Source organism: Copadichromis virginalis, linkage group LG15, assembly GCF_057382275.1.
Source record: "Copadichromis virginalis isolate Kocher_CV1m ecotype Utaka linkage group LG15, C_Virginalis_male_GT1.1, whole genome shotgun sequence".
Taxonomy (NCBI): domain Eukaryota; kingdom Metazoa; phylum Chordata; class Actinopteri; order Cichliformes; family Cichlidae; genus Copadichromis; species Copadichromis virginalis.
Window position 1 is genome coordinate 23,735,245 of NC_140632.1, and position 112,079 is coordinate 23,847,323.

General features: G+C 41.1%; 9 protein-coding genes and 8 long non-coding RNA genes across 29 annotated transcripts; 9 read left to right on the plus strand and 8 right to left on the minus strand.

Annotated features, from left to right (window-relative positions):
* Positions 1-2,060: 2,060 nt before the first annotated feature.
* Positions 2,061-5,286, minus strand: LOC146692489 (uncharacterized). 2 transcript variants are annotated; one of them, XR_014915210.1, is made up of 4 exons: positions 5,148-5,286; positions 4,329-4,428; positions 3,189-3,233; positions 2,061-2,630 (listed from the first exon to the last, which is right to left on the minus strand). It is a non-coding gene; the product is annotated as an uncharacterized LOC146692489 (long non-coding RNA). The 2 variants fall into 2 exon arrangements; XR_014915209.1 differs by having other exon boundaries at positions 2,061-3,233; positions 5,148-5,284.
* Positions 5,287-9,436: 4,150 nt separating this feature from the next.
* Positions 9,437-10,732, minus strand: LOC146692490 (uncharacterized). The gene is made up of 3 exons (XR_014915213.1): positions 10,654-10,732; positions 10,365-10,452; positions 9,437-9,653 (listed from the first exon to the last, which is right to left on the minus strand). It is a non-coding gene; the product is annotated as an uncharacterized LOC146692490 (long non-coding RNA).
* A 2,655-nt stretch (positions 10,733-13,387) lies between these two features.
* On the plus strand, positions 13,388-21,109 carry LOC146692491 (inositol polyphosphate-4-phosphatase type I A-like). Of its 2 annotated transcripts, XM_085432597.1 has the most exons (5): positions 13,388-13,571; positions 13,944-14,029; positions 16,284-16,467; positions 16,533-16,743; positions 17,791-21,109. In XM_085432597.1, the coding sequence occupies exons 1-4, from the start codon at positions 13,449-13,451 to the stop codon at positions 16,584-16,586; spliced, it is 447 nt and encodes a 148-aa protein (XP_085288723.1). In that variant the 5' UTR covers positions 13,388-13,448; the 3' UTR covers positions 16,587-16,743; positions 17,791-21,109. The 2 variants fall into 2 exon arrangements, with proteins under 2 accessions (XP_085288723.1, XP_085288722.1); XM_085432596.1 differs by lacking the exon at positions 17,791-21,109 and having other exon boundaries at positions 16,284-16,599.
* A 1,507-nt stretch (positions 21,110-22,616) lies between these two features.
* On the plus strand, positions 22,617-25,503 carry LOC146692492 (uncharacterized). Of its 2 annotated transcripts, XR_014915212.1 has the most exons (4): positions 22,617-22,788; positions 23,508-23,607; positions 24,705-24,749; positions 25,308-25,503. It is a non-coding gene; the product is annotated as an uncharacterized LOC146692492 (long non-coding RNA). The 2 variants fall into 2 exon arrangements; XR_014915211.1 differs by having other exon boundaries at positions 24,705-25,503.
* A 3,438-nt stretch (positions 25,504-28,941) lies between these two features.
* On the minus strand, positions 28,942-34,800 carry LOC146692493 (protein NLRC3-like). The gene is made up of 2 exons (XM_085432598.1): positions 32,418-34,800; positions 28,942-32,228 (listed from the first exon to the last, which is right to left on the minus strand). Exon 1 carries the CDS (start codon positions 34,388-34,390, stop codon positions 33,902-33,904), a length of 489 nt encoding a protein of 162 aa, XP_085288724.1. The 5' UTR covers positions 34,391-34,800; the 3' UTR covers positions 28,942-32,228; positions 32,418-33,901.
* On the plus strand, positions 30,518-33,388 carry LOC146692494 (uncharacterized). Its single transcript, XM_085432595.1, has one exon. The coding sequence runs from the start codon at positions 30,524-30,526 to the stop codon at positions 32,966-32,968; it is 2,445 nt and encodes an 814-aa protein (XP_085288721.1). The 5' UTR covers positions 30,518-30,523; the 3' UTR covers positions 32,969-33,388.
* Positions 34,801-39,476: 4,676 nt separating the features above from the next.
* Positions 39,477-43,701, plus strand: LOC146692495 (uncharacterized). Of its 2 annotated transcripts, XM_085432601.1 has the most exons (5): positions 39,477-41,136; positions 41,904-42,788; positions 42,878-42,904; positions 42,996-43,146; positions 43,371-43,701. In XM_085432601.1, the coding sequence occupies exons 1-2, from the start codon at positions 41,094-41,096 to the stop codon at positions 42,677-42,679; spliced, it is 819 nt and encodes a 272-aa protein (XP_085288727.1). In that variant the 5' UTR covers positions 39,477-41,093; the 3' UTR covers positions 42,680-42,788; positions 42,878-42,904; positions 42,996-43,146; positions 43,371-43,701. The 2 variants fall into 2 exon arrangements, with proteins under 2 accessions (XP_085288727.1, XP_085288725.1); XM_085432599.1 differs by having other exon boundaries at positions 41,904-42,904.
* Positions 43,702-52,531: 8,830 nt separating this feature from the next.
* Positions 52,532-58,097, minus strand: LOC146692496 (uncharacterized). 2 transcript variants are annotated; one of them, XR_014915215.1, is made up of 4 exons: positions 55,237-58,097; positions 54,426-54,525; positions 53,286-53,330; positions 52,532-52,727 (listed from the first exon to the last, which is right to left on the minus strand). It is a non-coding gene; the product is annotated as an uncharacterized LOC146692496 (long non-coding RNA). The 2 variants fall into 2 exon arrangements; XR_014915214.1 differs by having other exon boundaries at positions 52,532-53,330; positions 55,237-58,096.
* A 244-nt stretch (positions 58,098-58,341) lies between these two features.
* LOC146692497 (inositol polyphosphate-4-phosphatase type I A-like) lies at positions 58,342-65,268 on the minus strand. Of its 3 annotated transcripts, XM_085432604.1 has the most exons (5): positions 64,888-65,268; positions 64,430-64,515; positions 61,992-62,175; positions 61,716-61,926; positions 58,342-60,658 (listed from the first exon to the last, which is right to left on the minus strand). In XM_085432604.1, exons 1-4 carry the CDS (start codon positions 65,008-65,010, stop codon positions 61,873-61,875), a joined length of 447 nt encoding a protein of 148 aa, XP_085288730.1. In that variant the 5' UTR covers positions 65,011-65,268; the 3' UTR covers positions 58,342-60,658; positions 61,716-61,872. The 3 variants fall into 3 exon arrangements, with proteins under 3 accessions (XP_085288730.1, XP_085288728.1, XP_085288729.1); XM_085432602.1 differs by having other exon boundaries at positions 61,716-62,175; XM_085432603.1 differs by lacking the exon at positions 58,342-60,658 and having other exon boundaries at positions 61,422-62,175.
* A 1,728-nt stretch (positions 65,269-66,996) lies between these two features.
* LOC146692498 (inositol polyphosphate-4-phosphatase type I A-like) lies at positions 66,997-72,431 on the minus strand. 3 transcript variants are annotated; one of them, XM_085432607.1, is made up of 5 exons: positions 72,267-72,431; positions 71,809-71,894; positions 69,371-69,554; positions 69,095-69,305; positions 66,997-68,007 (listed from the first exon to the last, which is right to left on the minus strand). In XM_085432607.1, exons 1-4 carry the CDS (start codon positions 72,387-72,389, stop codon positions 69,252-69,254), a joined length of 447 nt encoding a protein of 148 aa, XP_085288733.1. In that variant the 5' UTR covers positions 72,390-72,431; the 3' UTR covers positions 66,997-68,007; positions 69,095-69,251. The 3 variants fall into 3 exon arrangements, with proteins under 3 accessions (XP_085288733.1, XP_085288731.1, XP_085288732.1); XM_085432605.1 differs by having other exon boundaries at positions 69,095-69,554; XM_085432606.1 differs by lacking the exon at positions 66,997-68,007 and having other exon boundaries at positions 68,445-69,554.
* A 2,674-nt stretch (positions 72,432-75,105) lies between these two features.
* LOC146692499 (uncharacterized) lies at positions 75,106-76,401 on the plus strand. The gene is made up of 3 exons (XR_014915216.1): positions 75,106-75,184; positions 75,386-75,473; positions 76,185-76,401. It is a non-coding gene; the product is annotated as an uncharacterized LOC146692499 (long non-coding RNA).
* Positions 76,402-80,554: 4,153 nt separating this feature from the next.
* On the plus strand, positions 80,555-83,777 carry LOC146692500 (uncharacterized). 2 transcript variants are annotated; one of them, XR_014915218.1, is made up of 4 exons: positions 80,555-80,690; positions 81,410-81,509; positions 82,605-82,649; positions 83,208-83,777. It is a non-coding gene; the product is annotated as an uncharacterized LOC146692500 (long non-coding RNA). The 2 variants fall into 2 exon arrangements; XR_014915217.1 differs by having other exon boundaries at positions 80,562-80,690; positions 82,605-83,777.
* A 3,058-nt stretch (positions 83,778-86,835) lies between these two features.
* On the minus strand, positions 86,836-92,569 carry LOC146692501 (protein NLRC3-like). Its single transcript, XM_085432611.1, has 2 exons — positions 90,187-92,569; positions 86,836-90,123 (listed from the first exon to the last, which is right to left on the minus strand). The coding sequence occupies exon 1, from the start codon at positions 92,157-92,159 to the stop codon at positions 91,671-91,673; it is 489 nt and encodes a 162-aa protein (XP_085288737.1). The 5' UTR covers positions 92,160-92,569; the 3' UTR covers positions 86,836-90,123; positions 90,187-91,670.
* Positions 88,413-91,157, plus strand: LOC146692502 (uncharacterized). Its single transcript, XM_085432610.1, has one exon. It carries the CDS (start codon positions 88,419-88,421, stop codon positions 90,735-90,737), a length of 2,319 nt encoding a protein of 772 aa, XP_085288736.1. The 5' UTR covers positions 88,413-88,418; the 3' UTR covers positions 90,738-91,157.
* A 4,682-nt stretch (positions 92,570-97,251) lies between the features above and the next one.
* LOC146692503 (uncharacterized) lies at positions 97,252-101,010 on the plus strand. Of its 3 annotated transcripts, XR_014915220.1 has the most exons (4): positions 97,252-98,296; positions 99,016-99,115; positions 100,212-100,256; positions 100,815-101,010. It is a non-coding gene; the product is annotated as an uncharacterized LOC146692503 (long non-coding RNA). The 3 variants fall into 3 exon arrangements; XR_014915219.1 differs by having other exon boundaries at positions 100,212-101,010; XR_014915221.1 differs by lacking the exon at positions 99,016-99,115 and having other exon boundaries at positions 100,212-101,010.
* A 3,433-nt stretch (positions 101,011-104,443) lies between these two features.
* LOC146692504 (uncharacterized) lies at positions 104,444-105,818 on the minus strand. The gene is made up of 2 exons (XR_014915222.1): positions 105,557-105,818; positions 104,444-105,208 (listed from the first exon to the last, which is right to left on the minus strand). It is a non-coding gene; the product is annotated as an uncharacterized LOC146692504 (long non-coding RNA).
* Positions 105,819-105,820: 2 nt separating this feature from the next.
* LOC146692505 (uncharacterized) lies at positions 105,821-108,827 on the plus strand. The gene has a single exon (XM_085432609.1). The coding sequence runs from the start codon at positions 106,026-106,028 to the stop codon at positions 108,405-108,407; it is 2,382 nt and encodes a 793-aa protein (XP_085288735.1). The 5' UTR covers positions 105,821-106,025; the 3' UTR covers positions 108,408-108,827.
* The last annotated feature ends 3,252 nt before the right edge of the window (positions 108,828-112,079 follow it).

A 112,079-nucleotide genomic window follows, 5' to 3' on the forward strand; every position in this document is an offset into this window, starting at 1 on the left:
AATTTTAGGTCTCTACGTCCATCCCATGGGGAATGGGAGCAGTAACAAAGGTGTTGCGTTTATATTTTTGTTGAGTGTATATAAATTAAAGTTGAAAATAAAATAACTGTACAACAAAATACACAATACACAATATAGAACTATATAAGAATGTATGAAGAAATCTAAATATAAATAAATATATACACAATAACAGCAGCTGTACAAGTATTAACCGGAAATGAAGAATATAGTGACCAGTGTTGTGCAAAACCAAAGTCCAGAAAGTCCAGTGTGTGTGTAAGAACCACATGTGTGGGTCAGTACTGTGTGGTGGTGTGATTGAGAGACCGTATCGCCTGCGGGAAGAAGCTCCTCCTCAGTCTCTCTGTGTTGGTCTTCAGGGAGCGGAATCGCTTTCCTGACCTCAACAGAGAGAACAGTCTGTTGTTGGGATGGCTGAGGTCCTTCACCATCTTCCTGGCCTTGGTCCAGCACCGCCTGCTGTAGATTGAGTGCAGGTCAGGGAGCTCGGAGCGGATGGTGCGCTCAGCTGACCGCACAACCCTCTGTAGAGCTCGTCTGTCCTGCATGGTGCTGTTCCCGAACCAGGTTAAGATGTTTCCCGCCAGGATGCTCTCTATGGTGCACGAGTAAAAGTTCCTGAGCACCTTGGAGGGCAGTTGGAAGTCTCTCAAGCGTCTGAGGTGGTAGAGACGCTGTCGGGCCTTTTTCACCACGGTGTTGATGTGACAGGACCATGACAGGTCCTGCGTGATGTGAACTCCGAGGTATTTGAAGCTGTCCACTCTCTCCACTGGGCACTCGTTGATGACGGGGGTCTGGTAGTTCCTCTCCTGCTTAGTGCTGAAGTCCACTATCAGCTCCTTTGTCTTACTGACGTTTAGAAGGAGGTTGTTCCTCTGGCACCAGTTCTCCAGATTCCTAATCTCCTTCAGGTAGGCCGTCTCGTTGTTATCAGAGATCAGGCCCACCACGACGGTGTCGTCAGCAAACTTGATGATGGTGGTGGAGCTGGTAGTGGCCACACAGTCATATGTGTACAAAGAGTACAGCAGGGGGCTCAGAACACACCCCTGGGGGGCTCCAGTGCTGAGAGTGGTGGAGGCTGAGACATGTCCGCCCATCCTTACTGCCTGTGGTCTGCCAGTTAGGAAGTTGGAGATCCACTGACACATAGATGAGCTGAGTCCCAGATGCTCCAGCTTGGTGGTGAGTGTGGAGGGAATTATGGTATTAAATGCAGAGCTGTAGTCTATGAAGAGCATTTTAACATAATTCCCCCTTCTAGTGTCCAAGTGAGTGAGTGATGTGTGGAGGAGATGAGAGATGGCATCGTCTGTGGAACGATTTGGATGGTAAGCGAACTGTAGTGGGTCCAGTGTGTCTGGTAGTGAAGAAATGATGAAGTCTCTGACCAGGCGTTCAAAGCACTTCATCACTACTGAGGTGAGGGCTACAGGGCGGTAGTCATTGAGAGAAGCAGGGTGGGGTTTCTTCGGGACAGGAACAATGATGGACTCTTTGAAGCATGTGGGGATCACCGACTGAGATAAAGAGATGTTGAATATCTCAGTGAATATCTAATTTGTGCTTTGGACTGTCACCAGATTTCTAGAAGTTTCTTGCCAGTCAGCAACTATCTTGGCAACACCACTTGAGTTTGTGTGTTGCATGCTAACATCCTTATCATATGTGTAATAATACTAAAGCGTCATCTTATGCACACACAAAAAACAAATATGGCTCCTTCGTGCAGGGTTTTCTGGTATGTTCATTTATGCTTCCCAATTTAAAAAAAAAAGAAAAAAAAAAAGAAAAAGCAAAGTTCTTGCTTCTCAGCCACTGCGGCCACATCCTCACCGTTTTTTAGGCAGTTATATAAACATACTGTGAGTGAGTCATAAGCTTAAATACAATAGTTGAAGGAACAAAAACTTAATGTTTAAAAATACCAGTCAAATCTGATTAAAGTAAATAAATAATAAGTATACAATGTAGTTTTAAGACTTCTCAATGTTTCGTAACATTAATGTTCTATGAACTCGTGAGTCCAGAAATCTGAATGTCATGAAAAGTATTTATTATTCGTGTATTATTATTTTACAATACAAGGTTGTTTTTTTCCTGATACTTCATGCAAACCACATTTCTCCAGGCCTGTCCTAATCAGCTTACTCAGTATCACTAGATCCAATGCTGCTCCTCCAGCAGAGCACACAAAAGTAGGAGAGACCAGAGATGCCATGGCTTAGTTAGGAGACTGTTTGCTTCAAGGCCACTAGAGGGTGCTGCCATAAAACTACAATAAATGAATTGACCTTTTGACCTGCTCACACTCTGTTACACACACACACACACACACACACACACACACAAAGAGATTCTAGGTCTGACCAACCGTCTCCACCGTGGGCAAAAAGATGACAGTCAATAAAATTCTAAAATTTTATTTATAAACACAATGAATAGTAGTTAGAAGTCCAGTGTCCCATTTAGGTACAAAGTAAAAACACACAGTCCAAGGCCAGAGCCAGCTATGCCACAAAGCCAGTTGCACTCCACACGTTGTTCACTTCAACAGGGGTAGCAATTGTCCTCTGAGACCCACCACCCTGTAAGTAGAAAGCCTGCACAGAGCGACAAAATAAGACAATTCACTATATAATTCACAGCCCATCCATCCCAAACATATCAGATCATTAGAGGTTTTGTCACATTACATACCTGCACTGAGAGACAAAATAGCACAGCAGTGTTTGTAATGTGGGCTATAAGTAGACTAGCATATCAGTGCAATCAATTACACCTGCCTCCAATTAGTCCAGCCCTTTTACAGTCATTGACTGGGTGAGAAAACACGAGCAAATCAACCCAAGAGACAAGCAGGAAGACTCTCTGAAGGCTCCTGTGGCTGCACAGGCAGTCTTACAATTACGAGGTTGGAGAGTTGTTGTTTCAAAATGTTCACACTGATTTCACATGCTCATTAACTCACAACCAGCTGACCATATATATTTCTGCTGCTGAGCTGCTTTTTGATGGAGATTTTCTGAATTTATTTTGCTACCATAAGAGCAGACTCCATGCTGAAAGCATGTGCACTGTCACTTGCAATGAGTGGCACTAATGACGCTAAATTTAATTACAGGTCATGGACAGCCTTCATAAATGCTCATATTACTCACCCACACTGAATTCCAGCACAGGTTCATCTGGGTCCTGACTATTTCCTGCAAAGTAACACAAACGTCATCAGAACATTAAGTCAGAGAAACAACATTTGGAGCTTTTGTACATGATAAATTATACTGCAGTAGTAAAACAAAGTCAAGCAGCAGTACATTTATTAAAATCACCTTCAGCTGTAATATTTAAACTGATTTAGTGTCAATTTAGATTATGTTTAGATTAAAATGAAACTAGTACCCTTGTAATGTCTTTTTAAATTAGAGGTAAATATTTGTATATTTTTTACATAATATAATTATATTTACTGGATTTTCTCTCTATTGTAGTTTAGTATTATAGTTATTACTTGTTTTTTATTGACTTGTCTTGTTTTTACAATGATTTGCTCTGAATGCAGCCTTTAAAGAAAAGACTATCTGTTCAGTAACTATCCATCAGACTGGGTCCATGTTACCAGCCAAATGGGTAATAATTAAAGTAAGTTTTGAATTACGTATATTTGGGTGTTTAGGTGACACTTTTGCAAAAAAAATATATATAATTAGGTTTAAAAGAACTAAACATGTATGTATTTAAAAACAATAAGTGTGTTAGAATTACTACAGCAACAGGTTGTAGCTCACTGTACTATTTTTGAGCACAACTTTGGTGCTTTTGCCTCATTTTTAAATCAGTGATCCCAGTAGCACAGTCTAAGCAGAGACCTCAGTGCTTGGCAAACAATCAATAGAATCAATATAATTATTAAAAAGAAACAAAATAAATGCCAACCATATAAAAAAAAACATAAACTTAAGGAAAAAACTAAACTTGATTTTGTGTCTTTAGGCTATTGTTAACAGCAAGCATGAGGTTAGTGCATATGTATTATTATTGGAAAGATTACTGCAAAGAAAAAAAGGTTGAACCAGGAGGGGGCGATATTGCTCTTCTTACCATGAGTTACATGCAGGCTATTACTTACCATGTCACTCACATTTATTTCACAAAACAGCTGAACCCACTTAATTCGATTTAATTGTATTTATGCAGAGCTGAATCACAACAACAGTCTCCTCGAGGTGGTATAGATTGTAAGGTAGAAAGTCTACAATTAAAAAGAAAAAACCTCAATACAGTGGGAAGGAACAACTCACTTTTAACAGGAAGCACCCTCTGGCAGAACCACGGTCAGGGAGGGGCAGCCCGCTGCGACCCTTTGGGGATGAGGAGACGAAAAAGGGGACAAAAGACACACTGTGGACGAGAGCCAGAGATGAACAAGAACTAATTATTGAATGCAGAGAGGTGTATAAACACATGGTGGGAATCCCCCAGCAGGGTAGTCCCAGGGTAACTAAGGGAGGATTCATGGTCACCTGATTCAGCCCTAGCTATATGCGTTGGCAAAAAGGTAACTTTGAAACTTAATCTTAAAAGTAGAGATAGTGTCCGTCTCCTGCATTCAAACTGGGAGCTGGTTCCACAGAAGGATGATCCCCTTCTACTTCTAAATATCCTAAAAACCACAAGGAAGCCCACAGTCTGAGAGCAAACTATCAAACTACGAGGTCTTTAAAATAAGATGATTATTCAAGACCTCATGTGTGATGGGAAGGATTCTGAATTTGATGCTGGACCCACAAATCATAAAAGAGAAACACTAACTCACACACACCAGAAAGTGCCAAGAATTATAATTATATGTAATTTAGTTTTGCGTTCCTTTATAATGCTTTCAACTATACAAATAAGACACTTCATGGGGGCGCCTGAGCCTTGTAGACACAACAAATACTGAACAAACCTCATGCGCCCTGTTGTTGACAAAACGATAAAAATGAATGTGTACTTCTGTCTTATTTAGGTCATTTTTGTAGTTTTTGTAGACAGACTACTGTAATTTCTCAATAAAATGTCGCTTATTATCGCTCACTCTCAAGAACAAAAACGTGAGTAATTTCCCAGTAGCTCACCATATTTGGGATCTTCTAACATCCACACTTCATGTTTAAACGGTGGTGCGGAGGCGGTGTACCGTCGCAGGCCGGATGTAGCATTCGGCGCGGTGTGCCTTTTTTTTCAGTTGCTAAGCAACAGATTTGTCCCGCCCCTTTCGTTATGACGAGCCGGGCCAGTCCTTTGACTGGTGACGTTTCTTTGTAACGTCACCTGACGTTACAAAGAAACCTTAAACCGACCTTATATATAGACCTGGCTGTTCAGTTGAAACGCATTCACACAGCGGGACAGCAGCGCTTTAAACGTTCAAACACGGAGTTTAACACAAAACAACATTTTAGACATAAAAAACAAAAAAGTGAAATGGCAAGCTCGAACTGTAACACAATGACAAATGATGAAACAGTTCAGACCAATGGGGATAATTCAGTACATGCTTTGGTATCCCTCTTGAATAACTTGTTCAGTAGTTTTTCGATCAAGCAGTGGGGAGAGCTTATCTCAGGCTATCCGGATTGCTTCACTGCTAAGCGGCTTGTAGGTTTTGTAGAGGACGTCATGGACCTGTGTGCACAGTCAGTAGCAGTATCACCACTGAGGTCTTCCCAGAACTCCCCTGTACATGAAAACTGTTCTGTCCACACCACTACTGGCAAAACGGTTTTGTCACGTGTGAAATTTTTGGACGATTCTGCTGAGCAGGAGTTTGATACAGCACAGAATATAGATGCTAACAGCCAAGAAACAGCTAACACAGAAGAAAGCTGTCAAAATGCTGACCAACACAGTGCTGCAAAACCAGAAAACAATCCAATTCCAGATCCCCAGCAGCAGAAATCCTGTGTTGAACATGAAGCCAGCATCCCACCGTTAACAAACGTAAGTCAAACGGAGTCATATAAAAAGATACAGCATCACAGATCTTCTGTAGACTGTGAGCCACCTGAAAAAACCTTAGACTTTGAAAGATGGTTAGAGACATTAATTCAGGCTGTGCTTTCAAAGCTTGGTAAACTTTTAAAGTGCCCTCATTCTCACCAAAAACGTTTGTTGGATCTACTCTTGGACAAATTCAAGGGGATGGATTTGCATTTAGACCGAAAAGTGCAGAATTATTTTGACTGCATTGCTAATGCGATTTTCACTGATATTTGTGACAAATTACATAAATTGTCACTAATATCATTGAAAATGGGGAGGAGTGGGGAGGAGGATTCAATGAATTTAATGGAACAACCAATATTTAATATCATAACTACTTCAGTATTCCAAGAACACCTGTTGGCAGTAACAGTTACTGATATACTGGAATCATATGAAAAGAAAGAAAGATGCAGATTTTCAGTGGAAATCTTTGTGGAAGGACTGATTTCCCAGGTTTCAAAAAAATCAGGCACAGTCTTCAGCATTGAAAGTGCTGAAGCTATCTCCAACCGGCTTACCATGAAAATCTGGACTGAAATCAGGGCCAGATACGACAAAATCCCACCAGAGAAGTTCAAGAAACTCAGCGAGAGGGTTTTCAAATCCCTCTGTAAAAGATGGAAGCATGCATCTTTGGTGACATTCTGGCAATTAAACTTCCAAGATCTTGATGAAGATATTGTTAAAACTTTCAAAAGAAAGATATTCACAGAACCAAGTTGCATATCTAAGTGCTTCTCATCGGTGCGGGCATTTTTTGGGAGGTGTAAGGGAAGAAACAAAGTTTCCACTTTATAGTGACATCGTGATATCAACAGCAAAATATTTTCTAAAACTCACTGGACACTTTAAATGAGCTAGTTTTACATTTAGATCAGATCAAGTCATTTTTGAAATCCCCAGGAATGGTCGCGGCAGATGGCCACCCCGCCCTGAGCCTGGTTCTGTCGAAGGTTTCTTCCTCTTAAAAGGGAGTTTTTCCTTCCCACTGTCGCCTCGTGCTTGCTCAGAGGGGTTTGTTCTTTTGGGGTTTTCTTTTTAATACTGTAAGTTGTTACCTTACAGTGTGAAGCACCTTGAAAACACCATTGTTTCCTTTGGTGCTATACAGATTGAAGTGACTTGCACTGATAACATAACTAAGCTGGGACTTTAATTTAACATCAATAAAATTATAAAAATATTACATCTTGATTTCTGCTTGTTTTCATTGTCTGTGACTTAATGAATACAAATGTGTAATTTAACAGATTCTTTCTTTATGTTAGTCTGACCGGTGATTCCACGTTGGCCTTAGGTGTTGGCGCGGATACGCTGCAGCCCCTGAGCCATTAATGGCCCAGCACACTACAGTAAAAACAAAACAACAGCCATCTGTCCAACTAGGAAAGGAAAATAATAAACTGCCTCCTTGGAGGCAACCTGACTCAAAACAGTTGCAGTCCAACTCAGACCGACTGCAATTACTCTCAGGCAGATTGATGAAGATCTGCAAATAACTGTTGTCTAATTTATAAACGCAGACAGATTGCCAACACGTCTGTTCACAATAGAGGACTGTACTTACATGGTTGCAAACTGGTTGTTATCTTGCTTATATGAAAACATTGCTTTGGAGCAATGAAACTCAAACACATTCATTTTTAAAATGCTTCAAAATGAAATTTTGAAGCATTTGGCTTTATGCTTTGAAAGTGCCGTTGTGAGTGGGAGTGTGAAATCCTTACTTGATGTGTTCCCTTTGCCTTTACTGTTTTCAGTTTTATCAGTTTTCAGTTTTATTTGTCATATGCAAGTTAGCACAGGGTCAACATTGCAATGAAATGTGTTTGACGAGCAGCAGTCACTCAGCAGCATGGTACAGTAGAAGAAAATATAATAAAATATAATAAAATAAAATAAAAAATAGAAAAATAGTAAAGAGCAAAATATTTGAAAGACGTGGTAAAAGAGAAAAGATGACTAAATATATATATATATGTATCTATAAATATATGTACACTAGTGATTAAATAAGAAAATCTTGAAAAGAAATATGACGGGAGGTCAGATGGGATATTGCACAGGAATGAGCAGCAGAAAATTACAGTATTACTCAGACTTTTAATAGTCATATTGTCAGTTTTGGCCGACGGTCATGGGTCACTTCCACTAAAATAGCACGAGACTGGAGTAAAATGTACTTTATTAATGAGAACACATGGTGATACAGCAAAGAATCCAACCCTTCTGAAAAGCAAATGGCTTCCTGTTATACTCTACCTGATTCAGGTGAGCATCTGGAATAGACCAAGTCTGGGGGTCAGCAAACCAAAGGGAAACAAAACCCTCCCCATAAGAAAACCACTACAATATAACCAACACGTTCTCACTCCCAAAGCGTAACATCATAGACATATGAAGATTTGTAACAAGTCCTATAAATAACTCCATAACATATAAACTTCAGTCTCTTCTATATACATTAAAACAGCGGTCCCCAACCTTTTTTGCGCCACGGACCGGTTTATGCCCGACAATATTTTCACGGACCGGCCTTTAAGGTGTCACAGATAAATACAACAAAATAAAACTAGTACCGGTACCGGAAAAAAAGAAGATTTATTCATAACACACGTGAAAGACCCAGGAAAACAGAGTTAACGATAAAAACGATAACAAAATAACGATAAAAAACGATAAAAACTCTGAAAACCATACATTTCACACCCGAGCCTCATCTCTCGACCAAACGACGGTCCGTGGCCCGGCGGTTGGGGACCGCTGCATTAAAACACCTTAACCACAGTTAGGTTTCAGCCCTCGCTGACTCAGAACAAAGTAAGACAATCAGAGTTCGATTGGTTTTTACTTGTGCAGGGGAAGCCTGGTCGGATTCTCAGAGTTGCAAGCAGAGGCGGAGCCAGACATTTGAAACACCCGGGGCTTAGCCCAAAAGGGTAGTATGCATGTGGGATTTTTTTTTTTTTTTTTTTGGGGGGGGGGGGGGGGGGGGGTTAGAAATGAGTGAAAGATTAATAGGCTCTGTTTTGAGTTTTGTTCAAAAAAGAATGTCTTCTTATAGGGAAAAATATATATCACATGTGCAGGACACCTTAAACTAGTTTTTTAATTAAGCAGCAAGGCAGAACAAAGTCAGGGCTGTATCAAGACATGAGGACTAAACCCCAATTCAACCAGACCCAGAACTGATCCAGAATTAAAACAGGACTACAAGAGTTCAAAATCAGGAGTACTTGGGATTTAACCAGACAGAACCACAATCAGAACTAGATGATAGTAGCACTAAAAATCATCATAGACCTGCACTACACTTGTTTAATTCTACCAAAGTCCACTATTTAGATTGAGAAAAGTTTATATAATTATTTAGCCTTGTTGTGCGAACAAGCCTGCATAACTTAATAAATATAGAATTTGAAAAATAACAAACCTAAAAAGAAACACTAGGTACGAGATACATGAGGACCTATGATACGGTGATACTTTTGGTAAACAACCATTTGACTAACATGTGTGTCTCACCTGCTCTTGTTCATCTCTGTTCTGTCCTCATTCTCCATCTCCCTCTCTGTTCCTCTCTCTCCCTCTGTGTGCTGACAATCATCAAATATACAGGTGAAACCAGATATTTACAAACTCTTCAGATAAAAACACAAACACTTTTTTAATTGCAACATCAAATCAGACTAAATGTTTATTTTTTTTGATTGATAAATATAAAAAACACATTTGTTAACTTTAAGAGTAAAGAGAGAAACTATCTGTATTTCTTAATTGTAAATGGCACCAAATTGTATTCAAAATTGAGCCACACTTATGGAGGTCCACAGTTCTTCTCCTGGTGTTTTGGTTGATATCGCTTGGTTTTCCCATTTCAAAGAAACAGGCTCTGTGTTTTGCCTTATATGCATCCACAGCTGTGCCACCACTTTACTCACATGGACTCTACTAACCTATCAGAAGCTTCTTCAGCTCAGAATGGAATCGTCTGGAGTTTTCTTATTAATTAACAATAAACTTAGTGTATATGTACTCCTAAATTTGATGAAAGTGATAAAAATAGATCTCTCTCTCTCTTTATTCTGACATTTAACTAATTCAAAATATATTTCAATATTTATCTAAAACAAAAATTTACTCTAAATTGATGTTGTACAGTAAAAATATTTTATGTTTTCTCCCTAAAGTGTATGTAAATATCTGGTTACAAATGTGAATATCCTGCTGTGTACTGAAACCCCTCTTGTTTTGCATAGAAATATACTGAACAACATACAAAGCATAATATATAAAATAACATTTACCTGAGTTTTTTCTTTGAAAGAACCCTCTAATGTCCATTCTTATATTTCAGTACATAACTGAAACCGATTTAGTCGGGGAGGGTAAGAACTGAAAATATGAAATAAACACACGTAAGCTAAGAATCTCTTAAAAAAATAGCATTTGTTCGGCTTTTCATTTCGCCATTTGTTGATTCACTTGAAGAGCGAGTAACGTAATATTGGTCAAGTGATCAGTTTGATATCAATCTTTCATGATGCACCGTCATATTTACATTATTTGTACAGTAGGAATGATTTGCTTTGGTACCTGGTCAAACTTAAGCTCTCCTTAGTATGGCTGGCTCCGTTTCTCCAACAGCGCACTCACTGCTGGCAGCAGCTGCCCCACCCCCTCTCTCAGTCGCTTAGTGACTGAGCTCGGATCATACCAATATCAGGGGGGATTCACGCACAGTCGTAAATTCCCACAGTGTGCACTATGTGCTTCGAATATTGTGTGTACTTTTTGTTTTATACAGTTGTCAGCCAGGCATCTAACTATGAAAAAATTACACTCCAAAAGACCCCGGGCTTCTGACAAAACAACCCGGGCTTAAGCCCAGTAAGCCACCCCCACGCTCCGCCCCTGGTTGCAAGCTCTACACCCAAACTCAGACAACTCCAACTCCAGCCTCCACTCGCAGCCTTTTATTGAATGAAAACAGTTACACAACCGCCCATTGTAAACCCCATATGTTGTGTGGTAAAAGCTAAGGCACTGTGTGTGTGTGTGTGTGTGTGTGTGTGTGAGTGAGAGAGAGTGTATGTGTGTCTGTATACGTGACTTCCTGCTTACAAACGTTTTAACCGCATCTCTAGTCATAAAAGGGTCATCTCCCCTCAACCTCGTATATGGCTTAACCTCTCTAACAGTCCACCATTTACATGGTGAGCCCATAAAGGGCAGGAAGTGAACACTCCTTACCAAATAAGGAAACCAGAATCTTACTTAGATTGTGCCTGCAGTTGAAAACTATAGCTAGTAACATCCCCAACATCCTACATGTGGGGGAGGAACAGAAAATATCTGAACATACAGTTCAAGACAAGGTCCAAGCACAATAATGACAACTTTTAACAAAATCACTCCAACACACACTCCCCTAGCCTGGCACATTGGTTTTCTCCAGGAGCTCATAAGCAGGTGATTGAGCTGCTTTTACTCTTTACAAAGTGAGTACTGTTAACACTTCTCTTTTTACATATACAACTAATTTAGGTTACAGACAAATGATTAAATGTGAACAGCTCTAACACAGGTTCTTTTCCTGACACGGGTAGGATGGCCAGTCCCCCTGTCTCTTCACCTTTAACGAGTCACTTAAATAACAACCCAAAAAGCCTAATAAAGAATCACAATCAACCAGTGTGTGTTTTTCTTCATTACGGTTTTTAAATACAAATCAGTCAGTCAATTAATAAAAATACAAGTAAGGGTAATGGAACCCCTGGTCTCCATTACACACATAAATACCATAAAGACACTAAGTCGTAGAGCTCTGAACTCCTTGCTTCTATGATATTTACACTTCTTCTTGGCCTTCTCCTTCACTCTGAGTCACTCCAGGATAAACGCATCAGCTCAGACATACAATAATTAAAATATGTGTAGGTGACCGTTTGGCAGAAGACGATGTCGAGGCGGTACTGCAGTGACACGTCCGTGGCTATCGTCGGGGCGGTGTCCTGCATCAGAAGGAAGTCAATAGACTTCTTGGCTTTGTTGCTCATCATGGCGCTGTAGTCCGTGGGCGTGGCCTGCAAAAAGTGTAAATAAACCATCAGAGACCAAACACAAATATGCCTTCCAACCACTAGTTTAGACAACATCTTGCAAAGAGTGTGTATTTCAGAGTGCAGTTGTTTTTAAATTTGACAGAAACAGAAATAAAGACGGAAGAGAAGGACAACAGGGAAAGCAGAAGCACCGACACACTGAAATCTTTTAGGGTCAAGCTCCAGAACTAGCCACAAATCCTGCTGGAAAGAACCTAAAAATACTTAAAAATACTTGCAGAGATCGAATGGAGCCGTTAACTCAAAAGCCTGGTGTCAGGCATGTTCTTTAATAAATAAGAAACGAGCTGATATGTTACAGACCCCAGTCTTTACGTAAAGAAAAAGCTGACATTTAGAGAGAGAGGTCTGGGCTTCTCTGCTTGGGCTGCTGCCCCCGCGACCCGGCTCCGGATAAAGTGGAAGAAAGTGGATGGATGAATGAATCTTGAAAATGAACAAGTCTTCCAGTACAGAGTAAAATGTGAGAGTGAAAATATTGCGTGTACTTAAAACCCCTGGAGGGTCTTGGGTCGATTTGTGGCTATTTTCAAATTTTGATTACATGCCATTTGCACAGTGTTGAATGGACTATAGCCAAATTCTCCAAAAAAAAAGTTTGATATGATTTTATTTCAAAATTCAAGTCTGACTTCCTTCAATTAGCTTCAGTGGCTAAGCTACAGACAAACTTACACTATTGTGCTTAGTGGTCGATTTGTGCCCCATTGAAACCCATTATAAACGCTATTTTTCACTGCAAATTAATTACGGTCAAAGGGATCGTTGATGTTTAGCGTTCATTTTCATTTTGCAGGACGGGCCTTAGAGTTGTAATGTTTTTATTTGTCCACCGGGTGACGCCCTTGCTCCACATTTGACCCCGGGCTGGAAAACAGCGGGCTGCTTAGATAGACCTGCGGGAAATGAAGCCTCATTTCCGGCGTGCAGCAGCGGCTTCGCCCGCTGATCGGGCGGGACAATTTTTTGGTCCCTAGGACCGTGAGAGGGTGCTTTTTTTTTTTTTTTTTTTTTTTAGTCAACAGGAAATGACGTATTTGTTGTCACGTGGTATCGGGCGTGTGTGCTGGAAAAACGGGTCCCCGGTGATCGTGCCCCGGTAACAATGGCGTGTCCAGTGGGGTGGCCTGGGGGGGCACAGGCCACCCCCCAAACCAGACTGGCCACCCCAGGTGCCACCCCAAAGGCAAAACAATAAAATTCAATCAAATATCAAATGTCCGATTATGTTTTCACGGTGACGCTCAGATATCCGAGTGTAAGTGAATGCAGCATCGCTTCTGCGCTATGCGCATCATGTTAGCAAAGGTAGGAGAGCCAAGCACGAAAGATGGCACTGCAGGAAACAATTTTTCGGTGAAAGAAAATGAGGACAGAATAAATGTCCCGGTAAGTAATATCAAGTTTGTTGAGTTTAGTAAACTTCGGTGAAATTAGAATACCAAGGAAAAAAATAACACTTAAAGAATTATTGCAGCTGTGGAATATTTCAGACAGTATGCTACTGAGGGCAGCTAACATAAGAGTTATGCGTTATAAGATATAATCTAAGTCGTAACATTGCTGTATGGAGCTGCAGATTTGGTTGCAGGTTAACATAGCTGGACTGGCCATCGGGCATACCGGGCATATCCCCAGTGACTTATTTTTTATTTTTTTTGTAATGGCATGAACAATGAGAGGTGGTGGATTGGCCAGATGCAGGTCGATGTGTAGAAATAACTCCGTTGTTTGGTGGTGGCTATGACGGGGCTTCCACAGAGGCAACAGGTGGATGAGGGAAGGGGAGGCAGGAGGAGAGACCCGAAGCAGCCACCAGTCCGAGTGTCAGGTGAACTGAACTTCAGGTAAGAAGTTATGACCTGCAGTCTATCTGGGTCAGATATAAACCAAGTTTAGGTGGAGTTTATTTTCATGTTGCTGACTTTTTACTGTCAGTTGCAATAACTCATACTGCGTTCTAGCCAGTTTGACGGAGTTTTTATACAGCTGGGTGGGTGCTATGATGTTACTGATAGTGAACTTTATTTTATTCATAAGGTTAGTAGAGTTGCCAACGGCTCCTTAAAAAAATGGAATGGTCCCTCATTCAGAGAAAATATTACACGTTTCGTATTGAGCTGAGAAGAGACGCAGTTTGTCCCGGACTTTAGCTAGAATGGAAAAAAGACACAAAGCTGGATTTATTCTGTCTTTATGCTGCACAGCTGCCTCTTCTCTCATTCTCTCCCCCTCCCTCTCCTGTTGCTACTTCAATCATGAAACTGATCAATGATCAGCTGATTGGCTTTTCTCTCTTGTTTATCGCCCACTTTGCGCCAGAAAGAGGAAACCAGCAGATGTTGCGCTAAACAACAGCAGCACGTTTAAGCTTGATCGGCTGTTGTTAGAATGTATTTAATATTAATTTCTAGTATCAGCTGATGTTTGCTGGAGCCACAGCTGTAAAGCTGCTGGTCATGATGTCTGTTTAGATATGTGGTGAGAGGGAAACATGAAGATGAAACCAGGAGATGTCCTTACTGAACCATCAGAGCTGAACAGGTGATGGAGAAACAGGTTTACCTTTTAGGTGACATGAATGAGTTGAAGGGAAGTTATGAACTGTTTCTGAGAGACAAATAACACCAGGATCCTTTTTTATGTAGCAGACAGCTGGTAACTGTGCAGGGGCGGGTCTAGCAAAGTTTTGCCAGGGGGCCAGGTAGGGCATTAACAGGGAAAGGTGGGCACAAAGAAATACTTTTCTTTCTTATTCTCATTTAAAATACCTAGTTTTTATTAAATAATTATCTAAATCTTACAACCAAAGTTTTTATCTGACGTAAAATGTATAGAAATCATACATATACCAACAAGACTGTACATCACTGTCACAACAGGGTTTGTTTTCAGTCAAAGTCTTTATGGCTTTACTACCTGGTGGGTCGGTCTGTAGTAAAAATGCCCAATTTTTTTGTCCCAGTCCAGCCCTGCAGGTTAATACTGGCAGTGTCACCATGCCAGCTGACTGTATTTTATCATCAGCCAGTGTTGTTCTTTATCAATATTACCAAAGTTTACGATAAGGCAGCATAGAAAGTATTTACTTGCTTTCAGGTTTCATTCAAATGTTAGTCTTTTCAGTTGTTTCCCCACTTTTTTCCTGTTTCAAAATCAAACACCAGTTTGTGAGAAGATTATCTTCTTTTTTTAACAGGCAGATAAAGTTTTGCATTGGCATTGGCTAATTTGTCAATTGTTTGTTACAAATGTTCGTATTTTAATTTTCAAAAATGTTTTTGCCCAAAACATATGTGCACTATATGTCAGTAAAAATACTATGCAAATATTGTTGTCCTTGACTGCTGAGTAAACACTGACAAAGCACTGATTGTATCTCTTGTACTTTATCAACGCAGTATCTAAAAACTTTGCACCGTAGTGGTTAAAATCTCATTCTAATAAGAGTTAAAAGTGCATTTGGTTATTAGGTTTATAGGATTATTGAATTATGGTTAAGGGTTGGTAGAATTTTTTTTTAAAACATTATCTGCCAATTAAATCTGCCACCCTTCTCCAAATCTGTGCCCCTACCTGGCCCCCCCAACAAAAATTTTCTAGACACGCCACTGTACACAGATGGTCTGAATTTGTGAAGCGAGTGGTATCGCATTTATCGCAGTCGGCTCCTCGTTGTTTTTTCTAAGCCACGATTAGGCTCATTGAGAGCAGGCATGTGCATGCAGACAGTGTTTGTTTTTACATCTGGTGGGTAACGTCCCTCCCTATATTTTTGGAACAGTACCTCTGAAGCTTGATTTAGATTTCTGCAGGAAATTTACGTTCTAACTTCAGATGTAACACCTCTTAACACTAAACCGGTCCATCATGCTGTTGTTTCCAGTTACAGCGTATATTTCCTGCTGAAGCATATTTCAGGCATAAGACAGAAACATTACAAAAATATACACCTGCAGGCCACTCTATTGTCTTTATTTGACTAAATGCACTAAATTGCTGCCACAAGCTTTTGAACACATGTACCTAATAAAGTGGCTGGTGAGTGTCCTCAGTTCCAGCTCGGATACAGATGTGTCGGTGTGTTTTTGTTCCCTGCAGTAGTGCCCTCTCCAGCTCAGTCATCATCCACATACCCCAGGACACTGTCCGAGCCAAAGAGATCATCGCCTACGTCAACACGCTGAAGACTCAGGTCAGCTATTACGCAGAGAGGCTGTCTCAAGCTGCCAAAGACCAATCGGCCAGCAGACTGGAGTGGACGCTCGCCAGTCTGGTTGACAAGGTACTAAAAGTGTTTGACGTTACGTGGGGACGCTTCATATTTCATTCATACCCTCTTCCTTTCAGACCCGTCAGCTGGTGACAGTGTGCGGCTGCAAGCTGCTAGCTTCAGCTATTTAGGCCCTGAACGCAGTACGAGTACATCGCAACCAAAGCTTCTCCTTCCGCTGAGTCTGAACAAGTAGTGCTCCGCAATGACCAGGATACGCTGAGAGCAAAGTACAGCGGTCACAACAGCCAGTCGTCACTGCACGTGGACTGGCACGAAGAGGAGTGGGTGAGTTGATCAGCAGTTATTGGCTGTTTTCTGATTCCAGATTTTTTATTTCTTTAGCATGACAACAGACAAGCTTAGTTTCTTGGCACACATTGTGGATACAGCTTGATATCTTAACTACACTCTGAACTCTGTTTTTCTTTTCTTGTTGCTTCTTCTTCTTCTTGAGTCATCCCTCTCATGTTGATTTCCAGCTCAGGTCACTCCTTACTTTTAAGAAGTTGGAGGATTCGTGAGCAGATTTTTCCTTCACCATATCAGCCGACTTTATTCTATGAGAAAATACTCTTAAATGACTCGTCTTTAAAAAGTGTTCAGTGTTTTATGTCTGGTCTGTGTGTCATCTTTGTCTTTACAATGTTGCAGCAATACTTTAGTAATGATATGATATGATATGATATGATATACCTTTATTAGTCCCACAAGGGGAAATTTAAATGTTGGTTTAGTGTAAGCTCAGCTTTTTAACTAATGTAAGAAGTGTTATGACTGACTCGTTTTTAATACCTAAATCTGGCCTCAGTGCACAAACCTAAATGAATCGGTACATATGAAAGCGCCCAAGTCACGAGCTGTGTTCAAGGACATGGATAAAACAAAAAGGTTCAAATTTGTGCCCAAAAACCCCACAAATCAGTGTCACTGTTTTAAAATCTGCTGCGAGACCGCTCTAAATGTCAGCTTTTTCTTTACGTAAAGACTGGGGTCTGTAACATATCAGCTCGTTTCTTATTTATTAAAGAACATGCCTGACACCAGGCTTTTGAGTTAACGGCTCCATTCGATCTCTGCAAGTATTTTTAAGTATTTTTAGGTTCTTTCCAGCAGGATTTGTGGCTAGTTCTGGAGCTTGACCCTAAAAGATTTCAGTGTGTCGGTGCTTCTGCTTTCCCTGTTGTCCTTCTCTTCCGTCTTTATTTCTGTTTCTGTCAAATTTAAAAACAACTGCACTCTGAAATACACACTCTTTGCAAGATGTTGTCTAAACTAGTGGTTGGAAGGCATATTTGTGTTTGGTCTCTGATGGTTTATTTACACTTTTTGCAGGCCACGCCCACGGACTACAGCGCCATGATGAGCAACAAAGCCAAGAAGTCTATTGACTTCCTTCTGATGCAGGACACCGCCCCGACGATAGCCACGGACGTGTCACTGCAGTACCGCCTCGACATCGTCTTCTGCCAAACGGTCACCTACACATATTTTAATTATTGTATGTCTGAGCTGATGCGTTTATCCTGGAGTGACTCAGAGTGAAGGAGAAGGCCAAGAAGAAGTGTAAATATCATAGAAGCAAGGAGTTCAGAGCTCTACGACTTAGTGTCTTTATGGTATTTATGTGTGTAATGGAGACCAGGGGTTCCATTACCCTTACTTGTATTTTTATTAATTGACTGACTGATTTGTATTTAAAAACCGTAATGAAGAAAAACACACACTGGTTGATTGTGATTCTTTATTAGGCTTTTTGGGTTGTTATTTAAGTGACTCGTTAAAGGTGAAGAGACAGGGGGACTGGCCATCCTACCTGTGTCAGGAAAAGAACCTGTGTTAGAGCTGTTCACATTTAATCATTTGTCTGTAACCTAAATTAGTTGTATATGTAAAAAGAGAAGTGTTAACAGTACTCACTTTGTAAAGAGTAAAAGCAGCTCAATCACCTGCTTATGAGCTCCTGGAGAAAACCAATGTGCCAGGCTAGGGGAGTGTGTGTTGGAGTGATTTTGTTAAAAGTTGTCATTATTGTGCTTGGACCTTGTCTTGAACTGTATGTTCAGATATTTTCTGTTCCTCCCCCACATGTAGGATGTTGGGGATGTTACTAGCTATAGTTTTCAACTGCAGGCACAATCTAAGTAAGATTCTGGTTTCCTTATTTGGTAAGGAGTGTTCACTTCCTGCCCTTTATGGGCTCACCATGTAAATGGTGGACTGTTAGAGAGGTTAAGCCATATACGAGGTTGAGGGGAGATGACCCTTTTATGACTAGAGATGCGGTTAAAACGTTTGTAAGCAGGAAGTCACGTATACAGACACACATACACTCTCTCTCACTCACACACACACACACACACACACACACACACACACACACACACACACACACACACACACAGTGCCTTAGCTTTTACCACACAACATATGGGGTTTACAATGGGCGGTTGTGTAACTGTTTTCATTCAATAAAAGGCTGCGAGTGGAGGCTGGAGTTGGAGTTGTCTGAGTTTGGGTGTAGAGCTTGCAACTCTGAGAATCCGACCAGGCTTCCCCTGCACAAGTAAAAACCAATCGAACTCTGATTGTCTTACTTTGTTCTGAGTCAGCGAGGGCTGAAACCTAACTGTGGTTAAGGTGTTTTAATGCAGCGGTCCCCAACCGCCGGGCCACGGACCGTCGTTTGGTCGAGAGATGAGGCTCGGGTGTGAAATGTATGGTTTTCAGAGTTTTTATCGTTTTTTATCGTTATTTTGTTATCGTTTTTATCGTTAACTCTGTTTTCCTGGGTCTTTCACGTGTGTTATGAATAAATCTTCTTTTTTTCCGGTACCGGTACTAGTTTTATTTTGTTGTATTTATCTGTGACACCTTAAAGGCCGGTCCGTGAAAATATTGTCGGGCATAAACCGGTCCGTGGCGCAAAAAAGGTTGGGGACCGCTGTTTTAATGTATATAGAAGAGACTGAAGTTTATATGTTATGGAGTTATTTATAGGACTTGTTACAAATCTTCATATGTCTATGATGTTACGCTTTGGGAGTGAGAACGTGTTGGTTATATTGTAGTGGTTTTCTTATGGGGAGGGTTTTGTTTCCCTTTGGTTTGCTGACCCCCAGACTTGGTCTATTCCAGATGCTCACCTGAATCAGGTAGAGTATAACAGGAAGCCATTTGCTTTTCAGAAGGGTTGGATTCTTTGCTGTATCACCATGTGTTCTCATTAATAAAGTACATTTTACTCCAGTCTCGTGCTATTTTAGTGGAAGTGACCCATGACCGTCGGCCAAAACTGACAATATGACTATTAAAAGTCTGAGTAATACTGTAATTTTCTGCTGCTCATTCCTGTGCAATATCCCATCTGACCTCCCGTCATATTTCTTTTCAAGATTTTCTTATTTAATCACTAGTGTACATATATTTATAGATACATATATATATATATTTTTTTAGTCATCTTTTCTCTTTTACCACGTCTCTCTAATATTTTGCTCTTTACTATTTTTCTATTTTTTATTTTATTTTATTATATTTTATTATATTTTCTTCTACTGTACCATGCTGCTGAGTGACTGCTGCTCGTCAAACACATTTCATTGCAATGTTGACCCTGTGCTAACTTGCATATGACAAATAAAACTGAAAACTGATAAAACTGAAAACAGTAAAGGCAAAGGGAACACATCAAGTAAGGATTTCACACTCCCACTCACAACGGCACTTTCAAAGCATAAAGCCAAATGCTTCAAAATTTCATTTTGAAGCATTTTAAAAATGAATGTGTTTGAGTTTCATTGCTCCAAAGCAATGTTTTCATATAAGCAAGATAACAACCAGTTTGCAACCATGTAAGTACAGTCCTCTATTGTGAACAGACGTGTTGGCAATCTGTCTGCGTTTATAAATTAGACAACAGTTATTTGCAGATCTTCATCAATCTGCCTGAGAGTGATTGCAGTCGGTCTGAGTTGGACTGCAACTGTTTTGAGTCAGGTTGCCTCCAAGGAGGCAGTTTATTATTTTCCTTTCCTAGTTGGACAGATGGCTGTTGTTTTGTTTTTACTGTAGTGTGCTGGGCCATTAATGGCTCAGGGGCTGCAGCGTATCCGCGCCAACACCTAAGGCCAACGTGGAATCACCGGTCAGACTAACATAAAGAAAGAATCTGTTAAATTACACATTTGTATTCATTAAGTCACAGACAATGAAAACAAGCAGAAATCAAGATGTAATATTTTTATAATTTTATTGATGTTAAATTAAAGTCCCAGCTTAGTTATGTTATCAGTGCAAGTCACTTCAATCTGTATAGCACCAAAGGAAACAATGGTGTTTTCAAGGTGCTTCACACTGTAAGGTAACAACTTACAGTATTAAAAAGAAAACCCCAAAAGAACAAACCCCTCTGAGCAAGCACGAGGCGACAGTGGGAAGGAAAAACTCCCTTTTAAGAGGAAGAAACCTTCGACAGAACCAGGCTCAGGGCGGGGTGGCCATCTGCCGCGACCATTCCTGGGGATTTCAAAAATGACTTGATCTGATCTAAATGTAAAACTAGCTCATTTAAAGTGTCCAGTGAGTTTTAGAAAATATTTTGCTGTTGATATCACGATGTCACTATAAAGTGGAAACTTTGTTTCTTCCCTTACACCTCCCAAAAAATGCCCGCACCGATGAGAAGCACTTAGATATGCAACTTGGTTCTGTGAATATCTTTCTTTTGAAAGTTTTAACAATATCTTCATCAAGAGCTTGGAAGTTTAATTGCCAGAATGTCACCAAAGATGCATGCTTCCATCTTTTACAGAGGGATTTGAAAACCCTCTCGCTGAGTTTCTTGAACTTCTCTGGTGGGATTTTGTCGTATCTGGCCCTGATTTCAGTCCAGATTTTCATGGTAAGCCGGTTGGAGATAGCTTCAGCACTTTCAATGCTGAAGACTGTGCCTGATTTTTTTGAAACCTGGGAAATCAGTCCTTCCACAAAGATTTCCACTGAAAATCTGCATCTTTCTTTCTTTTCATATGATTCCAGTCTATCAGTAACTGTTACTGCCAACAGGTGTTCTTGGAATACTGAAGTAGTTATGATATTAAATATTGGTTGTTCCATTAAATTCATTGAATCCTCCTCCCCACTCCTCCCCATTTTCAATGATATTAGTGACAATTTATGTAATTTGTCACAAATATCAGTGAAAATCGCATTAGCAATGCAGTCAAAATAATTCTGCACTTTTCGGTCTAAATGCAAATCCATCCCCTTGAATTTGTCCAAGAGTAGATCCAACAAACGTTTTTGGTGAGAATGAGGGCACTTTAAAAGTTTACCAAGCTTTGAAAGCACAGCCTGAATTAATGTCTCTAACCATCTTTCAAAGTCTAAGGTTTTTTCAGGTGGCTCACAGTCTACAGAAGATCTGTGATGCTGTATCTTTTTATATGACTCCGTTTGACTTACGTTTGTTAACGGTGGGATGCTGGCTTCATGTTCAACACAGGATTTCTGCTGCTGGGGATCTGGAATTGGATTGTTTTCTGGTTTTGCAGCACTGTGTTGGTCAGCATTTTGACAGCTTTCTTCTGTGTTAGCTGTTTCTTGGCTGTTAGCATCTATATTCTGTGCTGTATCAAACTCCTGCTCAGCAGAATCGTCCAAAAATTTCACACGTGACAAAACCGTTTTGCCAGTAGTGGTGTGGACAGAACAGTTTTCATGTACAGGGGAGTTCTGGGAAGACCTCAGTGGTGATACTGCTACTGACTGTGCACACAGGTCCATTACGTCCTCTACAAAACCTACAAGCCGCTTAGCGGTGAAGCAATCCGGATAGCCTGAGATAAGCTCTCCCCACTGCTTGATCGAAAAACTACTGAACAAGTTATTCAAGAGGGATACCAAAGCATGTACTGTAGAATTATCCCCATTGGTCTGAACTGTTTCATCATTTGTCATTGTGTTACAGTTCGAGCTTGCCATTTCACTTTTTTGTTTTTTATGTCTAAAATGTTGTTTTGTGTTAAACTCCGTGTTTGAACGTTTAAAGCGCTGCTGTCCCGCTGTGTGAATGCGTTTCAACTGAACAGCCAGGTCTATATATAAGGTCGGTTTAAGGTTTCTTTGTAACGTCAGGTGACGTTACAAAGAAACGTCACCAGTCAAAGGACTGGCCCGCCCCGTCATAACGAAAGGGGCGGGACAAATCTGTTGCTTAGCAACTGAAAAAAAGGCACACCGCGCTGAATGCTACATCCGGCCTGCGACGGTACACCGCCTCCGCACCACCGTTTAAACATGAAGTGTGGATGTTAGAAGATCCCAAATATGGTGAGCTACTGGGAAATTACTCACGTTTTTGTTCTTGAGAGTGAGCGATAATAAGCGACATTTTATTGAGAAATTACAGTAGTCTGTCTACAAAAACTACAAAAATGACCTAAATAAGACAGAAGTACACATTCATTTTTATCGTTTTGTCAACAACAGGGCGCATGAGGTTTGTTCAGTATTTGTTGTGTCTACAAGGCTCAGGCGCCCCCATGAAGTGTCTTATTTGTATAGTTGAAAGCATTATAAAGGAACGCAAAACTAAATTACATATAATTATAATTCTTGGCACTTTCTGGTGTGTGTGAGTTAGTGTTTCTCTTTTATGATTTGTGGGTCCAGCATCAAATTCAGAATCCTTCCCATCACACATGAGGTCTTGAATAATCATCTTATTTTAAAGACCTCGTAGTTTGATAGTTTGCTCTCAGACTGTGGGCTTCCTTGTGGTTTTTAGGATATTTAGAAGTAGAAGGGGATCATCCTTCTGTGGAACCAGCTCCCAGTTTGAATGCAGGAGACGGACACTATCTCTACTTTTAAGATTAAGTTTCAAAGTTACCTTTTTGCCAACGCATATAGCTAGGGCTGAATCAGGTGACCATGAATCCTCCCTTAGTTACCCTGGGACTACCCTGCTGGGGGATTCCCACCATGTGTTTATACACCTCTCTGCATTCAATAATTAGTTCTTGTTCATCTCTGGCTCTCGTCCACAGTGTGTCTTTTGTCCCCTTTTTCGTCTCCTCATCCCCAAAGGGTCGCAGCGGGCTGCCCCTCCCTGACCGTGGTTCTGCCAGAGGGTGCTTCCTGTTAAAAGTGAGTTGTTCCTTCCCACTGTATTGAGGTTTTTTCTTTTTAATTGTAGACTTTCTACCTTACAATCTATACCACCTCGAGGAGACTGTTGTTGTGATTCAGCTCTGCATAAATACAATTAAATCGAATTAAGTGGGTTCAGCTGTTTTGTGAAATAAATGTGAGTGACATGGTAAGTAATAGCCTGCATGTAACTCATGGTAAGAAGAGCAATATCGCCCCCTCCTGGTTCAACCTTTTTTTCTTTGCAGTAATCTTTCCAATAATAATACATATGCACTAACCTCATGCTTGCTGTTAACAATAGCCTAAAGACACAAAATCAAGTTTAGTTTTTTCCTTAAGTTTATGTTTTTTTTTTTATATGGTTGGCATTTATTTTGTTTCTTTTTAATAATTATATTGATTCTATTGATTGTTTGCCAAGCACTGAGGTCTCTGCTTAGACTGTGCTACTGGGATCACTGATTTAAAAATGAGGCAAAAGCACCAAAGTTGTGCTCAAAAATAGTACAGTGAGCTACAACCTGTTGCTGTAGTAATTCTAACACACTTATTGTTTTTAAATACATACATGTTTAGTTCTTTTAAACCTAATTATTTATTTTTTTTTTGCAAAAGTGTCACCTAAACACCCAAATATACGTAATTCAAAACTTACTTTAATTATTACCCATTTGGCTGGTAACATGGACCCAGTCTGATGGATAGTTACTGAACAGATAGTCTTTTCTTTAAAGGCTGCATTCAGAGCAAATCATTGTAAAAACAAGACAAGTCAATAAAAAACAAGTAATAACTATAATACTAAACTACAATAGAGAGAAAATCCAGTAAATATAATTATATTATGTAAAAAATATACAAATATTTACCTCTAATTTAAAAAGACATTACAAGGGTACTAGTTTCATTTTAATCTAAACATAATCTAAATTGACACTAAATCAGTTTAAATATTACAGCTGAAGGTGATTTTAATAAATGTACTGCTGCTTGACTTTGTTTTACTACTGCAGTATAATTTATCATGTACAAAAGCTCCAAATGTTGTTTCTCTGACTTAATGTTCTGATGACGTTTGTGTTACTTTGCAGGAAATAGTCAGGACCCAGATGAACCTGTGCTGGAATTCAGTGTGGGTGAGTAATATGAGCATTTATGAAGGCTGTCCATGACCTGTAATTAAATTTAGCGTCATTAGTGCCACTCATTGCAAGTGACAGTGCACATGCTTTCAGCATGGAGTCTGCTCTTATGGTAGCAAAATAAATTCAGAAAATCTCCATCAAAAAGCAGCTCAGCAGCAGAAATATATATGGTCAGCTGGTTGTGAGTTAATGAGCATGTGAAATCAGTGTGAACATTTTGAAACAACAACTCTCCAACCTCGTAATTGTAAGACTGCCTGTGCAGCCACAGGAGCCTTCAGAGAGTCTTCCTGCTTGTCTCTTGGGTTGATTTGCTCGTGTTTTCTCACCCAGTCAATGACTGTAAAAGGGCTGGACTAATTGGAGGCAGGTGTAATTGATTGCACTGATATGCTAGTCTACTTATAGCCCACATTACAAACACTGCTGTGTTATTTTGTCTCTCAGTGCAGGTATGTAATGTGACAAAACCTCTAATGATCTGATATGTTTGGGATGGATGGGCTGTGAATTATATAGTGAATTGTCTTATTTTGTCGCTCTGTGCAGGCTTTCTACTTACAGGGTGGTGGGTCTCAGAGGACAATTGCTACCCCTGTTGAAGTGAACAACGTGTGGAGTGCAACTGGCTTTGTGGCATAGCTGGCTCTGGCCTTGGACTGTGTGTTTTTACTTTGTACCTAAATGGGACACTGGACTTTTAACTACTATTCATTGTGTTTATAAATAAAATTTTAGAATTTTATTGACTGTCATCTTTTTGCCCACGGTTGGTCAGACCTAGAATCTCTTTGTGTGTGTGTGTGTGTGTGTGTGTGTGTGTGTAACATCAACAGGGTTTTGCATAAAAGAGTGTGAGCAGGTCAAAAGGTCAATTCATTTATTGTAGTTTTATGGCAGCACCCTCTAGTGGCCTTGAAGCAAACAGTCTCCTAACTAAGCCATGGCATCTCTGGTCTCTCCTACTTTTGTGTGCTCTGCTGGAGGAGCAGCATTGGATCTAGTGATACTGAGTAAGCTGATTAGGACAGGCCTGGAGAAATGTGGTTTGCATGAAGTATCAGGAAAAAAACAACCTTGTATTGTAAAATAATAATACACGAATAATAAATACTTTTCATGACATTCAGATTTCTGGACTCACGAGTTCATAGAACATTAATGTTACGAAACATTGAGAAGTCTTAAAACTACATTGTATACTTATTATTTATTTACTTTAATCAGATTTGACTGGTATTTTTAAACATTAAGTTTTTGTTCCTTCAACTATTGTATTTAAGCTTATGACTCACTCACAGTATGTTTATATAACTGCCTAAAAAACGGTGAGGATGTGGCCGCAGTGGCTGAGAAGCAAGAACTTTGCTTTTTCTTCTTTTTTTTCTTTTTTTTTTTTTAATTGGGAAGCATAAATGAACATACCAGAAAACCCTGCACGAAGGAGCCATATTTGTTTTTTGTGTGTGCATAAGATGACGCTTTAGTATTATTACACATATGATAAGGATGTTAGCATGCAACACACAAACTCAAGTGGTGTTGCCAAGATAGTTGCTGACTGGCAAGAAACTTCTAGAAGAAATCTGGTGACAGTCCAAAGCACAAATGAACATGTTTAATACTCGTGCAAGACCCTGTGGGAAGGTGCCAGATTGCTGTATTTTGTGTGAATCAGGAAAAGTGCACGGTGATGACTAAAGCTTATAAAACATCTCTCTCCTTATGTGTGCATATATGAGAAAGAAAATTCTGCCAAAGCAACTTTAGCTTCTTGCAAGCATCAGTACACAAAGGATGCTAACACAAAGCTAGCCAAGAACCAAGAGTGATTTTAAAGTTGAACGTATGCCGACCCCAGCAGCCAAAGGGAGCTCCGGGGAGAGCTTCTTGGGGTCCAGTGATGTGTCCTGAAGAGACGACATGAGCTCTCCCTCCTGTAGGCCCACCCCAGCAGTAGGTGCTGTCTGTCTCATTCCGAGTTAACTGCTACTCCTCTACATCTAAACGAGCCAGTTGAGGAGGTTCGGGCATCTGACAAGGGTGCCTCTTGAACGCCTCCTGGGTGAGATGTTCCAGGCATGTCCCACCAGGACAGACAGGACACATCCAGGACATGTTGGGGAGATCACAGCACTCAGCAGAGAATGCCTCAGTGTCCCCCAAATAATGGAGGAGCTGGCTCGGGAGAGTAAGGTCTGGGTCTTCTCTGCTTATGCTACTGCCACCGAAACTGGACACCAGATAAGCTCAGAAAAATGAACAACCTGTTTAAATAAAGGTTAATTTAAAAAAAATGTTTGTCATTAGCTAGTCTGTGTACATGTACTACTTCTCCAGTGTTGAAAATGTTAAACTCACAACCTGCACATTTTCTGGTTGCATCATCAAATAAATACCCCCAAAAGTAGTCTGAGTACTTTTACACTGGTTTTATGCTGCGATATTTTCAAAGTCTTTCACTGAACACATTCAGTCACACATTGTTCATCATTTATTGGAAGTTTATTGTTTAATGTCCTGTCTAAATAACTTCAGTCACCATTTGTATTCATTAATGAATAACTGACTTCCAATATTAAAAGAAATAGAAACTGTTGTGCTGTTGTTCACGTAGAAGGGCCTGCTGCTGGATGTCCAGACTTTGTGCGTCAGCAGGAGGGTCAGGGTACAGGGTTCGAACCTCCTCATGAGATGTCGTATCTGCTGGATAAAAGCAAGCTACATCACATCTGGGATTGTCCTAGAGCTGCCCTACAGTAACAATCAACTGACTAATATATGAAATACTTGCAGTAGCACAATAATAAACACAAAGCAAAAAAGTGTTTAGTGAAGATAAAAAACCCCATCAAAGTTTTAGTTTGGATAAAGGGAGACAGAGCACCAATCTAAACAAGTCTAAACCATCTGGCACCTCCACACTTGTAAGAACAGCATGACCAAAGTGATTGTAGGAGGAAACAACCTTGACTTCCTTTACATAGCTTAGTACTGAGAATAAAAGAAAAGCATGATTAGAATTATTTGTGCTTCTTCTTCTTTCGGCTGCTCCCTTTAGAGGTCGCTACAGTGGATCATCCGCCTCCATCTCTCTATTTCTAGCATCCTCCTCAGTCACACCAACCCCCTGCATGTCCACCTTCACTACATCCACAAATCCTTTCTGTGGTTGTCTGAAAACATCATCCACGGAGACTCTTGCCTGATCTCATCTGTCAGCCTCTCCATCACCAGTGCAAACAAGAAGGGGCTCAGAGCCTCTCTCTGATGTAATCTCAACCCATCACATACTTCTCTGCCCCTCAGGACTTTCTTATGCAGCACCACAGTTACTCTCTTCGCACCTTATCATAGCCTTCACTCCTACCCTCTCTATGCCTCCCGTCTCCATCCTCTTCAGAGTTGCCTCACTTCCTTCTCTAATTCAATTTTCGTCCAAAGTACTCCTTCTCCCTTCTCAACACACTTTCTTCACATTAGCACATTTCCATCTCTATACTTGGTTACTCTCTTCCAGCACAATTTATGTGCCTTGCCATTCATTAAAAATCATTTTCTCCTTAGTGTCCAGCCTCACATACAACTCACTACTCAGCTGTAACTTTATTAATCCCTCGGGAGGGGTCCTCTGGGGTTTTCACAAAGCTGAATAAACGTCAAACAGAAAACTGATTAAACAAAGTGTGAGACGGTGGAGAATTGACGCCAGCGCCCGGTTATATTTTAGACAGCAAGGAGCAGACGCAGTTTCACTCCACCGAGGGAGCTCGTGACGTACTACGCGGCTTTCTTTAGACCGCGAAGGCGGGTCCTCAGGTGGAAGCAGCCTCTGAATTTGGACACCCCCGCTGTTTCCGGCCAGCCAATAATAACGGTGACATTTAACGTATTTTGTCGAATAAATAAACACTGTAAAATATATTTGCCCCCCCCCAACAGCCCTTTGAATGTTGGCAAGTATGAACCGTCTGCTCGGTGTTTCCTAAAACGTTAAAGCACGTTTGGCTTCACACTGACAAACAGACCCAGCTTCGGCACAAACCTAAACTAATATGACACCGGAGCGGAAAGGCTGATTATGTTTCCAAGATGGTTTGTGTTTTTTAAAAGGAAGGAAACCTTCCTCAAAGCGGGCAGAGCAGTGGAGCCGCCGAGGGAAAAGCACACGATACAAAAACTGTAGAATTAAAAATATAATTTATTATGTTTAAATAGTTAAAAATATAAAATGAATTAAAACAACCTTGGCCAAGGGAAGACACAATAAAAATCAATAACACACAACATTAGAAGTCCAGTGGAATCCACCACGGCCTAAAAGTCACAGAAAACTAAGAGGTCCAGCGTAGTATTAAAAGAGGGAAACCCAGCGGAGTCCTCGCCTTCCTCCCCGCATTCCACGTCCTGGTGCACTGAAGAAAGGGAGGGAGCGGCAGTCACTATTCCTTTGGCAGTTTACTTTATAAAAAGGATAAGTCAAAGACTTACCCGGGTGGGCAGAGCTCTCAACTCCGCCCGCCGCTTCCTCAAACTGCAATCGGCACCGCGGTCTCACTACTTCTGTTCTCCCGCAGTGCACGAGCTGGCTCTTGTCGTTATTGCCACCAGACTGCCGCTACGCGTCCCTAGTCGCTGGTCATCTGCCTTTTTTTCCTCTGATCGTTTCCCCTTTCCAGTCGCTGGTAATCTCTCTTCCCAGTCGCTGGTCGTCTGCTCCATCTGATCATCTCTACTCTCTGATCGTCTCTCGCTCTCCCCTCTGATCGTCTGTGTCTTTCCTCTGTCTGTCTCGCATTCTCCGTGTTACATTTTTGTTGAACACCGGCTCCAAACCTCTTATGTGTCCTTGAGCACTCTGTAAATTACCTTTTCTTTTCTCTCAGGTGTGTCCAATTAGTAAAAACGGGGGGAAAGGCGGAGTCTCTCCAGGACAATTTGCCGGCAACTAAAAACATGCAAACTAAATAAAACACTGCACAAAATACATGCAATATAAAAAATAAATATATACACTTCACATAAAAATACAGCACAGCAAAACAACGTCCGTCTTCCCTGGATGACACTAACTAACCGACCAAAGAGCCGCGTTAAGTGGCGATATCACTAACGTCACGTAACTTAGCCGAAGGTTAGCTAAATTTGACTTTGTAAGACTTTTTCATTACGCTAACATTTGTGATATGACTGCACTATGCTGCTGTTGTTGACTCCACTTAATTCTACAATTCTTTCATTATGCTAACATGTGTCCTGGTGTATATATGAAGTGGGATAAAAACCCAGAACTAACTTTTAAGAGTTTATTTCTTCTCCGCTTCGACCGTCGTCCATTTCCCCAAAACGTCCTCCAACCTATGATTCCAATGAATCCTGGTGGGTCAGGAACTGCTTTTAAGCATCTTGTAATCGTCGTTCCAACACAGCGTGTTTGTTTTGATTCGTAGACCCCGAAAATGGTGCCGGGCTCCCACAATGCATTGCGGCGTGCCGTCAACTCCAAAGCGTCATTCAAATCTGTGAGCGCGCAAGGAACGCCGCCTCTCCGCGTGCGTTTCTTGTGACGTCACTGGCAGATCAAAGGCGTTCGCGCTGGTCTGTCAGTAACGTCACAGACAACCGAGCCTATAAATAACGGCTCTCAGACAGAAAAATCAGAACTCGATGCTCATGTGTTTGCAAAACGTTCAGCAGTCGGCGCTCTGTAATACAAGAAAATTCTCACACGCTCAAACGGAGAAAATCTAATTTGTGACACAACAATGGAAACCATCAACGAAAATTCAATCGTGGTCACACCAGACCAGATTATCCCGCCAATCAACAGGTGCTTTGAAAGGCTCTCTGAAGTTCAGTGGAGCATTATAGAAAATGGAAAATGCGACTCCAGCGTCCATGCCGTGCTCGCTGATATGATTTCTGAAATCATTCAGATCGCCTCTGCCAGCATCCTGAGGATTGCCCTTTCTGTTATTCAGGAACCCATGATAAGGGAAGAGTTTATGGATGAGGGGAAAATAAGGGTGTCCCTCGGAGACTCGATCTCAGCTGCCATCGCCGGCGCTCTTAATGTCTCAAAACAGCAAGATAAGAGCGCTGACAAGCTGACGCTGATGGTTGAGGAAGAGATCTCAGAAAAGGTCAGCTCAACCATTGCACTGATTGAAAAAAGCCCCGATTTCCCAGTAGACCCTGCCGTTTATGTTAGCGGCAAATTTAGTAGTATTAAGAAACTACACCGCATGGTTTGTTGCGCTGCCTCATGCCTGAAAAGGTATGCAGCATGTAAGCTGCGCTGCCAGTGTGGGACAAATGGGTCTCATTCCAGTACAGAACGTACTGGTTCAAAAATATCAGTGAAATCAGCAATCGCAGAGATTTCTGTTATTCTGTCAACAAGGAGCTCAGATGGAGAGATGACAGGAAAAGATAAAGATGAGCTCCCAGAAGAATCACAAAGCCATATAAAACCCACTGCAGAAACACAAAGTATCCAGGCTCCAACCCCAGTAGAAATGGTTGCAGTTGACATCGTAGGTGAGATACTTGCTAACATGGATTCAAGCAGTGAAGAGCTCTGTGAGAAATGTAACTTACCCAAACCTGCCTTTAATGCAGGCTTAATTATCCACAAGGTGAGACACTTCTTCTCCAAATGTGTGCCATCCACCTCACACGCCAGGCTCAAAGCACGCAAACACAACTTTTCCATGTTTGCAAAAAAACAATTTGAAAAAATGAAAACAGAGCTGAAAAAAAGAATAAAGGCAAACAGGAAACATTTTGTTTGTCTACAAAACATTTACAATCACCCCAAGAAGGAAACTGCGCCCTCCAATGAAAGTATAGTTTTCATTCTCCCAGGGTCAGTACCTGAAACGGCTGCTCCCCAGAGTACAGAGGCTCATCGCTCCCCTTCTCCACATACGGCAAGCCTGGGAACCGCAATTAAACGTTCTTCTTCAGTCGACTTTAACGTCATTAGATCAGACGTTAATCAGTTATTTGACAAATTAACAAAGAAAGAAGAACTCTTCCTCATCGATAAGACCTTGGGGGACTTTAAAAATAGTGGGCATATCAGGAATTTTACGGAGGACTTAGTGGCAAACCTGTTTGATCTACTTACGGTGGATCGAGGCTATCAAATCCCCATACCTCTAATGGGTAGGTCCCTCTCAGACACGGTCATCTCCAGGACTCCGAAATCAGTACAGGGCTCAAAGCGTCGCATTTCTGCTGAAGTCCTCTATGTCCTCATAGATGACACAGTAGAAAGGTTTTTGCAGAAGCTTTTACTCTTCTGCAATGAAGAGAAAGATCAAATGATTCAAATGGACAAGATTTCTGGGGCCCTGGAAGACATCCACAACTTTATTAAAAGAGCACAGACCACAACACAGGAAAAAAGCCCTGATTCAGATGGCAGAGGAAAAGAATCTGGTGCATCACTTCCAACACCAAAACCTGGGAGCATTTCTCCAGATAAATGCTCTGTGGCATCTGACAAGTCACCTCAAATGCCACAACCTGGGAGCATTTCTCCAGATAAATGCTCTGTGGCATCTGACAAGTCACCTCCAACGCCACAACCTGGGAGCATTTCTCCAGATAAATGCTCTGTGGCATCTGACAAGTCACCTCAAATGCCACAACCTGGGAGCATTTCTCCAGATAAATCATCTGGAGCCTTGAGCCTGAAACACTCTCTCAAAGATTCCTCCAAAATATCAGAGATGGATTCTGTGTCAGGTTCATCTTCTGATGTTGAGAAAATTTCCAATGACCTTGCGTTGCTCCTTATCATGAGAGTCATCTATAAATCTAAACCTGAGACCCAAAAGTTTTCTGCTCGGATCGCAACTACTACAAAAGAAATAGACACGGTCATCAACCGTCTGAGCAATCTAATGCAGCCTGAACTCAGCAGCACAGCGTCTGCCACAAGTCTGACAAATGACAAGACAAAGTTCATCAAGAAAATAGCCAAACGCCTCATCAAGGAGTTTGGCTCCCCAGACAATGTCTTAAAGGCTTTGATGGCAAATGATTCATCTTTTGATGAGGCTCTGATTAGACATCTAAAAATCACTCTCGGAGTCATCCCGGGTCCCCCAAAGACGTCCAAAATATCCAGGTTTTTTTCTGCGGTGGGAAAAACATTGCTAAAACCCTTCAGGTGGTTCACTAAAGCCAGAGATCATTAAAATGACCATTTTGGCTTTTCCCACTGCCCTGCTTCTTTTAAAATCTTGAAGCAGACTTTTAGCACCAAATCCTTTTTTTAAAAACATCACCATAAAATTTTGGGATCAGCCCTCAAATCCAAATTTTAGAACTGTAGTTCACGCCATCTCGTCTCCTTTTGATTTCCATCCCCCCAACCGGTCGCAGCGGATGGCCGTCCCTTCTGAGCCCGGTTCCGTTGGAAGTTTCTTCCTGTTAAAGGGAGTTTTTCTTCCCCACAGTCGCCTCGCGCTTGCTCAGAGGGGGATCATTTGATTGTTGGGGTTCTCTGTAGTACAGTAGGGCTTCGACCTTACAGTACAAACAGGGAGGAGACTTTGGCTTGATTTTTAAAATATCTAATTCGGCATGAAATAAAAAAAATCCAAATTAAAAATGCATTCCAAGTTTGTTTGTGTTTTTCTTCTGTTGTCAAATATGTAGAAAGTGTTACACGTGTGATTTTAGTCATTTTGCATCAGTTTGTAGCCGACGTGTCTGTTTGTGATCATCCTGCATCTGTTTTTGTCTGATTCGTGTCTTAGTTTGGTCAATTTACATCACTTTTGTGGCCCAATTTAGTTGTTTTGCATGTATTTGTGGCAAAATGTGTGGACGCTGTTTGACGTTGCTATGTTTTGTCTTAATGCTTCACTTTGGTTGTTTATGTATGTGCTCATTTTGATTCTAGATGTAGACCTGACATCTGAAAATTAGCACCTAGTCCACTTCGAACATTTTTTTTAGTCCAAATAAAAAAATTTGGACTAATAAAAGTCCAAATTAAAAAATGTTAATACATTTTTTTTTATTTCGCCAACCTTGTAGAGCAGTGGTTCCCAAACCTTTTTTGCTAGGCCCCCCTTTGTTTTACAAGAAAAATGTTCGCTAAAAAATATTATTAGCCAAAGCTTTCACTGGAAGTCAGTTACTGGTGTCAGGCCAGCTCCCACTTCTTCTTTTGTGTTACTTCTGCATATAAGTATACACAAAGAGACATTGAGACCTGAATCACAAATAAAAGCCACCTTCAAGATTAACAAACACTGTTTAAAGAGCTCCGTATAAACTTCTGTGTGCAACAAGGCCTCTGTAGCATCCAGACCACACTGATCTAGGTCTTCTTGGTAGAAGAAGGTGTTTCCTTTTTCCAGATGTTTAAATGCCAGCCTCCCCAGATTCAGAAGAAATTTCCTTTCAGCCATCTCACTTGTTTCATGTCCCCCCACATGTTTGTTCCCCTTCTTCATCTGAACCAACAAGAAGTGTGAGTACATGTCAGTCAGGGTCTTGGGCAGCTCTCCTCTCTGCTCTGTAGTCAACATGTGCTCCAGAACTGTAGCAGTGATCCAGCAGAAGACTGGGATTCTACACATGATGTGGAGGCTCCTGGATGTCTTCATGTGGGAGATGATTCTGGACAGCTCTTCATCACTGAATCTCCTCCTGAAGTACTCCTCCTTCTGGGCATCAGTGAAGCCTCGTACTTCTGTTACCCTGTCAACACGTCTAGGAGGGATCTGATTGGCTGCTGCAGGTCGGGGAGTTATCCAGACGAGAGCCGAGGGAAGCAGATTCCCCTGGATGAGGTTTGTCAGCAGCTGGCTGACTGATGACTTCTCTGTGACATCAGACAGCAGCTTCCCGTTGGTGAAATCCAATGATCCAAGTCTGCTTTCATCCAGGCCGTCAAAGATGAACAAAAGTTTACAGACAGCGAGCTTCTCTGCTGTGACCTTCTGTAATGTTGGATGGAAAACATGGAGCAGCTCCAGAAGACTGTACTGCTCGTCTCTGATCAGCGACGCTGTTGGTCAGAACCACTCTGATGGGTCTCTGTTGGTCAGGTAAGGCTTTAAAGGTGTCGTGACACCTGACTGTAATGTCATCAAGAGCCTCCATCTTGGAAGCTGTCTCCAGCTGCATCACCTCATGTTGGTTATGAACGTCTTCATTCTGTCCCTCTGTGATGTAGAGCTCAGTGTAGATCCTGTTCGGGAGGGTTCCACTTCCTGTATTATCAGTTTCTTCAGTCACACTTTCAAACCTCCTCCTCAGACTGATCTTATATTCTTCTAAAACCTCTTCCAGACTCGCATCTGCTGATTGACAACAAGAAACCAAAAAGAATGAAATGTCTTTAGTAGGAGGTAGGAGGCCCCAGGGCAAACTGAGGGCTCGGTGGAGAGATTACATTTCACAGTTGGCTTGGAAATAATTCAGTTTTCCCCCAGATGAGCTGGAAGCAGTGGCTGGCAAAAGGCAAAAGTTTCTCTCCTTAGATTGACCAAACCCATGACCTTGAACCTGGATATATAGGACAGGGAGGATAAATAAAAGGATGTTACATTAAACCAGTGGTTCCCAAACCTTTTTTTTTTTTTTTGCTAGGCCCCTGTTTGTTTTACAAGAAAATCTTCGCAGCCCCCCGGCACAAACACATCCTCAAACCACACACAGCCATTTCAAACTCCACTGCAGTTTCTTTTACACCTCAAACCTTTAAAAAACCAAAAGCAAACAAATAAAAGTAAACTACAATAAATTACAGGTTGGAACAAAATAAACTAATACCATCTTTATTTTAAGTGTAGTTGTTTCATTCCCCCTTTGTAAGAATAATTTTTCAAAACATGCCTCTATGTGCAAAGTGGGTTTAAAAACATAAAACGTGATTTGGACAGGGGAAATGGGTTTTGGTTTAGACACAAATACATATGATTTTAAAAAAATCGTCTTGTGATCGCACATACTTCTTTTTGTGCCTCTAAAACATCCTTGTTTGTCTTTCCAGAACAGACATATGATGTCATAACTGTCGGAGCACCGGCCTCTCACTGCCAGGGTTTCTAAAAATGGCGTTCTGAGGAAGCTCATCCAGAAGTTTGAGGAAGCAAAGAAACAGTAAGTTGAGAGTAAAGTCGGGCGTCACATTAGGGCTGGGCGATATGGCCTAAAATCCATATCGCGGTATAATTTGAAGCACGTGCGGTAAAGATATATATCGCGAAATATTCTTTTCTTCTGTATAACATATTTTCCACACTATATGACACACTTAATTAATTTTCTCAAAAATCGAAAGTGTGCCTATGAATTCTGGTTGTGCTTATCTGACCTCGAACCGATTTTGGCGTGCAGAAATCTGTTAAAAAATGTTTTAGTACAACTTTGGTAAGCTGCACTGCTTGATGGATTGTCAGAGCATTACGGCTGCCGTAGTGAGGAGCTTCACGGAGTAATCTGGGTCCAAAACTCCGTGGGCTTCAGCTCCCAAAGTCAAACGAACACTGAGAGTTAAAAACGGTCTAAATTCTTTCATCTTTAATAAAAATATCAACCTTTCTGCTTTACCAGGTGTAACAATTAAGTTTAACATCCATGCATCAATGAAAACAGAATTTATTAAATTTAACGGAGTTACAAGTTAACAGGAAGTTAGCTTGCTAGTTTCCACCTAAACATTTCATACCATGTTCTGACTGAGAGATTTTTTAAACTAATTAAAACGTACAGCTCTGCTACCACTTCCAACATAAATGAAGACAGAAAACTAAACAGCAGTGGCGTTTGCAGGGTTACTGAAGTTGGACTACCTGGTATATAATGTTGTGCTACGTGATTGCTAGCGACACAGCTTTGTTAGCATAACATTAGCACAGTGAAGCTGGAGGATGAACGCCAGCTTCACTTTTTTCCACTTGATAAAAGTTAACCATACCTCAAACACATGTACCCCTACCTTAAACAAAAGCGCTGCTTTGCACCCCAGTACCAATTATGCAACACACCTACTCCCTCATGCAACACACATGGTCCTGCATGCTACACTCTATTTCATACATAAGACACTTCGCTCACAAAATGAAATCTCAGGGTGCCATTCGGAAAACACATGTATCCAAAATACAAAACACATCGGGTAATTGCAACCACTCAAATACACACCTGAAGGCACCTACTTGCAAAACCGAACACCAATTAGCCAACTACAAAAAGCCCTCAGCGTAGCCATTCCAAGAACTTTGCAAGCATGGATGGAGGGAGAGCAAGAGGATATTTACCCCGGTGCCTAGCGGGAGAGGACATTGCTTGCGATGTTGATGAGGTCCTGTGGCCAGACCCCAACAGACGGCGGGATCCATGAGCCCACTTATGCACAATTGTCATGGTTTTTTGTGTTTACAGTATAGTGTTTTTTCTATTGCAGTACTATTGTGTTGTTGTTTTATTTGCTGTACCTGTATTCATGGTACTGCAATGTACAGTATTGAGTAGGTCTATTTGCGTTTATGGTTGTTTGGAAATGTGTCTCCTGTAAATGTGCCTTCTGAATAAACAATGGGAATCAAGGACTGCAGTGTTTTATGTACAGCAGACTAGTGTGTTCCCCCTGATCTGTGAGTGTTTGCATATGTTGCAGGTATGTGTCATTTTGTCAACAGAGTTACATTTTGACAAAGGAATGTTAGGTTTTGACAGCAGAGTTTAGGTTTTGGGAGTAGAGTTCCAATTTGGCACAGATGTGAATGGTATATTTCCCAGTGTTGTGTCATGTGTACTTGTGTGTACAGTTTTGGCACAGCGAGCGGGGTTTTGCAAAATGTGTTCAAGCAGTGGGCAAAAACTGTAATATAAGTAAAATCACATCAAACATTTACTTAAATATTTCAAGTGTGAAAGTAGAATATTGTTTCTCATGTTTACATCAGATGAGAAACATGAAAAACTTTTGTGCTTTTACTTTTTCATTTATTCAGGTGACACAAAAACAACAAAGAATCCAGCCAGAAAAACTGAAATAAGCACAAAATCAGAAACAACCCCAACAATGAAGAGTCCTTCAAAAGCAGGACTGAAGATTAAGCTGGTTGCATAAATATCTGTTTATTTTAAATTTATTTGAGCTTTTGAAATGATATGCAAATGAAAACTCACTTTAACTTTGTATATAAATACTTTTAAATACAAATCATATCACAGAAATTTGCACATTTATTAATAAAATGCTGTTACATTTTTAAAAGAAAGGAATTTACACAGAACAGAAAACTGCAACCAAATAATTTTAATAATCACATTTTTTGTGTTTGACAGATTTTTTGTTTCTTTGAGGTTCATTGTTGTCTCTGTGGGATTAGCAGCGCTTTTAATAACTGCTGCAACAGTCAATATAAGGACAAGACATAAAGGTACATTTAAGATTGAATGATTTTGAATTTTAAAACAAAACTGAAATTGACTTTCTTCTCTCATTTTAGGGAACAAAACTCAGATGGATGAAACCACAGTAAGTACAAATCTCAATAATCCTAAGGTTGTTATTCTGATCTTGTTATTTGATATTGTCATTGACCCATAACTGTGGATGATGATGTAGAAGTGTCTTTGGATAATGGGATTAAATAAACATGAACCAGCTGTCCCTCTCTGAGGGAGTGTTAACAAAAACAAAACTGCCTTCACAGAGACAGTTTTCATCCAGATATAACTGGACTGTGTCTGTTTTCCAGGGACTGAGTTTAAACCCTGCAGAGACTCAGTCTGCTCCTCAAACCAGCTGGGACTCGGTGTGATCACACACTTCACCCAGAGTTTAGACTACTTGTCAAAGTGTGCTCTGTAAATACAAATGTGTGTGACTCACTGTGAGAGCAGACGAGAGATAAGAAAGTTGGACAATGCAAAAATGTGTTTTAGTGCAACTGCAATTTTGTATTTACAGCTCACTTGTTTCAAAATTCCATTTTTTGAATAAATTGTTTGGATGATTGATGTTTGTTTTTTTTAAATAGCCTCATATTTAAATTTGTTTATTGATCTGAAACTTTCACATGTGAAAAACATACAAAAAAAGGAAATAAGGAAGAAGCCAAAGACTTTTTCACTCCACTGTAAATCAAGTAGTTGTAATCTTGAAGGAAGATTTCATGAATGCTGTTTCAGGGTGAAGAGAGTGTCCGTCATTATCACGAGTTTGAAGCTGGAAATCAAATGGATTATGTTGAAAGTTGTCAGTTTGTCGGCCCCGAAGGAAAAGACTATTTGTGGAGTAAGATGGATAAAGATGGAAATGTGCTAAACAGTGAAAAGAGTGTGTTGGGAAGATGGAACGAGTACTCTGAGGACCTGATGAATGTAAAAAATGAGAGAAAGAGGAGGATGAATGGTCAGTTAAAAGTGTCCAATGTTGGGGAAGTCCTGACGTGAAGGGAGCTTAGGAGCAGTTACAGCAAAGGCAGCATTAATCTGTTTATCAAACATTAGATTAGAGTAAAAAAAAAACACTCCTAGGTTCCTTGCAAAGGTTTTTATTATTATTATTATGAATTCCTAAAGGGCCAAAGTCACAGCGGTCACAGGGACCAAACACAATCACCTCTGTTTTCTGTTCATTTAGGTTAAGGAAGTTAAAAGCCATCCATGCCATCCTCAACATCCTCCAAACAATCTAGCAAACCCTTCGGACGACTCACAGATTCACGTTTCAGTGGCAGGTAAATCTGTGAGTTGTCTGCATAGCAATGGAATGAGATCCCATGTTTTTCAAAAAATTGAACCCATGGGGAGCATATAAATAGAAAAGAGAACTGGACCAAGATTGGACTCCTTGAGGACCCCACAAGAAAGTGAGGCTTCTGAGGACGATGTTTCCCCCAATCTAACAGAAAAACTTTGGTTGGACAGGTAAGATTTAAACCACTCCAAAGCAGTCCCTTTGATTCTGACACAGTGCTCAAGCCGAGCGATAAGAATCCCATCAAATGCAGCACTGAGGTCTAACAGTATTAAAATGGCAAAATCTCCCAAGTCAGAAAAGTTAAAAGGTCATTAAAAACTTTTACAAGAGCAGTTTCAGTGTTGTGGTAAAACCAGACTGAAATACTTCACTAATGCCATTTTTATCTAGAAAGGTCTGGAGCTGAAGAAGGACAACTTTCTTTAGGAATGTCTGGACTGACAACCAAACATATCAAGCTTCTGTGTTTGAGCCAGAGACTGCACTTGTGGGTGAACAATACAAACATTTTATATTTCTTATATCAGTAATGTAACTTGCAACAAAACGTTCTGGGAAGCTTAAACTTAGTTTCAGAATAATTAAATCTGAGACTTTGTTTTATTGAAAAGGTTAATAAAGTTTGAAATTGTATCAAAAATAAAACAAATTATTAAATAACACCGGCTACAATATTGGTAACATATGTGTGTTGTTCAACAGAACTTTTTCCCAGGCTTTTGTTTATATGCTCAGTCGAAAACCACTTTAACATAATTTTCAGCATAATTACTATTTTTTGTGACTATTCAGTACTTGAGTATAATTTATTGAATTATTTAGTAATAAATATGAAGTAAAAAGTTTTGATCACAAATGGGATTTTTCCAAAACTAAGCTTGCTTAATAGTTCTGAACTGTTACTGTAAAGTTTATAATAAAGTCATAATAACCTGATATTTAGAATCTCCATATATCATTTCCTTTATGCTTATATGTTGTCAAACAATGGCAGTAAGAAACATAGTGTTAAAATAGCTCTATATAGCATTATCTAATCTTGAGAAGAGGTCAAAGGTCAGTTATGGGGTCTTGCTATATGCTATGAGACAAACATAGCACAGTTGTAAGTATCATAGTTTCTAGGCTCTAAGGCTTTGTCAGTTTAATAGTGAGCTTTACAAGATTGATTTTCGTGCTAAAAGCTGGCACAGAACTAAGTTCGCTTATGACCACTAGAGCTGGAAACAACCTCAAGCAATCCTAAGGCTAATCAGCACGGCTAGCATTGTTAAATGTTGTCATTGCTAACATATAGCTGTTTAACAGCATAGTGAGTAGCGAGAACGCTAAGTTATTGTTAGCTTTTAAAAGAAAAATGTTGGCAACCGTAACCATGGCCTGCGGAGGGTATATAAATGCTGCACAAGGTTCCATTCGTCCCTTTACACTTGCTATTGGACTTGTTTTGACCTGCTCCAACCTCAGCCTGTGGAAAGTTAAGTTTTCGGAAAATATTTACTGAAAGCGGATTTGACTTGCTCGCCACAACAAGTACTTCATCTTTGGATTGTTTGTACTTGTTTTTCATACAGCAAAGCCTGAAGATGGCTCGTCGTGGACTCGACAGCCCCCTGGACTTCGCTGCAGGTACTTTTAACATTTCTTCAGTTATTTTAAGAGCTACTAAATGACTGTAATAATTTAATAAGTTCCAGTGTGAATATCAAGTTTTAATGTTATCAAAATATGCTTATTCCAAGATTTTTCCCCGTAAATTGTTTGTATGCTTTAAATTTTCCGGGAGAGGTGTAGAAATTATTAACGACTGGTGTATGAATTTGAAAAAAAAGGTGTTACTTTGATTTGAAGGCTTCAAATTTGACACTTTTTTAATGATTTGGTTAAAAATAGCTTAACGGACTAAAATTTGTAAAATGCCCCAAAATCAGTCTCTGTGGTAACAGCATCTTCAGCATGTCATGACGTCAGAACACACAGGTGTAAACACACCAGATCCCGGTCCCTTCCTAACATCCTGTTCTTCTTGGATCAAAGGCTTTATTGAAATAAACTATAACTTTTCCCCTGCTACAAAACATGATAATAAAAAATAACAAAAATAAATGAATATAAAAAAGAATATGAAAACAGTAATCATAGTACAGTAGTAATAATGGTATCCTTATGTTATGCCACTACTATATCTTATTATATAGCAGTTAATGATGTGAACTTAGTTGACTTAGCTGTTTTTTGCTTGCATGAACAAGTAGAAGTGTCATTCAGTCTGACATAAATGTAGCCTAAAATGCTTTTCTCTCATCGTCTGCTCAAACTAACAGATGTAGCTCTGTTCCTTTAGCACTTGATGTTTATTACATTCTTAATGTTATTTTAAACTTGTTTCCTCACAGGTCGTCTCGACTACGTGGTTGAGCGTCCTGCAGAAGAAGGCCTTCCAGAGGTCATCAGGATCCTGGATGACTCTGATACCGAGCGTGTCAGTGAAGGTGAGTATGGTGAGTATATCCCTCCCCCATCCTCACCCTCTTCTCCTGAAGCACAGGATCCTGATGACAGTGAAGAGGAAGGTGAGTACCCTCCCTACATACCTGAGGACGTCGAAGAGGTGAGTGAAGACACTGACAATTCCTCTGACTGGAACAACTCAGAAGAGTGGGCCGATTGGCCTAGTGACGACTCGGGGTATGACACCATGGATGAGAGAGCTGATTCCCCTCTCATCCAGGAGCTCCCTCCAGAGCCGTTTTGGCACGATTGGCAACATCCTATTGCTCCAGGTGCTGCCCCGTTCGCCATGCCGCCTTTCGGCCAGGCCAACGCCCCACTCTTCCCGGTTGGTGATCCTTTAGCTTCTCCTGCTTCCTCTGCTCCTCCCTCAGCTGCTTCCTCTCCTGCTCCCTTAGCTGCTTCCTCCCCTGCTCCCTCAGCTCCTTCCTCTCCTGCTCCTTCTTCCGCTACTCTCTCAGCTTCTCCTTCAACCTCAGCTCTCACCTCCTCAGCAAAGAGAAGCGGAGACGACACCTGCACTGATGAGGTAAGTGCAAAGAGGTGCAAGGTAAGTGATGACACGTTTTATGGCCCTTCAACATCCTCGGGTTCTGTTGGTGTCAGACGCTTCTGGGAAAGGCCTTTTAACCTTTCACTTGATGACAGCGACTCTGACTAGATTATGTTAGAACTTGTTTTTAAGCTTTAAATGTTTAAGTTGGCCTTTGCAGTGTTTGTAAATGACTAACATTTTTTTCTCAAGCTCTAGCTCACCATGCAGGACAAAGGTAAGTCCGTACTTAATGTCAACACAAATAAGTAGAAAAGGTTTAAAATGATGTCGTGAACTGACTGTAGTCTCTTGTTTTTACATAAGGTATAGCCTGTGGCTCAGGGATCAGAGGTAAGGTAAAAACACATAACAGAAGAAAAGTAAAGTGAACAACTCTGTGATCTGTGAATTCATGCTTTTCTCTTTGTCTTTTTGTCTTCAGGTGCTTTACACTTGTCCTCTCCCAGCATTCAGCACTTCAGACACTCAACGCCCAGGACGGAGCTAACACAGAGAGACAGCCTTACCCCAACCCGATGAGAAGGATGGATGACCAAATGACAAACTGGAGAGTGGTGCTGTGTTCCAGCTATGTAAGTTATCACCTCACATTGGCTACAAACTGTCTTGAAGACTAAATCCTTCCAATAGCTGGTGTAAATCATTGTCCTACAGTACTGTAGGTTTAAGTTTAGTTATAGTTATTGTGTGTATATGTTGAGTTTAAAATTGCATTTTAACAACATGCTGCAGCTACCAACAATGGAAATGCTGTTTTGTGTTAAAATGACGTCTTTCTCGTGTTATTGCTTTGCAGGGCAGCTGAGAGTGGACAGAGCTGCACAGAGGACCAAAGATCCACTCTCAGCACTTCATACCTGACTGGCCACAGCACCACCCCTCTTCACCCAGGGTGAGGAGGGCCCTGACCCCACCTGCACAGAGGGAGTTGTGAACATGCACTTCTGTGTCGGTGGGTTTAGGAGCCTCCTCACACTCACACGGATGAAGACTGTCACTGGAAGATGTCTCCATTGCATCAGCAGGACGTAAGCATTTGTATAATATTACAGTTTGTGATGTTTTATACATGTTTTTATTGCTTCACTTCAAACTAGGAGATATAAAATAAACCAGTTTTCATAATATTTTCTGTGTATTTAGTTGTTTTCTTAATAAGTTATTTGGAACATCATTGCAACCTGTCAGCTTTTTATTGGGGATTTATAAAGTTGCTGGTGGCTCAAGTGTGTACAGTGGGGTGTTGTTTTTGTCACATGGTAAAAGTGACCTCATAGGGAGCAAAAAGAACAACTGAACAATTTGGGGATTCACAGACTTTGGTAATCATTAAAAGATGAAGAAAAATAGTTTTATGTGATCAGTTTTAAGTAGTGAGCAGCAATTTAATCAAATGCTGGGATGAAATGGGACAAAAGGGTCATGTGACAGCCACATTAGTTCCCTTCCCTCGTTTAACAATGTGTAAGCAGACTGCTTTAACCTGCAATTTACTGCATGTTATTAGGCTGCATGGTACAACCACAGTCTGCTAACCACCTGTGGTGAGCGAAGGTTTTGAGGCATTGTTCGAACTACTGATGAAGCTTTATCAATGCTTGTTAAGTTTCCCAACCACATTTCATCCCGATGGTCCAAGGCTTACATCTTTATGCTCACAAACGTGCTTCTGTAATTAACCAGTAACAAATGTATTACTTTAAGTTACAGTGTGAGGGGCACTGATGAACATAAATTAGATTTAACTTGATTATGTGTTTAGGTCAAGAGACACAGACCTTCATCTGTAAGAGGCTTTTCTTAAATGTCTGATCACGATGTTTGTGTTTGTCTGCAGCATCACTGCAGCAGAGAGGGTATAACACAAGGCCACAGTCACGTGGTATTCTGTCCTGCTATTAAGTGAATAAAATACTGAAACTCTGGCAGTAGACTGGAGCGAGGCAAAGAGTATGTAAAGGGACAATAAGAGGAAATGATGGGAGAAAAAAAAAACAACAAAAAAAAAAAAACATACATGTCTGAGAAACAAAGGAAGAAGAAAAATAAAAAAAATGGTGGAAAAAAGGATTAGAGCCTAAATTCTAAAGCTGCAGCTTTGCATGCTGGCAGCTCCAAGATCTCACTGACATGTAATCATAGACTGAATAAACATAGGCCAGTGTGATGTCATTGATTTGTAGACTTTAATTTGTAACAAAGGGCAACCTCTGGGTACACACGACACAACACTGGGAAATATACCATTCACATCTGTGCCAAATTGAAACTCTCAAAACCTAAACTCTGCTGTCAAAACCTAACATTCCTTTGTCAAAATGTAACTGTTGACAAAATGACACATACTTGCATCATATGCAAACACTTACAGATCAGGGGGAGCACACTAGTCTACTTTATATAAAACACTGCAGTCTTTCATTGTTTATTCAGAAGGCATATTTTCAGGAGACACATTTTCAAACAACCAAAACAACAAATAGGCCTACTCAGTATTGTACATTGCAGTACCATGAGAATGGGTGAATGACTGAATGTAGTGTAAAGCACTTTGGGGTCTTTAGGGACTGAGTAAAGCGCTATACAAATGCAGGCCATTTACCATGAATTCAGAGAAAGCAAAAAAAAAACCAAAAAACACCATAATACAGTAATAGAAAAAACACCATACTGTAAACACAAAAAATCATGACAATTGTGCATACGTGGGCTCATGGATCCCGCCGTCTGTTGGCGTCTGGCCACAGGACCTCATCGACATCGCAAGCAATGTCTTCTCTCGCTAGGCACCGGGGAAAATATCCTCTTGCATGTCGAAACCATCCATGGATTGCTGTCACCTGAATGTCGCCGCAGGCCTGTTCCATTGCCTGCAGAAGAGGCATGCGGGCATGTGGTTGGCGGTCATATACACGCCATCTCCAAGCCGAAAAAAATTCCTGTATAGGGTTTAAAAATGGTGAGTAAGGGGCAAGTATACCACTTCAAGTTGGTTGTGGTTGGAGAACCAGGCCTGGACCAGAGCAGCCTGATGGAAACAAACCTGGGCTGATCTGGTCTGTTCTGTACAACTATGTTATGGAGAGCATCTAGAAATGTGAGTATATGTTGGCTGTTGTATGGACCTAGTTTTGCATGATGATGCAGAAGCCCTCGAAGGCTTATGGCGGCACACAATGTGACATTTCCCCTGCGCTGCCCTGGGACGTGCACAATTGCCTTTGACCAATGACATTACGACCCCGTCGTCTTGTTTTGCACAGGTCGAATCCAGCTTCATCAATGAAAATGAATTCATGAGGCTGTGCAACTCCATCCATGGCCAAGAGAACATATTACTGTACTACAGTGCTACACATACAGAACCCCATCACACAGGTACCTGTGTAGCTCTCAGAATGGATCCATGTGGTACTGATATGGTACATATTCAGCTGCTACTGGATTTCACCAATACTGTATTGTACATGTAAAGGACAGTTACACTTACCCGTACATATTCAGCTCAAAGTCCTTTGACCCTGTCACTGTTCCTCTCAAATGGGACTCTGTAGAGCTGCTTCATGGTGATGCTGTGTTTACCCAAGATGCGTCTGATGGTGGTGATGCTCACATGGTTTATGCTGTTGAACACTTGCCTGTCTGCAAGTATTTGCTTTCGTAGCTGGTGGAGACGGATGGCATTGTCTGCCCTCACTAGGTCCACAACGGCAAGTTCCTGCTGTTGTGTGAACAGGCGTTGGCGTCCTCCCCCAGAAGGTCTTCGAGTCAGTCTAGAGAAATACAACCACATATTGTCATCGCTTTGCTTATTTTTCTTACAGTACTTTACTGTATGTACTGTGTCATCCACTGTACTTCAATATAAGTAATCATGCTATGTTTCACAGAAACTACCACTTTGGCTGCAAAAGGAGCCTTAGCACCCTTCGACTTCGACTTCGACATCGACATTGACCTGCTCCTCCTCCTCCTCCTCCTCCTCCTCCTCTTGCTCTCCCTCCATCCATGCTTGCAAAGTTCTTGAATTGGCTAAACTGAGGGCTTTTTGTAGTTGGCTAATTGGTGTTCAGTTTTACAAGTAAGTGCCTTCAGGTGTGTATTTGAGTGGTTGCAATTACCCGATGTGTTTTGTATTTTGGGTACATGTGTTTTCCAAATGGCACCCTGAAATTTCATTTTGTGAACAAAGTGTCTTATGTATGAAATAGAGTGTAGCATGCAGGACCATGTGTGTTGCATAAAGGAGTAAGTGTGTTGCATAATTGCAACTAGGGTGCAAAGCAGCGCTTTTGTTTAAGGTAGGGGTACATGTGTTTGAGGTATGGTAACAAAAGCTTCAAGTTGTGTTACTTTAGTCTAAGCATGGGTTTGTAGTGTTCAAGCAACGGGCAAAAACTGTAATATCTCAAAAAGTATGAAAGGTATGACCACCAAAAGATACAGCTGGCATTAGCACAGGGAGCAGAACAGATTCAAGTTTAAATGGTGGAAATCGGCTGAAAACGGAGGGAGTAGTTAACCAGCAAAGGTCGGAGCAACTAGAATAAGGTAGAATAAAGTTTAAAGAGAAACAGGATCTCAATAGTGTGAATTCACACAATAAACAGAGGAGACAGTTTTCTGGTTGTATGAATCTCAAACATACTGGTTCCAGTCTGAGTACATATACTGGGTAAGTGACCTGGAAACTTACTGGAAGGTGACTCTAACGCATGATAGGTGGAGCAACATGTGAAACCACAGCCCCTAAATGTTTGTTTACACTGTCTTCTTGAAATATCTACTTGTGTGATTGTGTCTTAAAAATGTTCTGTGTCTTTAAAACAGAGAAACCTCTGCTTTTATATGAACTTTTCAGACGACTAAAAAGGACGATAACTAAAAGGTGTTTCTCGTAGTTCTGTCAGTCTGTGATAAATATCTTATAAAAATCATTGATGTGTCACAGCTGTGGCTGTCAAAAATGATCTTAAATAAATACAATGAACTTTGCAAATTCTTCTTTAAGCTGACTGTCCAGAGATAAGCTATCAAACCTGTGATCGATCAATATGCCAGATCTACAAGTTTTTTAACTGAAGGAAAAAAGTGTGTGACTGAGGAAAGTTAGTTTTGCAAAACACCCCAAAAACACATTTTCAAGAAAATGATAAAAGGAATCTTGAGTCTATGTAAACCTGTTTAGAGCAGATGGTTTACTTTATTTTTACAAACATATAAACTTCATAGAAAAAGTAAGGAAACTTATATTTGGACAATCAGTTCTTTGCTGTCGCACTTCTTGGCAAAAAATCTTATGCTACTGGAAAGTGTTGGGTCTGCGCTTCCACAGGCCCCGCTGCTTTAGAGACTTATTCCCGTTAATGAAACAAGACGAACAGCTCAACCGGTTTTTCACATGCTAGCAAGGGAAGGATCTCAGAGCAGCCCCTCTGCCCTCGGTGTCAGACCACTACGAAGAACCATCACGCCACAGCAGCCTTTTATTTCTGTGACACACAGTTTACACAAACACCCATTATAAAAAAAAAACCTGTGGTTATAAAAGATAAGGCACTTTCATGTATACTTTCAGTTATCTCCTAAAAGCAGGAAAAGTTGATTTCAATCAATAAGAGACCCTCTGACTGAACTGTGCTTTATTTTAGGTCCCCTTCAGATATGCGATAACATGCTAAATGAAATATAACTCTCCAAATGATGCTATAATTGACTCTTGCACACAGGATGTAGGGAAGAAAAGTATTTAAACTTCAGTTTCACGTGGTTATTGCTTCAAGAACGTAAAATATGATTTTGTGAGTTTGAAAACACATAACATTGTGTGCTAAAATCCTTCAATTCAGAGCCTGGAGACATGCTTACAGCTGAGTTTTACTAAAGACATTGCCCATATTAGGAAAGAGACATGTGTTTGGCTTCACTGATTATGTAATTTTCTGGCCCTCTTTCAATGTGACAAATCAAATACAGTCCACTCCGGAGCTGCAGACATTTCACAACTCAGAAACCACAACCGAAAAAAAATCTGCTTGATTTATTTATGCACTTTGTAAAAGACATGATCCACTTTGTCTGACTTTCATTATCTGTATCATTATTATATTATATGTAAACAAGGAAAGCTTTCCCCTCATAGACATAGAAGTACTCCTGATAATTTTATCACAGCTGTGGTAATGTAAGCCACAGCTGGCCAAACAACATGCTAACATGTGAAAAGGAGAATCCACGTCTTCATACACTGAACAAAAATATAAACGCAACACTTTTGTTTTTGCTCCTATTCCCCATGGGATGGACGTAGAGACCTAAAATTCATTCCAGATACACAATATAACCATCCCTCCCAAACAGTGGTCACAAATCAGTCCAAATGTGTGGTAGTGGGCACATCTGCTATATTGAGATAATCCATCCCACCTCACAGGTGTGCCACATCAGGATGCTGATCTGACATCATGAGTAGTGCACAGGTGTACCTCAGACTGCCCACAACAAAAGGCCACCCTGGAATGTGCAGTTTTGTCTCACAGCAAAATGCCACAGATGCCACAAGCAATGAGGGAGCGTGCAATTGGCATGCTGACAGCAGCAATGTCAACCAGATCTGTCGCCCGTGCATTGAATGTTCATTTCTCAACCATAAGCCGTCTCCACAGGCGTTTCAGAGAATATGGCAGCACATCCAACCGGCCTCACAACCGCAGACCTCGTGTAACCACACCAGCCCAGGACCTCCACATCCAGCAGGTTCACCTCCAAGATCGTCTGAGACCAGCCACCCAGACAGCTGCTGGAACAATTGGTTTGCACAACCAAACAATTTCTGCACAAACTGTCAGAAACCGTCTCAGGGACGCTCAACTGCATGCCCGTCGTCCTCATCGGGGTCTTGACCTGACTCCAGCTCGTCGCCGTAGCAGACTTGTGTGGGCAAATGCTCACATTCGATGGCGTCTGGCACGTTGGAGAGGTGTGCGCTTCACGGATGAATCATGGTTCACATTGTTCAGGGCAGATGGCAGCTGAGAATGTCCCAGTTCTTGCGTGGCCAGCATACTCACCGGACATGTCACCCATTGAGCATGTTCGGGATGTGCTTGACCGGCGTATACGACAGCGTGTACCAGTTCCCACGAATATCCAACAACCTCGCACAGCCATTGAAGTGGAGTGGACCAACATTCCACAGGCCACAATTGACAATCTGATAGACTCCATGCGACGATGTGTTGCACTGCATGAGGCAAATGGTGGTCACACCAGATACTGACCAGTTCTGGGTCCCCAGACCCCCAATAGCGCAAAAAACTGCACATTCCAGGGTGGCCTTTTGTTGTGGGCAGTCTGAGGTACACCTGTGCACTACTCATGATGTCAGATCAGCATCCTGATGTGGCACACCTGTGAGGTGGGATGGATTATCTCAATATAGCAGATGTGCCCACTACCACACATTTGGACTGATTTGTGACCACTGTTTGGGAGGGATGGTTATATTGTGTATCTGGAATGAATTTTAGGTCTCTACGTCCATCCCATGGGGAATAGGAGCAGTAACAAAGGTGTTGCGTTTATATTTTTGTTGAGTGTATATAAATTAAAGTTGAAAATAAAATAACTGTACAACAAAATACACAATACACAATATAGAACTATATAAGAATGTATGAAGAAATCTAAATATAAATAAATATATACACAATAACAGCAGCTGTACAAGTATTAACCGGAAATGAAGAATATAGTGACCAGTGTTGTGCAAAACCAAAGTCCAGAAAGTCCAGTGTGTGTGTAAGAACCATATGTGTGGGTCAGTACTGTGTGGTGGTGTGATTGAGAAACCGTATCGCCTGCGGGAAGAAGCTCCTCCTCAGTCTCTCTGTGTTGGTCTTCAGGGAGCAGAATCACTTTCCTGACCTCAACAGAGAGAACAGTCCGTTGCTGGGATGGCTGAGGTCCTTCACCATCTTCCTGGCCTTGGTCCAGCACCGCCTGCTGTAGATTGAGTGCAGGTCAGGGAGCTCGGAGCGGATGGTGCGCTCAGCTGACCGCACAACCCTCTGTAGAGCTCGTCTGTCCTGCATGGTGCTGTTCCCGAACCAGGTTAAGATGTTTACCGCCAGGATGCTCTCTATGGTGCACGAGTAAAAGTTCCTGAGCACCTTGGAGGGGAGTTGGAAGTCTCTCAAGCGTCTGAGGTGGTAGAGACGCTGTCGGGCCTTTTTCACCACGGTGTTGATGTGACAGGACCATGACAGGTCCTGCGTGATGTGAACTCCGAGGTATTTGAAGCTGTCCACTCTCTCCACTGGGCACTCGTTGATGACGGGGGTCTGGTAGTTCCTCTCCTGCTTAGTGCTGAAGTCCACTATCAGCTCCTTTGTCTTACTGACGTTTAGAAGGAGGTTGTTCCTCTGGCACCAGTTCTCCAGATTCCTAATCTCCTTCAGGTAGGCCGTCTCGTTGTTATCAGAGATCAGGCCCACCACGACGGTGTCGTCAGCAAACTTGATGATGGTGGTGGAGCTGGTAGTGGCCACACAGTCATATGTGTACAAAGAGTACAGCAGGGGGCTCAGAACACACCCCTGGGGGGCTCCAGTGCTGAGAGTGGTGGAGGCTGAGACATGTCCGCCCATCCTTACTGCCTGTGGTCTGCCAGTTAGGAAGTTGGAGATCCACTGACACATAGATGAGCTGAGTCCCAGATGCTCCAGCTTGGTGGTGAGTGTGGAGGGAATTATGGTATTAAATGCAGAGCTGTAGTCTATGAAGAGCATTTTAACATAATTCCCCCTTCTAGTGTCCAAGTGAGTGAGTGATGTGTGGAGGAGATGAGAGATGGCATCGTCTGTGGAACGATTTGGACGGTAAGCGAACTGTAGTGGGTCCAGTGTGTCTGGTAGTGAAGAAATGATGAAGTCTCTGACCAGGCGTTCAAAGCACTTCATCACTACTGAGGTGAGGGCTACAGGGCGATAGTCATTGAGAGAAGCAGGGTGGGGTTTCTTCGGGACAGGAACAATGATGGACTCTTTGAAGCATGTGGGGATCACCGACTGAGATAAAGAGATGTTGAATATCTCAGTGAATATCTAATTTGTGCTTTGGACTGTCACCAGATTTCTTCTAGAAGTTTCTTGCCAGTCAGCAACTATCTTGGCAACACCACTTGAGTTTGTGTGTTGCATGCTAACATCCTTATCATATGTGTAATAATACTAAAGCGTCATCTTATGCACACACAAAAAACAAATATGGCTCCTTCGTGCAGGGTTTTCTGGTATGTTCATTTATGCTTCCCAATTAAAAAAAAAAGAAAAAAAAAAAGAAAAAGCAAAGTTCTTGCTTCTCAGCCACTGCGGCCACATCCTCACCGTTTTTTAGGCAGTTATATAAACATACTGTGAGTGAGTCATAAGCTTAAATACAATAGTTGAAGGAACAAAAACTTAATGTTTAAAAATACCAGTCAAATCTGATTAAAGTAAATAAATAATAAGTATACAATGTAGTTTTAAGACTTCTCAATGTTTCGTAACATTAATGTTCTATGAACTCGTGAGTCCAGAAATCTGAATGTCATGAAAAGTATTTATTATTCGTGTATTATTATTTTACAATACAAGGTTGTTTTTTTCCTGATACTTCATGCAAACCACATTTCTCCAGGCCTGTCCTAATCAGCTTACTCAGTATCACTAGATCCAATGCTGCTCCTCCAGCAGAGCACACAAAAGTAGGAGAGACCAGAGATGCCATGGCTTAGTTAGGAGACTGTTTGCTTCAAGGCCACTAGAGGGTGCTGCCATAAAACTACAATAAATGAATTGACCTTTTGACCTGCTCACACTCTTTTATGCAAAACCCTGTTGATGTTACACACACACACACACACACAAAGAGATTCTAGGTCTCACCAACCATGGGCAAAAAGATGACAGTCAATAAAATTCTAAAATTTTATTTATAAACACAATGAATAGTAGTTAGAAGTCCAGTGTCCCATTTAGGTACAAAGTAAAAACACACAGTCCAAGGCCAGAGCCAGCTATGCCACAAAGCCAGTTGCACTCCACACGTTGTTCACTTCAACAGGGGTAGCAATTGTCCTCTGAGACCCACCACCCTGTAAGTAGAAAGCCTGCACAGAGCGACAAAATAAGACAATTCACTATATAATTCACAGCCCATCCATCCCAAACATATCAGATCATTAGAGGTTTTGTCACATTACATACCTGCACTGAGAGACAAAATAACACAGCAGTGTTTGTAATGTGGGCTATAAGTAGACTAGCATATCAGTGCAATCAATTACACCTGCCTCCAATTAGTCCAGCCCTTTTACAGTCATTGACTGGGTGAGAAAACACGAGCAAATCAACCCAAGAGACAAGCAGGAAGACTCTCTGAAGGCTCCTGTGGCTGCACAGGCAGTCTTACAATTACGAGGTTGGAGAGTTGTTGTTTCAAAATGTTCACACTGATTTCACATGCTCATTAACTCACAACCAGCTGACCATATATATTTCTGCTGCTGAGCTGCTTTTTGATGGAGATTTTCTGAATTTATTTTGCTACCATAAGAGCAGACTCCATGCTGAAAGCATGTGCACTGTCACTTGCAATGAGTGGCACTAATGACGCTAAATTTAATTACAGGTCATGGACAGCCTTCATAAATGCTCATATTACTCACCCACACTGAATTCCAGCACAGGTTCATCTGGGTCCTGACTATTTCCTGCAAAGTAACACAAACGTCATCAGAACATTAAGTCAGAGAAACAACATTTGGAGCTTTTGTACATGATAAATTATACTGCAGTAGTAAAACAAAGTCAAGCAGCAGTACATTTATTAAAATCACCTTCAGCTGTAATATTTAAACTGATTTAGTGTCAATTTAGATTATGTTTAGATTAAAATGAAACTAGTACCCTTGTAATGTCTTTTTAAATTAGAGGTAAATATTTGTATATTTTTTACATAATATAATTATATTTACTGGATTTTCTCTCTATTGTAGTTTAGTATTATAGTTATTACTTGTTTTTTATTGACTTGTCTTGTTTTTACAATGATTTGCTCTGAATGCAGCCTTTAAAGAAAAGACTATCTGTTCAGTAACTATCCATCAGACTGGGTCCATGTTACCAGCCAAATGGGTAATAATTAAATTAAGTTTTGAATTACGTATATTTGGGTGTTTAGGTGACACTTTTGCAAAAAATATATATATAATTAGGTTTAAAAGAACTAAACATGTATGTATTTAAAAACAATAAGTGTGTTAGAATTACTACAGCAACAGCTTGTAGCTCACTGTACTATTTTTGAGCACAACTTTGGTGCTTTTGCCTCATTTTTAAATCAGTGATCCCAGTAGCACAGTCTAAGCAGAGACCTCAGTGCTTGGCAAACAATCAATAGAATCAATAGAATTATTAAAAAGAAACAAAATAAATGCCAACCATATAAAAAAAAACATAAACTTAAGGAAAAAACTAAACTTGATTTTGTGTCTTTAGGCTATTGTTAACAGCAAGCATGAGGTTAGTGCATATGTATTATTATTGGAAAGATTACTGCAAAGAAAAAAAGGTTGAACCAGGAGGGGGCGATATTGCTCTTCTTACCATGAGTTACATGCAGGCTATTACTTACCATGTCACTCACATTTATTTCACAAAACAGCTGAACCCACTTAATTCGATTTAATTGTATTTATGCAGAGCTGAATCACAACAACAGTCTCCTCGAGGTGGTATAGATTGTAAGGTAGAAAGTCTACAATTAAAAAGAAAAAACCTCAATACAGTGGGAAGGAACAACTCACTTTTAACAGGAAGCACCCTCTGGCAGAACCACGGTCAGGGAGGGGCAGCCCGCTGCGACCCTTTGGGGATGAGGAGACGAAAAAGGGGACAAAAGACACACTGTGGACGAGAGCCAGAGATGAACAAGAACTAATTATTGAATGCAGAGAGGTGTATAAACACATGGTGGGAATCCCCCAGCAGGGTAGTCCCAGGGTAACTAAGGGAGGATTCATGGTCACCTGATTCAGCCCTAGCTATATGCGTTGGCAAAAAGGTAACTTTGAAACTTAATCTTAAAAGTAGAGATAGTGTCCGTCTCCTGCATTCAAACTGGGAGCTGGTTCCACAGAAGGATGATCCCCTTCTACTTCTAAATATCCTAAAAACCACAAGGAAGCCCACAGTCTGAGAGCAAACTATCAAACTACGAGGTCTTTAAAATAAGATGATTATTCAAGACCTCATGTGTGATGGGAAGGATTCTGAATTTGATGCTGGACCCACAAATCATAAAAGAGAAACACTAACTCACACACACCAGAAAGTGCCAAGAATTATAATTATATGTAATTTAGTTTTGCGTTCCTTTATAATGCTTTCAACTATACAAATAAGACACTTCATGGGGGCGCCTGAGCCTTGTAGACACAACAAATACTGAACAAACCTCATGCGCCCTGTTGTTGACAAAACGATAAAAATGAATGTGTACTTCTGTCTTATTTAGGTCATTTTTGTAGTTTTTGTAGACAGACTACTGTAATTTCTCAATAATTATTATCGCTCACTCTCAAGAACAAAAACGTGAGTAATTTCCCAGTAGCTCACCATATTTGGGATCTTCTAACATCCACACTTCATGTTTAAACGGTGGTGCGGAGGCGGTGTACCGTCGCAGGCCGGATGTAGCATTCAGCGCGGTGTGCCTTTTTTTCAGTTGCTAAGCAACAGATTTGTCCCGCCCCTTTCGTTATGACGGGGCGGGCCAGTCCTTTGACTGGTGACGTTACAAAGAAACGTCAGGTGACGTTACAAAGAAACGTCAGGTGACGTTACAAAGAAACCTTAAACCGACCTTATATATAGACCTGGCTGTTCAGTTGAAACGCATTCACACAGCGGGACAGCAGCGCTTTAAACGTTCAAACACGGAGTTTAACACAAAACAACATTTTAGACATAAAAAACAAAAAAGTGAAATGGCAAGCTCGAACTGTAACACAATGACAAATGATGAAACAGTTCAGACCAATGGGGATAATTCTACAGTACATGCTTTGGTATCCCTCTTGAATAACTTGTTCAGTAGTTTTTCGATCAAGCAGTGGGGAGAGCTTATCTCAGGCTATCCGGATTGCTTCACTGCTAAGCGGCTTGTAGGTTTTGTAGAGGACGTAATGGACCTGTGTGCACAGTCAGTAGCAGTATCACCACTGAGGTCTTCCCAGAAGTCCCCTGTACATGAAAACTGTTCTGTCCACACCACTACTGGCAAAACGGTTTTGTCACGTGTGAAATTTTTGGACGATTCTGCTGAGCAGGAGTTTGATACAGCACAGAATATAGATGCTAACAGCCAAGAAACAGCTAACACAGAAGAAAGCTGTCAAAATGCTGACCAACACAGTGCTGCAAAACCAGAAAACAATCCAATTCCAGATCCCCAGCAGCAGAAATCCTGTGTTGAACATGAAGCCAGCATCCCACCGTTAACAAACGTAAGTCAAACGGAGTCATATAAAAAGATACAGCATCACAGATCTTCTGTAGACTGTGAGCCACCTGAAAAAACCTTAGACTTTGAAAGATGGTTAGAGACATTAATTCAGGCTGTGCTTTCAAAGCTTGGTAAACTTTTAAAGTGCCCTCATTCTCACCAAAAACGTTTGTTGGAGCTACTCTTGGACAAATTCAAGGGGATGGATTTGCATTTAGACCGAAAAGTGCAGAATTATTTTGACTGCATTGCTAATGCGATTTTCACTGATATTTGTGACAAATTACATAAATTGTCACTAATATCATTGAAAATGGGGAGGAGTGGGGAGGAGGGTTCAATGAATTTAATGGAACAACCAATATTTAATATCATAACTACTTCAGTATTCCAAGAACACCTGTTGGCAGTAACAGTTACTGATAGACTGGAATCATATGAAAAGAAAGAAAGATGCAGATTTTCAGTGGAAATCTTTGTGGAAGGACTGATTTCCCAGGTTGCAAAAAAATCAGGCACAGTCTTCAGCATTGAAAGTGCTGAAGCTATCTCCAACCGGCTTACCATGAAAATCTGGACTGAAATCAGGGCCAGATACGACAAAATCCCACCAGAGAAGTTCAAGAAACTCAGCGAGAGGGTTTTCAAATCCCTCTGTAAAAGATGGAAGCATGCATCTTTGGTGACATTCTGGCAATTAAACTTCCAAGATCTTGATGAAGATATTGTTAAAACTTTCAAAAGAAAGATATTCACAGAACCAAGTTGCATATCTAAGTGCTTCTCATCGGTGCGTGCATTTTTTGGGAGGTGTAAGGGAAGAAACAAAGTTTCCACTTTATAGTGACATCGTGATATCAACAGCAAAATATTTTCTAAAACTCACTGGACACTTTAAATGAGCTAGTTTTACATTTAGATCAGATCAAGTCATTTTTGAAATCCCCAGGAATGGTCGCGGCAGATGGCCACCCCGCCCTGAGCCTGGTTCTGTCGAAGGTTTCTTCCTCTTAAAAGGGAGTTTTTCCTTCCCACTGTCGCCTCGTGCTTGCTCAGAGGGGTTTGTTCTTTTGGGGTTTTCTTTTTAATACTGTAAGTTGTTACCTTACAGTGTGAAGCACCTTGAAAACACCATTGTTTCCTTTGGTGCTATACAGATTGAAGTGACTTGCACTGATAACATAACTAAGCTGGGACTTTAATTTAACATCAATAAAATTATAAAAATATTACATCTTGATTTCTGCTTGTTTTCATTGTCTGTGACTTAATGAATACAAATGTGTAATTTAACAGATTCTTTCTTTATGTTAGTCTGACCGGTGATTCCACGTTGGCCTTAGGTGTTGGCGCGGATACGCTGCAGCCCCTGAGCCATTAATGGCCCAGCACACTACAGTAAAAACAAAACAACAGCCATCTGTCCAACTAGGAAAGGAAAATAATAAACTGCCTCCTTGGAGGCAACCTGACTCAAAACAGTTGCAGTCCAACTCAGACCGACTGCAATCACTCTCAGGCAGATTGATGAAGATCTGCAAATAACTGTTGTCTAATTTATAAACGCAGACAGATTGCCAACACGTCTGTTCACAATAGAGGACTGTACTTACATGGTTGCAAACTGGTTGTTATCTTGCTTATATGAAAACATTACTTTGGAGCAATGAAACTCAAACACATTCATTTTTAAAATGCTTCAAAATGAAATTTTGAAGCATTTGGCTTTATGCTTTGAAAGTGCCGTTGTGAGTGGGAGTGTGAAATCCTTACTTGATGTGTTCCCTTTGCCTTTACTGTTTTCAGTTTTATCAGTTTTCAGTTTTATTTGTCATATGCAAGTTAGCACAGGGTCAACATTGCAATGAAATGTGTTTGACGAGCAGCAGTCACTCAGCAGCATGGTACAGTAGAAGAAAATATAATAAAATATAATAAAATAAAATAAAAAATAGAAAAATAGTAAAGAGCAAAATATTAGAGAGACGTGGTAAAAGAGAAAAGATGACTAAATATATATATATATATGTATCTATAAATATATGTACACTAGTGATTAAATAAGAAAATCTTGAAAAGAAATATGACGGGAGGTCAGATGGGATATTGCACAGGAATGAGCAGCAGAAAATTACAGTATTACTCAGACTTTTAATAGTCATATTGTCAGTTTTGGCCGACGGTCATGGGTCACTTCCACTAAAATAGCACGAGACTGGAGTAAAATGTACTTTATTAATGAGAACACATGGTGATACAGCAAAGAATCCAACCCTTCTGAAAAGCAAATGGCTTCCTGTTATACTCTACCTGATTCAGGTGAGCATCTGGAATAGACCAAGTCTGGGGGTCAGCAAACCAAAGGGAAACAAAACCCTCCCCATAAGAAAACCACTACAATATAACCAACACGTTCTCACTCCCAAAGCGTAACATTTTACGCTAGGTGACAAATCGTCACCATATTACGTTTTTGGCTACCCACCACGTTCCTAAATGACGACCTCGGAAAAAAGAGGAAATATGAGAACTGTCTGGACTGAATCTACACATGTTTGCTCTTTTTCTTCAAATCGCTTAGAAACACGCTATTTAACATCATTAAAGTCCTGGTTAAGGTCAGGAATAAGGTTATGGTCAGGGCTAGGGATAAGGTTAGGTTTAGGGCTGGAATACAGGGCTGGAACGTCTATTACCGCGGGAGCGTCATTGCACTGGATTCCAGCCATAGCCCGCCGCGTACCATAAGAACGCCGAAGGTCTCCTTTCACGTTCCTCAGGAACGCCGCGGGACGTGACAAAACGTCGACATGTTACGCCTCGGGAGTGAGAACGGGCTGATATAACACATCATAGACATATGAAGATTTGTAACAAGTCCTATAAATAACTCCATAACATATAAACTTCAGTCTCTTCTATATACATTAAAACAGCGGTCCCCAACCTTTTTTGCGCCACGGACCGGTTTATGCCCGACAATATTTTCACGGACCGGCCTTTAAGGTGTCACAGATAAATACAACAAAATAAAACTAGTACCGGTACCGGAAAAAAAGAAGATTTATTCATAACACACGTGAAAGACCCAGGAAAACAGAGTTAACGATAAAAACGATAACAAAATAACGATAAAAAACGATAAAAACTCTGAAAACCATACATTTCACACCCGAGCCTCATCTCTCGACCAAACGACGGTCCGTGGCCCGGCGGTTGGGGACCGCTGCATTAAAACACCTTAACCACAGTTAGGTTTCAGCCCTCGCTGACTCAGAACAAAGTAAGACAATCAGAGTTCGATTGGTTTTTACTTGTGCAGGGGAAGCCTGGTCGGATTCTCAGAGTTGCAAGCTCTACACCCAAACTCAGACAACTCCAACTCCAGCCTCCACTCGCAGCCTTTTATTGAATGAAAACAGTTACACAACCGCCCATTGTAAACCCCATATGTTGTGTGGTAAAAGCTAAGGCACTGTGTGTGTGTGTGTGTGTGTGTGTGTGTGTGTGTGTGTGTGTGTGTGAGTGAGAGAGAGTGTATGTGTGTCTGTATACGTGACTTCCTGCTTACAAACGTTTTAACCGCATCTCTAGTCATAAAAGGGTCATCTCCCCTCAACCTCGTATATGGCTTAACCTCTCTAACAGTCCACCATTTACATGGTGAGCCCATAAAGGGCAGGAAGTGAACATTCCTTACCAAATAAGGAAACCAGAATCTTACATAGATTGTGCCTGCAGTTGAAAACTATAGCTAGTAACATCCCCAACATCCTACATGTGGGGGAGGAACAGAAAATATCTGAACATACAGTTCAAGACAAGGTCCAAGCACAATAATGACAACTTTTAACAAAATCACTCCAACACACACTCCCCTAGCCTGGCACATTGGTTTTCTCCAGGAGCTCATAAGCAGGTGATTGAGCTGCTTTTACTCTTTACAAAGTGAGTACTGTTAACACTTCTCTTTTTACATATACAACTAATTTAGGTTACAGACAAATGATTAAATGTGAACAGCTCTAACACAGGTTCTTTTCCTGACACAGGTAGGATGGCCAGTCCCCCTGTCTCTTCACCTTTAACGAGTCACTTAAATAACAACCCAAAAAGCCTAATAAAGAATCACAATCAACCAGTGTGTGTTTTTCTTCATTACGGTTTTTAAATACAAATCAGTCAGTCAATTAATAAAAATACAAGTAAGGGTAATGGAACCCCTGGTCTCCATTACACACATAAATACCATAAAGACACTAAGTCGTAGAGCTCTGAACTCCTTGCTTCTATGATATTTACACTTCTTCTTGGCCTTCTCCTTCACTCTGAGTCACTCCAGGATAAACGCATCAGCTCAGACATACAATAATTAAAATATGTGTAGGTGACCGTTTGGCAGAAGACGATGTCGAGGCGGTACTGCAGTGACACGTCCGTGGCTATCGTCGGGGCGGTGTCCTGCATCAGAAGGAAGTCAATAGACTTCTTGGCTTTGTTGCTCATCATGGCGCTGTAGTCCGTGGGCGTGGCCTGCAAAAAGTGTAAATAAACCATCAGAGACCAAACACAAATATGCCTTCCAACCACTAGTTTAGACAACATCTTGCAAAGAGTGTGTATTTCAGAGTGCAGTTGTTTTTAAATTTGACAGAAACAGAAATAAAGACGGAAGAGAAGGACAACAGGGAAAGCAGAAGCACCGACACACTGAAATCTTTTAGGGTCAAGCTCCAGAACTAGCCACAAATCCTGCTGGAAAGAACCTAAAAATACTTAAAAATACTTGCAGAGATCAAATGGAGCCGTTAACTCAAAAGCCTGGTGTCAGGCATGTTCTTTAATAAATAAGAAACGAGCTGATATGTTACAGACCCCAGTCTTTACGTAAAGAAAAAGCTGACATTTAGAGCGGTCTCGCAGCAGATTTTAAAACAGTGACACTGATTTGTGGGGTTTTTGGGCACAAATTTGAACCTTTTTGTTTTATCCATGTCCTTGAACTCAGCTCGTGACTTGGGCGCTTTCATATGTACCGATTCATTTAGGTTTGTGCACTGAGGCCAGATTTAGGTATTAAAAACGAGTCAGTCATAACACTTCTTACATTAGTTAAAAAGCTGAGCTTACACTAAACCAACATTTAAATTTCCCCTTGTGGGACTAATAAAGGTATATCATATCATATCATATCATATCATATCATATCATTACTAAAGTATTGCTGCAACATTGTAAAGACAAAGATGACACACAGACCAGACATAAAACACTGAACACTTTTTAAAGACGAGTCATTTAAGAGTATTTTCTCATAGAATAAAGTCGGCTGATATGGTGAAGGAAAAATCTGCTCACGAATCCTCCAACTTCTTAAAAGTAAGGAGTGACCTGAGCTGGAAATCAACATGAGAGGGATGACTCAAGAAGAAGAAGAAGCAACAAGAAAAGAAAAACAGAGTTCAGAGTGTAGTTAAGATATCAAGCTGTATCCACAATGTGTGCCAAGAAACTAAGCTTGTCTGTTGTCATGCTAAAGAAATAAAAAATCTGGAATCAGAAAACAGCCAATAACTGCTGATCAACTCACCCACTCCTCTTCGTGCCAGTCCACGTGCAGTGACGACTGGCTGTTGTGACCGCTGTACTTTGCTCTCAGCATATCCTGGTCATTGCGGAGCACTACTTGTTCAGACTCAGCGGAAGGAGAAGCTTTGGTTGCGATGTACTCGTACTGCGTTCAGGGCCTAAATAGCTGAAGCTAGCAGCTTGCAGCCGCACACTGCCACCAGCTGACGGGTCTGAAAGGAAGAGGGTATGAATGAAATATGAAGCGTCCCCACGTAACGTCAAACACTTTTAGTACCTTGTCAACCAGACTGGCGAGCGTCCACTCCAGTCCGCTGGCCGATTGGTCTTTGGCAGCTTGAGACAGCCTCTCTGCGTAATAGCTGACCTGAGTCTTCAGCGTGTTGACGTAGGCGATGATCTCTTTGGCTCGGACAGTGTCCTGGGGTATGTGGATGATGACTGAGCTGGAGAGGGCACTACTGCAGGGAACAAAGACACACCGACACATCTGTATCCGAGCTGGGACTGAGGACACTCACCAGCCACTTTATTAGGTACATGTGTTCAAAAGCTTGTGGCAGCAATTTAGTGCATTTAGTCAAATAAAGACAATAGAGTGGCCTGCAGGTGTATATTTTTGTAATGTTTCTGTCTTATGCCTGAAATATGCTTCAGCAGGAAATATACGCTGTAACTGGAAACAACAGCGTGATGGACCGGTTTAGTGTTAAGAGGTGTTACATCTGAAGTTAGAACGTAAATTTCCTGCAGAAATCTAAATCAAGCTTCAGAGGTACTGTTCCAAAAATATAGGGAGGGACGTTACCCACCAGATGTAAAAACAAACACTGTCTGCATGCACATGCCTGCTCTCAATGAGCCTAATCGTGGCTTAGAAAAAACAACGAGGAGCCGACTTCGATAAATGCGATACCACTCGCTTCACAAATTCAGACCATCTGTGTACAGTGGCGTGTCTAGAAAATTTTTGTTGGGGGGGCCAGGTAGGGGCACAGATTTGGAGAAGGGTGGCAGATTTAATTGGCAGATAATGTTTTAAAAAAAAATTCTACCAACCCTTAACCATAATTCAATAATCCTATAAACCTAATAACCAAATGCACTTTTAACTCTTATTAGAATGAGATTTTAACCACTACGGTGCAAAGTTTTTAGATACTGCGTTGATAAAGTACAAGAGATACAATCAGTGCTTTGTCAGTGTTTACTCAGCAGTCAAGGACAACAATATTTGCATAGTATTTTTACTGACATATAGTGCACATATGTTTTGGGCAAAAACATTTTTGAATATTAAAATACGAACATTTGTAACAAACAATTGACAAATTAGCCAATGCCAATGCAAAACTTTATCTGCCTGTTAAAAAAAGAAGATAATCTTCTCACAAACTGGTGTTTGATTTTGAAACAGGAAAAAAGTGGGGAAACAACTGAAAAGACTAACATTTGAATGAAACCTGAAAGCAAGTAAATACTTTCTATGCTGCCTTATCGTAAACTTTGGTAATATTGATAAAGAACAACACTGGCTGATGATGAAATACAGTCAGCTGGCATGGTGACACTGCCAGTATTAACCTGCAGGGCTGGACTGGGACAAAAAAATTGGGCATTTTTACTACAGACCGACCCACCAGGTAGTAAAGCCATAAAGACTTTGACTGAAAACAAACCCTGTTGTGACAGTGATGTACAGTCTTGTTGGTATATGTATGATTTCTATACATTTTACGTCAGATAAAAACTTTGGTTGTAAGATTTAGATAATTATTTAATAAAAACTAGGTATTTTAAATGAGAATAAGAAAGAAAAGTATTTCTTTGTGCCCACCTTTCCCTGTTAATGCCCTACCTGGCCCCCTGGCAAAACTTTGCTAGACCCGCCCCTGCACAGTTACCAGCTGTCTGCTACATAAAAAAGGATCCTGGTGTTATTTGTCTCTCAGAAACAGTTCATAACTTCCCTTCAACTCATTCATGTCACCTAAAAGGTAAACCTGTTTCTCCATCACCTGTTCAGCTCTGATGGTTCAGTAAGGACATCTCCTGGTTTCATCTTCATGTTTCCCTCTCACCACATATCTAAACAGACATCATGACCAGCAGCTTTACAGCTGTGGCTCCAGCACACATCAGCTGATACTAGAAATTAATATTAAATACATTCTAACAACAGCCGATCAAGCTTAAACGTGCTGCTGTTGTTTAGCGCAACATCTGCTGGTTTCCTCTTTCTGGCGCAAAGTGGGCGATAAACAAGAGAGAAAAGCCGATCAGCTGATCATTGATCAGTTTCATGATTGAAGTAGCAACAGGAGAGGGAGGGGGAGAGAATGAGAGAAGAGGCAGCTGTGCAGCATAAAGACAGAATAAATCCAGCTTTGTGTCTTTTTTCCATTCTAGCTAAAGTCCGGGACAAACTGGGTCTCTTCTCAGCTCAATACGAAACGTGTAATATTTTCTCTGAATGAGGGACCATTCCATTTTTTTAAGGAGCCGTTGGCAACTCTACTAACCTTATGAATAAAATAAAGTTCACTATCAGTAACATCATAGCACCCACCCAGCTGTATAAAAACTCCGTCAAACTGGCTAGAACGCAGTATGAGTTATTGCAACTGACAGTAAAAAGTCAGCAACATGAAAATAAACTCCACCTAAACTTGGTTTATATCTGACCCAGATAGACTGCAGGTCATAACTTCTTACCTGAAGTTCAGTTCACCTGACACTCGGACTGGTGGCTGCTTCGGGTCTCTCCTCCTGCCTCCCCTTCCCTCATCCACCTGTTGCCTCTGTGGAAGCCCCGTCATAGCCACCACCAAACAACGGAGTTATTTCTACACATCGACCTGCATCTGGCCAATCCACCACCTCTCATTGTTCATGCCATTACAAAAAAAATAAAAAATAAGTCACTGGGGATATGCCCGGTATGCCCGATGGCCAGTCCAGCTATGTTAACCTGCAACCAAATCTGCAGCTCCATACAGCAATGTTACGACTTAGATTATATCTTATAACGCATAACTCTTATGTTAGCTGCCCTCAGTAGCATACTGTCTGAAATATTCCACAGCTGCAATAATTCTTTAAGTGTTATTTTTTTCCTTGGTATTCTAATTTCACCGAAGTTTACTAAACTCAACAAACTTGATATTACTTACCGGGACATTTATTCTGTCCTCATTTTCTTTCACCGAAAAATTGTTTCCTGCAGTGCCATCTTTCGTGCTTGGCTCTCCTACCTTTGCTAACGTGATGCGCATAGCGCAGAAGCGATGCTGCATTCACTTACACTCGGATATCTGAGCGTCACCGTGAAAACATAATCGGACATTTGATATTTGATTGAATTTTATTGTTTTGCCTTTGGGGTGGCACCTGGGGTGGCCAGTCTGGTTTGGGGGGTGGCCTGTGCCCCCCCAGGCCACCCCGCTGGACACGCCATTGTTACCGGGGCACGATCACCGGGGACCCGTTTTTCCAGCACACACGCCCGATACCACGTGACAACAAATACGTCATTTCCTGTTGACTAAAAAAAAAAAAAAGCACCCTCTCACGGTCCTAGGGACCAAAAAATTGTCCCGCCCGATCAGCGGGCGAAGCCGCTGCTGCACGCCGGAAATGAGGCTTCATTTCCCGCAGGTCTATCTAAGCAGCCCGCTGTTTTCCAGCCCGGGGTCAAATGTGGAGCAAGGGCGCCACCCGGTGGACAAATAAAAACATTACAACTCTAAGGCCCGTCCTGCAAAATGAAAATGAACGCTAAACATCAACGATCCCTTTGACCATAATTAATTTGCAGTGAAAAATAGCGTTTATAATGGGTTTCAATGGGGCACAAATCGACCACTAAGCACAATAGTGTAAGTTTGTCTGTAGCTTAGCCACTGAAGCTAATTGAAGGAAGTCAGACTTGAATTTTGAAATAAAATCATATCAAACTTTTTTTTTGGAGAATTTGGCTATAGTCCATTCAACACTGTGCAAATGGCATGTAATCAAAATTTGAAAATAGCCACAAATCGACCCAAGACCCTCCAGGGGTTTTAAGTACACGCAATATTTTCACTCTCACATTTTACTCTGTACTGGAAGACTTGTTCATTTTCAAGATTCATTCATCCATCCACTTTCTTCCACTTTATCCGGAGCCGGGTCGCGGGGGCAGCAGCCCAAGCAGAGAAGCCCAGACCTCTCTCTCTAAATGTCAGCTTTTTCTTTACGTAAAGACTGGGGTCTGTAACATATCAGCTCGTTTCTTATTTATTAAAGAACATGCCTGACACCAGGTTTTTGAGTTAACGGCTCCATTCGATCTCTGCAAGTATTTTTAAGTATTTTTAGGTTCTTTCCAGCAGGATTTGTGGCTAGTTCTGGAGCTTGACCCTAAAAGATTTCAGTGTGTCGGTGCTTCTGCTTTCCCTGTTGTCCTTCTCTTCCGTCTTTTTTTCTGTTTCTGTCAAATTTAAAAACAACTGCACTCTGAAATACACACTCTTTGCAAGATGTTGTCTAAACTAGTGGTTGGAAGGCATATTTGTGTTTTGTCTCTGATGGTTTATTTACACTTTTTGCAGGCCACGCCCACAGACTACAGCGCCATGATGAGCCACCATAGACATATGAAGATTTGTAACAAGTCCTATAAATAACTCCATAACATATAAACTTCAGTCTCTTCTATATACATTAAAACAGCGGTCCCCAACCTTTTTTGCGCCCGACAATATTTTCACGGACCGGCCTTTAAGGTGTCACAGATAAATACAACAAAATAAAACTAGTACCGATACCGGAAAAAAAGAAGATTTATTCATAACACACGTGAAAGACCCAGGAAAACAGAGTTAACGATAAAAACGATAACAAAATAACGATAAAAAACGATAAAAACTCTGAAAACCATACATTTCACACCCGAGCCTCATCTCTCGACCAAACGACGGTCCGTGGCCCGGCGGTTGGGGACCGCTGCATTAAAACACCTTAACCACAGTTAGGTTTCAGCCCTCGCTGACTCAGAACAAAGTAAGACAATCAGAGTTCGATTGGTTTTTACTTGTGCAGGGGAAGCCTGGTCGGATTCTCAGAGTTGCAAGCTCTACACCCAAACTCAGACAACTCCAACTCCAGCCTCCACTCGCAGCCTTTTATTGAATGAAAACAGTTACACAACCGCCCATTGTAAACCCCATATGTTGTGTGGTAAAAGCTAAGGCACTGTGTGTGTGTGTGTGTGTGTGTGTGTCTGTGTGTGTGTCTGTGTGTGAGTGAGAGAGAGTGTATGTGTGTCTGTATACGTGACTTCCTGCTTACAAACGTTTTAACCGCATCTCTAGTCATAAAAGGGTCATCTCCCCTCAACCTCGTATATGGCTTAACCTCTCTAACAGTCCACCATTTACATGGTGAGCCCATAAAGGGCAGGAAGTGAACATTCCTTACCAAATAAGGAAACCAGAATCTTACATAGATTGTGCCTGCAGTTGAAAACTATAGCTAGTAACATCCCCAACATCCTACATGTGGGGGAGGAACAGAAAATATCTGAACATACAGTTCAAGACAAGGTCCAAGCACAATAATGACAACTTTTAACAAAATCACTCCAACACACACTCCCCTAGCCTGGCACATTGGTTTTCTCCAGGAGCTCATAAGCAGGTGATTGAGCTGCTTTTACTCTTTACAAAGTGAGTACTGTTAACACTTCTCTTTTTACATATACAACTAATTTAGGTTACAGACAAATGATTAAATGTGAACAGCTCTAACACGGGTTCTTTTCCTGACACAGGTAGGATGGCCAGTCCCCCTGTCTCTTCACCTTTAACGAGTCACTTAAATAACAACCCAAAAAGCCTAATAAAGAATCACAATCAACCAGTGTGTGTTTTTCTTCATTACGGTTTTTAAATACAAATCAGTCAGTCAATTAATAAAAATACAAGTAAGGGTAATGGAACCCCTGGTCTCCATTACACACATAAATACCATAAAGACACTAAGTCGTAGAGCTCTGAACTCCTTGCTTCTATGATATTTACACTTCTTCTTGGCCTTCTCCTTCACTCTGAGTCACTCCAGGATAAACGCATCAGCTCAGACATACAATAATTAAAATATGTGTAGGTGACCGTTTGGCAGAAGACGATGTCGAGGCGGTACTGCAGTGACACGTCCGTGGCTATCGTCGGGGCGGTGTCCTGCATCAGAAGGAAGTCAATAGACTTCTTGGCTTTGTTGCTCATCATGGCGCTGTAGTCCGTGGGCGTGGCCTGCAAAAAGTGTAAATAAACCATCAGAGACCAAACACAAATATGCCTTCCAACCACTAGTTTAGACAACATCTTGCAAAGAGTGTGTATTTCAGAGTGCAGTTGTTTTTAAATTTGACAGAAACAGAAATAAAGACGGAAGAGAAGGACAACAGGGAAAGCAGAAGCACCGACACACTGAAATCTTTTAGGGTCAAGCTCCAGAACTAGCCACAAATCCTGCTGGAAAGAACCTAAAAATACTTAAAAATACTTGCAGAGATCGAATGGAGCCGTTAACTCAAAAGCCTGGTGTCAGGCATGTTCTTTAATAAATAAGAAACGAGCTGATATGTTACAGACCCCAGTCTTTACGTAAAGAAAAAGCTGACATTTAGAGCGGTCTCGCAGCAGATTTTAAAACAGTGACACTGATTTGTGGGGTTTTTGGGCACAAATTTGAACCTTTTTGTTTTATCCATGTCCTTGAACACAGCTCGTGACTTGGGCGCTTTCATATGTACCGATTCATTTAGGTTTGTGCACTGAGGCCAGATTTAGGTATTAAAAACGAGTCAGTCATAACACTTCTTACATTAGTTAAAAAGCTGAGCTTACACTAAACCAACATTTAAATTTCCCCTTGTGGGACTAATAAAGGTATATCATATCATATCATATCATATCATATCATATCATATCATATCATATCATATCATATCATATCATTACTAAAGTATTGCTGCAACATTGTAAAGACAAAGATGACACACAGACCAGACATAAAACACTGAACACTTTTTAAAGACGAGTCATTTAAGAGTATTTTCTCATAGAATAAAGTCGGCTGATATGGTGAAGGAAAAATCTGCTCACGAATCCTCCAACTTCTTAAAAGTAAGGAGTGACCTGAGCTGGAAATCAACATGAGAGGGATGACTCAAGAAGAAGAAGAAGCAACAAGAAAAGAAAAACAGAGTTCAGAGTGTAGTTAAGATATCAAGCTGTATCCACAATGTGTGCCAAGAAACTAAGCTTGTCTGTTGTCATGCTAAAGAAATAAAAAATCTGGAATCAGAAAACAGCCAATAACTGCTGATCAACTCACCCACTCCTCTTCGTGCCAGTCCACGTGCAGTGACGACTGGCTGTTGTGACCGCTGTACTTTGCTCTCAGCGTATCCTGGTCATTGCGGAGCACTACTTGTTCAGACTCAGCGGAAGGAGAAGCTTTGGTTGCGATGTACTCGTACTGCGTTCAGGGCCTAAATAGCTGAAGCTAGCAGCTTGCAGCCGCACACTGTCACCAGCTGACGGGTCTGAAAGGAAGAGGGTATGAATGAAATATGAAGCGTCCCCACGTAACGTCAAACACTTTTAGTACCTTGTCAACCAGACTGGCGAGCGTCCACTCCAGTCTGCTGGCCGATTGGTCTTTGGCAGCTTGAGACAGCCTCTCTGCGTAATAGCTGACCTGAGTCTTCAGCGTGTTGACGTAGGCGATGATCTCTTTGGCTCGGACAGTGTCCTGGGGTATGTGGATGATGACTGAGCTGGAGAGGGCACTACTGCAGGGAACAAAAACACACCGACACATCTGTATCCGAGCTGGAACTGAGGACACTCACCAGCCACTTTATTAGGTACATGTGTTCAAAAGCTTGTGGCAGCAATTTAGTGCATTTAGTCAAATAAAGACAATAGAGTGGCCTGCAGGTGTATATTTTTGTAATGTTTCTGTCTTATGCCTGAAATATGCTTCAGCAGGAAATATACGCTGTAACTGGAAACAACAGCATGATGGACCGGTTTAGTGTTAAGAGGTGTTACATCTGAAGTTAGAACGTAAATTTCCTGCAGAAATCTAAATCAAGCTTCAGAGGTACTGTTCCAAAAATATAGGGAGGGACGTTACCCACCAGATGTAAAAACAAACACTGTCTGCATGCACATGCCTGCTCTCAATGAGCCTAATCGTGGCTTAGAAAAAACAACGAGGAGCCGACTGCGATAAATGCGATACCACTCGCTTCACAAATTCAGACCATCTGTGTACAGTGGCGTGTCTAGAAAATTTTTGTTGGGGGGGCCAGGTAGGGGCACAGATTTGGAGAAGGGTGGCAGATTTAATTGGCAGATAATGTTTTAAAAAAAAATTCTACCAACCCTTAACCATAATTCAATAATCCTATAAACCTAATAACCAAATGCACTTTTAACTCTTATTAGAATGAGATTTTAACCACTACGGTGCAAAGTTTTTAGATACTGCGTTGATAAAGTACAAGAGATACAATCAGTGCTTTGTCAGTGTTTACTCAGCAGTCAAGGACAACAATATTTGCATAGTATTTTTACTGACATATAGTGCACATATGTTTTGGGCAAAAACATTTTTGAAAATTAAAATACGAACATTTGTAACAAACAATTGACAAATTAGCCAATGCCAATGCAAAACTTTATCTGCCTGTTAAAAAAAGAAGATAATCTTCTCACAAACTGGTGTTTGATTTTGAAACAGGAAAAAAGTGGGGAAACAACTGAAAAGACTAACATTTGAATGAAACCTGAAAGCAAGTAAATACTTTCTATGCTGCCTTATCGTAAACTTTGGTAATATTGATAAAGAACAACACTGGCTGATGATAAAATACAGTCAGCTGGCATGGTGACACTGCCAGTATTAACCTGCAGGGCTGGACTGGGACAAAAAAATTGGGCATTTTTACTACAGACCGACCCACCAGGTAGTAAAGCCATAAAGACTTTGACTGAAAACAAACCCTGTTGTGACAGTGATGTACAGTCTTGTTGGTATATGTATGATTTCTATACATTTTACGTCAGATAAAAACTTTGGTTGTAAGATTTAGATAATTATTTAATAAAAACTAGGTATTTTAAATGAGAATAAGAAAGAAAAGTATTTCTTTGTGCCCACCTTTCCCTGTTAATGCCCTACCTGGCCCCCTGGCAAAACTTTGCTAGACCCGCCCCTGCACAGTTACCAGCTGTCTGCTACATAAAAAAGGATCCTGGTGTTATTTGTCTCTCAGAAACAGTTCATAACTTCCCTTCAACTCATTCATGTCACCTAAAAGGTAAACCTGTTTCTCCATCACCTGTTCAGCTCTGATGGTTCAGTAAGGACATCTCCTGGTTTCATCTTCATGTTTCCCTCTCACCACATATCTAAACAGACATCATGACCAGCAGCTTTACAGCTGTGGCTCCAGCAAACATCAGCTGATACTAGAAATTAATATTAAATACATTCTAACAACAGCCGATCAAGCTTAAACGTGCTGCTGTTGTTTAGCGCAACATCTGCTGGTTTCCTCTTTCTGGCGCAAAGTGGGCGATAAACAAGAGAGAAAAGCCAATCAGCTGATCATTGATCAGTTTCATGATTGAAGTAGCAACAGGAGAGGGAGGGGGAGAGAATGAGAGAAGAGGCAGCTGTGCAGCATAAAGACAGAATAAATCCAGCTTTGTGTCTTTTTTCCATTCTAGCTAAAGTCCGGGACAAACTGCGTCTCTTCTCAGCTCAATACGAAACGTGTAATATTTTCTCTGAATGAGGGACCATTCCATTTTTTTAAGGAGCCGTTGGCAACTCTACTAACCTTATGAATAAAATAAAGTTCACTATCAGTAACATCATAGCACCCACCCAGCTGTATAAAAACTCCGTCAAACTGGCTAGAACGCAGTATGAGTTATTGCAACTGACAGTAAAAAGTCAGCAACATGAAAATAAACTCCACCTAAACTTGGTTTATATCTGACCCAGATAGACTGCAGGTCATAACTTCTTACCTGAAGTTCAGTTCACCTGACACTCGGACTGGTGGCTGCTTCGGGTCTCTCCTCCTGCCTCCCCTTCCCTCATCCACCTGTTGCCTCTGTGGAAGCCCCGTCATAGCCACCACCAAACAACGGAGTTATTTCTACACATCGACCTGCATCTGGCCAATCCACCACCTCTCATTGTTCATGCCATTACAAAAAAAATAAAAAATAAGTCACTGGGGATATGCCCGGTATGCCCGATGGCCAGTCCAGCTATGTTAACCTGCAACCAAATCTGCAGCTCCATACAGCAATGTTACGACTTAGATTATATCTTATAACGCATAACTCTTATGTTAGCTGCCCTCAGTAGCATACTGTCTGAAATATTCCACAGCTGCAATAATTCTTTAAGTGTTATTTTTTTCCTTGGTATTCTAATTTCACCGAAGTTTACTAAACTCAACAAACTTGATATTACTTACCGGGACATTTATTCTGTCCTCATTTTCTTTCACCGAAAAATTGTTTCCTGCAGTGCCATCTTTCGTGCTTGGCTCTCCTACCTTTGCTAACATGATGCGCATAGCGCAGAAGCGATGCTGCATTCACTTACACTCGGATATCTGAGCGTCACCGTGAAAACATAATCGGACATTTGATATTTGATTGAATTTTATTGTTTTGCCTTTGGGGTGGCACCTGGGGTGGCCAGTCTGGTTTGGGGGGTGGCCTGTGCCCCCCCAGGCCACCCCACTGGACACGCCATTGTTACCGGGGCACGATCACCGGGGACCCGTTTTTCCAGCACACACGCCCGATACCACGTGACAACAAATACGTCATTTCCTGTTGACTAAAAAAAAAAAAAAAAAAAAAAAGCACCCTCTCACGGTCCTAGGGACCAAAAAATTGTCCCGCCCGATCAGCGGGCGAAGCCGCTGCTGCACGCCGGAAATGAGGCTTCATTTCCCGCAGGTCTATCTAAGCAGCCCGCTGTTTTCCAGCCCGGGGTCAAATGTGGAGCAAGGGCGTCACCCGGTGGACAAATAAAAACATTACAACTCTAAGGCCCGTCCTGCAAAATGAAAATGAACGCTAAACATCAACGATCCCTTTGACCGTAATTAATTTGCAGTGAAAAATAGCGTTTATAATGGGTTTCAATGGGGCACAAATCGACCACTAAGCACAATAGTGTAAGTTTGTCTGTAGCTTAGCCACTGAAGCTAATTGAAGGAAGTCAGACTTGAATTTTGAAATAAAATCATATCAAACTTTTTTTTTGGAGAATTTGGCTATAGTCCATTCAACACTGTGCAAATGGCATGTAATCAAAATTTGAAAATAGCCACAAATCGACCCAAGACCCTCCAGGGGTTTTAAGTACACGCAATATTTTCACTCTCACATTTTACTCTGTACTGGAAGACTTGTTCATTTTCAAGATTCATTCATCCATCCACTTTCTTCCACTTTATCCGGAGCCGGGTCGCGGGGGCAGCAGCCCAAGCAGAGAAGCCCAGACCTCTCTCTCTAAATGTCAGCTTTTTCTTTACGTAAAGACTGGGGTCTGTAACATATCAGCTCGTTTCTTATTTATTAAAGAACATGCCTGACACCAGGCTTTTGAGTTAACGGCTCCATTCGATCTCTGCAAGTATTTTTAAGTATTTTTAGGTTCTTTCCAGCAGGATTTGTGGCTAGTTCTGGAGCTTGACCCTAAAAGATTTCAGTGTGTCGGTGCTTCTGCTTTCCCTGTTGTCCTTCTCTTCCGTCTTTATTTCTGTTTCTGTCAAATTTAAAAACAACTGCACTCTGAAATACACACTCTTTGCAAGATGTTGTCTAAACTAGTGGTTGGAAGGCATATTTGTGTTTGGTCTCTGATGGTTTATTTACACTTTTTGCAGGCCACGCCCACGGACTACAGCGCCATGATGAGCAACAAAGCCAAGAAGTCTATTGACTTCCTTCTGATGCAGGACACCGCCCCGACGATAGCCACGGACGTGTCACTGCAGTACCGCCTCGACATCGTCTTCTGCCAAACGGTCACCTACACATATTTTAATTATTGTATGTCTGAGCTGATGCGTTTATCCTGGAGTGACTCAGAGTGAAGGAGAAGGCCAAGAAGAAGTGTAAATATCATAGAAGCAAGGAGTTCAGAGCTCTACGACTTAGTGTCTTTATGGTATTTATGTGTGTAATGGAGACCAGGGGTTCCATTACCCTTACTTGTATTTTTATTAATTGACTGACTGATTTGTATTTAAAAACCGTAATGAAGAAAAACACACACTGGTTGATTGTGATTCTTTATTAGGCTTTTTGGGTTGTTATTTAAGTGACTCGTTAAAGGTGAAGAGACAGGGGGACTGGCCATCCTACCCGTGTCAGGAAAAGAACCTGTGTTAGAGCTGTTCACATTTAATCATTTGTCTGTAACCTAAATTAGTTGTATATGTAAAAAGAGAAGTGTTAACAGTACTCACTTTGTAAAGAGTAAAAGCAGCTCAATCACCTGCTTATGAGCTCCTGGAGAAAACCAATGTGCCAGGCTAGGGGAGTGTGTGTTGGAGTGATTTTGTTAAAAGTTGTCATTATTGTGCTTGGACCTTGTCTTGAACTGTATGTTCAGATATTTTCTGTTCCTCCCCCACATGTAGGATGTTGGGGATGTTACTAGCTATAGTTTTCAACTGCAGGCACAATCTAAGTAAGATTCTGGTTTCCTTATTTGGTAAGGAGTGTTCACTTCCTGCCCTTTATGGGCTCACCATGTAAATGGTGGACTGTTAGAGAGGTTAAGCCATATACGAGGTTGAGGGGAGATGACCCTTTTATGACTAGAGATGCGGTTAAAACGTTTGTAAGCAGGAAGTCACGTATACAGACACACATACACTCTCTCTCACTCACACACACACACACACACACACACACACAGTGCCTTAGCTTTTACCACACAACATATGGGGTTTACAATGGGCGGTTGTGTAACTGTTTTCATTCAATAAAAGGCTGCGAGTGGAGGCTGGAGTTGGAGTTGTCTGAGTTTGGGTGTAGAGCTTGCAACCAGGGGCGGAGCGTGGGGGTGGCTTACTGGGCTTAAGCCCGGGTTGTTTTGTCAGAAGCCCGGGGTCTTTTGGAGTGTAATTTTTTCATAGTTAGATGCCTGGCTGACAACTGTATAAAACAAAAAGTACACACAATATTCGAAGCACATAGTGCACACTGTGGGAATTTACGACTGTGCGTGAATCCCCCCTGATATTGGTATGATCCGAGCTCAGTCACTAAGCGACTGAGAGAGGGGGTGGGGCAGCTGCTGCCAGCAGTGAGTGCGCTGTTGGAGAAACGGAGCCAGCCATACTAAGGAGAGCTTAAGTTTGACCAGGTACCAAAGCAAATCATTCCTACTGTACAAATAATGTAAATATGACGGTGCATCATGAAAGATTGATATCAAACTGATCACTTGACCAATATTACGTTACTCGCTCTTCAAGTGAATCAACAAATGGCGAAATGAAAAGCCGAACAAATGCTATTTTTTTAAGAGATTCTTAGCTTACGTGTGTTTATTTCATATTTTCAGTTCTTACCCTCCCCGACTAAATCGGTTTCAGTTATGTACTGAAATATAAGAATGGACATTAGAGGGTTCTTTCAAAGAAAAAACTCAGGTAAATGTTATTTTATATATTATGCTTTGTATGTTGTTCAGTATATTTCTATGCAAAACAAGAGGGGTTTCAGTACACAGCAGGATATTCACATTTGTAACCAGATATTTACATACACTTTAGGGAGAAAACATAAAATATTTTTACTGTACAACATCAATTTAGAGTAAATTTTTGTTTTAGATAAATATTGAAATATATTTTGAATTAGTTAAATGTCAGAATAAAGAGAGAGAGAGATCTATTTTTATCACTTTCATCAAATTTAGGAGTACATATACACTAAGTTTATTGTTAATTAATAAGAAAACTCCAGACGATTCCATTCTGAGCTGAAGAAGCTTCTGATAGGTTAGTAGAGTCCATGTGAGTAAAGTGGTGGCACAGCTGTGGATGCATATAAGGCAAAACACAGAGCCTGTTTCTTTGAAATGGGAAAACCAAGCGATATCAACCAAAACACCAGGAGAAGAACTGTGGACCTCCATAAGTGTGGCTCAATTTTGAATACAATTTGGTGCCATTTACAATTAAGAAATACAGATAGTTTCTCTCTTTACTCTTAAAGTTAACAAATGTGTTTTTTATATTTATCAATCAAAAAAAATAAACATTTAGTCTGATTTGATGTTGCAATTAAAAAAGTGTTTGTGTTTTTATCTGAAGAGTTTGTAAATATCTGGTTTCACCTGTATATTTGATGATTGTCAGCACACAGAGGGAGAGAGAGGAACAGAGAGGGAGATGGAGAATGAGGACAGAACAGAGATGAACAAGAGCAGGTGAGACACACATGTTAGTCAAATGGTTGTTTACCAAAAGTATCACCGTATCATAGGTCCTCATGTATCTCGTACCTAGTGTTTCTTTTTAGGTTTGTTATTTTTCAAATTCTATATTTATTAAGTTATGCAGGCTTGTTCGCACAACAAGGCTAAATAATTATATAAACTTTTCTCAATCTAAATAGTGGACTTTGGTAGAATTAAACAAGTGTAGTGCAGGTCTATGATGATTTTTAGTGCTACTATCATCTAGTTCTGATTGTGGTTCTGTCTGGTTAAATCCCAAGTACTCCTGATTTTGAACTCTTGTAGTCCTGTTTTAATTCTGGATCAGTTCTGGGTCTGGTTGAATTGGGGTTTAGTCCTCATGTCTTGATACAGCCCTGACTTTGTTCTGCCTTGCTGCTTAATTAAAAAACTAGTTTAAGGTGTCCTGCACATGTGATATATATTTTTCCCTATAAGAAGACATTCTTTTTTGAACAAAACTCAAAACAGAGCCTATTAATCTTTCACTCATTTCTAACCCCCCCCCCCCCCCCCCCCCAAAAAAAAAAAAAAAAAAATCCCACATGCATACTACCCTTTTGGGCTAAGCCCCGGGTGTTTCAAATGTCTGGCTCCGCCTCTGCTTGCAACTCTGAGAATCCGACCAGGCTTCCCCTGCACAAGTAAAAACCAATCGAACTCTGATTGTCTTACTTTGTTCTGAGTCAGCGAGGGCTGAAACCTAACTGTGGTTAAGGTGTTTTAATGCAGCGGTCCCCAACCGCCGGGCCACGGACCGTCGTTTGGTCGAGAGATGAGGCTCGGGTGTGAAATGTATGGTTTTCAGAGTTTTTATCGTTTTTTATCGTTATTTTGTTATCGTTTTTATCGTTAACTCTGTTTTCCTGGGTCTTTCACGTGTGTTATGAATAAATCTTCTTTTTTTCCGGTACCGGTACTAGTTTTATTTTGTTGTATTTATCTGTGACACCTTAAAGGCCGGTCCGTGAAAATATTGTCGGGCATAAACCGGTCCGTGGCGCAAAAAAGGTTGGGGACCGCTGTTTTAATGTATATAGAAGAGACTGAAGTTTATATGTTATGGAGTTATTTATAGGACTTGTTACAAATCTTCATATGTCTATGATGTTACGCTTTGGGAGTGAGAACGTGTTGGTTATATTGTAGTGGTTTTCTTATGGGGAGGGTTTTGTTTCCCTTTGGTTTGCTGACCCCCAGACTTGGTCTATTCCAGATGCTCACCTGAATCAGGTAGAGTATAACAGGAAGCCATTTGCTTTTCAGAAGGGTTGGATTCTTTGCTGTATCACCATGTGTTCTCATTAATAAAGTACATTTTACTCCAGTCTCGTGCTATTTTAGTGGAAGTGACCCATGACCGTCGGCCAAAACTGACAATATGACTATTAAAAGTCTGAGTAATACTGTAATTTTCTGCTGCTCATTCCTGTGCAATATCCCATCTGACCTCCCGTCATATTTCTTTTCAAGATTTTCTTATTTAATCACTAGTGTACATATATTTATAGATACATATATATATATATTTAGTCATCTTTTCTCTTTTACCACGTCTTTCAAATATTTTGCTCTTTACTATTTTTCTATTTTTTATTTTATTTTATTATATTTTATTATATTTTCTTCTACTGTACCATGCTGCTGAGTGACTGCTGCTCGTCAAACACATTTCATTGCAATGTTGACCCTGTGCTAACTTGCATATGACAAATAAAACTGAAAACTGATAAAACTGAAAACAGTAAAGGCAAAGGGAACACATCAAGTAAGGATTTCACACTCCCACTCACAACGGCACTTTCAAAGCATAAAGCCAAATGCTTCAAAATTTCATTTTGAAGCATTTTAAAAATGAATGTGTTTGAGTTTCATTGCTCCAAAGCAATGTTTTCATATAAGCAAGATAACAACCAGTTTGCAACCATGTAAGTACAGTCCTCTATTGTGAACAGACGTGTTGGCAATCTGTCTGCGTTTATAAATTAGACAACAGTTATTTGCAGATCTTCATCAATCTGCCTGAGAGTAATTGCAGTCGGTCTGAGTTGGACTGCAACTGTTTTGAGTCAGGTTGCCTCCAAGGAGGCAGTTTATTATTTTCCTTTCCTAGTTGGACAGATGGCTGTTGTTTTGTTTTTACTGTAGTGTGCTGGGCCATTAATGGCTCAGGGGCTGCAGCGTATCCGCGCCAACACCTAAGGCCAACGTGGAATCACCGGTCAGACTAACATAAAGAAAGAATCTGTTAAATTACACATTTGTATTCATTAAGTCACAGACAATGAAAACAAGCAGAAATCAAGATGTAATATTTTTATAATTTTATTGATGTTAAATTAAAGTCCCAGCTTAGTTATGTTATCAGTGCAAGTCACTTCAATCTGTATAGCACCAAAGGAAACAATGGTGTTTTCAAGGTGCTTCACACTGTAAGGTAACAACTTACAGTATTAAAAAGAAAACCCCAAAAGAACAAACCCCTCTGAGCAAGCACGAGGCGACAGTGGGAAGGAAAAACTCCCTTTTAAGAGGAAGAAACCTTCGACAGAACCAGGCTCAGGGCGGGGTGGCCATCTGCCGCGACCATTCCTGGGGATTTCAAAAATGACTTGATCTGATCTAAATGTAAAACTAGCTCATTTAAAGTGTCCAGTGAGTTTTAGAAAATATTTTGCTGTTGATATCACGATGTCACTATAAAGTGGAAACTTTGTTTCTTCCCTTACACCTCCCAAAAAATGCCCGCACCGATGAGAAGCACTTAGATATGCAACTTGGTTCTGTGAATATCTTTCTTTTGAAAGTTTTAACAATATCTTCATCAAGATCTTGGAAGTTTAATTGCCAGAATGTCACCAAAGATGCATGCTTCCATCTTTTACAGAGGGATTTGAAAACCCTCTCGCTGAGTTTCTTGAACTTCTCTGGTGGGATTTTGTCGTATCTGGCCCTGATTTCAGTCCAGATTTTCATGGTAAGCCGGTTGGAGATAGCTTCAGCACTTTCAATGCTGAAGACTGTGCCTGATTTTTTTGAAACCTGGGAAATCAGTCCTTCCACAAAGATTTCCACTGAAAATCTGCATCTTTCTTTCTTTTCATATGATTCCAGTATATCAGTAACTGTTACTGCCAACAGGTGTTCTTGGAATACTGAAGTAGTTATGATATTAAATATTGGTTGTTCCATTAAATTCATTGAATCCTCCTCCCCACTCCTCCCCATTTTCAATGATATTAGTGACAATTTATGTAATTTGTCACAAATATCAGTGAAAATCGCATTAGCAATGCAGTCAAAATAATTCTGCACTTTTCGGTCTAAATGCAAATCCATCCCCTTGAATTTGTCCAAGAGTAGATCCAACAAACGTTTTTGGTGAGAATGAGGGCACTTTAAAAGTTTACCAAGCTTTGAAAGCACAGCCTGAATTAATGTCTCTAACCATCTTTCAAAGTCTAAGGTTTTTTCAGGTGGCTCACAGTCTACAGAAGATCTGTGATGCTGTATCTTTTTATATGACTCCGTTTGACTTACGTTTGTTAACGGTGGGATGCTGGCTTCATGTTCAACACAGGATTTCTGCTGCTGGGGATCTGGAATTGGATTGTTTTCTGGTTTTGCAGCACTGTGTTGGTCAGCATTTTGACAGCTTTCTTCTGTGTTAGCTGTTTCTTGGCTGTTAGCATCTATATTCTGTGCTGTATCAAACTCCTGCTCAGCAGAATCGTCCAAAAATTTCACACGTGACAAAACCGTTTTGCCAGTAGTGGTGTGGACAGAACAGTTTTCATGTACAGGGGAGTTCTGGGAAGACCTCAGTGGTGATACTGCTACTGACTGTGCACACAGGTCCATGACGTCCTCTACAAAACCTACAAGCCGCTTAGCAGTGAAGCAATCCGGATAGCCTGAGATAAGCTCTCCCCACTGCTTGATCGAAAAACTACTGAACAAGTTATTCAAGAGGGATACCAAAGCATGTACTGAATTATCCCCATTGGTCTGAACTGTTTCATCATTTGTCATTGTGTTACAGTTCGAGCTTGCCATTTCACTTTTTTGTTTTTTATGTCTAAAATGTTGTTTTGTGTTAAACTCCGTGTTTGAACGTTTAAAGCGCTGCTGTCCCGCTGTGTGAATGCGTTTCAACTGAACAGCCAGGTCTATATATAAGGTCGGTTTAAGGTTTCTTTGTAACGTCAGGTGACGTTACAAAGAAACGTCACCAGTCAAAGGACTGGCCCGGCTCGTCATAACGAAAGGGGCGGGACAAATCTGTTGCTTAGCAACTGAAAAAAAAGGCACACCGCGCCGAATGCTACATCCGGCCTGCGACGGTACACCGCCTCCGCACCACCGTTTAAACATGAAGTGTGGATGTTAGAAGATCCCAAATATGGTGAGCTACTGGGAAATTACTCACGTTTTTGTTCTTGAGAGTGAGCGATAATAAGCGACATTTTATTGAGAAATTACAGTAGTCTGTCTACAAAAACTACAAAAATGACCTAAATAAGACAGAAGTACACATTCATTTTTATCGTTTTGTCAACAACAGGGCGCATGAGGTTTGTTCAGTATTTGTTGTGTCTACAAGGCTCAGGCGCCCCCATGAAGTGTCTTATTTGTATAGTTGAAAGCATTATAAAGGAACGCAAAACTAAATTACATATAATTATAATTCTTGGCACTTTCTGGTGTGTGTGAGTTAGTGTTTCTCTTTTATGATTTGTGGGTCCAGCATCAAATTCAGAATCCTTCCCATCACACATGAGGTCTTGAATAATCATCTTATTTTAAAGACCTCGTAGTTTGATAGTTTGCTCTCAGACTGTGGGCTTCCTTGTGGTTTTTAGGATATTTAGAAGTAGAAGGGGATCATCCTTCTGTGGAACCAGCTCCCAGTTTGAATGCAGGAGACGGACACTATCTCTACTTTTAAGATTAAGTTTCAAAGTTACCTTTTTGCCAACGCATATAGCTAGGGCTGAATCAGGTGACCATGAATCCTCCCTTAGTTACCCTGGGACTACCCTGCTGGGGGATTCCCACCATGTGTTTATACACCTCTCTGCATTCAATAATTAGTTCTTGTTCATCTCTGGCTCTCGTCCACAGTGTGTCTTTTGTCCCCTTTTTCGTCTCCTCATCCCCAAAGGGTCGCAGCGGGCTGCCCCTCCCTGACCGTGGTTCTGCCAGAGGGTGCTTCCTGTTAAAAGTGAGTTGTTCCTTCCCACTGTATTGAGGTTTTTTCTTTTTAATTGTAGACTTTCTACCTTACAATCTATACCACCTCGAGGAGACTGTTGTTGTGATTCAGCTCTGCATAAATACAATTAAATCGAATTAAGTGGGTTCAGCTGTTTTGTGAAATAAATGTGAGTGACATGGTAAGTAATAGCCTGCATGTAACTCATGGTAAGAAGAGCAATATCGCCCCCTCCTGGTTCAACCTTTTTTTCTTTGCAGTAATCTTTCCAATAATAATACATATGCACTAACCTCATGCTTGCTGTTAACAATAGCCTAAAGACACAAAATCAAGTTTAGTTTTTTCCTTAAGTTTATGTTTTTTTTTATATGGTTGGCATTTATTTTGTTTCTTTTTAATAATTATATTGATTCTATTGATTGTTTGCCAAGCACTGAGGTCTCTGCTTAGACTGTGCTACTGGGATCACTGATTTAAAAATGAGGCAAAAGCACCAAAGTTGTGCTCAAAAATAGTACAGTGAGCTACAACCTGTTGCTGTAGTAATTCTAACACACTTATTGTTTTTAAATACATACATGTTTAGTTCTTTTAAACCTAATTATATATATTTTTTTTGCAAAAGTGTCACCTAAACACCCAAATATACGTAATTCAAAACTTACTTTAATTATTACCCATTTGGCTGGTAACATGGACCCAGTCTGATGGATAGTTACTGAACAGATAGTCTTTTCTTTAAAGGCTGCATTCAGAGCAAATCATTGTAAAAACAAGACAAGTCAATAAAAAACAAGTAATAACTATAATACTAAACTACAATAGAGAGAAAATCCAGTAAATATAATTATATTATGTAAAAAATATACAAATATTTACCTCTAATTTAAAAAGACATTACAAGGGTACTAGTTTCATTTTAATCTAAACATAATCTAAATTGACACTAAATCAGTTTAAATATTACAGCTGAAGGTGATTTTAATAAATGTACTGCTGCTTGACTTTGTTTTACTACTGCAGTATAATTTATCATGTACAAAAGCTCCAAATGTTGTTTCTCTGACTTAATGTTCTGATGACGTTTGTGTTACTTTGCAGGAAATAGTCAGGACCCAGATGAACCTGTGCTGGAATTCAGTGTGGGTGAGTAATATGAGCATTTATGAAGGCTGTCCATGACCTGTAATTAAATTTAGCGTCATTAGTGCCACTCATTGCAAGTGACAGTGCACATGCTTTCAGCATGGAGTCTGCTCTTATGGTAGCAAAATAAATTCAGAAAATCTCCATCAAAAAGCAGCTCAGCAGCAGAAATATATATGGTCAGCTGGTTGTGAGTTAATGAGCATGTGAAATCAGTGTGAACATTTTGAAACAACAACTCTCCAACCTCGTAATTGTAAGACTGCCTGTGCAGCCACAGGAGCCTTCAGAGAGTCTTCCTGCTTGTCTCTTGGGTTGATTTGCTCGTGTTTTCTCACCCAGTCAATGACTGTAAAAGGGCTGGACTAATTGGAGGCAGGTGTAATTGATTGCACTGATATGCTAGTCTACTTATAGCCCACATTACAAACACTGCTGTGCTATTTTGTCTCTCAGTGCAGGTATGTAATGTGACAAAACCTCTAATGATCTGATATGTTTGGGATGGATGGGCTGTGAATTATATAGTGAATTGTCTTATTTTGTCGCTCTGTGCAGGCTTTCTACTTACAGGGTGGTGGGTCTCAGAGGACAATTGCTACCCCTGTTGAAGTGAACAACGTGTGGAGTGCAACTGGCTTTGTGGCATAGCTGGCTCTGGCCTTGGACTGTGTGTTTTTACTTTGTACCTAAATGGGACACTGGACTTCTAACTACTATTCATTGTGTTTATAAATAAAATTTTAGAATTTTATTGACTGTCATCTTTTTGCCCACGGTGGAGACGGTTGGTCAGACCTAGAATCTCTTTGTGTGTGTGTGTGTGTGTGTGTGTGTGTGTGTAACAGAGTGTGAGCAGGTCAAAAGGTCAATTCATTTATTGTAGTTTTATGGCAGCACCCTCTAGTGGCCTTGAAGCAAACAGTCTCCTAACTAAGCCATGGCATCTCTGGTCTCTCCTACTTTTGTGTGCTCTGCTGGAGGAGCAGCATTGGATCTAGTGATACTGAGTAAGCTGATTAGGACAGGCCTGGAGAAATGTGGTTTGCATGAAGTATCAGGAAAAAAACAACCTTGTATTGTAAAATAATAATACACGAATAATAAATACTTTTCATGACATTCAGATTTCTGGACTCACGAGTTCATAGAACATTAATGTTACGAAACATTGAGAAGTCTTAAAACTACATTGTATACTTATTATTTATTTACTTTAATCAGATTTGACTGGTATTTTTAAACATTAAGTTTTTGTTCCTTCAACTATTGTATTTAAGCTTATGACTCACTCACAGTATGTTTATATAACTGCCTAAAAAACGGTGAGGATGTGGCCGCAGTGGCTGAGAAGCAAGAACTTTGCTTTTTCTTCTTTTTTTTTTTTCTTTTTTTTTTTTTAAATTGGGAAGCATAAATGAACATACCAGAAAACCCTGCACGAAGGAGCCATATTTGTTTTTTGTGTGTGCATAAGATGAAGCTTTAGTATTATTACACATATGATAAGGATGTTAGCATGCAACACACAAACTCAAGTGGTGTTGCCAAGATAGTTGCTGACTGGCAAGAAACTTCTAGAAGAAATCTGGTGACAGTCCAAAGCACAAATGAACATGTTTAATACTTGTGCAAGACCCTGTGGGAAGGTGCCAGATTGCTGTATTTTGTGTGAATCAGGAAAAGTGCACGGTGATGACTAAAGCTTATAAAACATCTCTCTCCTTATGTGTGCATATATGAGAAAGAAAATTCTGCCAAAGCAACTTTAGCTTCTTGCAAGCATCAGTACACAAAGGATGCTAACACAAAGCTAGCCAAGAACCAAGAGTGATTTTAAAGTTGAACGTATGCCGACCCCAGCAGCCAAAGGGAGCTCCGGGGAGAGCTTCTTGGGGTCCAGTGATGTGTCCTGAAGAGACGACATGAGCTCTCCCTCCTGTAGGCCCACCCCAGCAGTAGGTGCTGTCTGTCTCATTCCGAGTTAACTGCTACTCCTCTACATCTAAACGAGCCAGTTGAGGAGGTTCAGGCATCTGACAAGGGTGCCTCTTGAACGCCTCCTGGGTGAGATGTTCCAGGCATGTCCCACCAGGACAGACAGGACACACCCAGGACATGTTGGGGAGATCACAGCACTCAGCAGAGAATGCCTCAGTGTCCCCCAAATAATGGAGGAGCTGGCTCGGGAGAGTAAGGTCTGGGTCTTCTCTGCTTATGCTACTGCCACCGAAACTGGACACCAGATAAGCTCAGAAAAATGAACAACCTGTTTAAATAAAGGTTAATTTAAAAAAAATGTTTGTCATTAGCTAGTCTGTGTACATGTACTTCTTCTCCAGTGTTGAAAATGTTAAACTCACAACCTGCACATTTTCTGGTTGCATCATCAAATAAATACCCCCAAAAGTAGTCTGAGTACTTTTACACTGGTTTTATGCTGCGATATTTTCAAAGTCTTTCACTGAACACATTCAGTCACACATTGTTCATCATTTATTGGAAGTTTATTGTTTAATGTCCTGTCTAAATAACTTCAGTCACCATTTGTATTCATTAATGAATAACTGACTTCTAATATTAAAAGAAATAGAAACTGTTGTGCTGTTGTTCACGTAGAAGGGCCTGCTGCTGGATGTCCAGACTTTGTGCGTCAGCAGGAGGGTCAGGGTACAGGGTTCGAACCTCCTCATGAGATGTCGTATCTGCTGGATAAAAGCAAGCTACATCACATCTGGGATTGTCCTAGAGCTGCCCTACAGTAACAATCAACTGACTAATATATGAAATACTTGCAGTAGCACAATAATAAACACAAAGCAAAAAAGTGTTTAGTGAAGATAAAAAACCCCATCAAAGTTTTAGTTTGGATAAAGGGAGACAGAGCACCAATCTAAACAAGTCTAAACCATCTGGCACCTCCACACTTGTAAGAACAGCATGACCAAAGTGATTGTAGGAGGAAACAACCTTGACTTCCTTTACATAGCTTAGTACTGAGAATAAAAGAAAAGCATGATTAGAATTATTTGTGCTTCTTCTTCTTTCGGCTGCTCCCTTTAGAGGTCGCTACAGTGGATCATCCGCCTCCATCTCTCTATTTCTAGCATCCTCCTCAGTCACACCAACCCCCTGCATGTCCACCTTCACTACATCCACAAATCCTTTCTGTGGTTGTCTGAAAACATCATCCACGGAGACTCTTGCCTGATCTCATCTGTCAGCCTCTCCATCACCAGTGCAAACAAGAAGGGGCTCAGAGCCTCTCTCTGATGTAATCTCAACCCATCACATACTTCTCTGCCCCTCAGGACTTTCTTATGCAGCACCACAGTTACTCTCTTCGCACCTTATCATAGCCTTCACTCCTACCCTCTCTATGCCTCCCGTCTCCATCCTCTTCAGAGTTGCCTCACTTCCTTCTCTAATTCAATTTTCGTCCAAAGTACTCCTTCTCCCTTCTCAACACACTTTCTTCACATTAGCACATTTCCATCTCTATACTTGGTTACTCTCTTCCAGCACAATTTATGTGCCTTGCCATTCATTAAAAATCATTTTCTCCTTAGTGTCCAGCCTCACATACAACTCACTACTCAGCTGTAACTTTATTAATCCCTCGGGAGGGGTCCTCTGGGGTTTTCACAAAGCTGAATAAACGTCAAACAGAAAACTGATTAAACAAAGTGTGAGACGGTGGAGAATTGACGCCAGCGCCCGGTTATATTTTAGACAGCAAGGAGCAGACGCAGTTTCACTCCACCGAGGGAGCTCGTGACGTACTACGCGGCTTTCTTTAGACCGCGAAGGCGGGTCCTCAGGTGGAAGCAGCCTCTGAATTTGGACACCCCCGCTGTTTCCGGCCAGCCAATAATAACGGTGACATTTAACGTATTTTGTCGAATAAATAAACACTGTAAAATATATTTGCCCCCCCCCCAACAGCCCTTTGAATGTTGGCAAGTATGAACCGTCTGCTCGGTGTTTCCTAAAACGTTAAAGCACGTTTGGCTTCACACTGACAAACAGACCCAGCTTCGGCACAAACCTAAGCTAATATGACACCGGAGCGGAAAGGCTGATTATGTTTCCAAGATGGTTTGTGTTTTTTAAAAGGAAGGAAACCTTCCTCAAAGCGGGCAGAGCAGTGGAGCCGCCGAGGGAAAAGCACACGATACAAAAACTGTAGAATTAAAAATATAATTTATTATGTTTAAATAGTTAAAAATATAAAATGAATTAAAACAACCTTGGCCAAGGGAAGACACAATAAAAATCAATAACACACAACATTAGAAGTCCAGTGGAATCCACCACGGCCTAAAAGTCACAGAAAACTAAGAGGTCCAGCGTAGTATTAAAAGAGGGAAACCCAGCGGAGTCCTCGCCTTCCTCCCCGCATTCCACGTCCTGGTGCACTGAAGAAAGGGAGGGAGCGGCAGTCACTATTCCTTTGGCAGTTTACTTTATAAAAAGGATAAGTCAAAGACTTACCCGGGTGGGCAGAGCTCTCAACTCCGCCCGCCGCTTCCTCAAACTGCAATCGGCACCGCGGTCTCACTGCTTCTGTTCTCCCGCAGTGCACGAGCTGGCTCTTGTCGTTATTGCCACCAGACTGCCGCTACGCGTCCCTAGTCGCTGGTCATCTGCCTTTTTTTCCTCTGATAGTTTCCCCTTTCCAGTCGCTGGTAATCTCTCTTCCCAGTCGCTGGTCGTCTGCTCCATCTGATCATCTCTACTCTCTGATCGTCTCTCGCTCTCCCCTCTGATCGTCTGTGTCTTTCCTCTGTCTGTCTCGCATTCTCCGTGTTACATTTTTGTTGAACACCGGCTCCAAACCTCTTATGTGTCCTTGAGCACTCTGTAAATTACCTTTTCTTTTCTCTCAGGTGTGTCCAATTAGTAAAAACGGGGGGGAAAGGCGGAGTCTCTCCAGGACAATTTGCCGGCAACTAAAAACATGCAAACTAAATAAAACACTGCACAAAATACATGCAATATAAAAAATAAATATATACACTTCACATAAAAATACAGCACAGCAAAACAACGTCCGTCTTCCCTGGATGACACTAACTAACCGACCAAAGAGCCGCGTTAAGTGGCGATATCACTAACGTCACGTAACTTAGCCGAAGGTTAGCTAAATTTGACTTTGTAAGACTTTTTCATTACGCTAACATTTGTGATATGACTGCACTATGCTGCTGTTGTTGACTCCACTTAATTCTACAATTCTTTCATTATGCTAACATGTGTCCTGGTGTATATATGAAGTGGGATAAAAACCCAGAACTAACTTTTAAGAGTTTATTTCTTCTCCGCTTCGACCGTCGGCCATTTCCCCAAAACGTCCTCCAACCTATGATTCCAATGAATCCTGGTGGGTCAGGAACTGCTTTTAAGCATCTTGTAATCGTCGTTCCAACACAGCGTGTTTGTTTTGATTCGTAGACCCCGAAAATGGTGCCGGGCTCCCACAATGCATTGCGGCGTGCCGTCAACTCCAAAGCGTCATTCAAATCTGTGAGCGCGCAAGGAACGCCGCCTCTCCGCGTGCGTTTCTTGTGACGTCACTGGCAGATCAAAGGCGTTCGCGCTGGTCTGTCAGTAACGTCACAGACAACCGAGCCTATAAATAACGGCTCTCAGACAGAAAAATCAGAACTCGATGCTCATGTGTTTGCAAAACGTTCAGCAGTCGGCGCTCTGTAATACAAGAAAATTCTCACACGCTCAAACGGAGAAAATCTAATTTGTGACACAACAATGGAAACCATCAACGAAAATTCAATCGTGGTCACACCAGACCAGATTATCCCGCCAATCAACAGGTGCTTTGAAAGGCTCTCTGAAGTTCAGTGGAGCATTATAGAAAATGGAAAATGCGACTCCAGCGTCCATGCCGTGCTCGCTGATATGATTTCTGAAATCATTCAGATCGCCTCTGCCAGCATCCTGAGGATTGCCCTTTCTGTTATTCAGGAACCCATGATAAGGGAAGAGTTTATGGATGAGGGGAAAATAAGGGTGTCCCTCGGAGACTCGATCTCAGCTGCCATCGCCGGCGCTCTTAATGTCTCAAAACAGCAAGATAAGAGCGCTGACAAGCTGACGCTGATGGTTGAGGAAGAGATCTCAGAAAAGGTCAGCTCAACCATTGCACTGATTGAAAAAAGCCCCGATTTCCCAGTAGACCCTGCCGTTTATGTTAGCGGCAAATTTAGTAGTATTAAGAAACTACACCGCATGGTTTGTTGCGCTGCCTCATGCCTGAAAAGGTATGCAGCATGTAAGCTGCGCTGCCAGTGTGGGACAAATGGGTCTCATTCCAGTACAGAACGTACTGGTTCAAAAATATCAGTGAAATCAGCAATCGCAGAGATTTCTGTTATTCTGTCAACAAGGAGCTCAGATGGAGAGATGACAGGAAAAGATAAAGATGAGCTCCCAGAAGAATCACAAAGCCATATAAAACCCACTGCAGAAACACAAAGTATCCAGGCTCCAACCCCAGTAGAAATGGTTGCAGTTGACATCGTAGGTGAGATACTTGCTAACATGGATTCAAGCAGTGAAGAGCTCTGTGAGAAATGTAACTTACCCAAACCTGCCTTTAATGCAGGCTTAATTATCCACAAGGTGAGACACTTCTTCTCCAAATGTGTGCCATCCACCTCACACGCCAGGCTCAAAGCACGCAAACACAACTTTTCCATGTTTGCAAAAAAACAATTTGAAAAAATGAAAACAGAGCTGAAAAAAAGAATAAAGGCAAACAGGAAACATTTTGTTTGTCTACAAAACATTTGCAATCACCCCAAGAAGGAAACTGCGCCCTCCAATGAAAGTATAGTTTTCATTCTCCCAGGGTCAGTACCTGAAACGGCTGCTCCCCAGAGTACAGAGGCTCATCGCTCCCCTTCTCCACATACGGCAAGCCTGGGAACCGCAATTAAACGTTCTTCTTCAGTCGACTTTAACGTCATTAGATCAGACGTTAATCAGTTATTTGACAAATTAACAAAGAAAGAAGAACTCTTCCTCATCGATAAGACCTTGGGGGACTTTAAAAATAGTGGGCATATCAGGAATTTTACGGAGGACTTAGTGGCAAACCTGTTTGATCTACTTACGGTGGATCGAGGCTATCAAATCCCCATACCTCTAATGGGTAGGTCCCTCTCAGACACGGTCATCTCCAGGACTCCGAAATCAGTACAGGGCTCAAAGCGTCGCATTTCTGCTGAAGTCCTCTATGTCCTCATAGATGACACAGTAGAAAGGTTTTTGCAGAAGCTTTTACTCTTCTGCAATGAAGAGAAAGATCAAATGATTCAAATGGACAAGATTTCTGGGGCCCTGGAAGACATCCACAACTTTATTAAAAGAGCACAGACCACAACACAGGAAAAAAGCCCTGATTCAGATGGCAGAGGAAAAGAATCTGGTGCATCACTTCCAACACCAAAACCTGGGAGCATTTCTCCAGATAAATGCTCTGTGGCATCTGACAAGTCACCTCCAACGCCACAACCTGGGAGCATTTCTCCAGATAAATCATCTGGAGCCTTGAGCCTGAAACACTCTCTCAAAGATTCCTCCAAAATATCAGAGATGGATTCTGTGTCAGGTTCATCTTCTGATGTTGAGAAAATTTCCAATGACCTTGCGTTGCTCCTTATCATGAGAGTCATCTATAAATCTAAACCTGAGACCCAAAAGTTTGCTGCTCGGATCGCAACTACTACAAAAGAAATAGACACGGTCATCAACCGTCTGAGCAATCTAATGCAGCCTGAACTCAGCAGCACAGCGTCTGCCACAAGTCTGACAAATGACAAGACAAAGTTCATCAAGAAAATAGCCAAACGCCTCATCAAGGAGTTTGGCTCCCCAGACAATGTCTTAAAGGCTTTGATGGCAAATGATTCATCTTTTGATGAGGCTCTGATTAGACATCTAAAAATCACTCTCGGAGTCATCCCGGGTCCCCCAAAGACGTCCAAAATATCCAGGTTTTTTTCTGCGGTGGGAAAAACATTGCTAAAACCCTTCAGGTGGTTCACTAAAGCCAGAGATCATTAAAATGACCATTTTGGCTTTTCCCACTGCCCTGCTTCTTTTAAAATCTTGAAGCAGACTTTTAGCACCAAATCCTTTTTTTAAAAACATCACCATAAAATTTTGGGATCAGCCCTCAAATCCAAATTTTAGAACTGTAGTTCACGCCATCTCGTCTCCTTTTGATTTCCATCCCCCCAACCGGTCGCAGCGGATGGCCGTCCCTTCTGAGCCCGGTTCCGTTGGAAGTTTCTTCCTGTTAAAGGGAGTTTTTCTTCCCCACAGTCGCCTCGCGCTTGCTCAGAGGGGGATCATTTGATTGTTGGGGTTCTCTGTAGTACAGTAGGGCTTCGACCTTACAGTACAAACAGGGAGGAGACTTTGGCTTGATTTTTAAAATATCTAATTCGGCATGAAATAAAAAAAATCCAAATTAAAAATGCATTCCAAGTTTGTTTGTGTTTTTCTTCTGTTGTCAAATATGTAGAAAGTGTTACACGTGTGATTTTAGTCATTTTGCATCAGTTTGTAGCCGACGTGTCTGTTTGTGATCATCCTGCATCTGTTTTTGTCTGATTCGTGTCTTAGTTTGGTCAATTTACATCACTTTTGTGGCCCAATTTAGTTGTTTTGCATGTATTTGTGGCAAAATGTGTGGACGCTGTTTGACGTTGCTATGTTTTGTCTTAATGCTTCACTTTGGTTGTTTATGTATGTGCTCATTTTGATTCTAGATGTAGACCTGACATCTGAAAATTAGCACCTAGTCCACTTCGAACATTTTTTTTAGTCCAAATAAAAAAATTTGGACTAATAAAAGTCCAAATAAAAAAATGTTAATACATTTTTTTTTATTTCGCCAACCTTGTAGAGCAGTGGTTCCCAAACCTTTTTTGCTAGGCCCCCCTTTGTTTTACAAGAAAAATGTTCGCTAAAAAATATTATTAGCCAAAGCTTTCACTGGAAGTCAGTTACTGGTGTCAGGCCAGCTCCCACTTCTTCTTTTGTGTTACTTCTGCATATAAGTATACACAAAGAGACATTGAGACCTGAATCACAAATAAAAGCCACCTTCAAGATTAACAAACACTGTTTAAAGAGCTCCGTATAAACTTCTGTGTGCAACAAGGCCTCTGTAGCATCCAGACCACACTGATCTAGGTCTTCTTGGTAGAAGAAGGTGTTTCCTTTTTCCAGATGTTTAAATGCCAGCCTCCCCAGATTCAGAAGAAATTTCCTTTCAGTCATCTCACTTGTTTCATGTCCCCCCACATGTTTGTTCCCCTTCTTCATCTGAACCAACAAGAAGTGTGAGTACATGTCAGTCAGGGTCTTGGGCAGCTCTCCTCTCTGCTCTGTAGTCAACATGTGCTCCAGAACTGTAGCAGTGATCCAGCAGAAGACTGGGATTCTACACATGATGTGGAGGCTCCTGGATGTCTTCATGTGGGAGATGATTCTGGACAGCTCTTCATCACTGAATCTCCTCCTGAAGTACTCCTCCTTCTGGGCATCAGTGAAGCCTCGTACTTCTGTTACCCTGTCAACACGTCTAGGAGGGATCTGATTGGCTGCTGCAGGTCGGGGAGTTATCCAGACGAGAGCCGAGGGAAGCAGATTCCCCTGGATGAGGTTTGTCAGCAGCTGGCTGACTGATGACTTCTCTGTGACATCAGACAGCAGCTTCCCGTTGGTGAAATCCAATGATCCAAGTCTGCTTTCATCCAGGCCGTCAAAGATGAACAAAAGTTTACAGACAGCGAGCTTCTCTGCTGTGACCTTCTGTAATGTTGGATGGAAAACATGGAGCAGCTCCAGAAGACTGTACTGCTCGTCTCTGATCAGCGACGCTGTTGGTCAGAACCACTCTGATGGGTCTCTGTTGGTCAGGTAAGGCTTTAAAGGTGTCGTGACACCTGACTGTAATGTCATCAAGAGCCTCCATCTTGGAAGCTGTCTCCAGCTGCATCACCTCATGTTGGTTATGAACGTCTTCATTCTGTCCCTCTGTGATGTAGAGCTCAGTGTAGATCCTGTTCGGGAGGGTTCCACTTCCTGTATTATCAGTTTCTTCAGTCACACTTTCAAACCTCCTCCTCAGACTGATCTTATATTCTTCTAAAACCTCTTCCAGACTCGCATCTGCTGATTGACAACAAGAAACCAAAAAGAATGAAATGTCTTTAGTGTGTGAAACTGCATGAAAAACAGACTTTTATCTTTTGACGGGAGGGATGGGAATGGTGTTAAGCATTGTAAATTGTAAATAAGCTTCAGAAAATAGTGTAACATGACATTTTCGGCATTAAGTTATAACCAGTGTGTGACTTATTTAAAACATTTTGATTCATAATCAGAACCTTTTTTTGTCACAGCAGAGACAAGAAGCAACTGTTAAAAATGTTCCTAATGAGACATTTTAAGAGGAGGGAAAATCCCCCTCATACTGGCTTCACATCATTGGCTCCCTGTTAAATCCAGAGCTGAATTCAAAATGCTTCTCACATAAAAAGGGCCGTAATAAAACAGCCCCATCTTATCTGAGAGGCCTCACAGTATCATATCAGATAGATGGAGCACTTTGCTCTCAGCCTGCAGGTTTTATCCTGCCCTCCTCCCCTCATTCCAACCAGTCGTGGTGGATGGCGGCCCGTCACTGAACCTGGTTCCGTCTCAGTGTTCGACTGTACAAAGAGAGAGTTTTTCTTTCTTAATGTCTCCAAGTCGTTGCTCGTAGGGAGTTGTCTGAGGCTTTATTACTGAGGCTTTACCTAACACTATAAAGTGCCTTAAGGTGGCTGTTGTGACTTGGTGCTATATGAATAAAATTTAAGCGATAGCAGAAAAGCAACAAAAACTGTTAACCCAAGAAAATAATGGAAGGAAATAGTTCTGAATATGCTTAATACGCGAATCCTCATCTTATATAGTTCATGTAATCTGCTACATGTAATTTCATTCAGTGTGATGTTATATGTAATCTGTGTGGGAAAAACGAGTTATTGTCGTCTTAGTGAGCTCTGTGGGTCAGACGTTTCTGGCTCTGTACGAAGAGAGGGCTCGTGAGCGCGCTCCATTTGTTCTCCATGTGATCCTTTACTCTCTCTGTGCTACTGCGTCTCTTTGCCTGCTGTGCTACACCCTGGGATTACTGTTGCTGTTGTTTGGCCATTTACATGATTCTGTTCTTGTTGTACAGTAGCTGCTTAATAAAGTGTGTACATGAACTCTGCTCTTCTTTAGATGATCTTTTGTTGAGTGTTTTTTTTGTTTTTTATTTCATCTAAAAATCTACAAATGACCAGCTAAACTTTTGGCCCAGCAGCACACGCAGCCATACAAACTATTTCATTTTGAGCTGCTGCTATGAAATCAGAGCCAAATGGAAAAGCCTGCTGCAGCGTTTTTTACTCTGATTTTCTGTTTGTATTTGGATTCAGCCAGTATCCAGTATTTTGATCATTTATTTCCAACAAACAATTGAATCCTTTCGTTTCTAACACATCACCCAGTTTGCATCAGTATTGATCTCCAGCATGTTTTTCTCCGCGCGAGAGCCATTATGTTTTCAGTGTGTTCCTCTGATTGTTTTGAGTAGTATATATTGAGGATTGCCTGATATTGTGAGCAGGTGGGGAACATGACAGCTGAACTTTAGCAAACCAGGTGAAAAATAATTAAGACAATCACAAAGCAGGAAGTAAAACTAACGTGAGACATGAAAGGAAACAACATTCAAAGTAAAACAGGAAAAAAACCTATACCATAAAAAATCGAATGAAATCTTTTTCATGCACCTACAAAACAAGAAGTCAAGTTTTCAAAAATGTGTTCATCAGCACACGGATACCGACTCTTACTTTGGACAGAGATGCCACAACTGGTAGCGACTGAATCCTCTGAGACATCTTGACCCAAAGCACAGCAGGACAACTGCTCCTCCTCCTCCACACCAACATCACTGTTCTCTCTGAGGACACAAAGGGAAAATTATTATTACCAGTGCAACTGTCAAAGTGACCAAAGTGACTCACACGCAGGTGTTTACAGTGCATTCATCTGTAGTGAATAGTGAAGCACAGTTCAAAAAGACAACAGGACGAGTTGATGCAGGAACTTGCCTTAGTTAAAGGTACAGCTGCACAAACTAAGTTCAAACCTGATCCTTTTCTATGCAGAGCTCTTCTCTAAGGTCAAAAGTGTTCTCCTCAAGGTTTCCCACCCAATGACTGCTTTCAGTTTGTCACGTTAGGTGCAGTGTGGAAGATTATTCCACGATCAATGGTGTTGGTTATATTGTAGTGGTTTTCTTATGGGGAGGGTTTTGTTTCCCTTTGGTTTGCTGACCCCCAGACTTGGTCTATTCCAGATGCTCACCTGAATCAGGTAGAGTATAACAGGAAGCCATTTGCTTTTCAGAAGGGTTGGATTCTTTGCTGTATCACCATGTGTTCTCATTAATAAAGTACATTTTACTCCAGTCTCGTGCTATTTTAGTGGAAGTGACCCATGACCGTCGGCCAAAACTGACAATATGACTATTAAAAGTCTGAGTAATACTGTAATTTTCTGCTGCTCATTCCTGTGCAATATCCCATCTGACCTCCCGTCATATTTCTTTTCAAGATTTTCTTATTTAATCACTAGTGTACATATATTTATAGATACATATATATATATATTTAGTCATCTTTTCTCTTTTACCACGTCTTTCAAATATTTTGCTCTTTACTATTTTTCTATTTTTTATTTTATTTTATTATATTTTATTATATTTTCTTCTACTGTACCATGCTGCTGAGTGACTGCTGCTCGTCAAACACATTTCATTGCAATGTTGACCCTGTGCTAACTTGCATATGACAAATAAAACTGAAAACTGATAAAACTGAAAACAGTAAAGGCAAAGGGAACACATCAAGTAAGGATTTCACACTCCCACTCACAACGGCACTTTCAAAGCATAAAGCCAAATGCTTCAAAATTTCATTTTGAAGCATTTTAAAAATGAATGTGTTTGAGTTTCATTGCTCCAAAGCAATGTTTTCATATAAGCAAGATAACAACCAGTTTGCAACCATGTAAGTACAGTCCTCTATTGTGAACAGACGTGTTGGCAATCTGTCTGCGTTTATAAATTAGACAACAGTTATTTGCAGATCTTCATCAATCTGCCTGAGAGTGATTGCAGTCGGTCTGAGTTGGACTGCAACTGTTTTGAGTCAGGTTGCCTCCAAGGAGGCAGTTTATTATTTTCCTTTCCTAGTTGGACAGATGGCTGTTGTTTTGTTTTTACTGTAGTGTGCTGGGCCATTAATGGCTCAGGGGCTGCAGCGTATCCGCGCCAACACCTAAGGCCAACGTGGAATCACCGGTCAGACTAACATAAAGAAAGAATCTGTTAAATTACACATTTGTATTCATTAAGTCACAGACAATGAAAACAAGCAGAAATCAAGATGTAATATTTTTATAATTTTATTGATGTTAAATTAAAGTCCCAGCTTAGTTATGTTATCAGTGCAAGTCACTTCAATCTGTATAGCACCAAAGGAAACAATGGTGTTTTCAAGGTGCTTCACACTGTAAGGTAACAACTTACAGTATTAAAAAGAAAACCCCAAAAGAACAAACCCCTCTGAGCAAGCACGAGGCGACAGTGGGAAGGAAAAACTCCCTTTTAAGAGGAAGAAACCTTCGACAGAACCAGGCTCAGGGCGGGGTGGCCATCTGCCGCGACCATTCCTGGGGATTTCAAAAATGACTTGATCTGATCTAAATGTAAAACTAGCTCATTTAAAGTGTCCAGTGAGTTTTAGAAAATATTTTGCTGTTGATATCACGATGTCACTATAAAGTGGAAACTTTGTTTCTTCCCTTACACCTCCCAAAAAATGCACGCACCGATGAGAAGCACTTAGATATGCAACTTGGTTCTGTGAATATCTTTCTTTTGAAAGTTTTAACAATATCTTCATCAAGATCTTGGAAGTTTAATTGCCAGAATGTCACCAAAGATGCATGCTTCCATCTTTTACAGAGGGATTTGAAAACCCTCTCGCTGAGTTTCTTGAACTTCTCTGGTGGGATTTTGTCGTATCTGGCCCTGATTTCAGTCCAGATTTTCATGGTAAGCCGGTTGGAGATAGCTTCAGCACTTTCAATGCTGAAGACTGTGCCTGATTTTTTTGAAACCTGGGAAATCAGTCCTTCCACAAAGATTTCCACTGAAAGTCTGCATCTTTCTTTCTTTTCATATGATTCCAGTCTATCAGTAACTGTTACTGCCAACAGGTGTTCTTGGAATACTGAAGTAGTTATGATATTAAATATTGGTTGTTCCATTAAATTCATTGAATCCTCCTCCCCACTCCTCCCCATTTTCAATGATATTAGTGACAATTTATGTAATTTGTCACAAATATCAGTGAAAATCGCATTAGCAATGCAGTCAAAATAATTCTGCACTTTTCGGTCTAAATGCAAATCCATCCCCTTGAATTTGTCCAAGAGTAGATCCAACAAACATTTTTGGTGAGAATGAGGGCACTTTAAAAGTTTACCAAGCTTTGAAAGCACAGCCTGAATTAATGTCTCTAACCATCTTTCAAAGTCTAAGGTTTTTTCAGGTGGCTCACAGTCTACAGAAGATCTGTGATGCTGTATCTTTTTATATGACTCCGTTTGACTTACGTTTGTTAACGGTGGGATGCTGGCTTCATGTTCAACACAGGATTTCTGCTGCTGGGGATCTGGAATTGGATTGTTTTCTGCTTTTGCAGCACTGTGTTGGTCAGCATTTTGACAGCTTTCTTCTGTGTTAGCTGTTTCTTGGCTGTTAGCATCTATATTCTGTGCTGTATCAAACTCCTGCTCAGCAGAATCGTCCAAAAATTTCACACATGACAAAACCGTTTTGCCAGTAGTGGTGTGGACAGAACAGTTTTCATGTACAGGGGAGTTCTGGGAAGACCTCAGTGGTGATACTGCTACTGACTGTGCACACAGGTCCATTGCGTCCTCTACAAAACCTACAAGCCGCTTAGCAGTGAAGCAATCCGGATAGCCTGAGATAAGCTCTCCCCACTGCTTGATCGAAAAACTACTGAACAAGTTATTCAAGAGGGATACCAAAGCATGTACTGTAGAATTATCCCCATTGGTCTGAACTGTTTCATCATTTGTCATTGTGTTACAGTTCGAGCTTGCCATTTCACTTTTTTGTTTTTTATGTCTAAAATGTTGTTTTGTGTTAAACTCCGTGTTTGAACGTTTAAAGCGCTGCTGTCCCGCTGTGTGAATGCGTTTCAACTGAACAGCCAGGTCTATATATAAGGTCGGTTTAAGGTTTCTTTGTAACGTCACCTGACGTTTCTTTGTAACGTCACCTGACGTTTCTTTGTAACGTCACCAGTCAAAGGACTGGCCCGCCCCGTCATAACGAAAGGGGCGGGACAAATCTGTTGCTTAGCAACTGAAAAAAAGGCACACCGCGCTGAATGCTACATCCGGCCTGCGACGGTACACCGCCTCCGCACCACCGTTTAAACATGAAGTGTGGATGTTAGAAGATCCCAAATATGGTGAGCTACTGGGAAATTACTCACGTTTTTGTTCTTGAGAGTGAGCGATAATAAGCGACATTTTATTGAGAAATTACAGTAGTCTGTCTACAAAAACTACAAAAATGACCTAAATAAGACAGAAGTACACATTCATTTTTATCGTTTTGTCAACAACAGGGCGCATGAGGTTTGTTCAGTATTTGTTGTGTCTACAAGGCTCAGGCGCCCCCATGAAGTGTCTTATTTGTATAGTTGAAAGCATTATAAAGGAACGCAAAACTAAATTACATATAATTATAATTCTTGGCACTTTCTGGTGTGTGTGAGTTAGTGTTTCTCTTTTATGATTTGTGGGTCCAGCATCAAATTCAGAATCCTTCCCATCACACATGAGGTCTTGAATAATCATCTTATTTTAAAGACCTCGTAGTTTGATAGTTTGCTCTCAGACTGTGGGCTTCCTTGTGGTTTTTAGGATATTTAGAAGTAGAAGGGGATCATCCTTCTGTGGAACCAGCTCCCAGTTTGAATGCAGGAGACGGACACTATCTCTACTTTTAAGATTAAGTTTCAAAGTTACCTTTTTGCCAACGCATATAGCTAGGGCTGAATCAGGTGACCATGAATCCTCCCTTAGTTACCCTGGGACTACCCTGCTGGGGGATTCCCACCATGTGTTTATACACCTCTCTGCATTCAATAATTAGTTCTTGTTCATCTCTGGCTCTCGTCCACAGTGTGTCTTTTGTCCCCTTTTTCGTCTCCTCATCCCCAAAGGGTCGCAGCGGGCCGCCCCTCCCTGACCGTGGTTCTGCCAGAGGGTGCTTCCTGTTAAAAGTGAGTTGTTCCTTCCCACTGTATTGAGGTTTTTTCTTTTTAATTGTAGACTTTCTACCTTACAATCTATACCACCTCGAGGAGACTGTTGTTGTGATTCAGCTCTGCATAAATACAATTAAATCGAATTAAGTGGGTTCAGCTGTTTTGTGAAATAAATGTGAGTGACATGGTAAGTAATAGCCTGCATGTAACTCATGGTAAGAAGAGCAATATCGCCCCCTCCTGGTTCAACCTTTTTTTCTTTGCAGTAATCTTTCCAATAATAATACATATGCACTAACCTCATGCTTGCTGTTAACAATAGCCTAAAGACACAAAATCAAGTTTAGTTTTTTCCTTAAGTTTATGTTTTTTTTTATATGGTTGGCATTTATTTTGTTTCTTTTTAATAATTATATTGATTCTATTGATTGTTTGCCAAGCACTGAGGTCTCTGCTTAGACTGTGCTACTGGGATCACTGATTTAAAAATGAGGCAAAAGCACCAAAGTTGTGCTCAAAAATAGTACAGTGAGCTACAAGCTGTTGCTGTAGTAATTCTAACACACTTATTGTTTTTAAATACATACATGTTTAGTTCTTTTAAACCTAATTATTATTTTTTTTTTTTGCAAAAGTGTCACCTAAACACCCAAATATACGTAATTCAAAACTTACTTTAATTATTACCCATTTGGCTGGTAACATGGACCCAGTCTGATGGATAGTTACTGAACAGATAGTCTTTTCTTTAAAGGCTGCATTCAGAGCAAATCATTGTAAAAACAAGACAAGTCAATAAAAAACAAGTAATAACTATAATACTAAACTACAATAGAGAGAAAATCCAGTAAATATAATTATATTATGTAAAAAATATACAAATATTTACCTCTAATTTAAAAAGACATTACAAGGGTACTAGTTTCATTTTAATCTAAACATAATCTAAATTGACACTAAATCAGTTTAAATATTACAGCTGAAGGTGATTTTAATAAATGTACTGCTGCTTGACTTTGTTTTACTACTGCAGTATAATTTATCATGTACAAAAGCTCCAAATGTTGTTTCTCTGACTTAATGTTCTGATGACGTTTGTGTTACTTTGCAGGAAATAGTCAGGACCCAGATGAACCTGTGCTGGAATTCAGTGTGGGTGAGTAATATGAGCATTTATGAAGGCTGTCCATGACCTGTAATTAAATTTAGCGTCATTAGTGCCACTCATTGCAAGTGACAGTGCACATGCTTTCAGCATGGAGTCTGCTCTTATGGTAGCAAAATAAATTCAGAAAATCTCCATCAAAAAGCAGCTCAGCAGCAGAAATATATATGGTCAGCTGGTTGTGAGTTAATGAGCATGTGAAATCAGTGTGAACATTTTGAAACAACAACTCTCCAACCTCGTAATTGTAAGACTGCCTGTGCAGCCACAGGAGCCTTCAGAGAGTCTTCCTGCTTGTCTCTTGGGTTGATTTGCTCGTGTTTTCTCACCCAGTCAATGACTGTAAAAGGGCTGGACTAATTGGAGGCAGGTGTAATTGATTGCACTGATATGCTAGTCTACTTATAGCCCACATTACAAACACTGCTGTGTTATTTTGTCTCTCAGTGCAGGTATGTAATGTGACAAAACCTCTAATGATCTGATATGTTTGGGATGGATGGGCTGTGAATTATATAGTGAATTGTCTTATTTTGTCGCTCTGTGCAGGCTTTCTACTTACAGGGTGGTGGGTCTCAGAGGACAATTGCTACCCCTGTTGAAGTGAACAACGTGTGGAGTGCAACTGGCTTTGTGGCATAGCTGGCTCTGGCCTTGGACTGTGTGTTTTTACTTTGTACCTAAATGGGACACTGGACTTTTAACTACTATTCATTGTGTTTATAAATAAAATTTTAGAATTTTATTGACTGTCATCTTTTTGCCCACGGTTGGTCAGACCTAGAATCTCTTTGTGTGTGTGTGTGTGTGTGTGTAACATCAACAGGGTTTTGCATAAAAGAGTGTGAGCAGGTCAAAAGGTCAATTCATTTATTGTAGTTTTATGGCAGCACCCTCTAGTGGCCTTGAAGCAAACAGTCTCCTAACTAAGCCATGGCATCTCTGGTCTCTCCTACTTTTGTGTGCTCTGCTGGAGGAGCAGCATTGGATCTAGTGATACTGAGTAAGCTGATTAGGACAGGCCTGGAGAAATGTGGTTTGCATGAAGTATCAGGAAAAAAACAACCTTGTATTGTAAAATAATAATACACGAATAATAAATACTTTTCATGACATTCAGATTTCTGGACTCACGAGTTCATAGAACATTAATGTTACGAAACATTGAGAAGTCTTAAAACTACATTGTATACTTATTATTTATTTACTTTAATCAGATTTGACTGGTATTTTTAAACATTAAGTTTTTGTTCCTTCAACTATTGTATTTAAGCTTATGACTCACTCACAGTATGTTTATATAACTGCCTAAAAAACGGTGAGGATGTGGCCGCAGTGGCTGAGAAGCAAGAACTTTGCTTTGTCTTTTTTTTTTTTTTTTAAATTGGGAAGCATAAATGAACATACCAGAAAACCCTGCACGAAGGAGCCATATTTGTTTTTTGTGTGTGCATAAGATGAAGCTTTAGTATTATTACACATATGATAAGGATGTTAGCATGCAACACACAAACTCAAGTGGTGTTGCCAAGATAGTTGCTGACTGGCAAGAAACTTCTAGAAGAAATCTGGTGACAGTCCAAAGCACAAATGAACATGTTTAATACTCGTGCAAGACCCTGTGGGAAGGTGCCAGATTGCTGTATTTTGTGTGAATCAGGAAAAGTGCACGGTGATGACTAAAGCTTATAAAACATCTCTCTCCTTATGTGTGCATATATGAGAAAGAAAATTCTGCCAAAGCAACTTTAGCTTCTTGCAAGCATCAGTACACAAAGGATGCTAACACAAAGCTAGCCAAGAACCAAGAGTGATTTTAAAGTTGAACGTATGCCGACCCCAGCAGCCAAAGGGAGCTCCGGGGAGAGCTTCTTGGGGTCCAGTGATGTGTCCTGAAGAGACGACATGAGCTCTCCCTCCTGTAGGCCCACCCCAGCAGTATGTGCTGTCTGTCTCATTCCGAGTTAACTGCTACTCCTCTACATCTAAACGAGCCAGTTGAGGAGGTTCAGGCATCTGACAAGGGTGCCTCTTGAACGCCTCCTGGGTGAGATGTTCCAGGCATGTCCCACCAGGACAGACAGGACACATCCAGGACATGTTGGGGAGATCACAGCACTCAGCAGAGAATGCCTCAGTGTCCCCCAAATAATGGAGGAGCTGGCTCGGGAGAGTAAGGTCTGGGTCTTCTCTGCTTATGCTACTGCCACCGAAACTGGACACCAGATAAGCTCAGAAAAATGAACAACCTGTTTAAATAAAGGTTAATTTAAAAAAAATGTTTGTCATTAGCTAGTCTGTGTACATGTACTTCTTCTCCAGTGTTGAAAATGTTAAACTCACAACCTGCACATTTTCTGGTTGCATCATCAAATAAATACCCCCAAAAGTAGTCTGAGTACTTTTACACTGGTTTTATGCTGCGATATTTTCAAAGTCTTTCACTGAACACATTCAGTCACACATTGTTCATCATTTATTGGAAGTTTATTGTTTAATGTCCTGTCTAAATAACTTCAGTCACCATTTGTATTCATTAATGAATAACTGACTTCCAATATTAAAAGAAATAGAAACTGTTGTGCTGTTGTTCACGTAGAAGGGCCTGCTGCTGGATGTCCAGACTTTGTGCGTCAGCAGGAGGGTCAGGGTACAGGGTTCGAACCTCCTCATGAGATGTCGTATCTGCTGGATAAAAGCAAGCTACATCACATCTGGGATTGTCCTAGAGCTGCCCTACAGTAACAATCAACTGACTAATATATGAAATACTTGCAGTAGCACAATAATAAACACAAAGCAAAAAAGTGTTTAGTGAAGATAAAAAACCCCATCAAAGTTTTAGTTTGGATAAAGGGAGACAGAGCACCAATCTAAACAAGTCTAAACCATCTGGCACCTCCACACTTGTAAGAACAGCATGACCAAAGTGATTGTAGGAGGAAACAACCTTGACTTCCTTTACATAGCTTAGTACTGAGAATAAAAGAAAAGCATGATTAGAATTATTTGTGCTTCTTCTTCTTTCGGCTGCTCCCTTTAGAGGTCGCTACAGTGGATCATCCGCCTCCATCTCTCTATTTCTAGCATCCTCCTCAGTCACACCAACCCCCTGCATGTCCACCTTCACTACATCCACAAATCCTTTCTGTGGTTGTCTGAAAACATCATCCACGGAGACTCTTGCCTGATCTCATCTGTCAGCCTCTCCATCACCAGTGCAAACAAGAAGGGGCTCAGAGCCTCTCTCTGATGTAATCTCAACCCATCACATACTTCTCTGCCCCTCAGGACTTTCTTATGCAGCACCACAGTTACTCTCTTCGCACCTTATCATAGCCTTCACTCCTACCCTCTCTATGCCTCCCGTCTCCATCCTCTTCAGAGTTGCCTCACTTCCTTCTCTAATTCAATTTTCGTCCAAAGTACTCCTTCTCCCTTCTCAACACACTTTCTTCACATTAGCACATTTCCATCTCTATACTTGGTTACTCTCTTCCAGCACAATTTATGTGCCTTGCCATTCATTAAAAATCATTTTCTCCTTAGTGTCCAGCCTCACATACAACTCACTACTCAGCTGTAACTTTATTAATCCCTCGGGAGGGGTCCTCTGGGGTTTTCACAAAGCTGAATAAACGTCAAACAGAAAACTGATTAAACAAAGTGTGAGACGGTGGAGAATTGACGCCAGCGCCCGGTTATATTTTAGACAGCAAGGAGCAGACGCAGTTTCACTCCACCGAGGGAGCTCGTGACGTACTACGCGGCTTTCTTTAGACCGCGAAGGCGGGTCCTCAGGTGGAAGCAGCCTCTGAATTTGGACACCCCCGCTGTTTCCGGCCAGCCAATAATAACGGTGACATTTAACGTATTTTGTCGAATAAATAAACACTGTAAAATATATTTGCCCCCCCCCCCCCCCCCCCCCCAACAGCCCTTTGAATGTTGGCAAGTATGAACCGTCTGCTCGGTGTTTCCTAAAACGTTAAAGCACGTTTGGCTTCACACTGACAAACAGACCCAGCTTCGGCACAAACCTAAACTAATATGACACCGGAGCGGAAAGGCTGATTATGTTTCCAAGATGGTTTGTGTTTTTTAAAAGGAAGGAAACCTTCCTCAAAGCGGGCAGAGCAGTGGAGCCGCCGAGGGAAAAGCACACGATACAAAAACTGTAGAATTAAAAATATAATTTATTATGTTTAAATAGTTAAAAATATAAAATGAATTAAAACAACCTTGGCCAAGGGAAGACACAATAAAAATCAATAACACACAACATTAGAAGTCCAGTGGAATCCACCACGGCCTAAAAGTCACAGAAAACTAAGAGGTCCAGCGTAGTATTAAAAGAGGGAAACCCAGCGGAGTCCTCGCCTTCCTCCCCGCATTCCACGTCCTGGTGCACTGAAGAAAGGGAGGGAGCGGCAGTCACTATTCCTTTGGCAGTTTACTTTATAAAAAGGATAAGTCAAAGACTTACCCGGGTGGGCAGAGCTCTCAACTCCGCCCGCCGCTTCCTCAAACTGCAATCGGCACCGCGGTCTCACTGCTTCTGTTCTCCCGCAGTGCACGAGCTGGCTCTTGTCGTTATTGCCACCAGACTGCCGCTACGCGTCCCTAGTCGCTGGTCATCTGCCTTTTTTTCCTCTGATCGTTTCCCCTTTCCAGTCGCTGGTAATCTCTCTTCCCAGTCGCTGGTCGTCTGCTCCATCTGATCATCTCTACTCTCTGATCGTCTCTCGCTCTCCCCTCTGATCGTCTGTGTCTTTCCTCTGTCTGTCTCGCATTCTCCGTGTTACATTTTTGTTGAACACCGGCTCCAAACCTCTTATGTGTCCTTGAGCACTCTGTAAATTACCTTTTCTTTTCTCTCAGGTGTGTCCAATTAGTAAAAACGGGGGGAAAGGCGGAGTCTCTCCAGGACAATTTGCCGGCAACTAAAAACATGCAAACTAAATAAAACACTGCACAAAATACATGCAATATAAAAAATAAATATATACACTTCACATAAAAATACAGCACAGCAAAACAACGTCCGTCTTCCCTGGATGACACTAACTAACCGACCAAAGAGCCGCGTTAAGTGGCGATATCACTAACGTCACGTAACTTAGCCGAAGGTTAGCTAAATTTGACTTTGTAAGACTTTTTCATTACGCTAACATTTGTGATATGACTGCACTATGCTGCTGTTGTTGACTCCACTTAATTCTACAATTCTTTCATTATGCTAACATGTGTCCTGGTGTATATATGAAGTGGGATAAAAACCCAGAACTAACTTTTAAGAGTTTATTTCTTCTCCGCTTCGACCGTCGGCCATTTCCCCAAAACGTCCTCCAACCTATGATTCCAATGAATCCTGGTGGGTCAGGAACTGCTTTTAAGCATCTTGTAATCGTCGTTCCAACACAGCGTGTTTGTTTTGATTCGTAGACCCCGAAAATGGTGCCGGGCTCCCACAATGCATTGCGGCGTGCCGTCAACTCCAAAGCGTCATTCAAATCTGTGAGCGCGCAAGGAACGCCGCCTCTCCACGTGCGTTTCTTGTGACGTCACTGGCAGATCAAAGGCGTTCGCGCTGGTCTGTCAGTAACGTCACAGACAACCGAGCCTATAAATAACGGCTCTCAGACAGAAAAATCAGAACTCGATGCTCATGTGTTTGCAAAACGTTCAGCAGTCGGCGCTCTGTAATACAAGAAAATTCTCACACGCTCAAACGGAGAAAATCTAATTTGTGACACAACAATGGAAACCATCAACGAAAATTCAATCGTGGTCACACCAGACCAGATTATCCCGCCAATCAACAGGTGCTTTGAAAGGCTCTCTGAAGTTCAGTGGAGCATTATAGAAAATGGAAAATGCGACTCCAGCGTCCATGCCGTGCTCGCTGATATGATTTCTGAAATCATTCAGATCGCCTCTGCCAGCATCCTGAGGATTGCCCTTTCTGTTATTCAGGAACCCATGATAAGGGAAGAGTTTATGGATGAGGGGAAAATAAGGGTGTCCCTCGGAGACTCGATCTCAGCTGCCATCGCCGGCGCTCTTAATGTCTCAAAACAGCAAGATAAGAGCGCTGACAAGCTGACGCTGATGGTTGAGGAAGAGATCTCAGAAAAGGTCAGCTCAACCATTGCACTGATTGAAAAAAGCCCCGATTTCCCAGTAGACCCTGCCGTTTATGTTAGCGGCAAATTTAGTAGTATTAAGAAACTACACCGCATGGTTTGTTGCGCTGCCTCATGCCTGAAAAGGTATGCAGCATGTAAGCTGCGCTGCCAGTGTGGGACAAATGGGTCTCATTCCAGTACAGAACGTACTGGTTCAAAAATATCAGTGAAATCAGCAATCGCAGAGATTTCTGTTATTCTGTCAACAAGGAGCTCAGATGGAGAGATGACAGGAAAAGATAAAGATGAGCTCCCAGAAGAATCACAAAGCCATATAAAACCCACTGCAGAAACACAAAGTATCCAGGCTCCAACCCCAGTAGAAATGGTTGCAGTTGACATCGTAGGTGAGATACTTGCTAACATGGATTCAAGCAGTGAAGAGCTCTGTGAGAAATGTAACTTACCCAAACCTGCCTTTAATGCAGGCTTAATTATCCACAAGGTGAGACACTTCTTCTCCAAATGTGTGCCATCCACCTCACACGCCAGGCTCAAAGCACGCAAACACAACTTTTCCATGTTTGCAAAAAAACAATTTGAAAAAATGAAAACAGAGCTGAAAAAAAGAATAAAGGCAAACAGGAAACATTTTGTTTGTCTACAAAACATTTGCAATCACCCCAAGAAGGAAACTGCGCCCTCCAATGAAAGTATAGTTTTCATTCTCCCAGGGTCAGTACCTGAAACGGCTGCTCCCCAGAGTACAGAGGCTCATCGCTCCCCTTCTCCACATACGGCAAGCCTGGGAACCGCAATTAAACGTTCTTCTTCAGTCGACTTTAACGTCATTAGATCAGACGTTAATCAGTTATTTGACAAATTAACAAAGAAAGAAGAACTCTTCCTCATCGATAAGACCTTGGGGGACTTTAAAAATAGTGGGCATATCAGGAATTTTACGGAGGACTTAGTGGCAAACCTGTTTGATCTACTTACGGTGGATCGAGGCTATCAAATCCCCATACCTCTAATGGGTAGGTCCCTCTCAGACACGGTCATCTCCAGGACTCCGAAATCAGTACAGGGCTCAAAGCGTCGCATTTCTGCTGAAGTCCTCTATGTCCTCATAGATGACACAGTAGAAAGGTTTTTGCAGAAGCTTTTACTCTTCTGCAATGAAGAGAAAGATCAAATGATTCAAATGGACAAGATTTCTGGGGCCCTGGAAGACATCCACAACTTTATTAAAAGAGCACAGACCACAACACAGGAAAAAAGCCCTGATTCAGATGGCAGAGGAAAAGAATCTGGTGCATCACTTCCAACACCAAAACCTGGGAGCATTTCTCCAGATAAATGCTCTGTGGCATCTGACAAGTCCCCTCGAACGCCACAACCTGGGAGCATTTCTCCAGATAAATGCTCTGTGGCATCTGACAAGTCACCTCAAATGCCACAACCTGGGAGCATTTCTCCAGATAAATCATCTGGAGCCTTGAGCCTGAAACACTCTCTCAAAGATTCCTCCAAAATATCAGAGATGGATTCTGTGTCAGGTTCATCTTCTGATGTTGAGAAAATTTCCAATGACCTTGCGTTGCTCCTTATCATGAGAGTCATCTATAAATCTAAACCTGAGACCCAAAAGTTTGCTGCTCGGATCGCAACTACTACAAAAGAAATAGACACGGTCATCAACCGTCTGAGCAATCTAATGCAGCCTGAACTCAGCAGCACAGCGTCTGCCACAAGTCTGACAAATGACAAGACAAAGTTCATCAAGAAAATAGCCAAACGCCTCATCAAGGAGTTTGGCTCCCCAGACAATGTCTTAAAGGCTTTGATGGCAAATGATTCATCTTTTGATGAGGCTCTGATTAGACATCTAAAAATCACTCTCGGAGTCATCCCGGGTCCCCCAAAGACGTCCAAAATATCCAGGTTTTTTTCTGCGGTGGGAAAAACATTGCTAAAACCCTTCAGGTGGTTCACTAAAGCCAGAGATCATTAAAATGACCATTTTGGCTTTTCCCACTGCCCTGCTTCTTTTAAAATCTTGAAGCAGACTTTTAGCACCAAATCCTTTTTTTAAAAACATCACCATAAAATTTTGGGATCAGCCCTCAAATCCAAATTTTAGAACTGTAGTTCACGCCATCTCGTCTCCTTTTGATTTCCATCCCCCCAACCGGTCGCAGCGGATGGCCGTCCCTTCTGAGCCCGGTTCCGTTGGAAGTTTCTTCCTGTTAAAGGGAGTTTTTCTTCCCCACAGTCGCCTCGCGCTTGCTCAGAGGGGGATCATTTGATTGTTGGGGTTCTCTGTAGTACAGTAGGGCTTCGACCTTACAGTACAAACAGGGAGGAGACTTTGGCTTGATTTTTAAAATATCTAATTCGGCATGAAATAAAAAAAATCCAAATTAAAAATGCATTCCAAGTTTGTTTGTGTTTTTCTTCTGTTGTCAAATATGTAGAAAGTGTTACACGTGTGATTTTAGTCATTTTGCATCAGTTTGTAGCCGACGTGTCTGTTTGTGATCATCCTGCATCTGTTTTTGTCTGATTCGTGTCTTAGTTTGGTCAATTTACATCACTTTTGTGGCCCAATTTAGTTGTTTTGCATGTATTTGTGGCAAAATGTGTGGACGCTGTTTGACGTTGCTATGTTTTGTCTTAATGCTTCACTTTGGTTGTTTATGTATGTGCTCATTTTGATTCTAGATGTAGACTTGACATCTGAAAATTAGCACCTAGTCCACTTCGAACATTTTTTTTAGTCCAAATAAAAAAATTTGGACTAATAAAAGTCCAAATAAAAAAATGTTAATACATTTTTTTTTATTTCGCCAACCTTGTAGAGCAGTGGTTCCCAAACCTTTTTTGCTAGGCCCCCCTTTGTTTTACAAGAAAAATGTTCGCTAAAAAATATTATTAGCCAAAGCTTTCACTGGAAGTCAGTTACTGGTGTCAGGCCAGCTCCCACTTCTTCTTTTGTGTTACTTCTGCATATAAGTATACACAAAGAGACATTGAGACCTGAATCACAAATAAAAGCCACCTTCAAGATTAACAAACACTGTTTAAAGAGCTCCGTATAAACTTCTGTGTGCAACAAGGCCTCTGTAGCATCCAGACCACACTGATCTAGGTCTTCTTGGTAGAAGAAGGTGTTTCCTTTTTCCAGATGTTTAAATGCCAGCCTCCCCAGATTCAGAAGAAATTTCCTTTCAGTCATCTCACTTGTTTCATGTCCCCCCACATGTTTGTTCCCCTTCTTCATCTGAACCAACAAGAAGTGTGAGTACATGTCAGTCAGGGTCTTGGGCAGCTCTCCTCTCTGCTCTGTAGTCAACATGTGCTCCAGAACTGTAGCAGTGATCCAGCAGAAGACTGGGATTCTACACATGATGTGGAGGCTCCTGGATGTCTTCATGTGGGAGATGATTCTGGACAGCTCTTCATCACTGAATCTCCTCCTGAAGTACTCCTCCTTCTGGGCATCAGTGAAGCCTCGTACTTCTGTTACCCTGTCAACACGTCTAGGAGGGATCTGATTGGCTGCTGCAGGTCGGGGAGTTATCCAGACGAGAGCCGAGGGAAGCAGATTCCCCTGGATGAGGTTTGTCAGCAGCTGGCTGACTGATGACTTCTCTGTGACATCAGACAGCAGCTTCCCGTTGGTGAAATCCAATGATCCAAGTCTGCTTTCATCCAGGCCGTCAAAGATGAACAAAAGTTTACAGACAGCGAGCTTCTCTGCTGTGACCTTCTGTAATGTTGGATGGAAAACATGGAGCAGCTCCAGAAGACTGTACTGCTCGTCTCTGATCAGCGACGCTGTTGGTCAGAACCACTCTGATGGGTCTCTGTTGGTCAGGTAAGGCTTTAAAGGTGTCGTGACACCTGACTGTAATGTCATCAAGAGCCTCCATCTTGGAAGCTGTCTCCAGCTGCATCACCTCATGTTGGTTATGAACGTCTTCATTCTGTCCCTCTGTGATGTAGAGCTCAGTGTAGATCCTGTTCGGGAGGGTTCCACTTCCTGTATTATCAGTTTCTTCAGTCACACTTTCAAACCTCCTCCTCAGACTGATCTTATATTCTTCTAAAACCTCTTCCAGACTCGCATCTGCTGATTGACAACAAGAAACCAAAAAGAATGAAATGTCTTTAGTGTGTGAAACTGCATGAAAAACAGACTTTTATCTTTTGACGGGAGGGATGGGAATGGTGTTAAGCATTGTAAATTGTAAATAAGCTTCAGAAAATAGTGTAACATGACATTTTCGGCATTAAGTTATAACCAGTGTGTGACTTATTTAAAACATTTTGATTCATAATCAGAACCTTTTTTTGTCACAGCAGAGACAAGAAGCAACTGTTAAAAATGTTCCTAATGAGACATTTTAAGAGGAGGGAAAATCCCCCTCATACTGGCTTCACATCATTGGCTCCCTGTTAAATCCAGAGCTGAATTCAAAATGCTTCTCACATAAAAAGGGCCATAATAAAACAGCCCCATCTTATCTGAGAGGCCTCACAGTATCATATCAGATAGATGGAGCACTTTGCTCTCAGCCTGCAGGTTTTATCCTGCCCTCCTCCCCTCATTCCAACCAGTCGTGGTGGATGGCGGCCCGTCACTGAACCTGGTTCCGTCTCAGTGTTCGACTGTACAAAGAGAGAGTTTTTCTTTCTTAATGTCTCCAAGTCGTTGCTCGTAGGGAGTTGTCTGAGGCTTTATTACTGAGGCTTTACCTAACACTATAAAGTGCCTTAAGGTGGCTGTTGTGACTTGGTGCTATATGAATAAAATTTAAGCGATAGCAGAAAAGCAACAAAAACTGTTAACCCAAGAAAATAATGGAAGGAAATAGTTCTGAATATGCTTAATACGCGAATCCTCATCTTATATAGTTCATGTAATCTGCTACATGTAATTTCATTCAGTGTGATGTTATATGTAATCTGTGTGGGAAAAACGAGTTATTGTCGTCTTAGTGAGCTCTGTGGGTCAGACGTTTCTGGCTCTGTACGAAGAGAGGGCTCGTGAGCGCGCTCCATTTGTTCTCCATGTGATCCTTTACTCTCTCTGTGCTACTGCGTCTCTTTGCCTGCTGTGCTACACCCTGGGATTACTGTTGCTGTTGTTTGGCCATTTACATGATTCTGTTCTTGTTGTACAGTAGCTGCTTAATAAAGTGTGTACATGAACTCTGCTCTTCTTTAGATGATCTTTTGTTGAGTGTTTTTTTTGTTTTTTATTTCATCTAAAAATCTACAAATGACCAGCTAAACTTTTGGCCCAGCAGCACACGCAGCCATACAAACTATTTCATTTTGAGCTGCTGCTATGAAATCAGAGCCAAATGGAAAAGCCTGCTGCAGCGTTTTTTACTCTGATTTTCTGTTTGTATTTGGATTCAGCCAGTATCCAGTATTTTGATCATTTATTTCCAACAAACAATTGAATCCTTTCGTTTCTAACACATCACCCAGTTTGCATCAGTATTGATCTCCAGCATGTTTTTCTCCGCGCGAGAGCCATTATGTTTTCAGTGTGTTCCTCTGATTGTTTTGAGTAGTATATATTGAGGATTGCCTGATATTGTGAGCAGGTGGGGAACATGACAGCTGAACTTTAGCAAACCAGGTGAAAAATAATTAAGACAATCACAAAGCA

Coding starts and splice junctions, on each gene's coding strand:
- LOC146692501 (XM_085432611.1), bottom strand. CDS start 92,159: ATGAAGACATCCAGGAGCCTCCACATCATGTGTAGAATCCCAGTCTTC.
- LOC146692502 (XM_085432610.1), top strand. CDS start 88,419: ATGGAAACCATCAACGAAAATTCAATCGTGGTCACACCAGACCAGATT.
- LOC146692505 (XM_085432609.1), top strand. CDS start 106,026: ATGGAAACCATCAACGAAAATTCAATCGTGGTCACACCAGACCAGATT.
- LOC146692493 (XM_085432598.1), bottom strand. CDS start 34,390: ATGAAGACATCCAGGAGCCTCCACATCATGTGTAGAATCCCAGTCTTC.
- LOC146692498 (XM_085432605.1), bottom strand. CDS start 72,389: ATGCAGCATCGCTTCTGCGCTATGCGCATCATGTTAGCAAAGGTAGGA. Junction 71,895..72,266: donor AGGACAGAATAAATGTCCCG/GTAAGTAATATC, acceptor GGGCTTCCACAG/AGGCAACAGGTGGATGAGGG. Junction 69,555..71,808: donor TCAGGTGAACTGAACTTCAG/GTAAGAAGTTAT, acceptor TGTTCCCTGCAG/TAGTGCCCTCTCCAGCTCAG.
- LOC146692497 (XM_085432602.1), bottom strand. CDS start 65,010: ATGCAGCATCGCTTCTGCGCTATGCGCATCACGTTAGCAAAGGTAGGA. Junction 64,516..64,887: donor AGGACAGAATAAATGTCCCG/GTAAGTAATATC, acceptor GGGCTTCCACAG/AGGCAACAGGTGGATGAGGG. Junction 62,176..64,429: donor TCAGGTGAACTGAACTTCAG/GTAAGAAGTTAT, acceptor TGTTCCCTGCAG/TAGTGCCCTCTCCAGCTCAG.
- LOC146692495 (XM_085432599.1), top strand. CDS start 41,094: ATGGCTCGTCGTGGACTCGACAGCCCCCTGGACTTCGCTGCAG. Junction 41,137..41,903: donor CCCCCTGGACTTCGCTGCAG/GTACTTTTAACA, acceptor GTTTCCTCACAG/GTCGTCTCGACTACGTGGTT.
- LOC146692494 (XM_085432595.1), top strand. CDS start 30,524: ATGGAAACCATCAACGAAAATTCAATCGTGGTCACACCAGACCAGATT.
- LOC146692491 (XM_085432596.1), top strand. CDS start 13,449: ATGCAGCATCGCTTCTGCGCTATGCGCATCATGTTAGCAAAGGTAGGA. Junction 13,572..13,943: donor AGGACAGAATAAATGTCCCG/GTAAGTAATATC, acceptor GGGCTTCCACAG/AGGCAACAGGTGGATGAGGG. Junction 14,030..16,283: donor TCAGGTGAACTGAACTTCAG/GTAAGAAGTTAT, acceptor TGTTCCCTGCAG/TAGTGCCCTCTCCAGCTCAG.